A 121,537-nucleotide genomic window follows, 5' to 3' on the forward strand; every position below is an offset into this window, starting at 1 on the left:
AAGAGCTACAAAACTTGAAGGGGCCTTAAGTGCCTCAATAGCTTGCATTTGTAATCCATTTAGTTTAGCCAATAAAAGGTGTCATTTCACCCTACTTTCTCCTGTATCACGATCTACAAGTACTGTCGCCGTTTTGATCACTTAATTTTAATTTGCTTTGTCTGTCTCTTCTGTGCTGCTGTTTGAGGATTATTATTATTGCCATTATCATCATCATCGTCGTCGTCGTCGTCGTCTTTGTTGTTGTTGTTCGTATTTTTGTTGGGCTGTGCCGGTCATCAGATGTTAAGACCGAACATAGTTAGTATGCGAAAATAATATAAAACAATATAATCGGACATACACTTTGAGTCTGAGTGTTCGTAGGTCTGTATTATCGCATCGCGCAGGGTCATTTCTGGGCAACAGATTATGCTATGCATAGTGCAGGCAAGTGTTGTTGAGGCTCACACCTTAAACATTTTTTGTGCTCCTGTCCGCACAAATTTTTCTAAACGAAACGAAGATAAGAATTTCTACTGTACAGGGGGCTGCAGTAATGCGCCTTGACCATTAGAGGTACTTGCCTAGACCATCAACTGCCCTGAATTAAACTGTCCAAATTAACGAATTGAGACATGGAGAAGTCTAAAAACCCAACTTGCTCGGTCATTTACTTCAAGTGTCTGCGGTTCTTTGTGTGAAGAACCACCTTCTAAAATCTGTACAAAACCTAACCTCAAGTCTCCAGCTGTGTCACCCCATCCTCTTTTGAAGAATTTATTTGGAAGTAACAGCTGGGATCCTCTGTACTAATTCCCTTCATAATTTTAAACACTTTGTTCATGCCACCCCTTAATCTCTGTTTGCTTACACCGAAAAGGTTAGACTCCGTCCATCTCTCTTCATAGCTCAGACCTCTCAGCCCTGAAGATGCCTAGCCATTAGACTATGGACTTTCTCTACCACTGATGTCTTTTTTTGTACCACGGAGACCAAAACTACAGTGCATCCGGAAAGTATTCACAGCGCATCACTCTTTCCACATTTTGTTATGTTACAGCCTTATTCCAAAATGGATTAAATTCATTTTTCTTCCTCAGAATTCTACACACAACACCCCATAATAACAACGTGAAAAACGTTTACTTGAGGTTTTTGCAAATTAAAAATAACAAAAAAAAAACTGAGAAATCACACGTACATAAGTTTTCACAGCCTTTGCTCAATACTTTGTCGATGCACCTTTGGCAGCAATTACAGCCTCAAGTCATTCTGAATATGATGCCACAAGCTTGGCACACCTATCCTTGGCCAGTTTCGCCCATTCCTCTTTGCCGCACCTCTCAAGCTCCATCAGGTTGGATGGGAAGCGTCGGTGCACAGCCATTTTAAGATCTCTCCAGAGATGTTCAATCGGATTCAAGTCTGGCTCTGCTCTGGCTGGGCCACTCAAGGACATTCACAGAGTTGTCCTGAAGCCACTCCTTTGATATCTTGGCTGTGTGCTTAGGGTCGGTGTCCTGCTGAAAGATGAACCGTCGCCCCAGTCGGAGGTCAAGAGCGCTCTGGAGCAGGTTTTCATCCAGGATGTCTCAGTACATCGCTGCAGTCATCTTTCCCTTTATCCTGACTAGTCTCCCAGTTCCTGCCGTTGAATAACATCTGCACAGCATGATGCTGCCACCACCATGCTTCACTGTAGTGATGGTATTGGCCGGGTGATGAGCGGTGCCTGGTTTCCTCCAAACGCGACGCCTGGCATTCACACCAAAGAGTTCAATCTTTGTCACATCAGACCAGAGAATTTTGTTTCTCATGGTCTGAGAGTCCTTCAGGTGCCTTTTGGCAAACTCCAGGCGGGCTGCCATGTGCCTTTTACTAAGGAGTGGCTTCCGTCTGGCCACTCTACCATACAGGCCTGGACTGCAGCAGAGATGGTGGTCTCTCCACAGAGGACCTCTGGAGCTCTGACAGAGTGACCATCGGGTTCTTGGTCACCTCCCTGACTAAGGCCCTTCTCCCCCGATTGCTCAGTTTATATGGCCGGCCAGCTCTAGGAAGAGTCCTGGTGGTTTCGAACTTCTTCCACTTACGGATGATGGAGGCCACTGTGCTCATTGGGACCTTCAAAGCAGCAGAGATTTTTCTATAACCTTCCCCAGATTTGTGCCTCAAGACAATCCTGTCTCAGAGGTCTACAGACAATTCCTTTGACTTCATGCTTGGTTTGTGCTCGGACCTGAACTGTCAACTGTGGGACCTTCTATAGACAGGTGTGTGCCTTTCCAAATCATGTCCAATCAGCTGAATTTACCACAGGTGGACTCCAATTAAGCTGCAGAAACATCTCAAGGATGATCAGGGGAAGCAGGATGCACCTGAGCTCAATTTGGAGCTTCATGGCAAAGACTGTGAATACTTATGTACATGTGCTTTTTCAGCTTTTTTATTTTTAATAAATTTGCAAAAATCTCAAGTAAACTTTTTTCACGTTGTCATTATGGGGTGTTGTGTGTAGAATTCTGAGGAAAAAAATGAATTTAATCCATTTTGGAATAAGGCTGTAACATAACAAAATGTGGAAAAAGTGATGCACTGTATACATAACACACTAGAAAGGCCTGAGATAGAGTGCTATAAAGCTCACGTACACACCTTCTACTGGACAGATCAGTTCTTTATCTATACTAATAAAAGGCAAAGCCCTCACTCACTCACTCACTCACTAATTCTCCAACTTCCCGTGGGTGGAAGGCTGAAATTTGGCAGGTTCATTCCTTACAGCTTCCTTACAAAAGTTGGGCAGGTTTCATTTCGAAATTCTACGCGTAATGGTCATAACTGGAAGCTGTTTTTCTCCATTTACTGTAATGGAGATGAGCTTGAACGCCGTGGCGGAGTTTAGTGTGACATCATCACGCCTCACACGTAATCACGCAGTACATAGAAAATCAGGAAGACCTCCAAAAAGCGCTGAAGAAAACATGCATTATATAATTGAGAAGGCAGCGAAACAATAAGAAGCGAGCGAGTGACATATACAACCATATTGATGAGTTCTGCTACTTCGGAAACAAAGCACGATGTAAACCTACACTTTAAGTTCATAGACAGGCTGCCGCTGGCGTTTGTAATTTAGTGCCTGCCCATATAAGGCCGTCCGTCAGCGGCAATCCAATAGCAAACTCCCACTAAATATTCACGGGTTAAGGACTGTGCTTATGGAGAGGAAGATGAGATGGTCAGGGTGGTGTTTGGCACAAACTCAGCGAAACTGCGAGAGAAAGTTTTAAGTGCCAGGACTAAGGTAACATTAAATACAGCCATGGACATAGCACGAGATGGCACCAGCACAACTGGGGAACTTCGATGCATGTACACCGAGCGGCTCACGTGAACTGGCGAGTGCACAGATAAAAGCAACAGTTCCAAAGAGCGCTGAACAAAACCGAATTACACAATTGAAAAGGCAGCAAAAATATGAAGCGCCTGATACATACAAGCATATTCATAAATGCAGCTACTGTGGAAACAAAGCACACGGTGGAAAAAGTCAATGTCCGCTAAAGGAAGACAGTGTAAAAAACCCGTGCATGCAGTGTGTCAGGTCTCGGATAAAGAAGAAGACGAGCTGTTTATTGATGCAGTAAGAAACGAATCGATGAATGAAACCTGTCATCTTTACAACGATTGACAAACACGGAATGTAACTTGAACACAACACATCCTACAAATACGAACCTGATTGAAAGAAATAATGATAATCAAATCTTGATGACAGCAACACTCAGTAACACTCACAAAACAAATACTGTATATTGACAGTCATGTTACGTTATTTTTAAAATGTTCCCTTTTCTTTTTCTAGCTTTTTTAACACACTACTTCTCCCGCTATACGCGGGTGTATATATATATATATATATATATATATATATATATATATATATCCCGATCTACATACTCGAATAATGGATACTTTATTCGCCATCAATGATTGTTTTGGTAAAGCCATACTCAGTGTATTCATTAGATGAACGGTAAAAAAGTAAGAGCGAGGGGAGGATGACTTATTGAGGCATGCAGGCTGTAGTGGCGTCAACTCTATCTGAATTGCGCGATCACATTTGAAAAATATATCTTTTCAAGTTCTATTTAGTCCATATGTGTCAAACTCAAGGGCCACGGGCCACATCCGGCCCGGCGTGTAATTATATCCAGCCAGCGAGATCATTTTATATACTGTATTATTGTTATTAATGGCCCGGTATATGAAGCGCTGGTAACACAATAAACTACAGATCCCATAATGCAGCGCTTCAGCTGCCTTGCCGAACACTTACGCGTTAATCAAGTCTAGCTTATGATGCTGCAAGTTATTGCGGCTAGCTCACACGATGCTGAAGAGAAAAGTTGATTCTGAAAATAGAGCCTTTAAAACCGATGGGAGGCTGAGTATATGTTTACTGAACCCGTGTGTCTCATTTGTGGAGCTAATGTGGCTGTAATTACAGAATTTAATCTAAGACGGCACTATGAGACAAAACATCAGGGAGTTCTGTGTTGTGGAGATTCTCAGGATGGATTGCAGGTGCTCATCAGTGAGGCTGAAAGACCTGAATGCAATGCAGAAGATACAGAAAGCAGAAGAATTAAATAAGAATCTGACACTTCAGCGGACGTTTTTACCCGTGCACAATCACAAAGTGATTTCAAGTGAAGTTGCTTTTATGGGAGACACAAATGCACCAGTGCAACTTTCCCTGTTGCCAAGTAATGTTAAACCAAGTCGTCACTACGGTGTTCCCAAATCGCACTTTGCTGATAAACTGGCGCACTGAGTTTGCACGGTGCTTTGGTGACTTTGAAGAACAAAAAAAGTCCGTCTACATGCGGCTCGAACCTTGTGCATGTTTGGTAGCACATATCTGTGTGAGAAGCTCTTCTCAGTGATAAAGACTAACAAAACAGCACACAGGAGTCGCCTCACTGATGAGCACCTGCAATCCATCCTGAGAATCTCCACAACACAGAACCTCACACCAAACAGAAACGAACTTGTTGCCAAAAAAGATGCCAGGCGTCCAGCTCTAAAATGACATATGAGCAAAGACAACTTAATGATTTGATTTGTTATTGCTGAAAGGAACACATTTTATTTATATTTCCAGGTTTTGTTATGCAGCATGTTCATATTTGAATTTGTATAATTTTGAAAGGATATATTTTTATGGAGAGCAAAATCTTTTGGGATATTTAAAATCTAAGTTTATTTTTATATAAATTTACATAAGAGTAAAGAAATTTGAATGTTTGTTCTTTTAAGTTATTTAAGGTTTGAGTTGATTTATTCACGAATAATATTCCTGTCTGTTTTTACCATTCCTACCAAAGATATTTCTGTCGACTAAATAAAAATTCCTTCTATTTAAAATTTAAATAGAACTTGAACAAATACGATAGTTCATAATATCCACGCAGACTTGCATGTAAGAGCGGAGTTATCCGTTTTAACAAGCAGCGTATTGCACTGATACTGAAATAGCTGTGTGTGTATATAGATAGATATAGATAGATATGATAGATAGAGATATATATATATATATATATATATATATATATATATATATATATATATATATATATATATATATATATATATATATATATATATATATATATATATATATATATATATATATATATGACAGCAACACTCATCACTCACAACAGTGACAAAACAATTACATTGACAATCATGTTACGTTATTTTCAAAATGTTTCCTTTTCTTTTTCATTGCTTCTTCAACACACTACTTCTCTGCTGCGAAGCGCGGGTATTTTGCTAGTCCACCCATATAACATAGCTGGTCTCACTACTGTCCTGTAGACCTTCCCTTTCACTCTTGTTGGTACCCATCTGTCACAAATTACTCCTGCCACTCTTCTCCACCTATTCCACCCTGCCTGCACTCTCTTCATCACTTCTTCCACATTCCCCATTACTCTGTACTGTTGATCCCAAGTATTTAAACCCTGATCAATGAAATTTATCAGAAGAGAAGTGTGCTCTCTAGCCATGCCTCTTTTCACATTCTGCATTAGAATTACTTTCCCATGCTTCTTCACATAGAGAGAAAGATTGCAGATTAAAAATACAGTATCTATTTGCTAATTGCGTAAATTTTGCTGGTTGCAAAATGCAATTTTTTATGCAAATTCAGTTTTGTGCAAAACATTCAATTCATTCTTAGTTATAACTATTTCACACAGTGCCAGTTGGTTTTGGATACCCTCTTTCATTCATCAAATTCATAAAGATAAAAATTGTTACTTGCTCACCGAGATGCCCTATGTCTAATTTTATAATTTTGGTACAAAAAAGCATTCCCTCTGAAAAGTACATTTCAGGAAATTGGAATAGAACAAAAACATTTTCATGGCACCGTGTATTCAGACTACTATGTAGAAGGACAAACAAATAAAAGCATAATGAATGCGCTCACTGTACAAATGCTGGGTATAGAATTCAGCAACCTTGCCAGAGACATTCATAGATCCACACTTGGGTTGTGGTATACTGAAGAACACCATTTTTAGAACAGCAGAGTAGCAGCATTTCTGTATTCCGGTAAGTAGATGTCAGAGTGGGACAGGGGCGAATGGGGGGACCTATGATACATGGTATACTATGCAGGGGAAAGCTTCAGTGTGGTGAAGGCTTCACAGGGGAACAATGCGTTTTTACACATCATTTCCAACAACTCTCACCGGTTTCAATACACTAAATGCCCGAAGAGGAAACCCGTCCTTGCATTGATGCAAAATGTGGTGGGACTGGGAGGTTGAGGGGACATATACCTATTTTTTGCTTTGGTACACTGGCACTTGAGAACCAAAAGCTGGTACCAATACGGAAGTCAAATATTTTAATACTGATCCCACACTATTGCTCACTAAACCATAATACTTTCCAGGCTAAAAAAAACAAAACAATTTAGGTGGTTGTGCTGAATGCTTATTACATCAGAAAGGTAAGAGATGCTCATTTAGGATGACAACCGAATCATTCATGAGGTTTGAACCTACAGGTCATGTATGTGCACAAACCCAACTTCTTAACCACTGACTTACAGTGCACACTTCGAAAGACAACAGAGCCCCTCCAGCCATTATAATTGGAAAAGGTGTTGCCTAGAATAACCATCCATCCATCCATCCATCCTCTTCCGCTTATCCAAGGTCGGGTCGCGGGGGTAGCAGGCCCAGACTTCCCTCTCCCCGGCCACTTCTTCCAGCTCTTCCGGGAGAATCCCAAGGCGTTCCCCGGCCAGTCGGGAGACATAGTCCCTCCAGCATGTCCTGGGTCTTCCCCGGGGCCTCCTCCCGGTTGGGCGTGCCGAACACCTCACCAGGGAGGCGTCCAGGAGGCATCCTGATCAGATGCCCGAGCCACCTCATCTGACTCCTCTCTCTACTCTGAGCTCCTCCCGGATGACTGAGCTCCTCACCCTATCCTTAAGGGAAAGCCCAGACACCCTGCGAAGGAAACTCATTTTAGCCGCTTGTATTCGCGATCTCGTTCTTTCGGTCACTACCCATAGCTCATGACCATAGGTGAGGGTAGGAACGTAGATTACAGCTCAGCTCTTTATTCACCACGACAGACCGATGCAGAGCCCGCATCACTGTGGATGCCGCACCGATCCCCCTGTCAATCTCACGATCCATTCTTCCCTCACTCATGAACAAGACCCTGAGATACTTAAACTCCTCCACTTGGGGCAGGATCCACCCTTTTCCGGCTGAGGACAATGGTCTCGGATTTGGAGGTGCTGATTCTCACCCCAGCCGCTTCACACTCAGCTGTGAACCGCTCCAGAGAGAGCTGAAGATCACGGCCTGATGAAGCAAACAGGACAACATCATCTGCAAAAGCAGTGACCCAATCCTGAGTCCACCAAACCGACCCCTTCAACACCCTGGCTGCGCCTAGAAATTCTGTCCATAAAAGTTATGAACAGAATCGGTGACAAAGGGCAGCCCTGGCAGAGTCCAACTCTCACTGGAAACGGGCTCGACTTACTGCCGGCAATGCGGACCAAGCTCTGACACGGTTGTACAGGACCGAACAGCTCTTATCAGGGGTCCGGTACCCCATACTCCCGAGCACCCCCACAGGATTCCCGAGGGACACGGTCGAATGCCTTTTCCAAGTCCACAAAACACATGTAGACGGTGGGCAAACTCCCATGCACCCTCCAGGACTCTGCTAAGGGTGAAGAGCTGGTCCACTGTTCCGCGACCAGGACGAAAACCACACTGTTCCTCCTGAATCCGAGGTTCACTATCCGGGACCCTCCTCTCCAGAACCCCGAATAGACTTTTCCAGGGAGGCTGAGGAGTGTGATCCCTCTATAGTTGGAACACACCCTCCGGTCCCCTTTTAAAGAGGGGACCACCACCCCGTCTGCCAATCCAGAGGCACTGTCCCGATGTCCATGCGATGTTGCAGAGGCGTGTCAACCAAGACAGTCCTACAACATCCAGAGCCTTAAGGAACTCGGTATCTCATCCACCCCGGGCCCTGCCACCAAGGAGTTTTTGACCACCTCGGTGACTTCAGTCCCAGAGATGGGAGAGCCCACCTCAGAGTCCCCAGGCTCTGCTTCCTCATTGGAAGGCATGTTAGTGGGATTGAGGAGGTCTTGAAGTACTCCTCCCACCGACCCACAACGTCAGTCGAGGTCAGCAGCACCATCCCCACCATATACGGTGTTGACACTGCACTGCTTCCCCTCCTGAGGCGCCGGACGGTGGACCAGAATCTCCTCGAAGCCGTCCAAAGTCGTTCTCCATGGCCTCTCCAAACTCCTCCCATGCCCGAGTTTTGCCTCAGCAACAACCAAGCCGTTCCGCTTGGCCTGCGGTACCTATCAGCTGCCTCCAGAGACCCACAGGACAAAAAGTCCTATAGGACTCCTTCTTCAGCTTGACGGCATCCCTCACCGGTGTCCACCAACGGGTTGGGGATTGCCGCCGACAGGCACCGACCACCTTGCGGCCACAGCTCCGGTCAGCCGCCTCAACAATAGAGGCACGGAACATGGCCCATTCGACTCAATGTCCCCACCTCCCTCGGGGCGTGGTTGAAGTTCTGCGAGGTGGGAGTTGAAGCTACTTCTGACAGGGGACTCTGCCAGCCGTTCCCAGCAGACCCTCACAACACGTTTGGGCCTACCAGGTCTGACCGGCATCTTCCCCACCATCGAAGCCAACTCACCACCAGGTGGTGATCAGTTGACAGCTCGCCCCTCTCTTCACCCAAGTGTCCAAGACATATGGCGCAAGTCCGGCGACACACCACAAAGTCGATCATCGACCTGAGGCCTAGGGTGTCCTGGTGCCAAGTGCACATATGAACACCCTTATGCTTGAACATGGTGTTAGTTATGGACAATCCGTGGCGAGCACAGAAGTCCAATAACAAAACACGCTCGGGTTCAGATCGGGGGCCATTCCTCCCAATCACGCCCTTCCAGGTCTCACTGTCATTGCCCGTGAGCATTGAAGTCTCCCAGCAAAACGAGGGAATCCCCAGAAGGTATGCCCTCTAGCACCCCTCCAGAGACTCCAAAAGGGTGGATACTCCAAACTGCTATTCGGCGCATACACACAGTCAGGACCCTTCCCCCCACCCAAAGGCAGAGGGAAGCCACCCTCTGTCCACGGGGTAAACCCCAATGCACAGGCTCCAGTGGGGGCAATAAGTATGCCCACACCTGCTCGGCGCCTCTCACCGGGGGCAACTCCAGAGTGGTAGAGAGTCCAGCACCTCTCAAGGAGATTGGTTCCAGAGTCCAAGCTGTGCGTCGAGGTGAGTCCGACTATATCTAGCCGAACCTCTCACCTCGCGCACTAGCTCAGGCTCCTTCCCCTTCAGAGAGGTGACATTCCATGTCCCAAGAGCCAGTTTCTGTAGCCGAGGATCAGACCGCCAAGGTCCCCGCCACCACCCAACTCACACTGCACCCGACCTCCTTGGCCCCTCCCATAGGTGGTGAGCCCATGGGAAGGAGGACCCACGTTACCTCTTGGGCTGTGCCCGGCCAGCCCCATGGGTGCAGGCCCGGCCACCAGGCGCTCGCCATCGAGCCCCACCCCCAGGCCTGGCTCCAGAGGGGGGCCCCGGTGACCCACGTCCGGGCAAGGGAAAACGTCGTCCACAGTTTTTATTCTTCATTGGAGGTTTGGAACCGTTCTTTGCCTCATCCCTCACCTAGGACCAGTTTGCCTTGGGTGGCCCTACCAGGGGCATAAAGCCCCGGACAACATAGCTCCTAGAATCATTGGGACACGCAAACCCCTCCACCACGATAAGGTGACGGCTCAAGGAGGGTAACATGAATATCAAAACCTGACAGATTGAGAAAGCCAAATGACATTCCAGTAGAAGATACAAAAATGCCTGGGGTAGCTGTAAACACCAAATTCAGACATGTAACCCTCACGTCTTAGCATGTTTTTAAATCAGGGTCCTATTTGCTCAGATAGGAGAGCTGGGTTCCCCCAATTACTGTTACATTTTTCGATTGGTTTCAGTGTGCACACTCCAGCAGTATTTGACAGTTCTTTGGGAGAGACCTGCCTGCCCCAAATGCTGAGGTACCAATTCATAGGCCTTAGAAATCTCCTCAGGTCTGTCTTATAACTGTCTGTTAATCCGATGAATTGCAGAACTTCAAAATATGACCGTCTCAACCAAATGCATTTGCTTGAACAACTCTGGCTACCGCTAACAGATTCCTAAGAGAAAGACTGGATGGCATTATGGAGGAATATTCTGGAGAAAAATAAATATGTAAAAAAATTTAAAAAATGTATGGTGAAATAGGACTATAAGTAAATAAAAACACAATATATGGGCATAAAAATCATGAGTACACCATGAAATAGGTTTTTGTCGCTTATTACTAGATGCATTTACTTCTTCATTTATTTCAGGGGCATCACATGCAAACTGAACTACGGCCGACATTTTGACCCATCAAAGTGGAAAGGGTGGGTTCTAGAGAGTCCTATGAAGTACGGTGAATTATTACTAAAGTGGTGTATAAATCTTCAGTCACCAATTACAACATTTATAAGCAGATACCTGAAGTGTAGATTCCCATGGAAAGCTTCCTGAAAGTTAGAAAGCACTTCTTTAGACAAAGAGTTGTGGAGCTCTGGAGCAAACGACTAAGACATGCAGTTGAAGCAGAAACCTTGACAACCTTTAAGAAAAATTAGGATGAGATATTGGGATAGCTTAGCTACAGGGTGAGCCAAAAAGTAGTACCACATTTCAAACATTTATTCTACTGTATTCTATGCTGCAACATAAAATAAATTTCATTAAGACACAAGAGATGGTATACAAAATAGATTTTTTTCACTGTGCTTTAAAAATGATGTCTTCAAAGTGGCGGCCATCATTAGCGATACACTCTTCGAGAAGATTTCTGAATGCTCGCATGACTCGTTCGGCCATTTCAAGGAGAACAGCGGCGATAAGCATCCTTGAGGGCTTCAATGTTTTCAGGTCAGTGTGTGTATACCTTCGAATTGAGAGAGTCCCACAAGGAGAAATCAAATGGAGCGAGAACAAGCGAACATGAAGGCCATCTGACATCGCCACACAAGGAAATCAGCTTCCCCAGAAACATCTCCTGGATCTCCGCACCGTATGAGCTGTTGTTCCATGCTATTCACACCAGGCATCCACACCACATCCATATCTTACAGATGGCGCCGCAAAAAGTTCTCTAGCATTTCAACATAATGTTCTGAAGTGACAGTGACCATTGCTTCCCCTCCTTAAAGTAAGGGCCTACAATGTCAAATTCTGCAATGGCGCACAAACTATAACATGCTGACTATGCAGGGATCTCTGATGAAGTTCATGAGGGTTAGTTTCAGCCCAGAAGCAAAAGTTTTGCTTATTTATGCAACCATTGAAATTGAAATGTGCCTTGTCACTGCACATGATGATGGCATCTTGATGAACAGCTTGCAGAATGTTGGCACACAACTCTCTACAATCTCCCAGTCTTGCTCAGTGAGTGCCATCATTTTGTACGGAAGGAAATTAAGGTCCTCATGCAAAACCAAAGACGTCTTGAAAATGCCTAAGTCAGAAGCAGGTTTGCATGCTGAATGTCTAGGAGACTGCAAGATGGATGCCCCGATAGCTTGGATGTTTTCAGGTGTTCGTACAGTCCAAGGACAGCCTGGAGATTTTCTGTTCAATGTTGTAGCCGTCTGTCTAAATTTAGCCACCCACTGAAGAATTGTTTTCCAATTTGGGACGTCACTGTTAGGAGGAATGCTGAAATGTGATTGGAAAGCACGTTGCGTAGTGAAGGACTCATTGTTCTTGAAGAACGCTTCGACAGTGGAAGCAATGGTGTGCACCAGACCAAGGCATGAAAACTACAAGGAATTACCTATCAAAGGACCCCCACCCCAACACCTTGTGAAATGTGGTACTTCATTTTGGCTCACCCTGTATTAGCTAAACAAATGGACTTGATGGACTGAATGGTCTCCTCTCATTTATCAAATTTCTCACATCCTAAATAAAGTAGCTTCCTCGCACAGTGAATCGGGCTCATTTTGTCTCACACTCTTACCTACCATACACGTCCAGAGTTGCAGCATTCAGCACGTTTTTTGCTTGCCTTGGAAAACCTATGACTTGTAAACAATTGTAAAGCTGGAGCTGTGTGGGTCTCCTGTTATCATCAATGATTGACCAATCAAATCATACAGTACTTGCTAGAGCTCACACTTTCAACTTCGACATGTGAAAATGACAGTTTACATTTAAAGCCGCATTTCAGGTTGTGTGCAGGGTCACTGAAATAAGTAAATGAAGAAAGAAATACATAAAGTAAGCACGCAAAAAAAAAAATCTTTCTAATGGCACATTTAATAATTTATGTTCACATATCAATGTGTTTGTATTTATATATTCTGACATTTCACAATACATCTATTTGCAGATTTTTTTTTAACTTTTTAAAATTTTGTCTGAAATAGTCCTCAATGTGAAGACCCTTTCTGTGCCAGACTCCAAACTTACTGTCATGACTACTAAAAAAAAACCCTTTATTTCTCTCTTCTATTAACACCTACCTTCAAAAGTACATTACATTTTAATATACCTGAGTTAACCAATACTTGTTTTTGATAAATTGTACAAGACTGAGAGGGCTAAAAGTTAAATGCACTAAACAGTCGATATGCCCCCACCATTATTCTTGCGAAACAAGTAATATACAGAGTCTACATAAAACATTTATTTAATACTTACACCTTTACAACACATAAATTTCTGCCTATCAAAAAAGCAGAACTATTAACAATTAAAAGTTTGAAACAAAGTCAAGTTTCCTATTTAAAAGATGGAAATATATAAAAAATATAAATATATTAAGAAAAAAATAATTCTTGGTGTGCTAACAGAAAAGAAAGTCAAAACTGTCCTGTGCTTTGTTTGTATTTTACAAATCCGAGCAATCCTTTCTAAACTTACTACTGTATGTTTGGGGCGCTACTCCTCCTTAAGAGCATAAAGTACATCATCCTGGCTGACGTTGAGCCGCACCCGCAAGTGCAGATCATTTTTGCTGTTCTCAATTAGGAGGAGTCGACAGGCACCCAGACGCTGGCAGACAGCGAGTCCCTCAGACATGCACAGGGGCTTCACGCCCTCCACACGGCACAGGGCCAAGTGCTGTTGGAATACCTGTGGCAGACAGAAAAGTGATCAGGAGCCTTGGATATACAGAGACAGATTACACAGAGCTCTGAATTTATTCAATGACTTACTACCTTATATTGATTCATTTCTTATTTTTTTTATTTTTTTTTATTAATTTTATTACAATCCATACAAAGCAATCAAGATTTTACAAAAAGAAAAATTGAGTTAAGAACAGATCGATCCCCACCCCTGAGAGAAATTTAAGGCTTGTAAACATACCTAATTAAAAAAAAAAATTCTCTGTGCTTTATGAACTTATTTTAAAATATTACTGATTAGATCCTGCCATGTTTTGAAAAAGGTCTGTACAGATCCTCTAACTGAGTATTTGATTTTTTCCAATTTCAAATAATATAACACATCGGTTTCCCACTGACTTAAAAGAGGAGAGTTTGGATTCTTCCAGTTTATCAGAATGAGTCTGCGTGCCAAGAGTGTAGTGAATGCAATCACAATTTGTTTGTCTTTCTCCACTTTAAACCCCTCTGGAAGAACCCATATTGATATTGATTCATTTCTGAATCCTGTTCTAGAAAATAATCAGTAGTGCTTCTGAATAACAGGCTGACAGCACAGATGCTGTGTGGAATATTCTCTGTGAAATCATCATTTCAAACACTTGAATGGCTGCTGTTACTATCTTTAAAGTACCCAGCCTTCAAGTGTTGATTTTCCAGAATTACATCAGTCAAACTTAACTCGGAACAGTCCGAAAACAAACATCATACATGATGATTAAGAATGGTAAAACGTGAAGACGACCAGCTGCTTTACAGGCACCCAACACATTATAGGGTTTCAGAATCTACCTAAACACTGCAACGGGCTTCTAAAAAAATGGGCCACCTGTTAAAGAGTCATTAAGGAGCTTTCCAGTTCCCAGAAGATAAATGTCTAGGCCAGGGCCCATCAAAGGAAAAGAATGATTCCCAATTATGAGACCAATCAAATTGAATAAATTGTACTTGCTAAATTCTGTTGACGTTAAAGTCGGGGATGTAATGCTGGAAGACAGATTAGCATGATGTGGATGGAAAGCACAGTGTAGTGAATGCAAAAAACAGCTGCTTGTCAAGACTGACTAGCGTTCATTTCATGCGTCCTCTGAGCAGGTCCTCAGAAATTAACGCGATGCGTGCGCGAGTTGCAGTACCAGCAAAAGTCGGGGGGCGCAGTGTGCTAAAAGTCGGAACGTGAAGTCAGAGTCTCTGTTTACTATCTACATGTGACAGCAAGCCTCTATAAAGATCCTTCGGGGATTGATGTGCACACTTTGCTGTTTGATGAATGGCTCAAATACAGCGCTATACATTATGTTGCCGATGTGAAGTTGCCAAAAAAAAAAAATAGACGGCACAAAAGATGGTATGTGAGACTTTTAAAATGTATCGTGTCATTTATATATGTCTTTTTTACTTTTTAATTTTTGCAACTTAACAACAGCAACATAATGTATAGCGTTATATTTGAGCCACTGAGAAAAAAAAGGACACGGTGAAAACGTGTACTTTGTGATTAAAGTGGAAATTTCGGCTTTAATCTCGAAATTTCCACTTTAACCTCGTAGTTTACTTTATTATTAAAGCAGACGGTCGCAAACGTCATCCCAGTTTTTAATCGCTACGAGCTTCTTGGACCTGACAGCAGGTAAAGTAAAACAATAAAAAATAGATGGCACAAAAGATGGTATGCGAGACTTTTAAAATGTATCGTGTCATTACGATCGGGAATATGCGACGCTTGAATATAAAAGCACCACGAATGCATCTGTATGTCGGCATTTTGCTTCAGCAGCGGAAAGCAGCAATAGATCGCCAAACAGAACAAATTAAATGTCTGATATTCCAACTCTCTGCACATTTAGAATCTTTAGATTTATACTTGATATCACTTTCATGATGAAATGCATTAAAATGTGTATGTTACATTTTACATATAATTTCGTTTAAATAATGAATACTGTTAATAAATGCGCACATGGGGGAATAATTACACACATGGGGGTGTCACGGTGGCGGAGCGATAGCACTGCTGTCTCGCAGGGAGTTATGTTGCTGGTATTCCACACTGTGCTCCGGTATCCTTCCAAAGATATGCAGATTTGGGGATTTGAGCTGAGGCCTCGTCAAGGGACTGTTTCTCACTCGTGCCCAATGCTACCTGGAATGGACACATACATCCCTGGATTTATGGATTTAATCAATAAACATCCTTTTCAGAGATATTGCGGTAAGGTGTTATCGGAATTTAATAGGTGTTCTAGGCAATTCACAACACAGAGAAGCCGAACATGTTCTCACCACGATAATATCTCGCACTGCCACCTGGTGGATTCCTCCAGATTTACGTAAAGAACGTGCGCAAGTATAAACACTACAACGCTTGCGTAGCAGGAGCGTCCGCTGCAGCATGCGTCGCGTGAAGTATAAATGAGCCCTTAGACATCAGGCATTACAAGCTAGGGATGCATACGCATCTCTACCTTACTAAAGCAGCAACAGTTTTTCAGACTCTAAATCCTCATCAAATGGTACGTGACAACAGAGTGTTCACCAGTTAAGTAGCCTTTAAAGAAATGTACTGCAGATGACTTGCCTGCTGGAAAGAGGCTTCTTCTAGGCCTAGTCGACGGAATTCAGCAATTGTTGCTTTTAAGAAAAGCTGCTCATGAAGTGAAGCACACCTGCAAAAGAAGGAAAATTATGTGGTTTAGACCTAGTGACTATATTGTTGCCGGTTTATTCCCCTCATAAAACTCCTGTGTGGCCCTTAAAAGGTTCAAGTATCACTTTGTAGAAATATAGAAATACATTGCGTACTATGTAAAGATAAATCATTTTGCAAAAAGGTATCAGCCAATGAAATAAAAAGTAACAAACGACACAAACTGGAAGCCTATTTGCCCAGTGTAAAAATGAAAAATACACTGCTCAAAACACTTAAGGGAAAACTTAAATTACACATCAGATCACAAAGAACAAAATATTCAAGAGGAAAATCTTTATTGAGCAATCAATCCTGTGTAATTCATTGAGAATAAAAATTATGTTTCAATGGTCAATGGAAACAAAAAAAATCACCAACCCTTTGATTCAAAATCACACAGAAAATCAAAGTCAAAAACTGAAATCACAGGCGGATTCAACTCATGTGAATTTCATCATGGCAACTCCTAATGCGACTCCTATAGCTCTAAAGAACCACAACCAGAGCGCATCTGACCTCCCACCCTTGGGGCCTTCCAAGTCCTGTCCTCCAAAGATTCCCCTCCTCTAACACCACCTAGCTTCAAATATAGAACTGTATAGAATTGAGTGTGCTATCAGTTAAAATAGTTGATATGCCCCACCACCATTCTTGCGATATGAGTAAATCACACATTAGATCACAATGAACAAAATATCCAAGAGGGAAACCTTTACTGAGCAATCCTGTGTAAGGACCCCCGCCCTTGGGGCCTACCAAGCCCTGTCCCTCCCAGTGCTACAGGTGTTTAAACAGCCACCTGACAGAAATCAAGACATCTCAGCAGGAGGAGGGACAGAGCTGCAGGGTTTCTCCTACTTAACATTAGAATCCCTGAAGCCTACGAAAAAAAAAAACTCGTAATCCCGGGCCACCTTAAATTCCTTTGCACCTCTCCATTAGTGTCTTTTGTTTTGTAAATATGTCGATCAGCACAAGCAGCAGCCTGCTATCCCATCCCCCACAACGCTGCAACTCAACTCAGGCAAAACATTCTCTCAGCTCAAGTCTGTATCTGGGGATGAGGTGTCTGGAGCTTCATAGGGTAGATAATATATTGTCATTTAGAATACATGCATTTCATGTGTGTTCCGTGTCTACAACAATTTATGTAAATATAGGACGACAAGAAATGCGAGGCAGGAAATGTTAAGCACATATTTAAAATAGAAACTTTAACATGAACAAAGTTTCTAACGACAAAATTTTGACATGAAGTGTATAATGCGTGAAGACTGGGGTCCAAATATCAAATAAACACTTTCACAAAAGGTACACGTATAACATAAGTGCGGTTCTATTCAAGACATATAACCAAAGAAAAAAAATTGGGTTAGGGTACGATGCCGACACGACCGCCTGGGTGGTGTAGCAGAAAGAACTACTGACTCCTAATCAAGAGGTCCTGGGTTCGATTCTGGCCACTTCCCAGAATTACCATTTTGAGTAGTGGGGGGAGGGGAAAACCACACACACATTTTAAAGGATACACAATTCATTTAAAAAAACAAGCAAGCAAATAAATAAATAAATAAAAGGCAGAACATTTAGAAATCAACAAAGTGATTCATGAGGGCGAAGATGACGTCTGAGCGGTCCTCTTTCAGCATTACCTGATGGCTGTGATATAAGGGGAAGAGAACATCTCATCCAGGGCTTCCATCACATGGCTCATCCCTACTAGTGAGGTGCCAGCCTTGTAGCTACTAGAGAGCTCACAAATATCTGTGGACCTCCTGCAGATATCCAGACATCTCCGGGCATCCCCTGATAGAGCTGCCACCTGAAGAAGAGAGTGAAGACTGAGAGTGGCTTCTAAGTGAAGAAAGCGTCCTTACAGTGATGTTAGCAAGAGCTTTATCCTCCTGGTAGGACCATCCATGCCGACAGGGTCAAGGGGGAAGGAGCCAGAATAAAAGTAAACCAGTACAGAAAAGAAACAGTTATAATAATAAAAGAAAATTAAAAAAAAAAAAAAAAAAAAGAAGAATTTGTACTAGCTCAGTCATCACCCAGTATAAAAGGGCTGTGCCTGTGAGTTAAAGGGGTGGGTTGGGGGGTGTGTGGGGGCCCATGCTCGAGAAAGGAGTTACAATCTACCTTGGCTACCGGTGGTGAAAGTGGCACCAGCTTAAGTGTAGCTACAGCAAAGGCCACTCCATGGAGTACCATATCTAAGACTGCTATGGCTGTTAACACCAAAAAAGCGGACAGGATTTGCCATGAAACAAACAAAAAGGGACATATTCCATAATTAAATAATTTGGAACAGACACAAATGACACACAGACTTTACACTTTATCGCACCAATAAGACTGGAACTAATAAAACAGGAAGTTGCTGCTAATGTAACAAAAACAGACTTGTGTGGCAAACATGCAGATAACATATTTAACAAAACACCCCTTAGAACAGTGGACAACAACAACTACAACTGATATTACCAATGAACAAACCAAGATACCATCCATCAGGTATTACTGCATATTCTACTACACAAACTGACAAAGAACATTCATACAATACACAGGAACAGACCCCACTCCACCCCCTCTTGTGCCAAAACCATTAAACACAAAGAAACTGATACATACATAAACATACATACACATACATATATACACAATATATTACATATTTTTAACAATAATTATATATGTTATATTTACTATGAACATGTTCTTATTAAGTTTGCATATGCTGGGTTTATGTCCAAATGTCTGTTAATTGCGTTTTCGTTTGATAGCCAAGATTCAGTCAGCTTTCTGGCACCTTTAGTACTGGCCTTAAATGTTACTTGTACATTGTCCCAGTTGAATGTATGTCCGATTGATTTTGTATGCGTATAGATCAGTGATCGAGAGTCCTTCCTTCTGACGGCGGTGTGATGTTCCTGTATACGTGCTGCGATTCTTTTTTATATTTTCCCATGTATACCGCTGGGTAAGCACTGCATGGAAGGCTATGAACTGCTTTTTGTGTTTCTGCTGTCGATTTTGTGCTTTTAGCATTGAAAAGGACAGTGAGCAGATTGTTCGAAGGCTTGTGTGCTATTCTGATACTTGATTTGGACAGGATGTGTGCTGCACCTTCTGATGTAGTGGATAGGATGCTGATTCCTATTCATAGTCCCAACCCCTTCAATCGCATCTACACCTGTTAAAAAGGGTTCTCAGCGCTAAATATGCAGGTGATATGCAGCTATCTGGGACTTTTTATGAACAATGTGACCAAGTGGTCTGAGTGTACACATTATGCTTGTATCTGGTCTAGCTGCTCTGGAGTGCGTAAGATTACAAGGGATGGTGTGTTTGCTGGTGCCGGGTTACTGGGAGCCAGTGGATACCCTCTTTGTGAATACCTGCTAATTTGAATGTTGAATCCCCAAACTGTGGCTGAGGTGAGGGTTAATGCTAAACACCAAAGCACACACACTGATGCATAGCATGCTCTGGGCATTTGGAAGATTTGATTTGGATGCTTACACAACTTCTCAGGAATCGGACACGGATGCTGGAGAGGAGCCAACAAAGAAGTACTTTAAACTCATTTGTTAAATGGTAGATAGCAAAGGACTTTGGGAAACACTATATATATAAAAAAAAACCACGTGCTTGTTCTTTACCTACATTGTTCATTATCTTATTCGTTATTCATCAAGAACGATATTTTCCAGGAAACGCATTTCAGACTAATTTGTGAAATCAGCTTTCTTTATATATAAAATGCTAGAAATGGTGAGCTAAGACCAAACGCATGTGTGTCGACTCCTGTGTGAAAGTTTGAACCCCAGAAAAGCTTAAATTATATTTATGTTTGATGTTTTTATACCAGTAATCCCAATGCTGCATATATTCATTTATTTAATGAATTGTAATGTTTACAATTTTGACACATAATATCCTTGGTTAAAGGGTGGGGGGAAAAACAAAACTCTGCCTTAACTGAAAAATATCAGATATAATCTCAAAACTGAAAAATCAACAAGAATATGAAAACCTATGCACATTATGGAGGCAGCAGCTGGGTAGAAAAATGTAAGTTTCTGAAGCATCCACCATAATCAGTTTGTGCTCTGCAAAAAGGGAGAATATTAAATGCCAATCTGCACATACAATTCTCTACTTTTTGGAATGAACCAGTAAAAGCCACACTACACGATTAGATTAAATTTAATTTATGTAAACCGATTTTTTTTTGTTCTCTCATCTGCGGAGTGATGCAAGTGTACATGCTTGTGGTAACAACTGCATCATTTACGTGGTTGAGACCTAAGCACAAAGAAAGGGTTGTTATAAAAGCCCAAAGAATATTTTAATATTCTTTATTTTTAAAATTACATCATATGCCATTCAAAAAAATCAAGCAAAACAAAGTTTACCTTTCGGGAGACAAGCTGCAAGGCATCATCTTCAAAGGCTTTTATCTGGTTCAGGCGCGACATAATGATCTGCTGCAGCTGCTTATAGGTATACGGCTGGAAGGACATCCTAGTTAGACCCTGTGGGTGAAGATCAGGAGCAGTTATGGAACACAATATACTCCTGTGCACTTTGTTCTTTACGAGAGTAAGCGGACCTCACAAAAAAAACACGTTCAGCCTTACCAATCTGCTTGCCACTCGGTTAATCATTATCCTCTCCGGCAAGTCCATGGTGTTTGCAATTGCCAGAACTACCAACTTTGCAGTCTTCCTGGTGGGCCAGTCAAACAAGTTATACATCACATTTTGCTTGCGGGTCCACAATAAGTCAAGCTGTACAAAACAAGAGTTAAAAAGAATCAAGACAGCAGAATACAATTTCCAACCTCAAGAATACCATCTTGTAAAACTCTCTTCTCCAATACTTGTTTTTAACGGTTTACTACTTGTAGCATTTCACAATTTATTCTGCCATATCACAGCTTTCATATTTATGCAAAACATGATGGTCTTGTCATCTAATTGTACTGAATACACAGGTTGTGCCATTAATCTGTGGTGAAGTGTTAGTGCCTGAAAGACCTGGAAGAAAAAAAACCTCAAACTGAAGCATATACTGGTATACTGGAAAGGAAAGTGGAATAAACCCATTTAATGATGCTAATACACTTACATGTAGAATAACTTTTTTAACACTTAAAAGCTCATTTAAAACATCATATAGTGTATTGATGTCTCTTGATTTTGCATTGAAATACTTTGAAATGTCAATCTAAATTATATAAACCCCAAAACAACAAAAGAGGTACATTTTGAGAACATCTATAAAGAGGGAAATTAAATGTCTTGTATCAAACTACTGACTATAAGGAAAAAAAAATCAATATACAAAAGTAAAATCAATTTAAATTGACCAGTACAGAAAACAACAACAACTACTACAAAGCCAGAATATTCCCCAACAGCCAGTACTTAGCCTCATACCTCGTCCACAAGTAGCACAGTGGTCTCTCTCTTGGGTGCAGAGGTGTTGAATCGTTTTTCCAGCAAGGTGGCAGCATGATCAGCAGTAGCTTTTTGTCCAGTCAACATCTAGAAATGAACATTGACCTTTAATTTACATTAATATTTATGTTATATATAAATATATGGGGGTAAAGCCCCAGACAAGCAGTGCAAGCCAACCTGCACTTTGTTAGAAAAAATTAATTCTGCATCTTTGCTTAAATCTTGGGACATTTACTTGGTACATGACATGAGAGGAATATGTTTAGTACACGGGTTTCCAACACGTTGCTCGCGAGCTACCAGTGGCTTGTAACCCCTTTCCAAATAGCTCTCCAAAGGGTTAATGAATCCTACACAAATTTGAAAACTTGATTAGTGTAATTAGGGATTGGGCAATCTTTCCAAAAAATCGTATCACAATCCTTTTAGCACAAATCACGATCCACAATCTGAATTGCACTCTTTTTTCAATGTGGCATACACTTAAGAGAATATCCGGACTCAAACTCATCAAGACCTCAGTAACACTATTTTAAATATCTTACAAAGTTGAATTCAATTGTTCTCTCATTCGCTAGCTAAGTGGAGTTAAAGAACACGCCCCGAAGTTGGCGAGTGAGTGAGGAAGGCCCCTCCCACTTCCTTTTGGGTCGTTGTGTGGATCTCAGATTTGCGCAAATAAATCTTTACAGCAAGCAAACTATGATACATAGTGAAATAAGAGAAGCTGCAAAATCAACTGGAATGTTCAAGCAAATTATAGAAAAAAAAACAAAAAAAAAAAACGATTTAAATCTGTTAAATAGTTCTCTCGTTTAAAGTGGACAGACGTACAGACAGACATCAGATTTTATATAATTATATATTAGTAAACCTTCAACATAATATGCAGTTAAAGTCTCAACAGCATTCTCAGCATTTCTGGAGCTTAGTAGAGCCAGATAACTAGAAGAATCTTCACCAAGCTGCAGCTTTGAAAATGTCTGCTTTGTTTGGGTCTCCATACCTCCGAGTCTGGCGTGAATGTCATGAAGTGAAAGTTCAGAACAAGACTGATAGACGAACATTTAAATGACTCCATGAGAGAGAACCTCAGTGGCTCTACTCCACCATACACCTCAGTGATAGTCATCTGACTAACTAAACATCACACATGCGACTGGGCATGTGACAAAATGACAAATGAAGACGTCATATCTGTGTATTTGGAATTGCATTGTTTTGACAGCATTCATGTTTTAATTCAATAGTGTGAGATACACTAGAAAATGAATACAGACATACAAAATGCACTTGCAGGTGAACTCAATATTTTTTGTGATGTTTTAATGCAAAATGTGAGTTGTGGACACCAACATCTTGTAAACGTTCAGGCAAAACAAGCGTGTTCAGTTTGTTTGGGTTGAAATAAGCTATGAGAAGAAACGTCAGAAAACATCAGGAGCTCTCGGCCATTTTCATTTTGTAAAAGGAGCTCTCAGGGGGGAAAAAAGGTTGGAGACCCCTGGTTTAGTATTTCTAGTTTTAATGTCTTTCACAGCATGCATCGACAGAACACAACAACTGTATCTAATATTCTGACACTATTGGCTTCTGAAAGAGTACTGAACTGATTCAAACTTTCTCTGCATTGTCATTTGGTTGCCGTTGTAGTTAGCTGGGCTTTACTTCAAATGTCTGCACATTGGCTTGTATTTCTAGAATAATGCTTTGACTTTTTTTCTTAGGTTAACTAGGTTTTTTTTTAAAATGTACATATAAAAAAATCTCTATGTCATATAAAAAAAAAAAATCTAATGATGAGACGTGATCTTTTGAAGAGAGACATTTTCACATCCCGCAAGACAGGCACATCACATCATATTTACAACCTCTGAAAGCAAATCTTGTGATACACATGCAGAGCAGGTTATTGATAATGGTAGTAGGAAAATTCCAAAGTCTCAAAAAAATAAATGAGTGAAAAGATTACATTAGCGCAAAGAAACGGAAAAATATTACTCGGTGAAATACCCGCAAAGCGAAAGGAGATCGCATAATGTTTCAGGACAAAAAGTCAGGTTCTGTACAGGCGTTTAAATGTTCAAAGCACCGTACGAAATGCCGTTCACGCGGAACGAAAGCAGCAGCAAGCCAGTAGCTTATTGAGCAAAGTGGAGGAAAACACCGTTTAAGAGGGGTTTCAGGGGAGCGACTGCGTCACCTTGGTGTGCATTCAACCACACTCTTCACAATGGCGCACGTTCAGAGATTGGTATGTGAGCAAAGTTCAGATCACTTGGCATGGCAACGGTAGCGCTGGCTTTTAGGAGGGGTAGGCGAGCAGAGTGCAGATCATGTGGCAAAACAGCCGCAGCAAGCCAACAGCTGATCGAGCAAAAAGGAGTTAAAAAAAAAAAAAAAAAACATTGTATTGCCGTTTAAGCGGATGCGTCTCCTTGGGAAGTGTTCAGCCCCCCTCTTCACAAAGGTGCAAAGGGGGGTTGGCGAGAGAAGCAAGCAAAAAAAAAACACACACACACACACACACACACACACACACACACCACAGCTGAATTAAAGATAAAAGAGTGCACTGTGCTCAAACAACAGGAGGCATCGCAATTGGTCTTATTGCAGCAGATTTTAGATACAGTCAACCCAGCAATCAGAAAGATTGCATTACCTGGCAATTTTTTTTCTTTTTAATGCCAGACATATTTAGTACTTTACATCTCCATTTTTAGTTTGCTTATTTTAATTTCAGAGCTTCTTTCTAAAAAGGACCTGGTAAAACAGCCAATGTTTCCATCAGTAAACATCGCAGTGAGTGATAAAGTATTACTAAGTGCGTCAGCTAAGTCAATATATTGCAAAATGTAACACAGCTTTATAGTTTTTACTAATTCTACAGTATATACTGTATTCCTGGGAAAACTGCTTCAGCTGATAGTGCTCCGGATAAAGACATTTGCACACAATTATTTCCCCCCCACCCCCAATTTTGAATTACATTATATGCCAATTTAAATTAAAAGAAATTCACTAATTTAGTTTAATTATGAGATTAGATAAATTTCATTAATCTGAAGGGGAAATATTCCATGCATACAGCAGCAGAAACATACAAAAAAACAAAAATACAGCCTCACAGGGTAAATAATACAGCCAAATCAGTCAATCAATCAATAAATAAATGTATATTATACAGAAATTTCAAAGTGAACTTAAAGTATGTTAGAAAGAAGTACTGAATTGCCTCACAGCAGAGGAATTTCCCCAGAGGCGTTTCTTAGCATATCGTGGTGTAATGAGCCTGTGGATGAAAGTGCTCCAAGAAAGCATCTACTGATGGGGATGGAAAAGATTCTTCATGATGGCATTCAATGTTGCCAACATCCTCTATTCCACAACCACTTCCAGTGTGTCCAGGGTTTACCCTGTAATGGAGCAGGCTTTCCTGAGGAGTTTGTTCAACTATCAAGCGACTTTTAAGCTTAAGTTGCTTCCCTAGCAGACTGCAGTGTAAAACATTTCTAGAAGCTTGCTGCTCACATCAGAAGACCCGAGTTTTGTAGCCAAGTCCACTCTGCTCTGGCATTTCTTGTGCAGCGCCATTGTGTTGTCAGACCAGTCCAGTTTGTTGTTTATGCAAAACCCCAGGTACTTGTAGCTCTACATCAGTTCCATGTCCTCCTTTTGAATAAGCTTGCTGATGTTGACTTGCAGTCGATTCTCCTTGCACCTCAAGACAAAGTCGTCCACAACCTTCTTGTACTCTTGACTTATGCTAAATACAAATATTCAAGTACACATTCATCTGAAAAGGAGATATGTAAATCTTCTGGCATTCAATCTCAACTTTCACTCCATGAAAGACTAATATAACAAGTAACGTGCAGATGAAGTATACAGGGAAAATATAGATTTTGTCTATGTGGAGCTAAAGATGTACAGAAAAGATTAATTAAAGAAAAAAGAAAATGCTTATTGCAAATCTCCCAAGAAACCCCACCTGTACAGGAGGCAATGAAATCATGACAGAGGATAAAGGCTTTAGGGATCATGAAAATATGAATAATCCAATGGATATGATACCTTGTAAACCTTGATAAAGAGTTAAATTTCAACTTCTTCAAGATCAATAAAAGCTTTGTGATAGAGACCGCCAACTGTACAAGATAACAATGGGCTGATAACTGATGACAAATTTACTTTTTATCATTATGTCAAGAATTCCCAAGACAAAATGTTATACTTGTCACAGTTTAACTGGGGTCAACATTCAGAACATCTGACTTCCAGCAAGAGGGCTTACTACAATTACTCCATACTCCCCATAGGCCCGATTAAGAGGATTTTATAAATTGAACTTAACTGAATTTAAATGGCTGTTTCGTATCTTCTATTTACTTAGACAATATATGTTGGGACTGCCAAGGAAACCATTATGTATTATCATCATCATTCTTGGGCCATAAACATTTTTTATATACAGTATTTTTTTTTTAATTCCTCAATTTCAAGGTTTACTATTATGTTGTGAATACGTTCTTTGAGAATAGGAAATGAATACATTTATGAAACTGAACCTGCTACCCTGGAAAACAAAGTGACCAAATCATATTGTTTCTCTCTTCATAATATTCAGAGGACTAAACCCTTTCTCACTAATTATGCCATGGAAGCCCTTGTTCAGGCACTGGTTCTCTCGTCTGAACTACTGAAACCTCTCTCCTGGCAAAGTTAAATTGAACTGCTATCCAATTTCCGCAGCTCCTTCACAATCTAGCTGCCCATCGGATGTTCTCCATTTCTCATTTCATTCCTACTACTCCTATACTTTGGTCACTTCACTGCCTTCCTGCTGCTGCAAAGATCTAATTCAAAACTCTCGTCTTGATCTATGGTTCTGCTTCTTAATATCTCCAGCTCTCCATATGCCTGATGTGCCAAGTCTAGACAATGCTTTTCCATACTTGCCCCAAAGCTGTTGAATGAACTCCTTTTGTCTATTCAAACTGCACCCAATTTATGAATGTATACAAGTCTTTTGGAAACTATAACTTTTCACTAAATATTTTGGAATTGCTTATTGTCTCTTCTACAGGATGGCTACTATTATACTAACAAATAATTTAGGATACTGATTTTTACCTTTGTCTAGCTTCAGGTTGCTTTTCTGTTCTGTTACTTTTGATGCCTGCACCTTCAAATTCATGTATGCATTACAACTTGCTTTGTAAGTTGTCTAGAATAAATAACAATTTGATGCAAATAAAATATTTCATGCATCACAAGGAATAAAACCTCCTCTTCTACTTCTTTCGGCTGCTCCAGTTAGGGGTTGCCACAGTGGATCATCTTTCTGTATTGTTGTCTGCATACTGATCTGGCAACATTTTACACCGGATGGCCTTCCTGATGTAAAACCCTCTCCATTTATCCGGGTTTGGGACTAGCATGAAGAAACACACTGATTTGTGCATCCCCTATGGCTGGGTTCTCTCAAGGAATAAAACTAAAGTATTAAATTAGTATGAAGAATAAATTTTTCTTAAACAGAACAAGAAAGAGTAAGAGAGGTGAAAGAGAGAGTGCAGGCAGGGTAGAATGGATGGAGAAGATTGTCAGGAGTAATTTGTGACAGACGGGTATCAGCAAGAGTGAAAGGGAAGGTCTACAGGGCGGTAGTGAGACCAGCTTTGTTATATGGGCTGGAGACGGTGGCACAGGAGACCGAGCTGGAGGTGGCAGAGTTAAAGATGAAAAGATCTGCATTGAGTGTGACAAGGAGGGACAGGATTAGAAAGGAGTACATCAGAGGGTCAACTCAAGTTGGATGTTTTGGAGACAAAGTCAGAGAGGCAAGATTGCGTTGGTTTGGACATGTGCAGAGGAGAGATGCTGGGTATATTGGGAGAAGGATGCGAAGGATAGAGCTGCCAGAGAAGAGGACAAGAGGAAGGCCTAAGCGAAGGTTTATGGATGTGGTGAGAAAGGACATGCAGGTGATGGGTGTGACAGAGCAAGATGACGAGGACAGAAAGAGATGGAAGAAGATGATCTGCTGTGGCGACTCCTAACAGGAGCAGCCGAAAGAAGAAGAACAAGAAAGAGTAACATGGCAGCAAACTTGTTAGTGCTGTTGCCTCACAGCATAAGAAAAGCTCATTCAAGTCCTACCCCAGTAACTATGCTGAGACTACACATTCTACCCATTTTGCCCCAGGTGCTCTCGTCCCCAACTGTCCACTCTAAAGTTCACCTCCAAAGTCTGAGTGTATAAGGATTGATTCTCTCCTTGTGTCAGATACTGCTTGACTACACTCCACGCTCCTGTGAGGCTAAAAACCTATAATTCTTCCCCAAAGGAGTGATGGAGAAATAAAACCAGAAAAGACGCTTTAGTGTAAGCATATTTACAAGATCTACCTCAGCTCCAAAGAGTGGCGGCATACACTATAACTTTCATCCATTTAGTGGTACTTTCCTGGTCTGATGAAATACGACACAGTTAATTCTGTCTTGTACTTCTAATACAAACTTTCTAAATGAAATGAAAACTACTTGAGGAACTCACTTAAGTGTCTAGACACTCTCGTACCTGCAATATCTGGACGTACGCCTGATGTGGATCAGTCATTTTCATGCCATTTATTTCAATAAAGTTGAATGGAGGGATTTCATCCTGGTCAGCTGCGTGCTGCAGACAGCGGATCACTTCATGTACGGTTGCTGTCTTGCCAGTACCCGGAACACCAGAAATGTACATACACCTAAAAGGGGAAAGGAAAAATTCAACAATGAGAAAACCGAACGACAAAAGGGTGAGCACTTCATTGTGCTTTAAGTGCTTCTGGATGTCATCATCAGAAACACAGCTACAGAAAGTTCTCAACTTGCACAGGGGGGGATGGATTAACCTGTATGTATCCAATTTTCTGCTGAAGTTGATTCTCTTATATAAAGTTAGCCAAATATTTTGCAAATATATTTTTTGTATACAATTTATTGCTTTTTAAACAGAGAAAAAATGGGAACATCAAAATGAGAATAAAATCCCCATCCCACCAGGTGATTCTTCCAAACCCTATTAGGAAATGGCTGAAACAAACAAAAAACAAATGCTAGCAGCACATCCTACACATCTTAATCAGAACATCATAAGTGATTTTCAGTAAGTGCAACTCCTTTTTCTAAGGGTGACATTGTGGATAAACAAGAGAAATTAACAGAAACAGCTAAACATTCTAAAAGAAGTTCCTACTACAAGAATGTATTCGTCATTGGTTTTGTTTATGACAGCGAAATGCCAGGAGGATTTTAGCAGCCAAAGAACTCACTGAAGTCAAATTCTTATTAGACGATGAAAAGGAGTATAAGGAAAAAGAGAAGAAAACACAAGAAATAAAAAAGCTGTAGACAACAAAAAGTTAAAATATCCAAAATAGGCGAACAAGAGATCTATAAAGAAGTGACAGACAGCAGGTCCAAAACATGAAAAAAGGAGCTATTCACTTTAAGAGCTTAAATTACAAACTGGGCCTGGGGCTAAAACCTTGAAACTTTGTTTTAAAAAGAACTGTATAAATCCTATGAACAATTTTAAATTGAATAAACTGGAGATTCACATTTATGGAGCACTTTTTCTACTTCTTTAAAGATTGAATCCCACTTAACTAAAAAATATTCAGCATATCTAAAGAACAGTAGCTTAGGAAATACTCAAACTATACAACTCTTACAGGAGGGGACCAGAATGTTTAGATGCTTTATACATTAAAAAGATTAAACACATTCATAAGGAGAAATTGTGAAAAGACAACAGAAGGAACAAGATGGGAAATTTCTGAAGAAATAGAGTGAAAAGCAGGGAGCGTCCGCCATTGGAAAAACAGTTAAATGTGTGATTGGCAAATTTGGCAGTGTAATAGCTGGCCGTGGACCTTGCCCCACCTGGAGGCCTGGAGAAGCAGGGGACCGGAAGAGGGTCAATTCCTACCCCGGGACGCAAGAGGGCAGCTCTCCGAGATTGCAAGGAAACCACGGAGCTGGGAAGCTCAAACTTGTGGGAGGTGCTGCCGGATCAGGAAGCAGGTACACCCAGAGTGCTTCCGGGTGCCCATGCAGCACATCTGCCACACCAGGAGGTGCTGCAGGAAGGTCATCAGGGAGCACATTAGGGTGCAGTATAAAAGGGGCCACCTCACTCCATTCAGGGAGCCGGAGTCGCGAGGCAGAGGACGGAGCTTGCGAGGAGGGGGAGTAGTGGCAGCTGAAGAACATAGAAGACAAAGGAATGTAAAAAAGACTGAGTTTATTGTGGTGGTTGGTGCACTGTGTGTGTGCAGAAGAAAAATAATAGAGCGTGCATTTGAACATTGTGTGCCCTTGGTGTCTGTCTGTAGCCGGGCTTCTTTCACAGCAACTACGGTAAAACAAGAGTAGTAGAAATGACGTATTTTCACGCATGTGTTGTCCAAATCAAGTAGTGACAGGATACTCAAAACAAGTCACAAAGAAAAGAGTCCTAGGTGATGTATGGTACATGGGGCAGAACTTCTTGCCAATTACAAGTTAAAACAGAAATACCATTGAGCACTACAATTATATAGGTATGTCTAGTTACACCAAGCCTTTACATTGATGCCTCCGCCATTCTCATATGTCATGATTGTACGGCCTTACTGTAAACCAGCACTGCATGCAAAGAAAGCAAACACAGCATCCTGTGTGGCACCATTCACTGCTTCATCCACTAGAATTAATAACTCTGAAAAACTACAATGCAGCTAAGCAGTTGTTGGTTACTGACCCACAGTGCTTAAATGAAGTGTAAAAAACATCTGCAGCTTGTAATCTCATTTTTAGGCTAGCTATATAACTCAAGCAGAATATAACTAGAAAAGTAAACTGTATTTAAAATCTATTTAGAAAAAATATGTACAGAAGCCGAGAGAGGACGTGCAATATTGTTATTTTTTAAATTGTCTCCTCTAGATAACAGACTAATTTTATTGAGATGTCGAGAAAATGAAAATTTGTCTCCTCGAGATAACAGAATCATTTTATTGAGATGTCGAGAACACGAAACTTAACCTTTGCTCCTGGCATCAGGCTTGCGTAGATTGCAGCGCCTATATAGCTGAAGCCTTGCTAACCGTCTTCTTAAATGATGGACACAAATGTTATTTTCTAAACTAAGGCATTAACACATTTCAGCCTGCGTCAGCCCTTGATTGAACAAAAATGTGACGCGCTGATCAATACGGTTCTGCTCTTCTGCCTTTTCAAACAGGACGTGGCTTCAATAAGCTAAACATTAAACGTTAGATACAATTATTTCATAATTTTGACAAAACAAGATATTTTGTTTTATCAAGATCTTAACAAAATGATTCAGTTATCTCGAGAAAACAAAAGTTCGCTTTCTAGAGATTGATAAAATTAGTTATCTCGAGGAAACAATTTAAAAAACAAAATAACGATATTGCAAGTCCTTTCTCAGCTTCTGTAAATATAAGCAAAAATTCCTATTTTTTTCAAACTTATGGGGTTCCTTAACAAATATGAATAACCACTTTGCACATTAGTAACAAACTAAAATATAATACAGAATGACCGAACATGTCTAATGCTAAAAAATATTCACTAACTGCTGTCAGCAACGGCTGTGCTGCAAGTGCAGAGTAGCATACACTGTATCTTGCAATGTCACTAGGTGCACAGTAGCAAAGAAATTTTCATGTCAAGCTCAGTATTAGTCAATTTTGCTATACATGAAGAGTTGTTTAGAATAACTACCATGCTTCAGTACAAAACACTGTTATTCTGTCTCATCATCAGTTACTGTTGAAATCCAAAGTATGTATAACTTTTACTGCATACATTTACTGCACTTCACTACACACAGTGCATTATTTCCTCTATTAACAGAATGGGACCCGAGATATGATAAATTTGTTAGACAAATGAAGAAATCTCTAATTCAAATTAAAAACAATAATAATAAGTAAGTGAAATGAGTAAACACAGAGGTCTCACAGGACTCAACATTATAGCATACCCTCCTGTCCCATCAATAATCTTGCTTTCCACAAAGCTATAGATGTCCTGGAATTCTTGCTCTCGACAGGGCAGTGACTCAGGAACAGATGACACGTGGAGCCTGGAGGCAAAGAGAGAGGCGAGGTTAGTGCATCTAACTCAAGGTGATACGACAGTATGGCCTGTCCTCCTCACCTCAACAATTCCCCAGTTCTCAAACACATTATTCAGAATTTCCATTAAAATGTTAATGACGAAAGTTGAGGTGAGGAAGGGAGAAAATTTCATACGAGTAGCATCCTTTGTTAAAAGTACTGAAAAATATTCATATATGAAAAACTACTAAATTAAAAATTGACTCATGTAAACGAAAATTGCCTGTAAACAGCTATTGTTTAAAAAAAAAAAAAAAAAAATAGCCTAGCGCTTCCCAAAATGGGACAACACACCAAAGTGCATCCTGAAGCTTAATTGTCGATCAACTGAGGCTTACAGTGCTACAGTGGAGTGCCACAAAAGCAAATCCGAGGTGATCACAGTCGAGCTATAAGCGACTGTCCTCGATGGGTGATGCAAGGAACATTATAAATGCAGGGAACAGGACTACTCGGCCACTAACCTGGCCACAACCTGTCTGACTGCTGTGTCTGTATAGGAGAGAAGCAGATCACGTGACAATAACCGTGCCGTTCCTGTTTCAAGCTGAATAAAGTTGGTTTTGCTAAATTACTGAGACGAAGCCTCGTGTTTTGGGTACATCAAAATAATGAGAAGAGTGTAGCTGGTATCACAGCAGCCCAGTTACCACTAGGACCATTTTGATAAGTAAAAAACTTGTTTATGGCAAATTAATTTCCTCAATGCTGTTTCAGGAAGTTAGAAATGAACAATAAGCTTATTGACTGTATGCTGAAGAACACATTTGACTGTTTATTGTAGGATTCTTTAACCAACAAAGATATACTTGCATCCAATCCACCAGTACTGTTAGCCAACAGGGTGCTGGCAGAAATTGGGCTACTGTTAGCTGAAGGAGGAGTAGAGGAACTTTGAATGTTGGCAGTATGACTGGTAAGGGGAGAGATTTAGCAGATAATGGAGAGAAGGAAGTTTGATATATTGTGCATTCAAGAGACTAAATGGAAGGGGAGTAAGGCCAGGTGGATCGGAGATGGATTCAAATTATTCTATCATGGTGTGGATGGGAGGAGAAATGAGGTAGGGGTTATTTTGAAGGAAGAGTATGTCAAGAGTGTTTTGGAGGTTAAGAGAGTGTCAGACAGGGTAATGATTATGAAGCTAGAGATTGGAGGTGTGATAATGAATGTTGTTAGTGCATATGTCGCACAAGTTGGGTGTGCGATGGATGAGAAAGAAGATTTTTGGAGCTAGTTGGATGAAGTGATGGACAGTGTACCCAAGGGACAAAAAGTGGTGATTGGAGCGGATTTCAATGAGCATGTTGGTGAAGGGAACAGAGATGACGAGGAGGTGATGGGTAGGTATGGTGTCAAGGAGTGAAATGAAGAAGGTCAGAGGATAGTGGATTTTGCCAAAAGGATGGGCATGGCTGTAGTGAATATGCACTTTAAGAAGAGGGAGGAAAATAGGGTTACGTACAAGAGTGGAGAAAGATGCACACAGGTGCATTACATCATATACAGAGTCAATCTGAAGGAGATTGAAGACTTTAAAGTAGTGGCAGGGGAAAGTGTAGTTAGACAGCATAGGATGGTGGTCTGTAGGATGACGTTGGAGATCAAGAAGATGAAGAGAGTGAGGGCAGAGCCAAGGATCAAATGGTGGAAGTTGAAAAAGGAAGACTGCAAGGTTGAGTTTAGGGAGGAGATGAGACAGGCACTGGGTGGCAATAAAGAGTTACCAGACAGCTGGGTAACTACAGCAGAAGTAGTAAGGGTGACAGCAAGAAGAGTGCTTGGCGTGACATCTGGACAGAGGAAGGAGGAAAACGAAACCTGGTGGTGGAATAGGGAAGTACAGGAGAGTATACAGAGGAAGAGGATGGCAAAGAAGAAGCGGAATAGTCAGAGATGCAAAAAGTAGACAAGATGGTGGCGAAGGCTATAGAAATGGCATATGATGAGTTGTATGAGAGGTTGGACACTAAGGAGGGAGAAAAGGACCGGTGGGTGAGACACAGGGACTGAGTTGGGAAAAATATGCAGCAGGTTATGGTGATAAAGGATAAGGATGGAAGCGTACTTGCAAGCGAGGAGAGTGTGTTGAGCGATGGAAAGAGTACTTTGAGAGGCTGATGAATGAAGAGAACGCGAGAGAAGTGGTTAGATGATGTGGAGATAGTGAATCAGGAAGTGCAACGGATTAGCAAGGAGGAAGTAAAGGCAGCGATGAAGAGGAAAAAGAATGGAAAGGCCGTTGGTCCAGATGACATACCCGTGGAAGCATGGAGGTGTTTAGGAGAGATGGCAGTGGAGTTTTTAACCAGATTGTTTAAAGGGATCTTGTAAAGTGAAAGGATGCCTGAGGAGTGTAGAAGTGCACTGGTGCCGACATTTAAGGATAAGTCCCCGTGGACTACGATGTTTGCTGATGACAATGTGATCTTTAGCGAGAGTAGGGAGCAGGTGGAGAAGTGGAACTATGCTCTGGAGAAGAATGAAGGTCGGTAGAAACAAGACAGAATACATGTGTGTAAAAGAGAGGGAGGTCAGTGGAATGGTGAGGATGCAAGGAGTAGAGTTGGCGAAGGCAGACGAGTTTAAATACTTGGGATCAACAGTACAGAGTAACAGGGATTTTGGAAGAGATCGAAGAAGAGAGTACAGACAGGGTGGAATTGGTGATTTGTGACAGATGGGTATCAGCAGGAGTGAAAGGGAAGGTATACAGGACAGTAGTGAGACCAGCTATGTTATATGGGTTGGAGACGGTAGCACTGACCAGAAAGCAGGAGACAGAGCTGGAGGTGGCAGAGTTATGCTAAGATTTGCACTGGTTGTGGCAAGGATGGACAGGGTTAGAAATGAGGACGTTAGAGGGTCAGCTCAGGTTGGATGGTTGGGTGACAAAGTCAGACAGGCGAGATTGTGTTGGTTTGGATGTGTGCAGAGGAGAGACACTGAGTATACTGAGAGAAGGGTACTAAGGATTGAGCTGCCAGGAAAGAGAAAAAGAAGAAGGCCTAAGAGGAGGTTTATGGATGTAGTGACAGAAGACATGCAGGTGATGGGTGTGACAGAAAAAGATGACGAGGACAGAAAGATACGGGACAAGATGATCTGCTGTGGCAACCCCTATGGGAGCGGCCAAAAGAATAAGAAAGAAGATAACTGCATCCCATAACTCCCAACACATAGCCTTTTTTGTTAAGGATGGATGTCTCCTCTTTAAAACAAAAACTTCTTGATAGATCATTCTGTACTGTATGTGTTTTCTACTAAATACACCTTCTAGTTCATCATTGTACCAGTGAGTGGCAATATGTTGCACAATGGTTGGCCATGCAAGTTTAAGACCTTCCTTGTACTCCATATGCATGACAATAACACTACCACTACTACCACCACCACCACTATATTACCCTATTGTGGTCACAGTTCAGAAAAAACAAGTTTTACAAATGCTTAAAAAATGGCAAGTGATCCCAAGGACAATGAATGCAATTTAAGTAAACTTACCAGAACCCCAAATATAAATTGTTGTCAGTAACATACAGCCACACAAGATTCAAAATTTTGTAGTCAAAACATGCAAAACATTTCATGTGTCTAATGACAGACAGATGCTGTGCAGGTTCGAAAACGGTTCTGCTAATATCAAAGACCCACAATCGGTTTCTACATATGAGGGACGTTAAAAAGTTTCCTCACTTTTTTTTTTGTTTTTAAAACTCAATTTAAGAATTTCAAAAACAAAATTACATCTTTCTACATAGTCACCTTCCTTTTTGATGCAATTTTCCCAGCGTTGTACCACACAGTTACTCCAGTGCTCCAAATGACAGGTATTTGAACTAGCAAATGTGCCAGAGTGTGTTTTATGTTAACTTCTTTATAAAGGGAGTGTCAAAGAATTTATTAACCAAAGCAGTACTGTAATATCTTTGTATCAAAGATATAGAAAATGAAGATAATTAAGATCAAAATGGAGCAATACAAACAAAAACTACCAACTGAGACAACAAACATTGAGGTAATATTAACAGCAGCTTTATTCCTTGTTAAAATTATTTGAATTGTATTCTTACTGTTAACTGCACACTACACTACGGAAACTAGACAAAGTTGCATTCCTCGTATTTTAAAACCCTTCAGAACTGCCCCCCTGAGCAGACACTCTCTCACCTGGCTCTGGCTTCTTCCAACACATTGCTGGGTTTTCTGGCAGGCTGCGACCTTGTGGGAATATTAGGTGTGGCATGGCGTGGTGTTCGAGGAGTTTTGGATGCTGACTGGGAAACAAAAGGGTTTGTTGTTAATTAAGGAAAGTTTACTTGGAAAAATGAAGTAAAAAACTGGGAAAGAATCACAAACTAACAGACGTTTTAGAAGTCAAAGCACAAAAAGAAAACAAATACACAATCCCACTGTTCCCGGTCACCAAAAGAAGATGGCTGGCCATAATGACTAAAAGGGAGGATTTTTAAAAACATGAAAGGTTCCAAAATCTCCCAGTTCTTATCCTGCATGTCACTTGATCCTTCTGTGTATAACATGACCTCAGGAACATCCTCAACAGAATAAGCATTAGCTAAAGCACACAAAAAGCTACCGTAATTGAGTCACTACTTAATAAAGGAGCGTCATCAAAAGAGCTCAAACACCCACTGTTTTGCTTGGCGTCTTGATGGATTTCTTAGCCGAGGTTTGCACTGAAAGCTTACGAGCAGAGCTGGGGGTTCTGGGCACTGCACTGTGGCTACTCCTGCTGCGGATCTCAGTATCTAACTCTTCTTCCTCATCAGTGCTAGGTACGTCTTTCTCAGGAATATACGGATTATCTTCACCGTCACTGTTCTCCATCTCTTGCTGAAGCTTCATGTTGTTTAAGAAGTTCCTAAAAGGCAAATCAGATTATTACTACTACATGCTCTTAAAAACCTATTTCAGTAACTAATGAATAGGAAGACAGTGAAGACCACTTGACAGGTCCCCTAAGGTCGACTGCAGGGCCGACACAAAAAAAAGCTTGAGAAACTGAAGTCACAAAGGCAAGGTCTAGAGCCATGAACAAATTTGAAACTGGGAAATTACACTAAACTTGAAGACCTGTTGTAATGTGACTTGATGGAAAATAGCGAAGTTTACTTTAGGTGATTCGGAAAGATGCTTCAAAGTAGCGTTAAACTCAAGCAACAACACAATTGATTTTAGTAATCAGACTTCAAATCATTGTAGCATTTACATCAAGATCTTTCACTTCATCAACTTATACCTATAGATGTCCAGTGCCCGGCTTCCCCTACATTTCTGCATCTCATATGTTGATGAGATGTATCAAATAAGTCGCCCCTTGTGACTTCTGATTTAATCCTCTTGAATAAAACAATTTTCTAATTTGGCATCTAAAATATTTCACTGTGCAAGTTCAAATATCAGTGTGGGAAGACGGGTACTGCCAGGGTTTATTTACTCCATTTTAGTAGAAACAAAATCTTAAACAGCATCAGAATGGATCTTAGCAGTCCAGGAGGAACCTTAAGTGACTTCTGCAAAAATACTAGATGGCAGCTGCCATCTACTAAGAGCTAATAAAGGGTAAAAGAAGTAGTAAAGATCAAGGATGTCTGACCCTCAGCCCATAGCAGACTCAGAAAATTTCAGTAACACCTCCAGTCTGTCAGGTAACACCACACAGCTCATCAATCCCAGGAGCATTAAAAAATTTGCAGGTAGCCTGTGCACTGCTGTAGTAATCGGGGGTCCCAAAAGAGGAACGCAGGGATCAAGTGGCAAGAGACTAAAGGGATTCCACGGCTTGGCCTCAGTGTAATGCTGGAAGGGGGTGTTGAAGTGGTCTTTAGAGCTGAAGTTCAAAGAATCTGGAGTCAGGGCAAAGATTTAAGGAAAAAAAGAGACAAGTTGGCAAGAGTGAGATAATCAAGAAATGAAAGGAAGTGTGGCACCTCTGAAATGGGGAAGCTGCAAGAGCAACACAGATAGGGAAACTACCTGGCAGGGAGGCTCAGATAATGGCTGAAGTTTTTGTTTATTACTATTTTATTGGTACTTTGATTATGCCTCTGTTGCATCGACATTTTTCTGAACAATTAAATTTTTGACTTTTATTCTGAATGTGTTGAAACGCCATCACAGCACGCTCCTTAAAAAGACTTTAAACTTTAAATTATTCTTCATAATGTTTTCTAAGAGAATTTTCTGTGCAGAACATAGGTAACAAAGCAAAAAAGAAATACCACACCCTTCGATACAAAAGCTACTATGAGATCTTATTGCTTAAGATATAAAAGCTACTACAACACACTTACAGCTGCTGCTGGGTACGAGCAGAGGATACCAATGCACACTTTCGTCTGGAACGGGGAGTCTGAGACGTGCTCTTTATCTCAGCATTGCTCTCACCATAGTCTTCACTACTATTAGAGAAAAAGTATAAAAATATGATACCATTGTGTTTCAAACATTACTTAGAAATGAGTCCTGATCAGCAACATCCCCGATTTTTAACTCCAGTCCAAACAGGAGAAGAGGATTCCAAATTCTTAAAGCCAATTACTTTGCACGCCATCCATAGTGGAAAGGAGTCTGTCAGTATGGTGTTGGGATTTGGTAAACAATTAAACCTACCTAGAAAAATATGAACATATAAAACCAAAAGATATACTACAGTGTCTATGTAATTAATGATAATATTCCAAAAATCGTACTCCTTGCCTCCCAAAAAGAAAAATAAGTGCTTAAGACTGCAGTATACAAGTATTTTAATGCCAGACTGGAAAGGTATACACTGTCCAGCTGTTGAAGATAAACTGTGGGTTTTCTTTACCTGGGGTTCAAATACTGCGTTGTTAGAGGAAGAAGCAGATCTTACACTTTTTAAATATTACAAGGAATGTTTACAAGGACACTTTAATCCTTTTCTATGATAAAACCGTCCGTTATGTCACTTGGCTAATGCAACAATACACCATGTCTATTAAGCACTCTATTGGCTTAAGAATTACCGGAATATTTAAATAAGGAGTTTAAGCAGAAAGTGTAAAAAGCTCTGTGGTATTTCAAGTCTAAAATTTTAGGAATGCTAATGAGGTATATCTGAGGTGGGCTGGCGCCCTGCCCGGGATTTCTTCTTGCCTTGCGCCCTGTGCTGGCTGGGACTGGCTCCAGCAGACCCCTGCAACATGATATAGCGGGTTAGATGATGACTGACTGACTAATGAGGTATATGTTGTTTGATTGTAAGTAATAAATAAAGTACCACAATGTGCAAATAATGACAGTACAAGAGTGCTTCTTGTAACCCATTTCTAAGTTATACAAGCCTCCTATTTATGCTATCAAAAGTGTGAGCTAAAGAGCAGTTGATTTTAGAAAAAAAAAATATTTTAATGAATATAAGATAATGGCAAACAGATGCAGAAGGTCACACAAATGAGTGGATTAAAAAAAGAGAGAGAGAGAAGAAAAGTTGGAAGAGTCAAATCAAGAATGCTCCAAGTTATTGCTGAAATTTCAAGAAATGCATGAAAAGAGCCACCTGGAATGACTAAACATCTAAAAGATACCAGGCTGAATGGTGTGATTGAAGATATACCTACTCTGTCTCTGTAGTCTTTCATACGGTTGGTTGCTTTGCTCTTCCATAAAGTTTAATTGCTTTATTGATTGTTAAATAATAAATTTACAATCATAGATTATTACATTTTTTCAGTTGTGGCAATCAACTTTCATGACCTGTACTACTACATTGGTGAACAGGCCCATTGCCTAATTTTACTTGATTATTCTTACCTCTTTTATAAGACACTTTGGTTAAAAGTGTCTCCCAAGCAAGTAAATGCAAATGAAAATGTGTGCACTGCCACCCACTTTGTCCCCCCCCCAAAAAAAACAAACAAACAAAAAAAGAAGATTTAAACACTGCTTAAAGATTACAATTTAAGCCTGATTCCCTGCTTGTATGTTTTCTGTATTAAACCACGGGGGGCTAGGAGCCAAGCTCCTTTCTCAACAGGGTTAGTCAGGGTGAGGGAGAGAGCACACTCCCAACAGAAAGATTACAGTGACATGTATACCTGGGTTAAATCTGAAGGAACTACTGACGGTTAAGTAATTGAAGGTAGTTCTTGTAGCAAGTGTGCTTCAGCTGTGAATACCGGGGTGAAATCTGAGGGAATTATTGATAACCAAGTAACTGAAGGTAGTCCTTGTAGCAAATGTACTTCAACTGTGAAATGTGCATATCCAAAGGTTATTAAGTGCAAGAAGAGTCAAACTAATAGTCCCATTAAAATGATTCTGTTCATGTGAAAAGGGGTTTAGGATTTAAGGAGAGGTGTTCACGATAAACATGCATAGCACTCGCCTTCGTAGATAACACCACCTTACCTATAACATTTCATTTATATGGGAAGAAATTTCTCAGTTGACCTGACCTGATGGGGGGGGATGTAATTCAGGATAGATTTACTCAGACTAATTTAAAGTTGCATCCCTATGTTAATCGAGTATGCAGTGTGACTTTGGTATTTGAATTCATTTCATCCATCCTCTTCCGCTTATCCGGGGTTGGGTCGCGGGGACAGCAGCTTAAGCAGAGAAGCCCAGACTTCCCTCTCCTGGCCACTTCTTCCAGCTCTTTTGGGAGAATCCCAAGGCATTCCCAGGCCAGCCGGGAGACGTAGTCCCTCCAGCGTGTCCTGGGTCTTCCCCGGGGCCTCCTCCCGGTTGGACATGCCTGGAACACCTCACCAGGGAGGCATCCTGATCAGATGCCCGAGCCACCTCATCGGACTGCTCTCGATGCGGAGGAGCAGCGGCTCTACTCCGAGCCCCTCCCGGATGACTGAGCTTCTCACCTTATCTTTAAGAGAAAGCCCAGACACCCTGCGGAGGAAACTCATTTCAGCCGCTTGTATTCGCGATCTCGTTCTTTCGGTCACTACCCATAGCTCATGACCATAGGTGAGGGTAGGAATGTAGATCGACTGGTAAATTGAGAGCTTCACCTTACGGCTCAGCTCTTTTTTCACCATGACAGACCAATGCAGAGCCCACATCACTGCAGATGCCGCACCTATCCACCTGTCAATCTCACGGTCCATTCTTCCCTCACTCGTGAACAAGACCCCAAGATACTTGAACTCCTCCACTTGGGGCAGGATCTTTCCCCCAACCCTGAGAGGGCACTCCACCCTTTTCTGGCTGAGGAAACCCTAATTTCTTGTAAATTAAACACTACAGGCTCATACTATTCCTCGAATTCAAAGTAATATGCTGTAAATGGAAGCAGAACCGTAATACAAGCTATTATTTTCATGCACTGAACTTAACTCTTTACAATAGAATAGCCTTCTTATATATATACGTCTACGTGTGGAAGTGTGTGTGTGTCTATCCAGCCACGGAAGTGTGAGGCTACAGCATGAAGCTCAAAGAAAGCGAATGTCGCCAAAGTGAAACCAACGAGAAAAGAGAAACTTGCTTAGCCGCTAATACACAAGCGAGGCGAGCACATTAGCAAAACAAAACCTCCAAGGAGGGAGAAACTTGCTCCCGTCCATTGTCTATCAGCGGCTAAACATGCCGCCAAAACTAAACCGCCGAGGAAGGATAACCCTGCTTAGCCGCTAATGCACAATCAATACGATTGACTGATTGAAGTGCCAGAATCCTTGGTTTTTAGGAGTCCTGGCTTTTTACAGCACGGGCTTACACGGCTAGTATAAAATAAAGATTAATGTAGACAACTGTAAGGTAGTAGAATTAGGTTTCAAAGATTTAGTACATTGTAACTGGGATTATTCTATTGATTGACATGCACTGGTTTGATGTCACAATTTGTGATGTCAGACAACGAAGGACAGATGGGAAAACTTTTTTTTTTTTAAGCAATAAAACAGGTTTGCCTTATATACTTATGTATAAGTCGGTCTTGAAACCCAAAAAAAAACCAGAAAACAACTTATACGCCTGTTCAAAAATGCAATACTTGATGTTAATAAAAACATCAGTTTCTCAGACGCATCAAATTTTGTTGCAGCAGCGCAGTTACCAATTTCTTTCGGCACTTCAATGACATTTAATTTAAAACCAGCTTCACATTTTCTTCTGATCAAACACTCTATTGTAGATAAGGGATGCTCTCACGATAAAGGTGTATGATGGTGTGGGATACAAAAAACAAATCAGAGCAAACGTCGCTTTGGAATAGTACGGGTATTACCGTGTGGTCACGTAGAGAGAGAGAGAGAGAGAGAGATGATACAGCGTACTGCCGCACCCACATAGGAAGAAAAAAGGCTGTGTGCTCCGTGGTTACTCTCTCAGGGGGGCATTAGCATATCAATTTCTTGGACCAATAGCATGAGTTTTCCGCATTCGATTTATACGACCGACATTATAAAAAAATACAGGAAATTATACAGTAAAATCAAGTCCCGACTTATCCGCGAGTATATATGAAGCTTATTATAGTTAACTAAAACTAATATCAAAACGGAAACTATTATTTAAAAAACACTTTTTTATAAACAAATAAAATTAACAAAACTGAAATGAAAAACTAAAACTAAACGAAACTATTAAAGTAGCTGGAAAGACTAACTGAAATAAAATAATTAACCAAACAATTTTAGTTTTTGATTTAATTTTCTTGCTGTTAATTTTTAACTCTTATAACAACATTTAACTCTAAAACTGAAAGACATCCACTTCAAGCCGCCCGCATTTATTCATCCAGTGAATGGCGGCTGGTCAAGGAAGGCGGGTGTTCAAACAGCATTTGCAGTGACAGAGCAAGCTGAATATGCTTGTAAAGCGTGTGGAATAGAAAACGATTTACATGCTGCCTTTCTTTGCACTTGTTGTGAATCAAGATGCAATTCAAAACGCCTGAAATCGGAATGTGCTGCTCAACAAAAACTTTACCATATGGACAGAAAAATCACGAGTGAGTAACGTTTCAGTTTGTTTCTCAGGTGCATGCCACTTCACACTCGAAGTATACAGAAAGTATTGTAATCATTAAAAAAATTCGACCTTGACATTTTGATGAATCTTGACGTTTTAGACCTCCCCGAGTCCGAAAATACCATTTTGTGGAATTATGTCTGTGTGTGTGTGTGTGTATATATAACACAATATCTCAAAAACACAACTAGATAGATGGATGAAATTTGGCATGTGGTTGTTACACCAAAACTGTAGATCTGTATTAACCTTTGGGCCAAATCCATTAATCGAAAGTGGTACTTTACCTGAACACATACTCGATTTTTTTTTATTCATGCAGCTGCAGAGTAGGATTTATTCAACTCTACTTTTATAATAATTGTTCAGTATATTAATTTGATTTGTTGTTGTTTGTTGTTGATGGTTCTTTAATGTGCATAATTGTCTTGCGGATTACTCCTCAAATATCCATCCCCATATTTGAGTACACGAGAAAGGCTAGGGGAGACCACTCCCGATTTTTGAAAATAAAACAGCACTGATTGAGAGACTGACAAGGTCATCATATAAGATAAGCATATTGTTGCTGACCAATCTTTTTTGCTTTAAAAAACGTAATTTAACAACGAAGCTTTAAAAACCTTGCAAAATTCCCGAGTCGGCAATGTCTCTACTGAACTACAGGTAGGTAGGCAAAGAGAGTTTGCCAAGTGGTGAAAAGATAACATACTAATTTGTTTTTGTATTTATTCTAAATTAATTTATTTTTTTCAGTTAATATTTACAGCTCAAAATACCTGATATTGTGAAAATAATCCAGTAGCAGAATTATGCTTTAAAATATCTTTCCCCATTTGTTTCTCTCTCATATCAGTTGAAATATCATATTTTTGTTCTTAACATCAGCCATATCATACATATTGCATACCAGGGATTTTTCCTTCTCTGGATAAGCAGGTTTAGATAATGTATATACTGTTCCTAATCTCAGATGCTGTCTCAGTCATTTTGTGCCTGTCCATACTCCTATTACCTGCTCTTGCTCTGCTCATTATAGGTTTACTGTTCTTATGCATGGGCTATTCAGGTCTCACTGTCCCTAACCTTGACACTACATGCTTGTTTTTCTTTGTTTCCCTCAATACAGCTAGGTGGGGTCTGCACACTCATTTGAGCCTAAGAGCTTTGTTCTTCCCTAACCCCGTGATGTTCATGGTCACACCTGTCAGAACACAGCAGAATCTATTTTCTTATTTTTTTTAGATCTTTCCAGGCCTGCAGGTGCAAAATTCTGTCTATAAATTGTTTGTGCCTGAGATGGAATCAGAGATCAATATGGCTGGTAGAAAAAAATACAGCCTAGTGTTTGAGATTTTTGAATGAAATATTGAAGGCATTCATTATAAGCACATTGTCTTGAAGCGGAATATGTTGTGTGCTGTAGACATTTAGAGTAAAAAAAACCCTCACACCTTAAAATTCACCTAAAGTTCGTTACAAATTGGCCCATTCTGGGCAATAAAAGGATAAGAAAAAAAAGTGCAGACAGTCAGCGCAGATTTGTTCAGCACAAATGAAGTAGAAAATATTTTAAAAATTATAAAATTGTGTAAAATTGTTCATATTCAGTATCTGGTTTTGATTATGCTTGCTTTTATCAGACAAAAACAAAACCAAATAGTAATGCGTGTCGTGTAGTGTAGTAAGCTTCCACTAACAAACTCATATTCTATCCAAACCCGTTAAGTGTATAGTTCTGTTTCATTGTGACACAAAAACTAAACTCCATAGTAGCTCTTTAACCATACTATAATTACAAAACAAAAACTGAAACTAATATATATATAAAAATAAAAGTAAACTAAAACTACACGAAGGAAAACTAAAAACTAAACTGAATTTTCAAGTAAGGTCAGAAAAAATATACAAATAAAAACTAATATAAAGAGGCAAAACTGTAATAACCTTGGTATATATGCTATTACATTTTCACACCCATAACTAGCCGATTATATAAAAAGATAAACACTACTGTAAAATGCCAATATTACACCGATTAATCATAATCCACTTCCAGAATTTGATAAAATATATTTTCTTACCAGGCCCTTGTCTCCTCTGAAAGACTTCTGAGTTTCCTGGAGGCCTGGGATCTTGCAGACCTGCTAGGAGTGGCACAGTAAGATCCCTGTGGGGTTCTTGGAATTGGCTGTTGAATGAGTTGAAGGAAATGCATTTAAAAAATTGAGCAAAGTTGATTTTTCCTTTCAGCATTGTAAAATGAGCAGACAGTATGACCTAAGTGTTTAGAAACTTTGCTTGAAAGCATAAATCTTCTTGCTATCATACACATGTTGTGAAAGTTGAAGCATGCCGATTAATCCACCTGTGTGTCCCAATAGCAATAACAGGCCTTTGAGAAACTTGTGGTGCATTGTTAATGTAAATTACTTCGTGTCATTGCCCACCATGACAAGCACGGAGTTATTTTTTACAGAATCTTCCAATTTAACACTGTTTATTTGGTTGATGCAACAAAGCAGATAGACTACCGACACAAATTTTAATAACTAAATCGACAAAGAGCTAGTCACAATTTTTGCACTAACATATAAAAATGTGAAAAACAAAATCCTCTAGAAAATGGTAGAAGGCATTGTGAAAAAAAATGTCTTGGATGTGAAAAAAAACTGCAAAGTATAGTAAGTCAGTTAATTATCATCATCATCATCACAAAGGATAAGGTACAGCTTGATGATTTTGAAATTTCTGAATCCTGTAATCTAAGCATGTCAAGAAAGTGCACATTTACTGCAAAGGAAGGACCCTTCAGCCTTCAATAATGAGGCCTTTATAGATGAATTTACTATCAAACTGCAGTTAATCCAACTAATATTACTGTAGGAATGGAAGAATTGTGTGCTGCTTCACACAGCATATAATTTTTGTATTGAATCCTGCGATTGTGCTTTTACATTTACAGTCTTAAGGTTTTTTTTTTTTTTAAACTTTAACACAATAACTTGTAGTTATTTTCATCATGATTAATAAACATTTCAAACAAGCAGCTTAAAAAGTAACATTTTACACAACTAGACACAAAAAGAAAGCTAATTAACTGGTTCACATTAAATATTTAAAGTGCGGTATGCTGGTTGTATACCCTTGAATTACTAAGAAAAGCAAGTAACAGAAAACACAAGAGCACAAAGGGGGTGCACTTGAAGCTCACCACCCCAAAAGTATACCATACCGTTTTGTTTGGCGTTGTGCTTGATTTCTGTGCTGAAGATTTCCGAGAGCTCCTGAGTGTTTTAGAGGGTGAACTGCTACTTCTTCTCTCTTTAGTTTCACACTCCAAGTCATCTTCATCACTACTACGCGATTTTTTTGAGTTATCAAAGTTCTTTTTGTCATTTCTACTTGACCGAGTTCTACGGTCTTCACCAGAGTTGTCCCTAAAACGCAACAGAATATTTTATTTAAGGCATTTCTTGGAATGATTCTCCTAGAAGTGGTGCTATCTGCGACACCACAAACTTGTAATATCTATCTACAGCACGTTACAAAAACAAAGAACTATAGTCAATTTTTTAAGATGACTAGGATGGGTAGGGATGTGGCGATACAGTATGTCAGTCATAGTGCTGGGCGGTATGACCAAAATTCTATATCACGGTATTTTTCAAAATTACACCGGTTTCACGGTATACAACAGTATTTTTTTTCCAATGCATGAATGGATGGATTTTAACCACATTTTCCACTACAATTACTGCCGTAGAATGGCTAAGAATAACCTATTCCACTGTCATGAGAATTATACATTGTACAAAAAAACATTTTAATGTGCACACAAGTATTAATACAGGTTGGCATGGCAACATACAAGTGATAGTTTTCAAGGGGGTGGCAACTAATGAAGAGAAGGAATCACATTGCTTGACAGTTGCAGTGAAAATATAGAACCTTATTGAACAAATTTTGCAAACAACTTAAACAAATGTTGACAACATATTTTAAACCATCCAAAGAGGCATTTAGATTTGGTCAAATATCCAGAGGTGCTTGTCAAAAGTTGTATTGCACTGAACATGACTTAGAAAAGGAATAAATAGTGAATATTTTTTGTAAACCAACTACACTTTCTGTAAATGTTAATCTGTGTCCACTGACACGTTAGCTATCTGGATTGTAATGGCGTTGGTTATCTTGATCCACCACTTGCTCTTTTTTGTCGCAGGCAGTACCTCTAGCAAACGTGTCTACAAGCAACATCTGACTCAAATGTCCTCTAGCTTTTTCAGTTTTACCTGAGGATTTGGAGGGTGCCAATCTTAGTTCCATACATTCATGGTACTCCAAAGCATGTGTGCGGCTAAGGTGGTGCAGCAAATTGCTGCCGGCAACAACTTTAGCTCTACAGCAATTGCAGTAAATAGTTGTGTGGTCCACATCCGATCTTTTAAAACCAAAGTAACTCCAGAGGTCAGACACGGCTCCTTATTTCGTGTTTATGACACATTCACAACCCTTTACATGGTAAATGGATTTTGTTTTTGCAATTTGGCTAACTTCAGGTGTACACACTGGATCCCATAGTAGCAGCATTGTGATTCAGCAATATACGAGGGGCAGTCAAGCTAAAGTTAGAAAATGAAATGAACCTTAACAAACCGGATAATGTAATTTCTCAAATGTAGTCCTGTGACGATGCGGGTTCAGCTCCATGCTCCCATCCGCTGTTCGAGAGCCCTTGAACCCTACACCATCGGTAATGCTACCGAGGAGCTAGACAGTGAGGCAACAACAAAGCAAGAGGATGATGTACAAAGTGCAATGTGCTTTTATTTAAAACAATAAAACAAAAAAGTGTTTAAATAAATAGTGCAGTGATTCAAAAGTTCAAAAAAATCTTCATTAAATAAATAATCCAAAGTGAAAAAAGTGGAGGTTAAAATCCATTAGAAAAACAACCTTTAAAACAACGAGGTTACAACCATGCTGGAAGCTGTCCCGTTTCTACTACTGGCGGCCTCCTACTTCTCCCGTTTGGACTTCTCAATGGGGGAGTTGTCCTACATGCAGCTGACCTTCTCAATGTCTATTTCTGCAGTCACGATTGCCTCACCGATCCTTGGCTCCGGTCGGCTCCTTCGGACAGCGACTTGGGAATTTCCCCGCGATCAAGGCTCTCATACTGGGGACACCACTCCCGACTCCGGCTGCCTTCCGTGGCCTTAAGCGGAGAGTCACCCACCTTCTGGTCACTCCCGCACTCCAAAGCAAACTCTGCGGGAGCGACCACAACTACTACTTCTCCCAGGTGTCGGCCAAACACCCAGGCTGCCTGCTCAGCTACCGCGATCCTGCTCTCCTGCACCGACTTGCCCGTTCGCTTCCTGCTTTCTCCTGCAACCTCCGTTTCCTTCTCTTTTTCTCTTTCCTTTTTTCTTTCCCCTTTCTATCCTACTCACGCTTCTATATATTGAGAGGGAGGCCATAGCAGCTGCAGCACATTAGCAGCCTCAGGAACAATCATGGATGCAGGCAGTCTCTCACCTGTGCACTTAGGTGAGAAACGCCCACACCGCAGATCGCCCCGAGATCTGCTACAGCCACCACACCCTCGCGGTGATATATATATATATATATATATATATATATATATATATATATATATATAAAAAATATATATAAAAATGGCCTTTGCTGAGAGAGCTGTGGACCCATAACACCACAAGTCCCCACCCTTCTTAATGCAGTGCCTGGATTCCAGCAGAATCAAAGGTTTGTTTTGTCCTCGTCACCACACGTGCACCGCTTTCTTCATGTCATCATCTGTCTTGAGCCGACGACCACCCATATGTTTCTTTAACAGTCGAAAAAAAAAGGTGGAAATCACACGGTGCCAAATCTGGCGAAACACGAGGGTGTGGCAGTACCTCAAACTTCAGTTTCTCCAGACAAGCCTTGGTGTTCTGAGCAGTGTGTGCGTCATCCTCTAGCAGCAAAAGGACTCCTTGAGACAGCAGTCCTCGCTGCTTGGATCAAATAGCAGGCTTCACACTGGTCTCCAGCAAGTCACAGTAACTTGAACTAGTGACAGGAGTACTCCTTGGCATGTAGTGTTCGACTCGGGTGCATGAGTGGTGGTGAGGACAAGACAAACTTTTTTTTCTGCTGGAATCCAGGCAGGTGGCGCAAGTGCATTGAGAAGGGTGGGGACGACACTGAGAAATGACAACATCAGGTCTGTTAAGGTGTGTTCCATTTTCTAATTAATCCTATTTTCTATCTTTAGCTTGACTGCCCCTTGTAGACAAAACGTTTGCTTGCTCTCTCTCTCTCACACACACACACACAAAAAGGGACATTTGAACAAGAGCAGACAGTATGCTTACTTTTTCTCCTTTCTTCTGGGAGCAGCTTCTTTCTCTGCGATTTTCTGGGAAGCTCTAGTACGGAAACAGACTTCAAGCACGTCACCATTTAAAGGAGAGATTCCCAAAAGATCCCTGGTTAAAAAAAAAATTTTATATATTACACACATACAAGCATGCACGCACACACGCACGCACGCACACACATCTATACCCTAAGCAGAAGGTTTTCACAAAACAGGATGAGCAGGCTGGTGATCAAGGCAGGGTAGTGCACCTTATTTTTTTGTTGTTTTAATAAATTTGTAAGCACTTGCAAATAATCTGATTATGACCAGGTAGATTTTTTTGTCAGGTACCTGCTCATAAGACAGAATGAGCCCGATATGCTTGCCTTTAGTAGTAAAGGCACACCTACATAAATATGCATATATAATATATATTTACCAGTAACGGCACACTGAACGTTATATACTTGACTTAGTTTTCCTCCTCTTTCTCTGTTTATCATTCGTTTGCTCAAAGGTTGATGCGCTTGCTGCTTCCTGAGCAGCTCTTTTTTTCTCCACCCTAGCGGCCCGCTGCTTCTCTTCTTTCTCTGCATCTTTTTGTGTTAAAATTGATTAAGTCACTGTTTGTGTTGCAATTACTTGGTATGTTTTCTTTAATTTTTTTCACTTAAGCTGGTACTAAAGTCTTCAATCTGCCTCAAGAATGATTTAAGATATGAAGAGGTAGGGGAAGTGACGGCGAAGGTGGTAGGGATGAGAATGGCAGACGTGTGGTGGCCACTGCCAAGAGTCGATTCTACAATAAAATAAAAATAAAAAGAGGGATAACCTTGGAGGTCAATCATCACCCCGTAAGTGGATAGTAGACATCACGTAGTATATGTGTACCAAATTTCAAGTCAATAGTTCAAACAGTATGCGAGCGACAGGTGATCTAAAATCCTGGACAGACAAGGTACCGTATTATAGAAGAAGATTTTAAATAAAATAAAAAAAAAAAAGTTGGTGGCATGGATAATTCAAACCACTGGGTCCAACAGCAAAGTAATAAACTCACCTCAAAATCAGCATTCAAGCTGGCTAAACCGACCAGTCATTAAAAGCCTGTTTCATCTTTGAAGGTGGGTCACATATTCGGATTAAACTTTCCAAGTGTTTCTGCATTTTTGTTTTTGCTTGTATCCCCATTCCCCCAGTCTAATTTCCTGAGACAGACTGGACTGGTTGCAGTCAGTAAACTGCCCAAAACGAAAGTGCATTCTGTGACAAATGCAGGTACTACTTAGGGTAGTTTGGATGACAGGTAGGTTTCTGGCTCTCGTAAATCTGGACATACATAAAGTGGGCATGACAATAGACACGCAACTGAAGGATCGGGAGATTTGGTTTATCCGCACTCACGTATGTATGCACTGAGACGTTTGCCGATTTTTTGACATTCCACATATTATTTGTTGATGGTATTATTTATTCCTGAGATCTCTATATACTTGAACACTCCCCAGAAATCTGAAGCCAAACGCTGTTTTTTTTTTTTTTAAAAAAAAAACCACCCCACACACTATTTTGATTAAACAATGGCAGGCTCATTGTCAAGTCCATTCTTAACACACTGAGTTATTATTTATAAAATAGACCTTTATATATGCAATTTTAACCTGGAATAAGAGAGGAAAAGGCAAAATGAGCAAAGTATCAGGATCATCCAATACTGAAAGCAAAAGAGTATATAAAACTATCATAGAAAAATTTACCTCACAGTCATGAAAATGAATAACTGCCCCCCCAAAAAAAGCAACTCATTTTCACTTTACATGATTGCCATCAACTTTATAAGCTCTCAGCCCTTTCAATAGTATGGCTGACTGAGACGCTCAAGTCAAGTAACAATGGCTCAATCTCTATCCATTACTCTGTGTAACCTGAACAATTCACTTGACCAGAAACTGCAGTTGCACTTTGCCTTGACTTACATGTTGTTTAGGATTTATTTGGCATCAGCTAAAGTAATGGATTTGTGACCTTTCACATTTTTAATTAACTTGTTTGTACAGTGTGTTGAGAGGATGTGTGAGAAAATAAAATTAAAACTAGCATGGCATTTCTTTCAGCTGCTCCCATTAGGGGTTACCACAGCAGATCATATTCTTCCATATCTTTCTGTCCTCGACATCTTGTTCTGTTACCCCCATCACCTGCATGTCCGCTCTCACCACATCCACAACCCTTCTCTTAGGCCTTCCTCTTTCCCTCTTACCTGGTAGCTCTATCCTTTGTACCCTTCACCCAATATGCCCCTCATCTCTCCTCTGCACATGTCCAAACCAACGCAATCTCACCTCTCTAACTTTGTCTCCTAACCATCTAACTTGAGCGGAGCCTCTACAACTTACAAAACACCTTACTCCCACGCGTTCAGTGTCAGATACAGATTATTTAGGCTTTACTTTGTATGTCACCTACTCTGAGAGTTCCTGGTCATTGGTATTCTTCCGGATTTTCTTGGCTGGGGTGTCTTCATTTAAAGGTATCAAGCAGTGCCTACTTGTTGGTTGGATGGCTCGTTTTTTACCGACAGGGGAACTCTCCATTGTGTCTAAATTGAATCCATTTTCATTTGCTTTTGTTGGAGATGCACTAGCCACACTGTTCGTTCTTGTCAATTTAGAGTTCTTGCTCTCCAGGGAGATAAAGACCCCATCTGCATTGAAGAGTTCTTTCAAGACCTCCTTTCCAGTTAACTTGGGAGACTTCACTGGACCTGAAATGAAAAATATAATGTAATTCAGGAGAGACGGGGAGGAGAAAGAAATGGTAGATTGGAAAGAGTTAACCGGTGTATGATTTAAAAAAAACACAACATTCTTAAAACAAATTTCACACTGTAAATCGACTAAATTAAAGTACTTTATTTTCTGTCATTATCACTTGATTAACTAACTGTCTAAACCAGGGGTGTCACACACACACAGTGGTACCTTGGTATACATCCTTAATCCATTCCAGATCCTTAGACTTATACCTAACAGGACGTATACCAAACGAATTACAAATTTTTTCCATAAGAAATAAAGGGAAAATGATTAATCCGTTCCCATGAAAAAAAATCCTATTGTTATTGGCATATTATATACTGCTCAAAAGAATTAAAGGAACACTTTTTAATCAGAGTATAGCATAAAGTCAATGAAACTTATGGGATATTAATCTGGTCAGTTAAGTAGCAGAGGGGGTTGTTAATCAGTTTCAGCTGCTGTGGTGTTAATGAAATTAACAACAGATGCACTAGAGGGGCAACAATGAGATGACCCCCAAAACAGGAATGGTTTAACAGGTGGAGGCCACTGACATTTTTCCCTCCTCATCTTTTCTGACTGTTTCTTCACTAGTTTTGCATTTGGCTACAGTCAGTGTCACTACTGGTAGCATGAGGCGATTCCTGGACCCTACAGAGGTTGCACAGGTAGTCCAACTTCTCCAGGATGGCACATCAATACGTGTCATTGCCAGAAGGTTTGCTGTGTCTTCCTGCACAGTCTCAAGGGCATGGAGGAGATTCTAGGAGACAAGCAGTTACTCTAGGAGAGCTGGAGAGGGCCATAGAAGGTCCATAACCCATCAGCAGGACCAGTATCTGCTCCTTTGGGCAAGGAGGAACAGGATGAGCACTGCCAGAGCCCTACAAAATGACCTCCAGCAGGCCACTGGTGTGAATGTCTCTGACCAAACAATCAGAAACAGACTTCATGAGGGTTGCCTGAGGGCCCAAATGTCTACTGCACCCTGTGCTCACTGCACAGCACCAGGGAGCTCAATTGGCATTTGCCATAGAATACCAGAATTGGCAGGTCCACCACTGGCGTCCTGTGCTTTTCACAGATGAGAGCAGGTTCACCCTGAGTATATGTGAAAGGCGTGAAAGGCTCAGGAGAAGCCGTGGAGAATATTATGCTGCCTGTAACATCGTTTAGCATGACTGGTTTGGTGGTGGGTCAGTGATGATCTTGGAGGCATATCCATGGAGCGACTCCCAGACCTCTACAGGCTAGACAACGGCATCTTGACTGCCATTAGGTATCAGGATGAAATCCTTGGACCCATTGTCAGACCCTACGCTGGTGCAGTAGGTCCTGGTTTCCTCCTAATGCACGACAATGCCCGGCCTCATGTGGCAAGAGTATGCAGGCAGTACCTGGAGGATGAAGGAATTGAAACAATTGAATGGCCTTCACGATCCCCTGACTTAAACCCAATAGAACATCTGTGGGACATTATGTTTCGGTCCATTAGGCGTCGCCAGGTTGCTCCTCAGACTGTACAACAGCTCAGGGATGCCCTCATACAGATCTGGGAGGAAATGCCACAAGACACCATCCGTCGTCTCATTAAGAGCATGCCCCGACGTTGTCAAGCATGCATACAAGCTCGTGGGGGCCACACAAGATACTGAAAAGCATTTTGAGTAGCAGAAATTAAGTTTTTGAAAAAATGGACTAGCCTGCCACATCTTCATTTCACTCTGATTTTAAGGTGTCTACACAATTGAGCCCTCTGTAGGCAGAAAACTTTTATTTCCATTAAAAGACTTGGCATCCTTTTGTTCCTAAGACATTGCCCTGTCGTTATTTGTATAGATATCCAACTTCATATTGAGATCTGATGTATCCAATGTGTTTCTTTAAAGTGTTCCTTTAATTTTTGTGAGCAGTGTACATTGATGGCGTTATATAAAATAATATAAACACTGCTTAATACTAAAATACATAAATACAAAAGCAATTAGATGAAATAAATGAAAATTTAACCTCACTTTTTAATAACGCGTTTTTCACAATCATAGATACCGTCGTTCTCGGCATACGGTATGCAGCAGCCAAGTCCCGGATACGCATGCCACCTTCAAACTTTTCAACAATCAATTCAAATTTATGCAAAAAAGCACAAAATCACGTGAAAATTTACAGAAATATAGCGCGGGTTGTTCACTGAATGCTAGCAACTGCCGTACTGATGCTTGTGGGCAGTTGTGGCTTTGTTTTGAGAGAGGTAAACAAGGGTGGCGGGCAGAGTTCTAGCATGCGAGTCGTATTCCAAATAAAGGTTGTATGCAAAGCAAAATTTTCGCGTCCAAACAAAAGTATATTTATTTATTTTATATTTATTATATATATAATATTAAAAGTTATGCATTTATTTTGAGGAGTTTATAAACTAACAATTTTTTGAATATCTATTTTGATATCAAAATTTGGTTCCGGTGTAAGCTAAATATTAGCAAACTTACATTGACTGCATTAAGTAAATTAAAATTTTGCAGTTTTTCCAACAGCAATTCTTCTGTAATTAAAAAAAAAAAATTCTAAAACAGGAATTTTGTAATTTTCATATCACCACAAAAAATAAAAGCAGGTATCTGTGTGGTTGATCAGAACACAAAAGCTCACTACTGAGCAAGGACTCTGATGAAAGAACTTTATGATTCTCTAAATTCAGTCCCGGCATAGAATAACAGAAAAGAAACCCATGAAGTTAATACTTTTAACAATTTCTATTGGTGTCGAAATAAATCGAATTTGTAATATTTCCCTGTGTTATCTGAAAAAGAGAAATATTACAATGACTCCGCATCAGCTTTAACAAAAACAAGTTAAATAGCATTGAAACGAAGTTGTTCCACTGGGTGGCACAGGATGCCCAGGTAATGGACTCATGACTCATACCTTTGGAAAGAAAACATTTGCATTTTTAAAACACCTTTTATAAGCAATTAAATATTTACGATAAATCCGCATTACACAGTGTAAAAACAGTTAATATTTATAAAAATGTCCACTTGTATTTGCTAGAAATTTACAGTTAAGTATTTAAAGTTGAAAACAAAAATCCTACTCACTGCTGAGCTGGAGTTTCTTTCGAGCCCCTGGCGTACTGCTTCTGTTAGGAGTCTTTCTAGCAGATGGATCCTTCGAATGAGAATTTTTGGAGGCAGAATGGCGGGACTCCACTTCTTGGATTGAGACAGCTTGATGTCTTTCTAGTGGAACTTTGCCTGGAGATTCTAAAGTCTTGTCTCCCCGAATACAACTGACCCCTTTTAGAAAAACATCTACTGGTAGAGCTTTGAATTTTTTCCCATCCCATGAGAACTTGGCATACAGAGTGTTCCCCTTCCTTTCAGCCACTGGGAAAGGAGTCTCTGGTGACAGGTGTATAACCTAAAAGTAAAGAGCTTATCAGGCATCTAGACATGGCATATAGCAGATATAGAAATACAGATGTTACAAAAAAGGAACAGTGTCAAGATTTTATGAAATGCTCTGTAAATACAAGTCAGGCTTAACATCACTGTATTAATTGAATATGTAAACTTAATGAAAGTGTGTGGTTCTGTTATAGTATAATAGTTACTAATATACACTGCACCAATATACTACACTTATGATAATAAATAAACCTATGCCATACACTGCATGACATTAATAAGGAAGAATATACACTGCTCACAAAAATTAAAGGAACACTTTTTTATTGGGCCTGGCATGAAATCAATTAAACCTGTCTGATACTTTTCTGGTTGGTTAAGCAGCTGAGGTCATTGTTAATCACTTTCAGCTGTATTGGTGTTCATGGACTTAATGACAGGTGCACTAAAGTGGCAACAATTAGAAAACCCTCAAAACAGGACTGGTTTTACATGTGGAGGTCATTTCAAATTTCCCCCTCTTGATCTTTTTTGGCTGGTTTTCCACTCGTGCTAGTTTTGGCTTGAGTAATCATCTCTACTGGCAGTATGAGGTGATTCCTTAACCCTACAGAAGTTACACAGGTTGTCCAACTTCTCCAGGATGCACATCCACAAGTGTTGCAGCAAGAAGGTTTAATGTGTCTCCCAGCACAATCTCCAGAATATGGAGGAGATTTCAGGAGACTGGCTGTTATTCTCGGAGAGCTGGACAGGGCCGTAGAAGGTCCTCAACCCATCAGCAGGACCGATACCTGCTCCTTTGTGCAAGGCGGAACAGGCTGAGCACTGCTCGTGCCCTACAGAATGACCTCCAGAGGGCCACTGGTGTGAATGTCTCTACCCAAACAATCAGGAACAGACTTCATGAAGATGGCCTGAGGGCCCGACATCCTGTAGTGGGCCCTGTGCTCACTGCCCAGCACCGTGGAGCTCGACTGGCATTTGCTCAAGAACACCAGAATTGGCAAGTCCGCCACTGGCCCTGTACTTTTACAGACAGAGCAGGTTCACCCTGAGCAGCTGTGATAGGCGTGAAAGAGTCTGGAGAAGACAAGGAGAACGATATGCTGCCTGCAGCGTCGTTCAACATGACAGGTTTGGTGGTGGGTCAGTGATGGTCTGGGGAGGCATATCCATGGAGGGGCGCACAGACATCTACTGCGTAGGAAATGGTGCTCTGACTGCCATAAGGTATCGAGATGAAATCCTTGAACCCATTGTCAGACCCTACGCTGGTGCAGTAGGTCCTGGTTTCCTCCTAATGCACAACAATGCCCGGCCTCATGTGGCAAGAGTATGCAGGCAGTACCTAGAGGATGAAGGAATTGAAACAATTGAATGGCCTTCACGATCCCCCGACTTAAACGCAACAGAACATCTGTGGGACATTATGTTTCGGTCCATTAGGCGCTGCCAGGTTGCTCCTCAGACTGTACAACAGCTCAGGGATGCCCTCATACAGATCTGGGAGGAAATGCCACAAGACACCATCCGTCGTCTCATTAGGAGCATGCCCGGCGTTGTCAAGCATGCATACAAGCTCGTGGGGCCACACAAGATACTGAAAAGCATTTTGAGTAGCAGAAATTAAGTTTTTGAAAAAATGGACTAGCCTGCCACATCTTCATTTCACTCTGATTTTAGGGTGTCTACACAATTGAGCCCTCTGTAGGCAGAAAACTTTTATTTCCATTAAAAGACTTGGCATCCTTTTGTTCCTAAGACCCTAAGGCCCTGTCGTTATTTGTATAGATATCCAATTTCATATTGAGATCTGATGTATCTAATGCGTTTCTTTAAAGTGTTCCTTTAATTTTTGTGAGCAGTGTATTTGGTTCACTCTTTTCTTATTTCCATGCCAGACTAAACATAAGGATCCAGGTCAGTGCTGTGTATGCATAAGTTTTGGAGCATTCAGAAGAAAATATTCTTCGACAACTGCAATAAGAGATAGAGATGGGACTGAAGAAGCACCAATAACAAATAAAAATATGTGAATAAAAATGCATAGCCGGACTCCTGTTCATCTACAGTTTGCAAAACATCAAGCTGAGACAAAGGGCAATATGGCTACTGATTACATACAATTAATTCTGGGGGTGGTGGTTCAGATTCATTTTATTTGAATGTTTTAAGTTCCACATAAAGATGAGAGTTACACTTCAAACTAAGAGACAAAGAGCGGTTCAGCAAATCTTCCTTGATGTTGTTTGCGCATATGCGCCGAACAGCAGTTTGGAGTACCCACCCTTTTTGGAGACCCTGGAGGGGTTGCTTGAGGTCATACCTTCTGGGGACTCCCTCATCCTGCTGGGAGACTTCAATGCTCACGTGGGCAATGACAGCGAGACCTGGAAGGGCATGATTGGGAGGAATGGCCCCCCCAAATTGAACCCGAGTGGCGTTTTAATATTGGACTTCTGTGCTCATCACGGATTGTCCAAAACGAACACCATGTTCAAGCATAGGGGTGTCCATATGTGCACTTGGCACACTCTAGGCCTCAGTTCGATGATCGACTTTGTGGTCGTGTTATCGGACTTGCGGCCACATGTCTTGGACACTCGGGTGAAGAGAGGGGCGGAGCTGTCAACTGATCACCACCTGGTGGTGAGTAGGCTTCGATGGTGGGGGAGGATGTCTGTCAGGCCTGGTAGGCCCAAACGTATTGTGAGGGTCTGCTGGGAACATCTGGCAGAGTCATCTGTTAGAAGTAGCTTCAACTTCCACCTCCGGCAGAACTTCAACCACATCCCGAGGGAGGTGGTGGACATCGAGTCTGAATGGGCCATGTTCCGTGCTTCTATTGTTGAGGCGGCTTACCGGAGCTGTGGCCGTAAGGTGGTCGGGTGCCTGTCGAGGTGGCAATCCCCGAACCAGTTGGTTGACACTGGGAGTGAGGGATGCCGTCAAGCTGAAGGAGGAGTCCAACAGGACCCTTTTGTCCCGTGGAACTCTGGAGGTAGCTGATAGGTACCGGCAGGCCGAGCGGAATGCGGCTTCAGTGGTTGCCGAGGCAAAAACTCGGGCGTGGGAGGAGTTTGGGGAGGCCATGGAGAACGACTTTCGGACGGCTTCGAGTAGATTCTGGTCCACCATCCGGCATTTCATGATGCCTCCTAGACGCCTCCCTGGTGACGTGTTCCGGGCATGTCTAACCTGGAGGAGGCCCAGGGGAAGACCCAGGACAGGCTGGAGGGACGATGTCTCTCAACTGGCCTGGGAACACATCACGATTCCCCCGGAAGAGCTAGAAGAAGTGGTCGGGGAGAGGGAAGTCTGGGTATCTCTGCTCAAGCTGCTGCCCCCGTGACCCGATCTTGGATAAGCGGAAGTGGATGGATGGATAGATGGACATATATATGTTTGGTATCATTCTTTTCAGAATTTATTGACCTTTAATGTGTTGTGGTTTCATTTTCAGATTCTTATTCCATTTTTAAATTATAAACTAAAAAAATATCACAAACTCGCGTCCCGTGAGACGAGAGTTTGTGCCAAGAGATTTAACCACCTCCGGGGCCGGAAATAAAAGACAAAGAGTGGGACAGCTGCTGTACAGACTTTTAAATGTACAAAGTGCCACATGAGATGCAGATCACGTGGCACGGCTGCAGCAGCAGCAAGCCAACAGCTGATCCAGCAAAGAGGAGATAAAAACAGAAAACTGTATTTTTTCCCCATTGTATCACCATTTAAGAGGGGGTTTCAGAGGAGCGACCCCATCTCCTTGGGGTGCGTTCAGCCCCCCTCTTCACAACACGAGTGGCAGAGACACGAAGTGGCTGGCACATAGCACACGCAAGGGGGGGTTGGGCAAGTGAAGCGAGCAAGGAGGAACCCCCTAGTTTTTAAATAAGAAAATATTTGTTAATCTACACAAATTCAAAAACTAATTGTTCATTTATTGTAATATATATCTATTTCTATTTCCTATTCCTATGCTGCATTCCATTTACCTCGGAAGTCAGGCGTTGGAGTTGGGAATGATGTCACACCAGAGTTGACCACGTTCCAGTGAGACATTTGGTAAACCAAACTCCCCAGCAACCTGTCCCCAGACAGAAGTCACATAGTACTGTCCACATGACTGATTTAATGAGACACAGAGAGAAGTGCTAATAAACGCTGTAATATACTATAGCTTTCATTAAAGTTTATGGTGTAAATCGCAACTTTGGATTGATGTCATAATCTGAAGTCGGACAACCTCTGGCTGGAGAGAAGAGCCCCGAATTTCCGAGTTGAAAATCCAACTTATGGGGGCGTTTCAGTTGAACATCAGGACTTGCGACTCGGAAATTCAACTTCCCACTTTACTTTTGTCAGTTCAGTCACTCTGTTGCCACGGCTATCATTACTGATTCTGCCATCTTCCAACTGGGTCCACAGCACATGGCAGAAACATTAATCTGTGCCATACAGCATACAATTCTTCTACTCAGTCTCACTTTTGCTTTCATTCTCACTTAAACTCACTTTTTTACACATATATAGGATTTTTCTGACACTACAGATATTTTTATATATACAGTATAAACTGAAAACTCTAATCAGTTTTCAGAGTAGAAAAATATGAAGTAACTAATAGAAAAAAATGTTATGGATTGGTCCATACTTTACTTCTATGTATATTTATGTTACTCTTTAGCAGTACCAAGCTCTTCACTGCATTAACGAACTTCAGTGCCATGGCAGGTGCAGTCTGAACATCATTGATGTCGGCCGCGTCTAGCCCCTCCTCCTCTTCCCGTTGATTGGCGGCTGGAGTAGACGCCTTCAGGTTTTCGCATATCTCTGTCGACTCCACTTGCGTGCACGTCGGTTAAGCGCACACTTCGCTTAGCTGCACATAACTTGCACGGTCAGTCGACTCCGCTTAACCGCACGTGGCGATCTCGTCTGGAGGTGACTGACCTAAAAAATCATGAAACGGGAATACTAAAGGCATTGCAGCAAACCGGAAATTGCAAATATGCTAATTGCAGCTAACTGAATGCAGTTAGCAATGGAGTGTATAGCAAAAAAAAAAAGTGCCCAAAACCTGCACTGCAGCTAGGCGGAGATTGCAGCTAATCGAATTGCAGGTAAGTGGAGTTGACTGTATCACTTTTAGACAGAGAACAAAGTTAAACGGTACAGCACACTGTACATCCAGTACAAGTTGCCTATTAAACACAGTTTTAATAAAGCTCCTAGCGAATCAGACTAAACACCAAGAGTTGCAACTAAGTTGATCCACCATTCCAAACAACCTGTTGGGAACCTCAGAACAACAGGTATAAAAAAACTAAAACATCATTCCCATATTGTAGCAAAAGCAGCAGCTTTAATGCATTCAACCACCAAAAAAAAAAAAAAATGGAAATCAGGTTTTGCAAAGGAGCCACCATTTCAGGGTCTATAACTCACCTGGGCTGTGCAGATGATCGTCTCTGCATCAATATCAGAGTCACAGTTCTTGATGTTGTAGAAAAACACCTCCTGTGCGTACGGCTCTCTGCCAAGCAGTTTGTGTTTGCTGAAAGGTATTTCACCGATGCGAACAAACCACTGCACCTCAGCTCGCTTGCCAGAAGAGCCACTGCCTACAACAAACAAATAAGTCAGCAATTACTGAAACATGACTTTTAACACAGGCTGAGACTGCAACAAATGTTTTTAGTTTAGGTAGTTGTATATCTTTTGTATTTATAAAGATAATCGCACCACAACGTAAAGCACTATGATGATATGATGCAAAATTATATATACCGTATATGCTCACATATGTCTGGTCTTGAAACCCAAAAAAAATCAATCATAAAATCTGACCCCGACTTTATTCGCCCATTCAAAAATACCACACTTAATTTTTATTTATTTATTTTTTTACATCTTTTTGCCTCCATCAATCACGCACAAGTTTCTCAGATGCATCGAATTTTGTTGTAGCAGCCCAGTTACCAATTTCTTTCGCCACTTCAATGACGTGCAATTTAAAACCAGCTTCAAATTTTCCAAACAGTCCATCATAGAGAAGGGATGCTCTTACGATAAAGGTGTATGAGGGGGCGAGATACAAAAACACACAAATCAGTGCGAACGTCGCTTCGGAATAGTTTGGGTATCACTGTGTGTTCATGTAGGCACAATTGACAGAGTGAGAGAGGTTAGGAGCACACGCTGATACACATACAGTTAGGTCCATAAATATTTGGACAGAGACAACGTTTGTCTAATTTTGGTTCTGTACATTACCACAATGAATTTTTAAATGAAACAACTCAGATGCAGTTGAAGTGCAGACTTTCAGCTTTAATTCAGTGGGGTGAACAAAACGATTGCAAAAAATGTGAGGCAACTAAAGCTTTTTTTTTTTTTTAACTCAATCCCTTCATTTCAGGGGCTCAAAAGTAATTGGACAATTGACTCAAAGGCTATTTCATGGGCAGGTGTGTTCAAGTCCGTCGTTATGTCTTATCAATTAAGCAGATAAAAGGCCTGGAGTTGATTTGACGTGTGGTGCTTGCATGTGGAAGATTTTGCTGTGAACAGACAACATGCGGTCAAAGGAGCTCTCCATGCAGGTGAAAGAAGTCATCCTTAAGCTGTGAAAATAGAAAAAAACCCATCCGAGAAATTGCTACAATATTACGAGTGGCAAAATCTAGTTTGGTACATCGTGAGAAAGAAAGAGAGCACTGGTGAACTCAGCAACGCAAAAAGACCTGGACGTCCACGGAAGACAACAGTGGTGGATGATCGCAGAATCATTTCCATGTTGAAGAGAAACCCCTTCACAACAGCCAGCCAAGTGAACAACACTCTCCAGGGCTTGGTCGGCGTCTCGATATCCAAGACTACCATAAAGAGAAGACTGCATGAAAGTAAATACAGAGGGTGCACTGCAAGGTGCAAGCCAGTCATAAGCCTCAAGAATAGAAAGGCTAGATTGGATAGAAACAGCCAAATGAATTCTGAGGTGTTCAGAGACATACTGTCTGCTCAAATCCAGCTAAATGCCGTCAGATTGATTGGGCGGCGGGCGTTTCATGATACAGATGGACAATGACCCAATACATATAGTCAAAGCAACGAAGTGGAAAATTCTTGAATGGCCAAGTCAGTCACCTGATCTTAACCCAATTGAGCAGGCATTTCACTTGTTGAAGACTAAACTTTGGACAGAAAGGCCCACAAACAAACAGCAGCCGAAAGTAAAGCCGCTGCAGTAAAGGCCTGGTAGAGCATTAAAAGAGGAAATCCAGCATCTGGTGATGTCTACGAGTTCAAGACTTCAGGCTGGCATTGCCTGAAAGGGCAAAGGGTTTTCAACCAAGTCCTAGAAATGAACATTTTATTTCCAGTTATTTCATTTGTCCAATTACTTTTGAGCCCCTGAAATAAAGGGATTGTGTTAAACAAAAGCTTTACTTCCCTCAACCCACTGAGCTGAAGCTGAAAGTCTGCACTTCAACTGCATCAGTTGTTTAATTTAAAATTAATTGTGGTAATGTACAGAACCAAAATTAGAAAAAAGTTGAGACTTATGAAATTTATCCAAAGAACAGTGTTCCGTTTAAACGACAATAGTTACACTCAGGATCTACTGTTGAAAATGAATACTTATTTATTTACTAAACACTTCTTTAAAACTGAGACAGAGAATGTCTAGGAACATGAGGGCCAGTCAAGATGGCCAAGATTGATATATAAAGTTAACACAGCATCACAAGACGACTAACCATCATCATATAGTTTGAGCAGCCTTGCAACATAAGGATTTTCTTCATGGTCTCCTTCTATTAAAATAAAATCTCCAGTTCTTACGATTGTGTTGCTGTCTTCCGATTTCACACAAAGACCTCTGGGGGGGTTAAAATAAAAAACAAAAAAAAAAAAAAACAGAGCAGAGACATCATAATTAGTGAACTCAACATACAGTTAAACTAAAAATCTAACTACACATGATTAGAATAAAATCTATAAAGTCTATCTTATGCAGGTTTTGACAGAGTGTACCTCACAAGACTCGGGTGTAAACCTGTTCCATTTATAGATACTTCATCCATCACTCGCCAACACTCCTCGGCCTGTGCTACGTGCCAGCCACTTCATGTCTCTACCGCTTGCGTACGTGGATTTCACTTTCACCAAACAACAAATCTTTTAATTCTCACAGATATGCCTCTTCATTGGGAAGCAGCAGTACTTTTCCCTGATGGCAACACAAATTAGACGATCTACATGTCTCCGACTTAAACTTTAAAGCCAAACGATATATTCAACCTCTTTTCGCTGTTCTGTTATTTCACCGAGTAATAATTTCCGTTTCTTTGCACTTTACTATCAGTTCTTTGAGACTTTCGAATTTTAGTACTTCCATTATCTCAAAACTGCTCTGCATGTGTATCGCGCCAACATTTTTGAATTCTATGACGTTCTACTTTGTCATCTACTCTTTGTCTTTTATTTCCGTCCCCGGGCATGGTTAAATCTCTTGCCACAAAGTCTCGTCTCGCGGGACATGAAAGTATCTCTCTGAAAAAGTCTTGTCTCATCCCAGGATTTTTTTATTATAATAGACAGATATGTATAGAAAAAAATTAAGGTTTTCTTATTTTATTAAACAAGAGTTAACGTTAATCTTCTCAAACCCATTTTATCGTCGTACCTGCCAACAAAAGTGATTTTTAGGAATTCTTCACTAGCTAGGAAAACATTCATGCAAATATATCCTGTGTAAACAAAACAAATATAATAAGACTTCAGTATTTAGTAATTTGTACAACTTATACATTTTATCTGAGAACTTGTTAGTGTTCTGAACCTGCACTTACTGAAAAACATTATGCAAAAATAAACAGAACTGCGCTGACATTAAAACAAGGTTATAAAGTGCAATTGTTTCCTAGTCACCACAACAACCAGAGCTAAAAACAGACAAATGATAAAATCAAAGAAAAATAAATATGGACAAACAAAAAAAAAAAAACACACTCACTCATAGACAGCAACTTGTAACTTTCTGTCGATCAGAGAATCCTTCCCAAACCAAGAATAGTGTCTCTGTTTCTTAAGTCTAGTAAAGTATCTGGACATCCTGGCGTTTCCCTGAATAAAAAAAAAAAAATAGAATGGAAATATTAATTAAGATATAAAATTTGGCAGAACAAGAAACTCTTCTCTTGTAACACAACTGTCCAGATAACATGTTTTGGAGTTGTAGTAGAGAACTTAACTCATCAAAGGAATGCAGCACGAATATGAGAGAAACATGTAAACCAGGCAAAAAAAAAAATCTAAATGCAGTGTTTTGTTTTTATTTAAATTAATGCGTAAAAACCTTCCTCAAAATACCCAGTTGTTCAGACAGTCTTTGTTCTTAATGCTAAAGAATCTGTTGTCACATTTACTTTTATAACAGATTTGTCCACTTTAAAACAACAGAGTTCCTTTACAGTGAAAAGTTGTTTTATGTTGCTTCTTACAGATTCGTTCTGCACTGCAATAAAAAGTTAGCCTGTGTGACAGTCAGTCGAGGCACTTCTATAATGGAAGGTCTGGGGGAAATGGGAATGCATATGGCACTACCTCCTGCAGAGCTCTAGATAGCAGTGCGCCCCCCTGTCCCCCCGGTTGCAGTGGTGTCTCAGATTCCAACAGGTTTACATGGGAGTTGGAGTTCGCAAGAGCCTCAGTACATCAAGCTTCCCCCACACCTGGGAGTATGTCCAGATCATGTTGATGGGCCACCTGAAGTGCTCCCAGGTGCAGCATAAAAAGGTCCGCATCACAGCATTCAGGGAGCCAGAGTCGAGAGGAAGGCAGTGAAAACTTGCTAGGAGGAGTGAAGGAGGCAGCGGAAGAGAGGGAGAAAGATGACAAAGAGTGTGCTCTCTTACATTATTGCATATACTTGTGGCTGTGGTGGTGGGAAACACTTATTTTAAAGAGGTTCCAACGAATAAAGACTCTCTGTGCTTTCACCTTGTGTCCGCGACTGTTTGTGCTGGGTGTTTAGGAGGCTGGAGTGCCCCCTGGTGCCCACACCCGTTATCAATGATTACTCCTTAATTTTTGTACAGCTACACCAACTCAACAGACACCGTTTATAGAATCCAGTTCACCACATTAGGATCCAAACCAAATTTAAATCGATCATCTTCTCTACTAAACATCAAGAGTGGATATTTTTAAAAGCAGAAGAAAAGAAATGTATCAATAAACAGCAATCTTACATGGGCCTTTGTCCTTCCTAGTACTCGCTCAGAAGTGTAGCCCTGGCACCTTCCAACACCCTCTTAGCTGTATATGTAAACTTCTTGAGCCAATTGATGGTTTTAAAACCTGCCAATCTCACGTTACTGCTTTTACTGTGTATGTCAGCCATCACCTTGAAATCATTCCACAATGAACCCAGGTTGTCAGTGCACAGTTCATTCTCAGTCCCGTCCTTACACTTCAGAGTTGCCTTTTTGATGTCACGTTTCATCACCTTCTGTAAATCTCTCTCATCTGTTACATGTTGAAATGCCTGGTTTATTCCATTTATGAGTTCATTTAAAACAATGGTAATAGGCAGTTTGTTTTTGGGATACATTTTGACTGATTTAACAAGGATTATGGCATCCTTACACAAATTTCTGCAACTGCTTATCTTACGGCATCCATTGGTTCAACATTCTTTAAACACGATCCAGTCAGCACATTCAAATACAGCCATGCAGGCACCCAGCCAGTTCCCCGTCCAAAACTCAGATGTTTAAAATTACAAGCTTTTCTCTTTTTGGAGACCATTTTTTTTACAGAGGAATGAGGTGGACATAATTAGGATCAGATAAACCAAGTACTCTTTTAAAGTCAAGAAGCACATTTAAAATACTAATAAAAAGTACCCAGTGTTTCATTTGTTGAACACAGGTTTAAAAAAAAAAATCACCCCCAATAAAATGCAGGGAGTCAGAGGTCTGTTCCATGAATCCAGATTATTTTGAAATTTAGATAAAGTAAGCCAAGATTCACAGAAACCGAGGTAATTCCGTTCCAGAAAACTTGAAGTTTGCCAAACCTAGGTTTCCAGAACAGATTAAGCCAGAATTACGTGATTCATGAGGTCGAAGATGTGAATAATTTACTAACCCAGCTTCCTGGGACTGGCTCTGGCTTTGTCTGTTCTTGAAAGAAAGGTATAACGCAATCCACTGGGCAACCAATTCCGTGAAAGTAACCTGCAAAACAGCAAGTTTAACATGAAAATGTAACGGTTTGCAGACCCAAATAATTAGGTAACTGGGCATCCATTCATAAGATCAAATGTCATAAATGTCCTGTCAGAAATGCAAATCGCAGTTGCACTTTTTATGTAGTACAGAAAAGCTGACAAAATATTCATAATGTTGTGCCCCTTCCTGAACGTTCAAACAACACAGAAGCCCAACTCCTTGGCCAAATTCTATCCAGAGAAACGTAATCAGACTCCAATTAGACATTCTGGGATGTCCTGAGGCACAGTCTGCATGAATATTACCGTTTTATATCTGAGGCTTTAATATATTGTATATGTGCAACTTAAACATGGCATGACCAGTGTAACACAACAAGGCTCGGGGCGGACATCAATACAAATGATGGGACATTTCCTGCAGGACAAATTGGAGAGATTAAAAATCCCAGCTAGACTGGGAATGCCTCTGTGAACCCTAGGAACTGGTGGAGAGTGAGATGTCTGGGCATCCTTGCTCTGACTGCCAGATCCCAATAAGGAGCAGAAAATAGATGGATGGAGATGCTGCTACAGGAAGCCAAAAATCAAAAACTAATGGAGCCAATCAAAAGTCAAAGCCGTACCAGAAAACCCATGAGGACATGGCACTGAATTATCTTTAATGAATGAACTGAACTTGGGTCCCTAAAACTATTGCTAATTGAAGCATCGAGATGCAATCTTCTATCATTTTTCCAGATCTGGAAATTAAAACGTGGTTTGCCACAATTGAACTTTATTTAGGAGAAAACAAACTACCCAAGGAATATTGACTTACAAGTGGATGAAAAAAAATATAGCTCTTTAACATCTTTCTGTATTTGCCATTGGAATATCTGGGTGATTGGGGATAAGGGTTTTTTTTTTCTCAACCTGGCCATAATATCAGCAATACACACAATCGTACGAGTATATAAAATAAATAGCCACATATACTTGTTAACCATTCTGTTACAGCGATTAAATTGTGAGGCAAGTTAAAAATGGAAAAACTTCAATAAGAGAGAACGATGATGTTTTGTAAGACGGGTTAGCTTTGTTTGTTACTGTACTGGATAAATAAGAGCAAAAAACACCGAAAAAAAGGCATTCAGGCTTTTAAACTGGGAGTGTCTCGGTCGCTAATAAACTTACCGCGCCGCCAAACTATCCCGTTTAAAAGTACCGGTATTGACTGACGTTGCTGCGTTTGCGGTTAACCTTTAATATACCTGCTATAACCGACTTAAAACGAGGTATTGCGTGCGACGTGCCTTTTGTTGCTTTCCTAACTAGGATGAAAACAACACGAGGCCAGTAGGTAAGGAAAACTCTGCATAAAAATAAACTCTACTTACAAATCACTTCCAGCCGACAGGCACGGGGATCTGGCAACACTCCTTACGTAATAATAAAACTTTCAAAATGAATAAAAACCAACACAAATATTATAAAAATAGCTCGCCCAAAAAGCACCAAACTCTGTCATGCCGAAGTGTGACGTTCCCCTCCTCCCAGCTGCCTTCACGTCCAGATTTTCCCGCGTTGGCGATCAGAAAAGCAAGAAGGAGGCGTGTCTTGCAGGGACCTAGTCACGTGCGCCACGCTTCAGGAATTGCGTAGCCGTAACCACCGGAAGTACTCGGCCACTACCAGCGCTACGAAATTGGCGGATGGACAAAAATGGCGAACAGGACAGTGAAAGATGCGAATAGTATACACGGTACTAATCCGCAGTATTTAGTGGAGAAGATTATCCGCACTCGAATTTACGAGTCTAAATATTGGAAAGAAGAATGCTTCGGATTGACAGGTAAGAGTGGTGTTAAGAGGTCGTTTGTTTTCGTAACGCAAAGGTGGGAGGCAACAGAAGTGGGTAAACTTTCACTTTAGCTCGCGCTAGTTCTGTGTAAAGAAAAGAAGTGGTTAAGAATCCGCAATCTGAGTTTTGCACTTGCATTTTCTCTGCCATGTGTTATTTCATTTAGAAAGCGCGAGTGTTTCCCAGAGGGTTCAGTCTTGAGTGACATGCTGGTGGTTTGAATGAAGGCACAATCGGTTACACAATCGGTACGTACGGGCACAAAAATAAATTAAAATGTGAAAAGTCTGAATTAGCGTATGCCTTCCGAAGAAATGCTATGAGGTGAAAGAAAGTACATTATAAACAAGAATTGTTACATTAAAATATTTTTTATATTAAAATGTGTGCTTCTTAAAAGTTTCAAGTCTCCATATTCTCGATTGCAGTAGAAATCTGACAATTCAGTCCATAGAGAGCTACTAGTAGTGGATCTAAAGTAACATCATATTTGTAATAACTGATCTAGAAATGGTCTAAAACATTGGTTATGTTTGCAATTTGTCTTCTTTAACCTATTAGGAGTGGCTGTTAAAGAGCTGGGATCCCCAAGAAACAACTATATATTGAAACTAAGATCATATTTCTGATCAGCAGCCTCAAAATAGCATAAAGTGAGACTCCACATGAATTGTTTTACCGATCCTTGGAGTGCAATAATCGTCACTTTTGTGATTTAGTATATCACAATTGTAACTGCAATCACGATTAATATGATTTAATTGTGCTCCTCAGTCCACAGTCGCTCTGCACAATTCCCTCCATTTTACTGCAAGCACTTTGCTGGGGTTTTCAAGTGGGCTCCTTCCTTCACTAGTGTTTTCTTAAATTTAGACTACGAGCCTTCAAGAAGGCTCAACCGTGAAACCTGCTGCCCCATACCCACTCCCTGGCATGCGCACAGCACCATCTTGGTGGCTTAGACTATCCAAAGTCACAATGGCCCCCATTAATAATAATACTGCTAACAATAATTCAAAGCACCGCTACGTTTTGGTCTCCTCCCCCCCCCAATTTTCTGTTTTCTACTAATCCACAGTCACTGAGTGGTCCTTTCTGCTGCTTCTGAAAAGTTTTTAAGTGCTGTTTTCAATACCCGACTCCTAATACCAAATTCCAACAACAGTGACGTGGACGATTTAGCAACGAATCCTTTTACACTTAAATGCAGTGCTCTAGTAAATACCTGCCAACCCTGCTCTGTGACCTCAGCAACCAGTTTAGTATATTTCAATTTTTTCTTCTCAGATCTTCCTGAATTTCCCTGAGGGGATGAATAAAGTATCTATCTATCTATCTATCTATCTATCTATCTATCTATCTATCTATCTATCTATCTATCTATCTATCTATCTATCTATTATGTAGTGCCTTTCCTATCTATCTATCTATTAATTATATAGTGCCTTTCTTTATCTATCTATCTATGTGCCTTTCACATCTATTTTATCTATCAATCTCTCTATATATCTATTATGTAGTGCCTTTCCTATCTGTCTACCTGTCTATCCTTGGTTGCATCTTGAAATGGGACAGTCAATTCAGTAAAATACGTTACTCATGCTCCCCCAAGTACAAAACATGATCGGATCTCTGACACCGTAGTTGCAATGCATTGCAGTACCTAGAATGTCCTAGGCAGCTCAAATGATGATTTTAATATGACTGGCGTCCATTGTACACAAATCATACCAGCCACAATTCTGTTTTTCCACACCCTCCCAACCTAAACATTGCTCATAATCCCCATGGATTTCTGTAACCTCTCATCTCACCTCTTCTTATTTTTTGTGAATGAAACCAACGACCATTATTCTCTTTGCAGGCAATTAGTTTTCTGCCATAGTTTCAAGGTTTCACTTCCACCAAGCCCGACCCAAACTGTTTGCACCTGGTCATCTACATCTCTGTGTTTTAAAGCTCTCTGAGCACGTGGCACTCCTTCCCGTGGAGTCCACTTCCTTCCTTCTTTTAACCCTGTAGATGCTGACTTCACTGGCATATTGTTTATGCCAGACAACAGGCTTAGCACACTAGACTAGTCAGTGGTAACTCCAAAACCCCCTTCCCATACAAGGCTATGTAAAACATCCACCCACTTCCTAATGGCCTTACTCATAATTTTCTGTCATCTTTCCACTTCTAATATCAAGGCCTTGTGTGTAGTTAATAATAATAATAATAATACATTTTATTTATAGGCGCCTTTCAAACACTCAAGGACACCGTACACTTTACACAACACCCAACACACAATACAGTACAGTGTTTACATAGAGAAGGCAAGTTTAAAAAGATGAGTTTTAACTGAAGACTTAAACAGAGAGAATGAATTAATGTTTCTAATCTCAGGAGGCAGTGCATTCCAAAGTCGGGGGGCAGAACGACTGAAAACTCTGTTCCCCATTGTGGAAAGACGAGCGGAAGGAACAGTCAATTTAATTGAGGAGGATGATCTAAGAGTACGGGAAGGGGTGATGATGTGGAGAAGGTTAGACAGGTATGGGGGGGCTAAATCATGAATAGCTTTAAAGGTTAGCAGAAGGATTTTAAACTCGATGCGGAACTTGACAGGGAGCCAGTGAAGTTGATGCAGAACAGGAGTGATGTGGTGAGTAGAAGGAGATCTCGTGATAATACGGGGGGCTGAGTTCTGGACTAATTGAAGTTTGTGAAGAGTTTTTTGAGGGAGACCAAAAAGAAGAGAGTTACAATAGTCAAGGCGAGAGGTGACAAGGCTATGAACAAGAACTGCAGCAGAGTGAGGGGTGAGAGAGGGGCGGAGACGGTTGATATTACGTAGGTGGAAGTAGGCAGATCGTGTAATAGTATTGATGTGTGAAAGAAAGGAGAGGTTATTATCCAAGATGACACCAAGACAAGTTAGTGGCCATTTAATACAAGGCAACACTCCATAACCTTAATTTCCCCTTAATTTTGGGGTGAAATTGTAGTGGGTGGCTTTAAATTCAGGTTGAAGATGGGTTTAAGAAAAATCTAATAATATGTAATCTGTTTGTATTTCAGCTGAGCTAGTGGTGGACAAAGCCATGGAACTCAAATATGTTGGAGGAGTGTATGGTGGCAATATTAAACCGACTCCTTTCCTTTGCTTGACATTGAAGATGCTCCAAATCCAGCCTGAGAAAGACATCATTGTGGAGTTTATCAAAAATGAAGATTTCAAGTATGTATGGTGCTGATCAGTGTTGTGCAATTTCACACCTCACAAGAGTTAGCTCAAGGTTCACTTCACACATATTACAATGAATACATTCACGTTCATAGTTCACCATTTCAATTTTGAACGAGTTCATGTTCAGTTCATTTTGTATTTTTTAAGGAGTGAGAATAAATGATCCATGAGTTTACTTTTTTCAATAAAACCAGCAGCCCATCACTACCATTTACCATTTAGTACAGGCCTAACTGTTGTGGAGATTGGTAAAAAGTTATGTATTGTACAAGTGGAAGTAAAAGAATACAGCACATAGTTACGTAAAGTCATTTTCAGAGTTTTCATATGGGGCCTATGTATGCCTATGTGCATCACTTCAAATAGGCTACTAACTAGTCATATATGAAAAATGTATAATGCTCTTCAATCAGCTAATTACATGTAGGCCTATTCTGCCTTGCAATGAAATTAGTTATCCTCTCGCAATTTAGACACATGGAATGGGAATGAGAATATTGAATCAAATAGTTTGCTTCATATATGGAAACAATATGTATACCGAAGGCACAAAAGAGGAACAATTGGAATTTCTTTATTTTGTTTTGTCTGTTGCGTCAATACTGCTCCTCTCGAAAATGATTTTATTCTAAAAAGTTATAAAACCATAAGCAATACTTGAACATACACTCTATTTCCAACTGTGTGACGCAAATGGTGACTGTGGAACCAGCGTGTAGGTGAACTAACCTGTTTGTTATGCTGCCGGTCAAAATTCACATCACATATTACATGTCCATTTTGTTAAAATATAAAGTGGCCTTGCGTAGTACGACATTTTCCTAAAAGTGAAAGCAGAGGTCACTGCGTGCTCATGTCAGCGGAGCTGCAGCTTAAACACAAGCAGGCAGACACAGACAGATGAAATAAATGGTAAAAAAATTTGTATGAAATAAATATTCATGAAAATCCATTATTTGTTCTTATCTGAATGCCATATTCGGATTCGGCTCCACCCCTACATTACAGGATAAGGCAAAAATGTTTAAGCTGAACCTAAACCAGATCCGGAATGACAAGCTCACGTGAGCTTGTTCAGTGAAGGTGATGTTTTGAACTTGTTCATACATAACACTGTTGCTGATGTTATCTATTCTGATCACCTGGGCAGTGGTGATAATGGTACTAAGTAATATGCTGCTTTCTGATACAGTAGATCTGAAGAAAGGAATCAAATGTCTGGCTGTCCATATCAGCTTAGTGTTTGCATCCTTATGGATGTCAGAACTGGTTTAGTCAGGTTTTATTTTTATACTGAAACACTTCCCTCTGCAATTCACTGCATATGCCTTGATTTGATGAGTGGATCTGTGCAGTGCTCTCCTTTCTGTTTCTCAAAGAAGGTACTACCTTTCATGGGATCTTTGCTCAATTCAGAGTCTATTCTCAATTCAGTATATATTGTATTTAGTAAGCTTTACAAGCATCAGTTCAATAATCAGAGGCTTCTGCTCACACCACCTGTACCCAAAAACAGATAGAAACTTTGTGAATCCCAAAGGAAATTGCAAAGTAACAGCAGCTGACAAAACACAACACGGATAACAAAATTGGCACATAAAGAAAGACTTAGTTAGTCAGTCATTTCCCAACCCGCTATATCCTAACACAGGGTCACGGGGGGTCTGCTGGAGCCAATCTCAGCCAACACAGGGCGCAAGGCAGGAACAAATTCCGGGCACGGCACCAGCCCACCTCAGATATACCTCATTAGCATTCCTAAAATTCTAAACTTGAAATACCACAGAGCTTTTTACACTTTCTGCTCAAACTCCTTATTGAAATATTCCGGTAATTCAGTGCACACACTAGGGACAATTTAGGACTCTATAAATAAATTAACAAAGTGTAGGTATTTACTGAGTATAAAGTAATTAGGATTTCACATACTTATTAGTTACAATTTCACAATACAGGATGTCTATAATTGGCACAATATATTGGACACGGCATAATTGCAGTTTCATTCAGGATTAATACTATTAACTATCTATTGTCTGTGAAGATGTCTGCTAGACCCGCCTGGTAGTGTTTAGCTCATAGAGAGCACAGTTACACCTCAGCTGGGTGGCTGAGAGCAGAAGCAACCTAGAATAGCGCTGCTTGGTGCAACACCGTTGTCTCGGTCTGTTACTGAATGTGCTCCTTTGTTTATCCAAAACCTCGTATATTGGGGGTTAGAGTCATTGTCCAGAAAAGCAAAAAAATTCCAGAGTGACCTCTGTTCTACCACTTCCTCCAGTGTGTCCAGATTGACTCTTGAATTTTAACTAGCTTATTTAATCAGTTTGTTTAGTCCAGGGGTGTCAAACTCCAGGCCTGGAGGGCCACAGTGGCTGCAGGTTTTCATTCCAAACCTTTTCCTAATCGGTGGCCAGTTTTCACTGCTAATGAACTCCCTTTCCCTTCATTTTAACAGGCCTGTTTTTAAGGATTCAGTCCTCTGATTTGATTGTTTTCTTCATTAAATGGCACCCAAACAGAAATGAGATGTGAAAAGAGCCAACAGGTGACCAGCTAAATTGGGGCTTCAAACTCCAACCAGTTTGTTAATGAGAAACCCGTTCTTGCTGTTATTTAAACCCGTTGTTTAATTCCACGGCTTGTTGCTGCTCTCATTCGTCCAAAACTGTTGATTTTCTGTTTTTTTCTAAGACCACCGTCAAAATGCTTTGGTGACCTGAGCAGATCAGCCTTACTGAGACCTTCACCTTTCTTTTTTTTCAGATACTTTGGTCAGCTGGTCATGTGGCTGCTTGTTTTGTGTGCCATTATTGTTTGGCTGCTCATTAAGGAAAAAGAAACAATGAAGGGGCCTGAGTCAAGTTAATTAAAACTAAGGTGTAAGAAGTTAATTAGCAAAAACTGGTCACTGATTAAGAAGAGGGTTAGAATGAAAACCTGCAGCCACAGCGGCCCCACAGGACTGGAGTTTGACACCCCTGGTTTAGTCTCTTGGTACCACCGGCATTGATGCCATTTTCCCCAGCACACAACTGCATAGAAAATTGTGCTGGCCACTACAGACTGGTAGAAAGCATGTAAGAGTGGCCCGCTTACACCAAACAAGCTCAGCTCCGACCCTTCTTGTATACGGGTGAGCTTTGTGCTGGTACACAACTCAAACCCGTCGTTCAGATGCAGCCCAAGGTATTTGTCTTCACTGCTTCCACATCTTTACTGTCAGTGAGAACCTGGGGTAGAGTGTGTTGGACCCTCCTGAAGTCTACGATAAGCCCCTTTGTCCTACTGATGCTGAGCTACGGGTGGTTCTGTATGCAACGTTCCATAGAGTTTTTCACTAGTGCCCTGTATTTCTTTTTCTGCCCACCTTCAATACACCCAACTGTTTCAGTGTCATGGAAAAATTTCTGCAGATGACTTGATTCAGCATTGAATCTAAAGTCTGACATGTACAGGGTAAGCAGGAAGGGAGTCGGTACCATTCCCTCTGGAATTTTATTTTGTCAGCTGTTTTATCGTCATAAATCCCATGATTGTCAATTTAAAGATGCTTTTTGTTCTTTAAAACATGTAGTGGCGCCAATTTGATTTGTTTTTTTAATAAAACAAGTGTTTTGGATCTCATGCTTGTAACATCCGTGTGATACAACTTCAGGAGGTCACTTTTTGTTATTGGCACCAAGTTGTGAACAGAAAGTGCATCTATGACTTAAAATGCACAGTGAGCAGATGGTATGGATAGCGTTGGGCTGGATTAATAACTGACATGTTGCATTTTCATAGTCACAGCAGTACATAGATGTTAAGGATGTATATTGAGAGTTTACGCCAGTCTAATATAATCTTTGTTTTTAGGTACGTACGTTTACTTGGAGCCATGTATATGCGGCTGACAGGCTCCTCAGTGGATTGCTACAAGTATCTGGAACCCCTTTACAATGACTATCGGAAAATCAAGGCGCAAAACAGAAATGGAGGTATTTATAATTTTATTGTCTTAATGAGTACGAGGCTGATAGTGTTTAGACCCGTAAAGAATTCACACTCGAGGCAGATTTGTGGCAGATGAAGTTTAATATATATACATACAGTATTACACCTGGGAAGGAAAGCTGCTGGATCTGAATACACAATGGGAGGTTTGAAACTTGAGAGCATGCTTTAATGGAGGATAGTGAAGTAGTAGTGGACTGTCCACATTCAGAAAGTGTACAGAAGCAATCAAGAATATCAATAGGATATAATGTTAAAAAGTGCCCCTGATATGTCGAGTCCAAGTGGAGGGAGGATATAGTTAAGCTCTATGATGCCCAGGTGAGTGCTCTCCTACAACACTGTGTCCAGTACGACTCTCCATATTATAAGAAAGACAAAGCAGAGCCACAGAGAGTCCAGATAGAGCAATCAGGCTCGTTCCAAGATTGTGGTTTATGAGCTGTGAGAACCAAATGAAGGTATTGGAGAGGAAGTTGAGAAGGCAGACTTGCAATTCGCTGTAGTCGCTGTGGTGTAAATAATAATAATAATACATTTTATTTATTTGTAGGCGCCTTTCTAAACACTCAAGGACACCCAGCAATAGATAAAACACAGATTATAAACAAAACTAAAATACAAAAATGAAAATCAGACAGAGCAATTGTAATCAAAGCCATCTTAAACAAATGAGTTTTAAGTTTAGATTTGAAAAGTGAAAATGATTCAATATTTCTAAGCTCATATGGTAGTGAGTTCCAAAGCTGGGGAGCAGAGCAACTGGATGGTGGTAAGACGGACGAAGGGGACAGTCAAGTGGATGGAGGAAGAGGACCTGAGGGTATGGGAGGGAATGGCAACATGGAGGAGGTCAGACAGATATGGAGGGGCGAAGTTGTGGAGAGCCTTAAAAGTTAACAGAAGAAATTTGAATTGAATGCTGAACTTGACTGGAAGCCAGTGAAGCTGCTGCAAAACAGGATTGATATGGTGAATAGAGGGGGGCTCTGGTAATGATCCGGGCAGCTGAATTCTGGACCAGTTGAAGCTTATAAAGAGATTTGCGTGAAAGACCAAAGAAGAGGGAATTGCAATAATCCAGACGAGAAGTGACAAGGCTATGAACAAGGATAGCAGTGGTGTGGGGAGTGAGGGAGAGGCGAATACGATTAATGTTACGCAGGTGGAAATATGCAGACCGGGAGATGATGTTGATGTGGGACTGAAGGATGACACCCAGATCTTAACCTGTGGGGAGACAGGGATTATCAATAACAAATGAAAAATGATCAGTTTTGGATACTGTTGATTTTGTACCAATGAGGAGAGCCTCAGTTTTCTCACTATTTAAGAAAATTTGAAGAAAACCAGGATTTGATTTCTGCTATGCAATTGATAAGCGAGGAGGGTGGAAAGGAAACAGTAGGTTTGCCAGTGATGTAGAGCTGGGTGTCATCAGCATAACAGTGGAAGCTAATGTTATATTTACAAAAGATATTTCCAAGGGGAAGGAGGTAAATAATGAAAAGGAGGGTCCCCGGGACAGAGCCCACCTGAAGTAACGGCGGTGGGTTGGGATGCGAAAGTTTTAAGCTGAACAAACTAAGTGCGGCCTGAGATGTAGGATCTGAACCAATCTAGTCGAGTGTGGGTAATGCCAATCGAAGATAATCTATTGAGAAGAGTCGTGTGACAAATAGTGTCAAAGGCTGCACTCACCACATCAAAGAGGATGAGAATAGGAATTAAACCAGAATCAGCTGCCATAAGATGTGTTGGTTAGAACAGAGGAACTAATCCAACCATTGCAGGAACATTGCTTTAATGTTGAAATGCCAGAAATTCACATGAGGTAGAACAACTGTATAGGTAGGTGAGTGTGAGTGTGTGTGTGTGTGTGGTTCTAACAGGCAAACAACAAAATAAGATATTTAGTACACATTTAAATGTTATCTCGCTATGTAATACACAAATGTCCAATAGGTGGCACTATAACGACACACTATCAACGTAATGTATTTGCAATTACAATTTCAGTGTGGTAATGTAACAAGTTTATATCCATATTAATAAACAGCATGTCTTAAAGATTTATCCCAATAATTTACAGGCTGAATCTATATTAAACAGAGTACATCCTCTGTTTTACTGAATAGTATTAATGGGATCTATGGTAATAATAAACACTAAGTAACATAAAATATTATCTTCTAATTCAGAACAGTTTTCTCTCTAACATTTAACACTTCTAAATATTTACATAAGAGCATACTTTTGGTCAACAAACGCACAAGCCTAAACTTTCTCTAGCGGCTTCAGTAGTTCCGGCTTTCACGAAGGTACATCTCACAAACTCACATGCTCACTCCGTGGTTTTCACGTGACCATGCTTCAGCGCCTTTTTTTACAGAAAGAGTGACTTGACTGAAGTGTTTAAAATTATGAAGGGAATTATTAAACTGGCTTTTATTTTAAAATGAATTATTCAGAAACAAGCTGACATTGGTTACGGAAAAACTTCACACAAACACTAGGAAGATTTTCTTCACACACTGGAATTAGATACCAGCAGAGTTCTAGACAGAATACTTTGGGGACCTTCAATGCTTGACTTTATTTTGTAAAATTTAGATGAGCAAGTTTTAATGGGCTGAGGGCCGGTACTTGTCATGGTTGGTCTCGTAGCTAAAGACGTAATCCCAATAAATGTTAACTAGATAGATAGATAGATACTTTATTAATCCCAAGGGGAAATTCACATACTCCAGCAGCAGCATACTGATAAAAAAACAATATTAAAACTATGGCAGAAACTGAATAAAGTTGTACAATTAAAGGAAAGGTGTACTGTCTTCACCATAAGGAATCCTTTCTTCTGACCCCACTTAGTATTTCTAGGAAACATCAGCCGATGTCTACACTAATATGGCTTTATTTTATAAGTGTGCTTTACACATTCTGTTCTTTATCACCAGCAGGGTTGCATTTTTTTTCACAATAAATCTTATTATCAAATGTGTATGTATTTCTGTTCATATGCACATGTTGCTCTGAAATATTTGAATTGAATTGTTGGCAAATGGCTTTTTTTTTTTGCATATATGCCTGATTATTGTATTGCTCCTTAATCAGTTTTGCCAACTGCATAGATTAGATGTGTGAAGCACCAGAGAGAACATAGAAGTTCACATAAGTGTTTATGCTGCACTCTAAGTCACGTGGTTGCGTGATCACATTTTGAAATATTATAAATACATCTTTATTTCTGAACTGTAGTGCATTTGTAACACAAATCTTATTACATGGCCACTTTGTGCCCACAGGTTGTCTTCCCTGCACATCTGTGTTGGATAGACGGGGGTCAGCATTGACTGGAATTTAAATCTGTTAAAGACAACAGTCATGCAGGCACACTCTAATGTTATTTAAAATCAAAAGGAATGTACAGCACTTTGAACAGCATGGCGTTTTTATGTTCATTTTTGTCATTTTGTAGTAAACTTCCTCTTTGGAACATTTATCAATCTCTTATCACAAAAGAGTAGGCTGAAGACGTTCAGGTGCACTCTTACCAGAGTAAACATGATTGGCGTATATACTCGCGCATAAGTCAGGACTAGATCTTGCCGTATCATTTCTGGTATTTTATAATGTTGCTCATATAAGTCGAATGCGGAAACCTCACACTATTGGTCCAAGAGATTACAATACACTAACGTCCACCTGAGAGAATAACCACTAAGCACACGGCCACCTTATCTATGTGGCTGCAGCAATGCGCTGTGTCAGCGTGTGCTCCTAACTGCTCTCTCTCCCCATTGTGCCTACGTGACCACACGGTTATACCCTAACTATTCCTATGCGACTTTTGCATCGATTTGTGTTTTGTATCTCACACCCTTAAACACCTTTATCGTAAGAGCATCCCGTATCTACGATGGAGCGTTCGATCAGAAGAAAATATGAAGCTGGTTTTAAATTAAACGTTGTTGAAGTTGCGAAAGAAATTGGTAGCTGCGCTGCTACAATAAAATTTGATGTGTCTGAGAAAATATGAGATTGGAGGAGGCAAGAAGATGTGTTTATATAAAAAAAAAAAAAAAAGTGTCGCATTTTTGAAAGGGCGTATAAGTCCGGGTCTGATTTTATGATCAATTTTTCGGGTTTCAAGACCCGATTTACAGGTATACGCGAGTGTATACGGTACACATTAGATAGATAGATAGCATTAGACTTTTTCAAAGACATTCTTATAGTAAAGATACGATTTAAAGTCTGATCCGTTCCACCATTATGATATTTTAGGTATTCATAACTCATACTGTTTGGCATTGGATTGCATACTGCTGTTTCCAGTATATCTAGACAGTGAAGCCCTTTGGCCATATATGTGACAGGATGGCATTAAAGTGCTTTTCCCAAAGATGTCAGGGCAAAATGAACTTGGGAATTAGAAAAGAATTTGGTGTAAATGCTTGCAATGCCTTCCTTTTCAGAAGACGGCTCCTCTCATTGGGAGAGACTTCAGCCACCAAGGTCCTCATTCTACCGACCCTATTCTACCGGCGTCTGCCTGACCGCTCGGGGGTCGGTTGTCCTCCAGTCTTCCTTCTCGCACTCGGTCGTCCCTCGGATTCCAAGGACGGACTTTTCCCCGATCGTACCCACTCTATTACCTCAGTGGGCACAATCGTGTCCCACAAGCATCAATCACCTGCTCCATCTGGGACCCCTGATCGCACTAACCTCTCTCTTTCACAGCGGGCTGGCTCATCCACTCTTTCCTCAATGCTGCTCTTGCTCTCTGCCTCTTCCTTTCTTTTACCATCTTCTTTCTTGCTTCTGCCTCGCACCTCTCCTGTTTATTACCAGCACGTGGCTCAGATGTGACGATTAGCAGCTCCTGGCTTCAATTATGGATGCAGGAACCGCTCCTGCCACACCCCCTGTTTAAGCCGTGAGTGCGGTGAATATTTATTTAAAAACTGGTCGTTACTTTGGAGTTGTGGACCCGCTATACCACAATTTCTCAGTTCTTCCAACTTGCTCTCCACCTCCTCTTTTCTGGTGGTACACAACACAATATCATCTGCAAAAAGCCTACAATTTTTTGGATGGGTTGATCTTTTATCTCATGACTCAACACATCCATAACTAGATCAAAGAGGTAAGCACTTAAAGAAGATCACCAGATCTTACCCAAACACAGCTTTTAACCCGAGTCCTCACTCCTACATACAGTGGTACCTCTGGTTACAACCGTAATTCATTCCAAAACTCTGAATGTGACCTGATTTGGTCGCGACCCGAACGTAATTTCCTCATAAGATTGTATGCAAATACGATTACTCCGTTCCAGACCATATGAACTGTATGTAAACATATATATATATATATATTTTTTTTTAAGCACAAAAATAATTAATTATACCAAAGAATGCACAGTGTAATAGTAAACTAAATGTAAAAACATTGAATAACGCTGAGAAAACCTTGAACAACAGAGAAAACTAACGTTGTAAGAGTTTGCGCTAGACCCTTGTGAACCGCTCGCTGTAAACATTTTTTTTTATGAGTTTTAAGCACAGGGAAATTTTAAACCATCCTCTACTGGCTTTAAATTTCTCACCTTCGCCACTCGAAGAAGGATTTTTTTCCAAGCAAATCGCAGTGAATCTTCCTGGCTTTCTCGCATGTGATCTCCTCACTTACGCTATCCTCTGCAAGGTGCTTCTCGTTCCACCACACTAGGATCAGTTTTTCCAACTCTTCCAGCACTTGAGGCCTCTGCTTGGTTAACGTTGTAACTCCTTTTGCAATTTCAGCTATTTTGTTAGGCCCTGTATACGCAAACAGAAAAAAGAAAATGGGAAACGGAGGATGGGAAATCGTTGGCGCGTAGGCAAACTGGTCACCATTGTTTTTGATCTCCACCTGAGCATGTGGTTGTGAACAAATGCAATATTTTGGCAAACTTTTTGATCGTAACCCGATTTGTACGTGTTTGGAAACGTTAGTGACCAGAGGTTTTACTGTACATAGAATCTTCACACACTTTTCTCTTTCTTGTGCACCTTCAGTCCTCTTGATGTGGCCTTCGTATCATATGACTTCTTCAAAATTAATACACACCGTATGCAAGCAGTTCTATTTTCCTTGATGCTTCTTTATAAGCTGCCTCAATGTAAAGACTGCATCATTTGTTCCTGACAAAAAACCAAACTGCTTCTCTCCCAGGGTGGTCTCTTCCCTAAGCATATATACCCCTTTCCCAAATTTTCATTCACCCACCTCAGACAATTTTTCAGGTTAGTTTGTTCATTTGGCGAAGTGTATATTTACCTGAAATAGAGCTTAAACAACATTCAGTTCAGTTCCTCGAAGCATCCTGTGGAGTGTGCACCAAGAGTACGGGGTACAAGGCTCGTTGTTACGAGCCATTTAGTCCCTGTACAGGAGGAGCAGGAGCTTGGTCCGCATTGCTGGTACAGTTTACAATACAATACAGTTTATTTTTGTATAGCCCAAAATCACACAGGAAGTGCCGCAATGGGCTTTAACAGGCCCTGCCTTTTGACAGCCCCCCAGCCTTGACTCTCTGAGAAGACAAGGAAAAACTCCCAATAAAAACCTTGTAGGGAAAAATGGAAGAAACCTCGGGAAAGGCAGTTCAAAGAGAGACCCCTTTCCAGGTAGGTTTGGGCGTGCAGTGGGTAATAAGTAATAAGTCGGACTCGTTTCCTGTTGAGGTTGGACTCCGCCTGGGCTGCCTTTTGTCACCGATTTTGTTCATAAGTTTTATGGACAGAATTTCTAGGCGCAGCCAAGGAGCGGAGGGGTTCTGGTTCGGTGACCTCAGCATCTCGTCTCTGCTATTTGTGAATGAAGTGGTTCTGTTGGCTTCATCGGACAGTGACCTCCAGCTCTTACTGCAGTGGTTCGCAGCCGAGTGTGAAGTGCCGGGGATACGAGTCAGCACCTCTAAATCCAAGGCCATGATTCTCAGCCGGAAAATGGTGGAATGCTCTCTCCGGGTTGGGAGCACATTACTGCCTCAAGTGGAGGAGTTCAAGTATCTCAGGGTCTTGTTCACGAGTGAGTGAAGAATGGAGCGGGAGGTTGACAGACGGATCTGCGCAGCATCCGCAGTAATGCAGGCTCTGCAACGGTCCATTGTGGTGAAGAGAGAGCTGAGCCAAAAGACGAGTCTGTCGATTTACCAGTCGAACTACGGTCCTACCCTCACTTATGGCCACGAGCTTTGGGTAGTGACCAAAAGAGCAAGATCGCGGATACAAGCGGCCGAAATGAGTTTTCTCCGCAGGGTGGCTGGACTTTCCCCTTGGTGATAGTGATAGGATGAGGAGTTCAGTTATCTGGGAGAGACTCAGAGTTGAGTCGCTGCTCCTCCGCATTGAGAGGAGTCATTTGAGGTGGTTCGGGCATCTGGTCAGGATGTCCCCTGGACGCCTCCCTGGGAGGGTGCTTCAGGCATGCCCCACTGGGAGAAGGCCATGGGGCAGACCCAGGACATGCTTGGAGGGATTATATCTCCCGGCTGGCCTGGGAATGCCTCAGGGTCCCCCCAGAGGAACTGGAGGAGGTGGCCGGGAAGAGGGAGGTCTGGGCTTCCCTTGCTTAGGCTGCTGCCCTGCGACCTGACCCCGGATAAGCGTTGGATAATGGATGGATCAGTTCAGTTTATTTTTGTATGGTACTCTTCACTAAGTGAAGGCACAGAGCATCGTGACAAGAACAATGCAAGTGTAAAGTGCAAATCTACAAGTTACAAAGTACAGAATTTGTACACATAGACACACAGAAAACAATTTGGAAACTGATTAACCAACATGGAAACCAACAATATCTGTCCATGAGTTGACTGTTGAACTGTGGCCAGTTGACAACGGAGGAGAGGAAATTGAGACTCCCAACAACTTCCAAGGGGAAAATAAAACATCTGGGTATCCGTGGTACAGTGTAAGAGAAAATCAAGGACATCGTAAGGCCGTGCACATGTTTGGTTTAACTTCTTATGAGCCTTTGTGAGTCCCCTGCACTTGGTGTGTTTTACAAAACAAGGAGGTTGTTATTTGATATTAAAGCTCATCTTTTTCTTCTGCAGAATTTGAAGTGATGCATGTGGATGAATTTATCGACAATCTGTTGCATAGTGAGCGGGTGTGTGATGTCATTCTACCCAGGCTACAGGTAAGCTGTGTTTTTAATATGACTGTTCTCTTATAATACGATCAGAAACAGAACAAATTAAAAATCTGTATTGTCTGGAATGGATTTTAGGCACCAGGTTACGGGTTTCAGTCCTGGCTACAGCAGGACCACACTGTGGAATGCAAACGCTTTTAGAAAAACATCTACTGGTAGAGCTTTGAATTTTTTCCCATCCCATGAGAACTTGGCATACAGAGTGTTCCCCTTCCTTTCAGCCACTGGGAAAGGAGTCTCTGGTGACAGGTGTATAACCTAAAAGTGAAGAGCTTATCATGCATCTAGACATGGCATATAGCAGATATAGCTGAAACAATGAACACTAACTAATGTGCTTGTCTTGCGGTCTTGTATGGATGTTATCATCCAGTTAATGATCTGAACTGGCCAACTCGATTTAATTTCAAAAGTAAAAGGCGTCCGGTGGTGCTGTTCAAACATAAAGAAAGCTGGCAGTCCCCTCCAGTTTGCCCTCTGGTGGTGGTTCTGAGTGTCAACTGGATCATAACATGCATACAAGACTGCAAGGTCACCAGAAGGGGGTGGGTTAGGGTTGATTTCACCCTACAGTAATTTTAGTTGACCAATGAGAAACATATTTACCAAGTTTCATAAAAATCGCTCCAGCTGTTAGGAAGTGATGCTGGAACATACATACACACACACACAGTGACTTCTCTCGCCATCCCCTTTAACCAACCCCCCAAGGAGACATGGCTGCTCCTCTGAAACCCCTCTAGAACGGTGATACAACGGGAAACAAATTCCTTTTTTTTTTTTTTTTTTTTGGTCAATCAGATGCTGGCGTGCTGCTGTTGCCGTGCCGCGTGATCTTCATTTTGTGCGGCACTTTGAACATTTTAAAGTCACTGCCTTGTCTCTCTTCTCCCCCAGACATCCTCAAACAGCATTCAATCTCTTTTCGCAGTTCTGTTATTTCACCAAGTAATAGTTTCAGTTTTTTTGCACTAATGCAATCTTTACTGTATGGCTACGCGCCGTTGTAAAGAGGGAGGCTGAACGCACCCCAAGGAGATGCGTTGGTTCCTGCGAAACCCCCTCTTAAACGGTGATACAATGGGAAACAAATATCACTTGTTTTATTTACCTCCTCTTTGTTCAATCAGATGCTGACTCGTGCGGCACTTCAAACGTTTTAAAGTCACTGCCTTGTCTCTCTTCTCCCACAGACATCCTCAAACACTATTCGATCTCCTTTCGCTGTTCTGTTATTTCACCGAGTAATATTTTCCATTTGTTTGTGCTAATGAGACTTTCGAATTTTCCTACTTCCATTATCGCTAACCTGCTCTGCATGTGCATCACGGCACTTGCTTCCAAAGGTTGTAAGTATGACGTGACTTGCCCGTGTTCACTCCATCGCGGATTTTAAATGTAAGCATATCTAAATATACAGTATATAAATATATATATATATAGATTTCTGTGTACAATGGGTCTTTTAATTTATGGTACATGCTTCCTCAGTTGGTTTGCCCAGTTGATTTCATACAAGGGACACTATTGGTGGATGGCTGAGAAGCTACCCAATCAGAGCAGGTATTACGTATTAAATAAAACTCCTCAATGATATACAATATGCTTCCCGTGCAGTGCTTCGCATACTTGAAAGCCCGAACAGCACGTATTGATTTTTGATTGTTTGCTTTTCTCTCTGTCTCTCTCTCTCTCTGACATTCTCTGCTCCTGACAGAGGGCGTGTGAGCAGAGGGGCCTAGAGGATACAGACAGACGCTCCTCTAAAAAATGCTGAAGGACTACCTTCACATTGATGCCTTCCTTGCAGCTGTTTTGTCCAGCGGTGCTTCGAACAGCCCTATTGATTTTTGATTGTTTGCTTTTCTCTCTCCGTCTCTCTCCGTCTCTCTCTGACATTCTCTGCTCCTGACGCGCACTCCTTTGAAGAGGAAGATATGTTTGCATTCTGTTAATTGTGAGACGGAACTCACCTCTGTCATCTCTGTCTTGTCATGGAGCACAGTTTAAACTTTTGACTAAAGGGTGTTACAACAACAACATTTATTTATATAACACATTTTCATATAAACAGTAGCTCACAGTACTTTACATAATAAAGAATAGAAAAATAAAAGACACAATAAGAAAACAAAATAAATCAACATTAATTAACATCAAATAAGAGTAAGGTTCAATGGCCAGGGGAGACAGAAAAAACAAAAAAAAAAAACTCCAGACAACTGGAGAAAAAAACTCAAATCTGCAGGGATTCCAGACCATGAGACCACCCAGTCTCCTCTGGGCATTCTACCTAACAGTCATCTTTGTATTTAGGGTTCTCATGGAAGGACTTGATGATGATGGTCACGTAGACTTCTGCCTTTTAATCCATCCATCATTGTTGGAGCATCATGATGCTTTGAGTAAGATAGAGGGCTCTAATAATGTTAAAAAAAATTATTTAGAAGGTCGTAAACAGGTTTTCTATGCTCTTAACTGTGAAAATATTTGATTTATAAATAAAGAATCCTACTTCGAGGAAATTCATTTATCGCAGCAGAGTCTGGAATGGATTAACCGCGATAAACGAGTGTTAACTGTTGTGGAGGACTGCCGGCTTCCCATGCCGGTCCTCACCCCCAGGCCGCCAGGAGGAGCTCTCCCGACAGCAGGATCGTGCCCCGCGGTCCAGCAGGGCCGTAAGGACTTTGTAGTGTTTGTACACAGCCCTGCTGGATACCTTGGGGACCACCAGGAGTCGCTGTGGGAGGGCTTATGGGCTCTGTGATGCCGTATGACCCGGGAGTACGTCACAGGAGGAAATGTCGTGCTCCCGGGTTGAAGGGGTGGATTGATTGCCCTGACCCGGAAGGAATAAGGAACTGTGGACTGCTGGGACAGGAACACCTCCGGGTCAGGGGCTATAAAAGGACGATGCCTCAGTCCAGACACTGAGCTGAGCTGGGAGGTAGAGGAGCAAGTGTCTGGGCGAGGAGGAGAGTTTGTTTAAAAGAGTTTATTGTATGAGTAGTGTGGAAGGTGCTTGGTGCACTGTAAAAAATAATAAAGAGTCTTGGACTTTTATCCGGTGTCTGGAGTTGTACCTGAGGGTTCAAGGGAGCACTAGTGCCCCCCTATTGCCACACTGTATACTGTTTTATATATTTATATTCTTATACAGTCATGGCCGAAATTATCAGCACCACTGGAATTTTCCCAGGAAATGGTTGCAATTCCAAATGTTTTGGTATACACGTTTATTTATGTGCATTGGAACAACACAAAAAACAGAGGAAAAAAGCCAAATCTGACATCATCTGACACAGAACTCCAAAAATGGGCTGGACAAAATTATTGCCACCTTTTCTAAAAGCAACCAGATATGGTTGAAGACAAAGCGCTGGAGAGTTCTGAAGTGGCCAGCAATGAATTCGGATCTGAATCCGATTGAACGCGTATGGTGAGATCTCAAAATTGCTGTTGGGAGAAGGCGCCCTTCAAATCCGAGGGACCTTGAGCAGTTTGCAAAAGAAGAGTGGTCGGACATTCCAGTTGAGAGGAGTCACAAGCTTGTTGATGGTTATAGGAAGTGCTGGATTTCAGTTATTTTTTTCAAAGGGCCTGCAACCAAATACTAAGTTGAGGGTGCCAATAATTTTGTCCAGCCCAGTTTTTGAGTTTTGTGTGAAATGATGTCAGATTTGGCTTTTTTTCTCTGTTTTTTTGTGGTGTTCCAATGCACATAAAGGAAATAAACATGTGTATACCAAAACATTTGGAATTGCAACCATTTTCTGGGAGAAATGGTGCATTTTCTGGGAAAATTCCAGGGGTGCCGATAATTTCGGCCATGACTGTAAATCTGCATATATATAATATATCTAAATCGACTGACAAATGACAGGCACACAGTATGAGAATTTTGTATTTCTACAAGTTGGTAAAGTGTCTCATTCTGGGCCACACAGGCGGTTGTACTTGCTACTGTGTTGTCATTCGTGTGCCTACAATTCCCACCATGTTTACGTCTTATTTATTCCTAATGATGGGGAAAAAGAGAGATGTTGCTAAACTTGGATCCGTAGAAACAACATTTTTTTTCTTCTCTTTTCTATTTGCATGCTGTACTTGGGGAAAGAGGAAAATGTCTGTAAAGCTAATGATGTCTTGTGTGTGTTTTATTTATATAATTAAATCCAAAATTGATTGTAATCGATATATTTCACACACAGAAACGGCATGTTCTGGAGGAAGAGGAGCTACTGGAGGCGAGGGTCAGTGCCCTGGAAGAAGACCTTGATGAGGTTGAGTCAAGTGAAGACGACGATGATGAGGACGATAAGGTAGGATTGCAGAAAATAGTCCATGGGCTCATGTATATAACGACCCACGGCTTAACCAGAGCATGCAGACACAAATTAAAACTTATTAAGGGTGAATTTCACACAAACATTGTAGTACTAGGGTGTTGTACCGTGTTAGCCATTATGAACGTAGTGAGGAGTCGAGCAAAACGACACCTTTTATTGGGTAACTAAAAAGATTACAATATGCAGGCAACTTCATGAGGCAACTCAGACCCCTTCTTCAGGCGAGATGTCAACAGAAACTGGAGTTCCCTGTGTTTATATACACAGTAGGACAAGAAACAACATTGGAAAACATTTAAGTGAGACACCTTAAATGTAAAAAATGCATTTTATATATATATATATATATATACACACACACACACACACAGTCAAAGTAAAAAGTATGTGAACCGTTTGGAATGATCCGGTTTACTGCATGAATTGGTCATAAAAGGTGATCTTCATCCAAGTCCCAGGTCCTGATATACACAATGAGCTTAAGCCAATGACACATAAACAGTTCTACTCTTTCATGCCCCGCGGTCCAGCAGGGCCGTATGGACTTTGTAGTGTTTGTACACAGCCCTGCTGGATACCTTGGGGACCACCAGGAGTCGCTGTGGGAGGGCTTATGGGCTCTGTGATGCCGTATGACCCGGGAGTACGTCACAGGAGGAAATGTCGTGCTCCCGGGTTGAAGGGGTGGATTGATTGCCCTGACCCGGAAGGAATAAGGAACTGTGGACTGCTGGGACAGGAACACCTCCGGGTCAGGGGCTATAAAAGGACGATGCCTCAGTCCAGACACTGAGCTGAGCTGGGAGGTAGAGGAGCAAGTGTCTGGGCGAGGAGGAGAGTTTGTTTAAAAGAGTTTATTGTATGAGTAGTGTGGAAGGTGCTTGGTGCACTGTAAAAAATAATAAAGAGTCTTGGACTTTTATCCGGTGTCTGGAGTTGTACCTGAGGGTTCAAGGGAGCACTAGTGCCCCCCTATTGCCACACTGTATACTGTTTTATATATTTATATTCTTATACAGTCATGGCCGAAATTATCAGCACCACTGGAATTTTCCCAGGAAATGGTTGCAATTCCAAATGTTTTGGTATACACGTTTATTTATGTGCATTGGAACAACACACGTCTTTATTTTACAAACGCATTCAACGTTCTCAGTGGTAGTGGAAAAAGTAAGTGAACCCTGGGATTTAATAACTGGTTGACCCTCCTTTGGCAGCAATGACCTCAACCAGGCGCTTCCTGTAACTGCAGATTAGATCTGCACATCATGGGGGATTTTTGGGAATTTGAGCCCATTCTTCCCTGCAGAACGGCCTTAACTCTGCCATATTCTTTGGTTGTCTTCTGTGTATGGCTCTCTTTGGCACAACTATTGTGCTGTGGATTTGCTGCGATGTTTGGGCTCGTTGTCCTGCTGCATCACCCAGCCTCTTCTGAGCTGAAGTTGACGGACAGACACCCTCTCATTATCCTGGAGAATTTGTTGATAAACTTGTGAATTCATTTTCCCCTCCGTGATGGTAAGCTGTCCATGCAAGATGCAGCAAAGCAGGCCCAAATTGTGATGTTCCCTCCACCATACTTTACTGTAGGGATGATGTTTTGATGTTGATATGCAAGCAAACTACGATTCTTAGCACAATGAGAGAAGTCACAAATTCAACCGGAATGTTTAAGTAAATTATAGAAGAAAACCTAATCTAAATCCGTTAAAGTAGTTCACTCATTCGCTAACTAAGCAGAGTTAAGATTACGCCCCAAGGCAGACGCAGAAGAGGGTCACGCCGCTGTGAAGCAGTCGTGCTAATAAATCAGTACCGCAAGTGAACTATGATACTTAGTGTGGAAGTGAAATATTTGCTGAAGATTGTCATTTTAATTGAAGGCTCTAGGTGTCGAAGGATAGGCAAGCAGAGTAATTAGGTTTATTGCAATAAACAATAACACGGACTCGACCCAATTAAGCCAAACTGAGCTTATGCAGGAATACATGCTTAATACAGGAAACACTCCGCCATTGCTATGAGCTGCTGTTGAGTGGCCTCGTGGCCTTTGGATGATATTTTGCCTGGCAGAAGTGCTAAGGGATCTGAAAACGACTGTGCAGGATTGTGGGGTTCTGTTAGCATGTCAGTAACCACCCTTAAGGAAGGAGTAGCTCAAGGGGGCACTCTTGATTTAGAAATTGTAGGAAGAGAAGATTAACAAGAGGCAGAAATCCATAAACCTCCAGGTAACATTTATGCTAGAATGATTCAGAAGTCCTAAACGTTGTTCCATTATGTAAAGTGATTGGGTTGATCTGAGTAACTGCGGATCAGTAACCTTAACATACACCATGGTTAAATTAATAAAAGAAGATATTTAAGAAAATAGTGAGCATCGGATGTCAAGAGCAGAGACAAGTGTTCGTGAACAGTTGATGGGGAGATCCTGTTTCACTAACATACTGGAATTCTATAAGGAAGCAACACCAGTCTTGGTCAAAAATCTGACTCTGGGCTCCTTCGTTTCATTCATTCCACAAAAAAACAAGGAGTAGGTAAGGGGTTAAGAGCCATGAAATTGGATACGTGAGGCCGCAGCACTCGCCACTTTTTCACCATGGCGCTCCTAAACAAACAAGCTTTGGTTTTATTTTAACACCTGAAGCCTACGGAAAAAGTCGTAATTCCAGGCCATCTTGAATTCCCTCGCAAAAAGCTTGTTTTAGTTATGTGTTGAACATTTCTTGCCTCACATTTCCTGTCATCCTACATTTGCCCAGATCGTTGTAGACATGGAACACACATGAAATATTATTTACCCAATGCAACTCCAGGCACCTCACATGCAGAATGAGACTTGAGCTGGGAGAACTTCACCTGCGTTGGTGGGGGATTGGGATAGCAGGCAGCTTGCTGCTTGTGCTGATTGCCACATTTACAAAATAAAAGATGCCAATGGAGAGGTGAGAAGGAATTTAAGGTGGGCCGGCATTACAACTTTTTTCATAAGCTTCAGGGACTGTAGTGTTAATAAATTGTCAGGGAAGTCTGTAGTGTATGTTATTTGGATTGGGTGGTTCAGGTAAAATTCTGCAATTGGCTGTTGAAGACATGAAAAACAAATTGTTCACATACCTTGAAGTAGGAGTGTGTATGTGTCTGTGTAAAGGTATAAAAAAAATCGTATTTTATAATCGTCTGTATCAGTTGTACTTTATGTTTCGCTTTGCTATGTTTATTTTCACAACTATGAAGTGAGAGGTGAGCTTTTTCCCAAGTTCATCGCCATTCACTTCTGGCATTTGAGAAAATGTGTGTATATTTCGTTGTAAATAATTTTACCCAACTTATAAAACGCAAACCCCACATTCCACCCGCCGGTCAGGTTCCTTTACTAACTGTGTCTGTGTATTTTGCACATTTTCAGCCTGAACGAGGCCAGTCTCCAGAGCCTCACCGCAGGAGCTACAGAGACATGGACAGGCCACGGAGGTCGCCTTCACCCCGCTACAGACGCAGCCGATCTCCACGGCGGTACGGTTTTGTTAAACTGACTAATGAACGCTGGGATGATGTGAATTCTGCCTTTCTAACACAGTTGTCTAATTGCTTTATCTTCCCAGGCGCAGTCGATCACCCAAGAGACGCAGGTATGTTACTTCTAAGATTGTTTCTAACTTGCATAATAACTTGTTTTACAAAGTAACACATGGCTATTGTCCAAAATTATTTTTACTTAGCCCTTCACCACGACGAGAGAGACACCGCAGTAAGAGTCCACGGCGCCATCGCAGTCGCTCTAGGGAGAGGAGACACCGTTCGAAATCACCAGGTAAGAATTTCATTTTTCACTTTGTTGAGCGGGCCTCCATTTCTGGCATCATTCCCTCTCTGGGTTTGGATTACAATTGGAAATATTTGTCTCGGAGGTAAACGGAAAAACAGGTTGCTTAATAATTGGTTCACAATAATGATAAGTAATATTTCTAGCCCACTGGAATCACAATCTAGTGACCCTGCTCACTGAGACCGGGTGTGGAAAGTCGTCCTGAAGCACATTCAGCCAGTGATTTGGTCTTGAGTTTATAACTTAAAACCTTCTGCACAGTTCAAAACCGACACAAAGAAGTACTGGACAACTGGAGAAACTGTACCCATTTTTATAAAAGCTTGGCCTGGACTTATTCATTTTAGGCTTGAATTACTTTATTTTCGAGGAGATACAAACTACTAAAAGAAAATGGACCACGTTAACCCTTAAACTGCTGGAACCGGCTATAGTCGCTTCCCAATGCAATTTGTCAGCACGCCAGAGCCGAGTATATTTGGCGCGACGTACATTCATTGAACACCACAACCGGCTATAGTCGCTTCCCAGAGCAATTTGCCAGCAAGCCGGAGCTGATCAGTCCGTGCCGTACATTCATTGAGCAGCCAGCTCAGGACCACTGGTGCCCCCCTAGTGAATCATCCTCACTATCCCTGAGATTGAGCCGCTGCAACTAGACGAGCCTGCGAGCGTCGGCCTCTGTGTGCTCGTGTACAGCCAGTTCAAGTGCAGTTGGCTCGGTGATTTACTGAATTTCATCAGTGGTGTCAGTTGCACCTTCTGCATGTAATAATGGATTGTTCCAGTAGTTTTTTTTAAATAGTTTTTACAGTTCATTGGCAGTGTGTAAAATGTTCAGTTGTTGCAGTAATGGTGATGCTCTTTGAGTGTTCCGTTCAAATTTCACATTTTCTTTGTGAATTGTGACGTTTACTTAAAAAGTGCAGCAAAAAAGTATTTGGTGTCCAGGGGTGCTTTAACACCCCCATGTATGTGACGGTTTAAGGGTTAAGCACATTAGGGGTCAACAACTCGTGTTTACTTTGAGTTTGTAAAATATTTAGTTTGAAAATCTGAAGAGAGTTTTTGGTGCACATCTGTGTCCCAACTGCAGCACCGCTGGGGTAGGAAAACCTCAGGCTGGCCTGTCGGGCCTTTTGCACATCCCATGGCTGTAACTGTCACCTAACAAATGGGTGTCTGAGTCGCCGCCACTGCAATACTTGTCATGTGCAGATCTTTGTCAAGCAGGCGGGCAGGATATCCTGCTGAATATGCCACTTGTGACTACTAGTGGGCATTACGGACCTCCAGACCCTTAGCCACAATTACTAAGACTTGAGATGTTTTTATTTTTGTGCGCACGAATGAAGGCACATGCAAACACACACACACACACACAGGAATTCACATGGGAAGACAGCCTCCCGCTTATCTGCCCTACCAGAGCATATTGAACCTTAAAAGTTCTGTAAAGGTGGACGTGCACAGGGGCATCAAACCACCCCACACCAAGGCTGCCTGTCTGGACAGCTTGTTACGTCATTTGACCCAATGTGTCAACTTTGAAATGAAATAATACTGACGTCACTCATTTGATTCAATTTCCTGTTTATTTTACCCTGCAGTATAATTTTGTACATAATAAATATTTTCTATGTTAATGTCCTCGATTCTGTATACTGTACAGCAGAATCCTCTTCTGTTGAGTGATTTCCTGCGCCATCACTAAAGTGTCCTTTACACGGACGCCCGGGATGGACCAGTCCATACCCTTCCTCTGACCAGTCAAGTCACTGAGATGCTAAGCCAGTTTATTCATTTTCTCGTTTTGATGATTTTAGCACACCACAGAAGCCACAGGCACCGCAGTCACTCAAGATCTCCAGAAAGGTAAGCGTCACAGCTTTCTGTATTTTAATTTCTCTTTTAAAATTTCTTGTAAATTTCTTCAGTCCACCACTTTTCAACTCTTACCAGGAGGAAACTGTCATTAAAAATCTGATGTACATACAAAGCCTTGCCGAAGTCTTCATTTGCCTTGAATGTCATCACCATTCTCTGCATTTCAAAAGATTAATATGCATTTGTTATTGACAGCCTGAGTGTTCGAACAGTTTATTCTTAAAGCCAAGTAAATAACTTGTCAAAAGTGTATTATCTACTTTAATAAAAGGAGATCTGTTTGCCATGACTCTGTCATTCCAACAGATGACGCATCACAAACATTTTTAACCACTTGAATAAAAGGACAAGTGTCTGTCTTTCTGTCTGATTGTTTGCTATGACTCTGTCATTCCAACAGATGGCGCCCAAGACATCTTTAACCATTTTAATAAAAGGACAAGCATCTGTATGTCTGTCCAGTTGCTATACCTCTGTCAGTCCAAAAGGATGGTTAAGTAGTAAAACGCATTGCATTTGCACATCACAAACATTAATATGCTGCTTTTATGAATCCCGTACCAAATGGCATGTAACGAGAGACCTGTGCATTGCATTTGTCATTCCAACAGAAGGCACATCACAAGTACTTTAATGTAATAAAAAGACAAGTATCTGTCTTTGTGTCCATCCAGTTCCTATGTCTGTGTCATTATAACAAGATGGCACAACACAAACATTAGCAGTGCATTTCATGAATCCGATACTAAATGGCAAATAACAGATTTATGCATTGCAGTTGTCATGCCAACAGGTGGCGTGTCACAAACATTAAAGTGCTTTTATGAACCCCACACCAAACAGCACATAGCAGAGACACGTTTTGTATGTACCGTGCACTGAGGTCTCCGTTGATTAATTCGATCTCAGCCCGTCTCGGAGGGGCAGCCCAGCGACTGTAGTAAAAATAAAATTACTATTCAGTTATTCAGTGAGGTCCAATTTTGGGAACACTTTGCCACTTTTAAACCTTAAGTTTGAATTCATATGCAAGCAGCATTTTTCCAGTTTTTATTTTATTTTTTTTTTTTTTTTACTACTTTTGACAAATACTTTAGCTTTAAAAATAAACTTTTAGAACACTTGCTGTCAAAAATACACTTATTTTGAAATCAGTAGAATGATGATGACTTTCAGCGAAGCACTGTATTAGGCCAAGATAAAAGGTTTGGGTCACGGAATTCCAGGGGTCTGCTCCAGAAAGCGAGATTAGATAATCCTGGAGTTCCGACTTGCTATAGCGTGATTTCACATCAGCAGTTCACTTGGTGCCGGAGCATCAAATTTCAATTGGCTCGTGCAATCCCAGTTTGGTTAATCCAGATTAACGTATGCGTCTGACAAAATTGACAAGCCCTTACGAGACGAGCACTGAGCAGCCAATCAGCCGTGGGCTACAAGTCTGAGAAACGGAGGGCAACGACCTTCGACTACGAGTAGATCTGCACCTTTGTTGCTCTTCACATATTTCGAACGCCTTTATTCGCCTCGCCCTTATTGAATAGAGCCTTCTGGAACACTCGTTAGATTTGCTCCTTCTCGTCTGTTTTAATTTCTCCCACTTTCTTTCTGAAAGGTCAAAGAAGAGTCACAAAAAGAGCCGACGAGGGAATGAATGAGCACCGGAGAGAAAGGGGTCTTCATCTGTACATACATGACGTGCTTCCTCATGCCAGTGGGATTTTGTGCTCTTTAGTTGTCACAGCTGCAGTAACATTCTCAACAAGTATGGACTTTTTTTTTTTATTTATAAATAAAAACAATGTTTCTGTTAATAAAACGTCAATGTTGCCTCGTGTTTCAATATCCTTGTTCAGATACATCAGTCCTGCCCTCCATACTGGTTTAATTTTGAGACTTTCTGATTGGCTTGGTGGTGAATCTAAACCTCCCAAAGATGTGTTAATAAAATTTTATTTAACTAAAATAAAATGTGAAACAAGATGGCATTGGAAGGAAAAGACGTTTGTTTCCTCAAGCTAATTTCCCCAAAACGAGGAGCCAGGAAGCGAAGGTTGAGTGCTTCAGCAGCAGGTGCCATCTGGGAGTCGAGCCTTTACTGTCACATGTGACCATTCTGACTTGTGCCAAGCTAACCGACACTCTAGCGCCACCGTCAGTGAGTGGGTAGCACTACTTTCCGGTGGATTCACAAAGGTTTCAGACCCTTTTATTTTCTGCTCACTTGTGTTGTAGACTGAATTTGAAATGGACACATTTGCCTTTTGCCGCCCATCAATCTGTGCTCAATTTTGTGATTCTTTCTTGGGTAATGTTTCGGTTTACGAATTGTGTGCCTCGTGCTTGGGAGGTGATTCAAATAAATGAGAATCCTGTGACTTGTTCTTAGGTATCAATTCTGCATCGGCAAATGTCACAGGACTGGTGCAGTCAATGGCGCAAGCTCAAGTAAAGTTGAAAGCAAGTCATTCTTAGATATTAAAACTATTTTTGTAACGTTTCATTTTGTGTGACTAATTTATTGAAGGTGCAGAAGGCCATAAAAATATTATTTTAATATGTTTATAAATTCTGTTTAAAATAATTCCAATTATAAATTTTACAGAACAATGAATATATTCTTGTATACTGTAAATGTATGGCTGCGTGATGATTGACAGTGAGGTCTCGTTTGCCACTAATTCTGATCGAACTTGAAAGAATCCACTAAGCGGCAAGAACGAGAATCTCAAAGCAGACGGGTGGCACCTGTGCTGTAACCCCCGGAAAGATGAGCCAAAACTGTTGGATTTTTTTAACAAGAAATAAATATTAACATACAGTTGTGCTTGAAAGTTTGTGAACCTTTTAGAATTTTCTATATTTCTGCATAAATATGACCTAAAACATCACCAGATTTTCACTCAAGTCCTAAAAGTAGATAAAGAGAAACCAGTTAAACAAATGAGGCAAAAAATATTATACTTGATCATTTAATTATTAATGAAAATGATCGAATATTACATATTTGTGAGTGGCAAAAGTATGTGAACCTCACAGATGATCAGTTGGTTTGAAGGTGAAATTCGAGTCTGGTGTTTTCACTCAATGGGATGCCAATCAGGTGTGAGTGGGCACCCTGTGTTATTTAAAGAACAGGATCTATCAAAGTCTGCTCTTCACAACACATGTTTGTGGAAGTGTATCATGGCACGAACAAAGGAGATTTCTGAGGACCTCACAAAAAGAGTTGTTGATGCTCATCAGGCTGGAGAAGGTTACAAAACCATCTCTAAAGAGTTTGGACTCCACCAATCCACAGTCAGACAGATTGTGTACAAATGGAGGAAATTCAAGACCATTGTTACCCTCCCCAGGAGTGGTCGACCAACAAAGATCACTCCAAGAGCAAGGCGTGTAATAGTCGGCGAGGTCACAAAGGACCCCAACTGAAGGCCTCTCTCACATTGGCTGATGTTCATGTTCATGAGTCCACCATCAGGAGAACACTGAACAACAATGGTGTGCATGGCAGGGTTGCAAGGAGAAAGCCACTGCTCTCCAAAAAAACATTGCTGCTCGTCTGCAGTTTGCTAAAGATCACGTGGACAAACCAGAAGGCTATTGGAAGAATGTTTTGTGGACGGATGAGACCAAAATAGAACTTTTTGGTTTAAATGAAAAGCGTTATGTTTGGAGAAAGGAAAACACTCCATTCCAGCATAAGAACCTTATCCCATCTGTGAAACATGGTGATGGCAGTATCATGGTTTGGGCCTGCTTTGCTGCATCTGGGCCAGGACGGCTTGTCTTCATTGATGGAACAATGAATTCTGAATGATATCAGAGAATTCTAAAGGAAAATGTCAGGACATCTGTCCATGAACTGAATCTCAAGAGAAGGTGGGTCATGCAGCAAGACAACGACCCTAAGCACACAAGTCGTTCTACCAAAGAATGGTTAAAGAAGAATAAAGTGAATGTTCTGGAATGGCCAAGACAAAGTCCTGACCTTAATCCAATCGAAATGTTGTGGAAGGACCTGAAGCAAGCAGTTAATGTGAGGAAACCCACCAACATCCCGGAGTTGAAGCTGTTCTGTACGGAGGAATGGGCAAAAGTTACTGGAAACGTTTAGTAAGGGGGGTCACAGCAGATACTGAAAGCAAAGGTTCACATACTTTTGCCACTCACAAATATGTAATATTCGATCAGTTTCCTCAATAATTAAATGATCAAGTACTGTATAATATTTTTGTCTCATTTATTTAACTGGTTTCTCTTTATCTACTTTTAGGACTTCTGATGATGTTTTAGGTCATATTTATGCAGAAATCTAGAAAATTCTTAAGGGTTCACAAACTTTCCAGCACAACTGTATAACAGAAATAGAGTGGCATATGCATCAGTTTTAATCCTTCTCGGTGTCTGATGACCAATTCACATTGGCACTGATTTGAGCAGTAGTTCAGTTCCTGTTCGTTTGAACACTGCTTTTGCATTTTTTATTTATTTATTTATTTTTTTTGGATGGAGCCTCCATCCCACTGCTGAATATTGATGAGTTCACATAAACTAGCAGAAAATTGAGAAATTGCTTTGTGCGTTTTTTATTTTTTTCTCCAGCATGATTTTATATTATCCAGTAGATGGCAGCAGTGTGCTGACCCAAGAGTTATTCAGGCTTAGTCCTGTAAAGCGACTCTAACCGGAAATTGCATTGAATTCCAAGCTTGGGTCACACTTGGGCTTAACATCATTAAGGAGGTTAAAACTCTTTTAGGGCTAATTAGGTTTTTTTTTCCCTGTTTTTTCCCCAGGGCTGAATATTTTTAAAGTTCTCTGGGGGAAAAAAAACAAAAAAAAAACACAAAGCAACGGTTTCACACACAAATCAACATAACATACTTATAACAAATGTCCCTCAGTTTTATGTTCCAGTATGTAAATTCCCATATTTGGCGGGGGGAACAGGTTCATGTAGTCGAGTGGCTGGTAATCCATAGCGTCCACTCGTACAGTGTTGTTTGATGAAGTCAAGTTGCCACTTTGCCCCCCACGGCTCTGTCTCTCTGTGTAGTCCTACAAGGGCGGGTGTTCAGCACTACAATCCGATGGGGACTGATTGGCCGATGGAGGTACTCGAGTTTCGTTTTTGATTACCAGTGGCCTCGTGTATAAACGGTGCATATGCACAGAAATGTTGTGTACTCCCATTTCCACGTTCAAATCGCGATGTATAAAACCTAAACTTGGTGTAAAGCCACACGCATTTCCACAGTACCCTCATACCTTGTCGTACGCAAGTTCTCTGCTTGGTTTTGCAGACTAGCGGCACCCAGCGCCAAAGCAATGCTACTGTTCCTGTTTCTTGCTTTATAAATACACAGAAACTAACCGCATATTGTTTATTAGTGTAATGCATCTGATTGTAATTAACTTGTAACAATATAACGGTCCAGGGAATGGCCAAACTATTCCAAATACCAGAACTGCTTTAGCGTTGTTACTCTCACTGCACCACCACCTTCTTCTTCTTCTTCTTCTTTCAGCTGCTCCCGTTAGGGGTCGATACAGCGGATCATCTTTTTCCATGTTACTCTCACTGCACCACTCAGAGCAGCTGATCGGAAAGTGAATTATCGATATACAGCATCAAGCACACGCTGCCTTGGCCATGCTGTCTATTGAACTGCGTCTCATGTGACAAACGCTTCAAACCTTTCCTGTATGGACCTCGTGGTTCAGAAACAGTTTCATCCCAAGAGCTCTAAACGCACTTAATCAGTCCTTGTAGAACTGTTAGGACTTATAAGTACAATCACCTCACTGTAAACTCGCACTACAGTTATAATATCGCACAACCTGAGCCACTTTATAAAGCGCGGATTTACATATGATGACGATATCATTTTTAAGAGGAAATGCAGCAAAACATGTTTATTATATTATACTGATAAAAGCACTGTATGCTTCACTGGGACTGGCGTGAAGGATAGAATAATTAAACATGTACTACGAAGATATTTCAATGTTCCTCAAACATTTTGAAGAATCGGCGCCCTAAGCATACAGATGGCTTAACGTCCATTACAGAGCTGATTGTGTGGCGATCGGTTACTTGGAGAAAGAAAAGGAAGGACAGGGATTGGAGGTCAGTACCTTTGAAAGAGACAGGACTGCAGTGGCGGCCACGCCAATATATATTGAATATAAAACAGAGAGAGAAAATAACGACACAGCTAAAAACGCAGCGGCAAATTTCGGCAAAAGTTAAAACGCTTGTGTCATGAGCACGAGGCGGCTATGCAGTGTCTACAATGGACGTGGCCATCCACCGTGTATAAGATACCATATTGACATTGGCGGCCGATGGAACCGCCACGAGCCGCCCCGAGTAGTGCTGCAATAAATGATTTTATCGAAGGTCGCGCACAATCACTGTGCCACCGTGTTCAAATGTTTAATAACGTGCTTTAACTCCTATCATCATGAAAATAATATCACGTAGACATCTCAGTATTTTAGTTATTCAGAGAGCTGTAATATCACGAATATAATGGACTCTGTGTCCAGTTGGAGGAAGAGAAAGCCCAGAAGCACATAGTGATTCTCACACACAGAGCACATAGAAGATGACATACAAAGCAAAGCATTTAACGTGCTACTTTAATTACGATGTGATTTGAGAAACTAGTTAAACGATTTTAAGATGACGTTTATGATGATCTATTTTAAGGACAAAATAAACCACGTGATTAAAGTGGAAATTTCGAGACTGAAATTGACATTTCGTGCTTTTTTCTTACTGTGTGCCTTTTTTTTTCCTCTGTGCCCTAATAAGCTTTCATATGACACTCAAGATGGTGGGCTACGACTCGCCTTTTCACGCCGACTTTGATATCTGACAACTTTTTTACTTCGGGCACTGTGCGACTGTGTGAACTTGAGCTTTCGAGTTTCTCCAACATGCTATGTCAGTCAATCAGCTTCCTTTTGTTGTTTATTCCACTGTTTAAACCAACAAATAGTACGTTTTTCTTTGTCTCCACTTGGTATTCGCTGAAATTCTTCCATTTTCCCTCTTGCTTTTCCCATTGTCTTTTCACAGAACACTGAGCTTTAAGGGCTGTTTATATTGATTTGCATATTCAAAGAGGTGTAATTCAGGGAGGAGTTGGGGCGTTACATAAAGCGCGTGCACGAGTGTTATTTTTCACACTGACCAGGATTTATGTAGCGGAAAGTTGGCGAACAAACAGATTTATGCACCTGGATTTTTCTGTGCGTAAGCACATCTTGGCTTTTGTGCATACGTCATGTTATAGTGTGAGTTCTACGCACGGCGTTATACATGAGGCCCCAGATCATTTGCTTCAAAATCGGAGTTTGATAAGTGACTGTGTTGTCGCTGCCATAGGCCTGTCAGCTGCACCATGCAAGTACTGTACTTTACCTGTACTGTCGTTTTCGATCACTTGCATAAAAATTGTGAGTTTGGGAAGTCGGAGTCCAATTCAGCAGTAATACGCAAATAAATCCGCACAATTCACTTTGCACTCTCGTTCCAATGTCGATGCCATTCTAGTCCTTGTTTACTCTGTGCTGCTCACGCACACAAAGGGATTCAACGTCAATCTAACAGTTCTCCTGGCAAAGAGGGTCTACCTACCTACTGTATAACAGAACGCTGCCCCTGAATGTCAACTTTAGTCAACATTCGCCCTCAGGACTAAGCGTCGACAAACATCGGTATCCTCCCTAGAAGAGTAGAACATCAATTTGTGAAACAAAGGATGGTGACAACATCCCATGTGCCCTACGGCACTCCTTTTGCGCTCTTGTCGATTCGATTCAGGATTTGTTGAAAAAGAAAAAGTTAAACGACTCTGTGCTACACATCTTAGGACCACATTTAAATCGAACCTACTGAAATGAGCAAACAAGTTTGTTGTTTTAAAATCCAGAATTCTTTAAACTAGTTTTAACTGGCACATGAACAGTTGTTTTGCTTTTTACAGCAAATATTACGGCGAAGATTTTAATAAAACGTTAAAGCAGGATGACTCCTTCCTCAAAAGTTCTTTCTACCGGAAACGTCATCATACGAATGAATCTTTTTTTTTTTATAAGAGGAAACAAGTGCTCTTGTGTGGAGTTAAGAGTTGTCCGCCTGTGCTGATCAATTCTGTATCACTTTGTTTGTGAAAGTCCACTGCCTGCCTGGTGTTACTCAATCGTTCATGTAAACCTACAGTTCCTGGCCATACAATGTCCTCTTTGTTTCAGAAGGCTGCAAGTCCACCCCAAATCATGTTGTTAATGAAGATCATCTGCATGTGTGGAAACTCAACTTGCCACTTCATTCTTCAACTGGACCTCTGAATTATCCGTGGGCAGCTGGAGTTGAGGGTTCAGTTTCCAATGTGTTTTCCTGCAGGGTGGAGAACTCTGAGCAGATCCTCACCCCTTTCCTCCATTTCTTGCAAGCCACCAATTCTCAAAACCTGTTCACCACCTTTAACGGTTTCTTCTTCACATGGTCTTCTGATCTGATATTGTGGAACAGTGAAACTGGCCAAATTATGGACTTACAAATGATCTTTGCAGCAGGAATTGACTGATAGGCCATGGATGGCACTGTTACACTCCCAAGTGTGCCTGGTGCACTCTTACAAACATTTTATCCTGTTGATGGGGACATGGACTCGTTGTGAAAGTTGGCTTTATTCTCTCTGACCAACTTACCTCTTTTCACGTTTGTCATTGATGATTTTAAACAAGCACTGCTGGTGTACAACTGGACTTGCAGATAGTTTGGCGGCTCCTACCCCCTTCTTACTAACATAACCTAACACAACCCCGTTTAATCCAATTCAAGTTCACTGGAAACAGGAGCCGATCCCAGTAATATTAGGCACAGAGCAGTAACCGACCCCAGATGGGATGTCAGTCCACCGTAGGACCCGCTCACATCTACATGGGGCCAGTTGTGAGCCACCAATGAGCCTACCACAAATCTCCCTCCATTTAAAGGCCATGACACGCTTGATGACTTTTCCTGTAATTTTCAATCATGGCCTTCACTTACATAATCTGAGGCAGTCGTCTAGTGTGACATACGCCGCAGCTCAGTCCGAACAGTCCACCCTCAAAGCCAGTTTGCTGTTGCCTTTAGTTGTATGAGCGGACATTCATTGAGCTTTCTGCCAGAAGTACACTGCAAATAGGGCAGCAAAGAGGAATAAGGAGCGCAGAAGAAGCTCGTCTGTCCGATGTCTTGTTTTATGTGCCACACAACAGAATGGGAAAAATGTGCGGACAGCGATTGTGGCTGTACCTATTAACCCTTCGTACAGCACAGGCTCCTTCAGGCAACATGCTATTGGCTGTCAGAAAAAATGTGACATGCCCAACAACTTTCAATCGTGTAAAGTTTCGCGGTCCAGCGGAGCGATCGGCGACTACTGCAAGTCTGACATACCTTAGAAGTCCCAGAATGTGAAATTGGCTTTAGTGTAACCTCTTTCAGCTTCTGTTTCTAGCCCCATATGCACCACAGGCAGGTTTGGCTTAACGCCCTGTCACACTACACAATTTTTCGGTCTTTGCTTTCATTTGCATAATCATGGTGGGTCAGCAGTGGTCACAGTGTGCTCCTGTGACTCAAGACCAGCCAGTCGTAGGTGTGTATGCGAGAGTTGACATCCATTGAGCGCCCAACCGTAAGTACAGTGCAGCTATGAAGAATAAAGAACACGCAAACAGAAGAGATGCTTGTGTTTTACATACCACGACAGAATGGGGGAGGCAAAAAAAAACCAAAAAAAAATCGGCGTCCCGTCTTATCTTCACGTAGCACCAGTATGATCAGTCAACATGTAACTGCCTGTCAGAAACAGTCAAGCTTACAATATGGAAATGGGGAATTGTGCCAGTAAATCAACGTGCAGTCGTAGAATTTGTCATCCCCAGGATCCTCCACTGACGAGACAGCAGTTGCAGTTGTCAAGTTTGACGTCCCCTCCGACTCGAAGTGCGTAATGCAACGCCAGCTTTTACCTTTTTTATGCGATTTCCCTTTTTCGAGGACTAAACAAGAACAGCATGTCGATTTATCCAAACCCACCCTTTCTCCCACTCCATTTTATTTACGTTCCTATTCTTCAAAAGTTCAATCTACAAATGTGTCACTCAGTACACCCTGAACAATCCCACCACCCCGCTCTGTACTACTAGTGAATGATCAGGATGTGTGAGCCAACGCTTTCAACTGAATGCTCCCCGAACGTAAGGCCACCCACTATGCAATGGAGACCGAACAGCCGGTTTTACTTTTTAGGTTTATTTGTCTTTTTTTCTCTGGACTGAGAGGGTTTTTGGCACTACATAATTCTTTCCTATTTTTTATACAAATTACTGTCTGTGGGCTTTATTTTTGTTTAAGATCAATGAGCAAGCAATGTTTAAATACAGCTAATTAAAAAATAAAGAAATTAACTTTGAAACCTTCCTTTACAATTAAAATAATGTTTTCTTTTTCCTGAACCCCTTTAAAAACGGGGGCATTAAAATACTTGACATTTATATCACAAATCCTTGTGATGACACAAAAATAAAAACCTATTTACAAAAATGGTACATTATTTAAAAATGTGACCCCGCTGTGTGGTGCACAACAATGTTGATTCAAAATACAAATTTAAAACACAATTAATAAATCTGAACGCATAACGGGCCGAGAAGAGCTCATTTTTTCTGATGAATGAAGTTGAGGTTTATATTGTGCTGTCCATGATGAAGCAACGGGAAATGCTGGCTGCCATGAATCACAGAACCTAAGGAGAGGAAAAAAATAAGTTTTGAATATTTAATAAAGACCAATAAAATACACAAATTTTTAAAGATACAGAAGAGCAAAAACATTTATTAACATAACACTCCCAACCCTCTTAATCCATTTCACAGTCAAGGGGCCCTGGTGTGAAGCCCAGCAGCATCCAGAAAAGGAAAGGATTAATCTACGACCTTGTAAGAAATACACTCCTCTTTCCAACTACTGCTAACTCAATGGCTGCACGAGAGGCTCGGCAGAGCATCCATCACCAGAGAAGATCCTCAGCACCAGCTGATATCTATGAATCACAGACATCAAGCAGTCATGGCATGAGAGTGATACGTGACAAAGTCCTAAATACGACAACGTCTTTAACAGACCTGCCATTGCTACGTCCAAACATTATGACGCCCTGAAACAGAGGACCACATAGAAAAAGGGCTGTGTGACTGAACGGTATGCAAGTCAAGTCAGGTCAGGTTGGGGAGCAGGCACTGGTACAGAGCGCTGCCGCACCCACTACACGATGAAACAGCTCGGGATCCCGGTTGGCAAACCCCAGGCAGAAACGCGGTCCAGTCCCACCCTCCATCTGCCGCAGCCAGGTGTTATGTGGGCGACCCCCTGGCCTGAGCCAGCCACTCTGGTCCACAATAATGAGAATCTTACGAGCTGTATCACCCTCGGGGAAGCACGGCATATGGCCGTAGTGCCGTAACTGACGCTCCCTCACAATGCAGGTAATGTGCCTCATTCGGGACTCCATGAGCAACACAAAGTCAAACCAACGGTACCCAGAGACACAGTACCAAAGAAATCCAGCCTTCATCTCAGGTCACTGGACAGCGTCCATGTCTCGCAACCATACAGCAGGACAGGAAGCACCAGGACTCTAAAGACTTGGACCTTCGTCCTTTTGCAGAGATATCAGGAGTTCCACACACACCTGTCCAGTGACTTCATGACCCCCCATGCTCTCCTGATCCGTCTACTGACTTCATAGGAAGAGTCACCAGAGACATAAATGTCACTGCCGAGGTCAGTAAACCTCTCGACGAGGTCGACACTCTCTCCGCAGATAGACACACTGCTGATGGCCGTGCCCAAGAGGTCATTAAAGGCCTGGCTGTTGGTTTTTTTCCAGGACACTCAAACTCCTCACTCAGTCTCTCGAGCACCCCGATCAGAGCCTCCATTGACTCCATGAAGATCACAGCATTGTCAGCAAAGTCAAGATCACCAACAGGTGCCCCACACAAGGTCGTGGTCGAACTGTATGCAAATCCCCTAAAATGAAAGTCTGCAATATGCACATTAATCACATCTGAATTGTTTGATTTGTAATTGAAACTGAGGGGGTAATAAAGGAAAAATGGGTCCCAATGATGGGAGTTCTGTATTGGTTGTTGACATACTGGTTTATCAGTATAAATTCTTCTTCCAGTTAGGATTTTGAGAAAACAATTTTACTGGTATGCAAAAAAATAAATTGCTGGAATCTTTGAAACACATTTAAACACAAAAAGTACCTAAAAGGAAACAGGAAATGTGATTTTGTTTTGATAAATTAGTGTCTTAAAGGTAATGTCATGGACTTGTCTATAGAAAGTGAGACTACCCCTTTAAGAGTATACCCCAGAATGCTGCGCGGTTCAACTTGATTGACAAGTTAATGCACACCGGAAGAGAGGACAGGATGAAGCCGCATTTGGTGGGCAATGGCAACAGCGCACGTGTGTGTGTGTGTGTGTGTGTGAGTGAGAGAGACAGAGAGAGGGAGACAGAGGCAGAGTGACAAATGCTACTGGTTTCAAGAAAAATAACAGTCGATTCTGTCTGAGAAGCAGAGCTTTAATAAGAGGCTCATCTGTGCTAATTTAATTAATAATGGCATTAATCAGTAATGCATTTGTTTAAAAAGTATATACAAAAATACACTATACTGGTAACTAATTGAATTGAAGGAGTTGAATTTGAACTTTACTAACAAGCAATGTACCGTACCATCAGCGCTGGTCAAAGCCCATTTGTGTCCTAGACGGGGCTGACATTGACTGACCCTCATCGCACTCGCTCCCAGTGTTTTATAGAATTCATTTTAAAGTTTTGGTACTTGCTGTCAGAGCTCTGCATGGACGAGCTCCTGAGTACCCAACCAGCCCGCTCCAGTGCCATACAGCTTGTGGACTCTAAGATCTGGGCAACAAGGCCTTCTCGCTGTCCCACGCACTCGGCTAAAAACCCGTGGGGGTCGTGCCTTTCAGTCCGTGGCATCAAGACTATGGAATAGCCTGCCTTGTGGTCTGCACACATCCAAGTCTGCTGATTCTTTAAAAAAAACAACTAAAAACTTTCTTTTTAAACAAGCGTTCAGTCAGTGCTGAATAGTTCCAGTTTGTTTATTATTTTTATTGGTTTTGTTTTAACTGCTGTATTTGTATTGTATTTGCTGTTCAGCGCTCTGTGACCTTTTGTTCGTGAAGGGCGCTATATAAATAAACAACTACTAGTACTACTAGCAGGTAGTCGGCATTATTAGACTTCAACGACCTGTTTTTCCCCCCTTGGTGTCTGGTGGGGACAAGAAATCTTACCAGCTACAGAAAAGCACCCCCTGCAGCAGCACAAATTGCACCCCTTTGTGCATAGACCACCAAATTGGTTTACAAAGCATGCATGCTTTTACTTTAATAAACGGTGCCCACTCATTACCATCAGAGTTGAAAACCCATGGTCCCCCTCAACAACAACAACATTTATTTAAATAGCACATTTTCATACAAACAGTAGCTCAAAGTGCTCGGGTTTACTTTTATTACCAACACCCACTCATAATCTTCATAGCTGTGATGATCCCTGGGGAGTTTTCTGGGGGTTCCTGCAGTGTCTGGAGCATACAACCCCTTCAACAGCATAAATCTGGTGTATGGATTATGGGCACTTTTACTTTTATAAGTGGTGCCCAGCGCATGATAGTGCCCACTCAATATCATCAGAGTTCGATGACCATGGGGCATCCCCCTCTTCTAAGTTTTGCCACTCAATGGGGGCAGTCCCCCTCAGTGCCAGATCGTGCCTGCCCCTTTTTTTGTGCACAACGTGTACATTATTATTATATCTCTATGACACCATTCCCCTTGTTTATCCCCTTCGTTTATAAATGGCACCCCTCAAATGACAGTTCCCTAGGTGGCTGCCTATGTCACCTAATCGATTGAATGGCCTCTGCATATCATCAGAATTATTTATAACATGAAAAGGATTTTAGACCATACTGCATCACTAGTGTTTTCCTATCAACATCCATACCTGCTTGATGGACAATCACCCTTAACTATTTGTCTCCAAGCCTGAGATCTTATGCCTGGCTTCTGTCTCATCTGCCTACAATCTCTCTCAAGGCTGTGGCACACAACGTCATCCTCCTCCCTTCTGCAATATCAGTGGGACTCTGAATCACATACTCTCACTTACACCAAGCATATCCCTTCACTGGTGCAGTCCTGTGGCTTTTTCTCATCAACATGTACCAAATCTTATCTTCTCATTCAGGCTCTTTTCTTGCAGCCGGACAACTACAACTTCCTACTGGTGAGCTCAATGTGACTGTCACCCAACATCTCCAACTCATGCCGGCCTCTGCAAATTCCGTCACTCACCAAACCCCTGCTGCTGAAACTGTCTGTACGGACATTGCCCGCAACAAAGAGAGAACAATGAGCTCCGGGATGCTGGCCTTAGGACAAGGTGACCTGTCACTGCTCACATCTCCAGGTCATCCATGACGGTGGTCATAGCTGTCCTAAGAAATGCCGATATGCTGATGTTGCCTTGGCCTGTCCTTTTCCTTTGATGTTAATCCTACAGAACATCTTTGGGACATCTTTAATCACATCCAGAAATGTGACCTTTTGCCTGAACATATGTAGCAACTTAATCAGGAACCTCATAGGCATGGAAGAACATCAGACAAGTACACATTCAGAGGCTCACTAGCTCTACGCTCTGCAGGTATCAGTCACCCAAGATAGAGAAGGAGAGTTTTGAAGAATTTTGTTCTAATATTATTCAAATTTGTTTACTGTTACTTCAACAACAGGGACTGAAATTTCAGAGAAAGCATGTTGTAGTGTACTTTGCAAGTCACATTGGGAAAAAAAAAATAATAACCACACAAATGGGCATTGACAGGGTTAGGTATGCAATGCAAAGCAACTGGTTAAGAGTAACCGTCCATGGTCTCTGAAGTTCCTAAGGATCGTGGCTGATAAATACTGTTCCACATTTTGTGAGGTTGCCGTCCAGTTACCAGTTTGTGATACTATTTTACAAAATCTCCACAGTAGCAAATGAACAAAATATTTGTTCAATATTTGCTATCAATAAATCAATAAAAAATGTACCTAATGGTGGACTTTAGGAAGCCTAGGCCCCTCTTGGACCCCGTGGTCATCAGAGGTGACTGTGCAGAGGGTGCAGACCTATAAATACCTGGGAGTGCAGCTGGATGATAAATTGGACTGGACTGCCAATACTGATGCTCTGTGCAAGAGAGGACAGAGCCGACTATACTTCCTTTGGAGGCTGCCGTCTTTCAACATCTGCAATAAGATGCTGCAGACGTTCTATCAGACGCCTCACGCCTGGACAAACTGATGAGGAAGGCAGGCTCTATTGTAGGCATGGAGCTGGACAGTTTGACATCCGTGGCAGAGCGACAGGCACTGAGCAGACTCCTGTCAATCATGGAGAATCCACTGAACAGGATCATCTCCAGACAGAGGAGCAGCTTCAGCGACAGACTGCTGTCACCGTCCTGCTCCACTGACAGACTGAGGAGACCCCACACTATGAGACTCTTCAGTTCCACCCAGTTTGGGTAAACGTTAACATTATACAAAGTTATTGTCGGTTATACCTTCATTATTATCACTGTTTAATTTAAAATTGTTCTTTATCAGTATGCTGCTGCTGGAGTATGTCAATTTCCCCTTGGGATTAATAAAGTATCTATCCATCTATCTATCTACAGTATCTATCTAATGGTGTAACACTCAAGTGTGTTCAGAAAATTAGGTAAACGTTTTAAATTTTGGAACATTTTAAAAATTTACTAATGACTTATATTATCACATTTTATTAACTATTTTTGTGGTAGTGATACTAGAATGAAACTACATGTGTTAGAAAAGTACATTAATTTAATTTTTGAAAACTTTTTGAAAGAAGTACTTGAAAGAAAAGGAAGCTAAAATTGTTGGCTGTAATGGCTTATGATGAATAACAGGTCATTATGGACTTTTGCTAATAAATTAAAAATCTTACAGAAATTAATTAAATCTTTACGATATGATGTGTAGGGAAAGCACCCGTGAAGTTGTTTTTATGCAACAGAAATCCTGAGAATGTATGTATATCTATATAAATATATACATACAGGTGTCGGTCATAAAATTAGAATATTATGACAAAGTTGATTTATTGCAGTAATTCCATTCAAAAAGTGAAACTTGTATATTAGATTCATTCATTACACACAGACTGATGTATTTCAAATGTTTATTTCTTTTAATTTTGATGATAATAACTGACAAAAAGTCCCAAATTCAGTATCTCGGAAAATTAGAATATCAATTAAGACCAATGCAAAAAAAGGATTTTTTTAGAAATGTTGGCCAACTGAAAGGTATGAACATGAAAAGTATGAGCATGTACAGCACTCAATATTTAGTTGGGGCTCCTTTGGCCTGGATTACTGCAGCAATGCGGCGTGGCATGGAGTCGATCAGTCTGTGGCACTGCTCAGGTGTTATGAGAGCCCATGTTGCTCTGATAGTGGCCTTCAGCTCTTCTGAATTGTTGGGTCTGGCGTATTGCATCTTCCTCTTCACAATACCCCATAGATTTTCTATGGGGTTAAGGTCAGGCGAGTTTGCTGGCCAATCAAGAACAAGAATACCATGGTCCTTAATCCAGGTACTGGTAATTTTGGCACTTTGTACAGGTGCCAGGTCCTGTTGGAAAATGAAATCTGCATCTCCATAAAGTTCGTCAGCAGCAGGAAGCATGAAGTGCTCTAAAACTTCCTGGTAGACGGCTGCATTGACCTTGGACCTCAGAAAACACAATGGACCAACACCAGCAGATGACATGGCACCCCAAACCATCACTGACTGTGGAAACTTTACACTGGACCTCAAGCAAGCGTGGATTCTGTGCCTCTCCTCTCTTCCTCCAGACTCTGGGACCTTGATTTCCAAAGGAAATGCAAAATTTACTTTCAGCAGAGAACATAACTTTGGACCACTCAGCAGCAGTCCAGTCCTTTTTATCTGTAGCCCAGGCGAGACGCTTCTGACGCTGTCTCTTGTTCAAGAGTGGCTTGACACAAGGAATGTGACAGCTGAAGCCCATGTCTTGCATACGTCTGTGTGTGGTGGTTTTTAAAGCACTGACTCCAGCTGCAGTCCACTCTTTGTGAATCTCCCCCACAGTTTTGTTTCACAATCCTCTCCAGGGTACAAGTGGTTATCTCTATTGCTTGTACACTTTTTTCTACCACAACTTGTCCTTCCCTTCGCCTCTCTATTAATGTGCTTGGACACAGAGCTCTGTGAACAGCCAGCCTCTTTAGCAATGACCTTTTGTGTCTTGCCCTCCTTGTGCAAGGTGTCAATGGTCGTCTTTTGGACAACTGTCAAGTCAGCAGTCTTCCCCATTATTGTGTAGCCTACAGAACTCGACTGAGAGACCATTTAAAGGCTTTTGCAGGTGTTTTGAGTTAATTAGCTGATTAGAGTGTGGCACCAGGTGTCTTCAATATTGAACCTTTTCACAATATTCTAATTTTCCGAGATACTGAATTTGGGACTTTCATTAGTTGTCAGTTATGATCATCAAAATTAAAAGAAATAAACATTTGAAATACATCAGTCTGTGTGTAATGAATGAATCTAATATACAAGTTTCACTTTTTGAATGGAATTACTGAAATAAATAAACTTTGTCATGATATTCTAATTTTATGACCGGCACCTGTATACAGTGGAACCTCGGATCACGACCGTAATTCATTCTAAAACTCTGGTCACAACAATTACCCCCATAGGATTGTATGTAAATACAATGAATCCGTTCCAGACCATACAAACTGTATATAAATATATTTTTTAAAGATTGTTAAGCACAAAATAATTAATTATACCATAGAATGCACAGTGTAATAGTAAACTAAATGTAAAAACACTGAATAACACTGAGAAAACTAACATTGGAAGAGTTCACGCTACAGCCTTACGAACCGCTCGCTGTAAACATTTTTTTTTTTTTTTTTTTTTACAAGTTTTAAGCACAGGGAAAAAAATGAATATTTGAAAAATCGTTAATTTATACAAAAACTAACCATAAACAACCAAGAAAACTAACCTTCCATAAGTCAAGTTCTGGCATGAATAAGTGAGGAGGAACTGGGTGGAGAGATTGCAGTTTGTCCAGACGGAAGCCACTCCTTAGTAAAAGGCACATGGCAGTCCGTCTGGTGTTTGCCAAAAGGCACCTGAAGAACTCAGACCATAAGAAACAAAATTCTCTGGTCTGATGAGACAAAGATTGAACTCTTTGGTGTGAATGCCAAGCGTCATGTTTGGAGGAAACCAAGCACCGCTCATCACCAGGCCAATACCATCCCTACAGTGAAGCATGGTGGTGGCAGCATCATGCTGTGGGGATGGAACTGGGAGACTAGTCAGGATAAAGGAAAAGATGACTGCAGCAATGTACAGAGACATCCTAGATGAAAACTTGCTCCACAGCGCTCTTGACCTCAGACTGGGGCGATGGTTCATCTTTCAGCAGGACAACGACCCTAAGCACACAGCCAAGATATCAAAGGAGTGGCTTCAGGACAACTCTGTGAATGTCCTTGAGTGGCCCAGCCAGAGCCCAGACTTGAATCCGATTGAACATCTCTGGAGAGATCTTAAAATGGCTGTGCACCGACGCTTCTCGTGCAACCTGATGGAGCTTGAGAGGTGCGGCAAAGAGGAATGGGCGAAACTGGCCAAGGATAGGTGTGCCAAGCTTGTGGCATCATATTCAAAAAGACTTGAGGCTGGAATTGCTGCCAAAGGTGCATCGACAGAGTATTGAGCAAAGGCTGTGAATACTTATGTATGTGTGATTTCTCAGTTTTTTTTATTTTTAATAAATTTGCAAAAATCTCAAGTAAACTTTTTTCACGCTGTCATTATGAGGTGTTTGTGTGTAGAATTCTGAGAAAAAAAATGAATTGAATCCATTTTGGAATAAGGCTGTAACATAACAAAATTATTAAAAGTAATGCGCTGTGAATACTTTCCAGATGCACTGTACGTGCGGAAATCATTGGGCGCGTATGAACCGGAAAAGAAACTGGCTTATTCATCACCCGAGTGTGTGGTCGTGAACAGATGCAAAAGTTTGGCGAACTTTTTGGTCGTAACCCGATTTGTACGTGGTGTAATGAGACGTTCATGACTCGAGGTTCCACTGTGTGTGTGTGTATATGTATATGTATATGTATATATATATATATATATATATATATATATATATATATATATATATATGTATATGTATATGTATATGTATATGTATATGTATATATATATATATATATATATATATATATAAACTGTATACATCTACTGTATATCTCTCCCTGTTATATATGTATATATGTGTGCAGTGAATCCACTTGACTTGAGTATTCCTAGTTTTCCTCCTCTTTCTCTGTATGCTTATCATTTGTTTGCTCAGAGGTTCATGCACTTGTGGCTTCCTGAGCAGCTCTTCTTTTCTCCACCATAGCGGCCCGCTGCTTCCATCGGCATCTTTCCGCGTTAAAACTGATCAAGTCAGTTTTTGTGTTGCAATTACTTAGTACGTTTTTCTTTCATTTTCACTGTTCAATCTGCCTCAAGAATGATTTAAGATATGAAGTGGGTAGGAATGAGAATGCCGCCCGTACACATGCTCTACATGGCCGCCCTGGTGCACGCTGCAGAGAGTTGATTCTACAATAAAATAAAATAAAAAATAAAAAGGAATAAAAATTATCTCTACTGTCCACTTTCGGGGTGGTCACATAGTATATGTGTACCAAATTTCATGTCAATAGGTCAACCGGTTTGCAAGCTACAGGTGATTTAAAATCCTGGACAGACAAATGAATAGCCACGGTATTATACAGCGTATTATATAAGAAGATATATGTACATAATGTGTCACAGTCAGTGGGCTCATTTCTTCTTTCATTTATTTACATAGAGGTTAAGTTAACTGCATTTTTAGGTGTGCTCACATATAATGCATGAAATGAAGCTGCTCTTGCGACAGCCCTATCTGTCTGTCCACATGAAACAACTCAGCCCCCCATGGACCAATTGTCTTGACATGTGGCACACTTATTCTTCAAAGAAATATGTTGAGACAGCTCCATTTTTGTTAAAATATCGTGAACAGACTGCACTATACAGTTTTATAATTTAAAAATTGCCCCTTCATAATCATTGACATATTTGAGAACTCATCTAACTTTACATGGAGAAACATTCTGTGCAACTTCAACTACGAATCAGTTCTCTATTTCAGTTCTACCTTGACAGCAGTGACACCATCAGGTATGTTTCTCTCTTTTTAACCTCCAATAGCTACTAATGATAGCAAACAGATCCCCAGTACAAGTTAATTAAAAACATGCAGACAGCATGTGAGGGAGTAGGAAATCACTGTCATTGGCTGTTTACATGCACAGGACTGCAATCCTCTTATCAACAGATCCTGCTGTACAGAAACTGCTGCATACATCTTTCTCCTCCCGATGATTAAGTCTTAACAGGTACGTTAGTTAATTTCATTTAACTGTAGAAGTATAAAATGCAAGCAAGGCATAAATGACATAAAATGGCAATGAGGTTCTTTGTGGCATGTACCATTGTGCATGTCACAAATAAACAGTCAGTGCTATTTACTTTACATGAAACAAACCTCACAGCTCTATTATCTATACATTGTAATGATTCACTATTTCACTGCCACTATAAATTACAACAGCAGTCAGACGTCCAGGTGACAGGGACAGTCACAATTTCAGTCTACACATCCTGTTAAAAAACTGAAGAATATGGAAATGCCAAATAGGATAGTAAGACATTGCTCCACTAAAACAAACGTCCTCACAATGTACAGTGGTGTGAAAAACTATTTGCCCCCTTCCTGATTTCTTATTCTTTTGCATGTTTGTCACACAAAATGTTTCTGATCATCAAACACATTTAACCATTAGTCAAATATAACACAAGTAAACACAAAATGCAGTTTTTAAATGATGGTTTTTATTATTTAGGGAGAAAAAATCCAAACCTACATGGCCCTGTGTGAAAAGTAATTGCCCCTTGTTAAAAATAACCCAACTGTGGTGTATCACACCTGAGTTCAATTTCCGTAGCCACCCCCTGGCCTGATTACTGCCACCCCTGTTTCAATCAAGAAATCACTTAAATAGGAGCTGCCTGACACAGAGAAGTAGACCAAAAGCACCTCAAAAGCTAGACATCATGCCAAGATCCAAAGAAATTCAGGAACAAATGAGAACAGAAGTAATTGAGATCTATCAGTCTGGTAAAGGTTATAAAGCCATTTCTAAAGCTTTGGGACTCCAGCGAACCACAGTGAGAGCCATTATCCACAAATGGCAAAAACATGGAACAGTGGTGAACCTTCCCAGGAGTGGCCGGCCGACCAAAATTACCCCAAGAGCGCAGAGACGACTCATCCGAGAGGTCACAAAAGACCCCAGGACAACGTCTAAAGAACTGCAGGCCTCACTTGCCTCAATTAAGGTCAGTGTTCACGACTCCACCATAAGAAAGAGACTGGGCAAAACGGCCTGCATGGCAGATTTCCAAGACGCAAACCACTGTTAAGCAAAAAGAACATTAGGGCTCGTCTCAATTTTGCTAAGAAACATCTCAATGATTGCCAAGACTTTTGGGAAAATACCTTGTGGACTGATGAGACAAAAGTTGAACTTTTGGAAGGCAAATGTCCGTTACATCTGGCGTAAAAGGAACACAGCATTTCAGAAAAAGATCATACCAACAGTAAAATATGGTGGTGGTAGTGTGATGGTCTGGGGTTGTTTTGCTGCTTTAGGACCTGGAAGGCTTGCTGTGATAGATGGAACCATGAATTCTACTGTCTACCAAAAATCCTGAAGGAGAATGTCCGCCATCTGTTCGTCAACTCAAGCTGAAGCAATCTTGGGTGCTGCAACAGGACAATGACCCAAAACACACCAGCAAATCCACCTCTGAATGGCTGAAGAAAAACAAAATGAAGACTTTGGAGTGGCCTAGTCAAAGTCCTGACCTGAATCCAAATGAGATGCTATGGCATGACCTTAAAAAGGCGGTTCATGCTAGAAAACCCTCAAATAAAGCTGAATTACAACAATTCTGCAAAGATGAGTGGGCCAAAATTCCTCCAGAGCGCTGTAAAAGACTCATTGCAAGTTATCGCAAACGCTTGATTGCAGTTATTGCTGCTAAGGGTGGCCCAACCAGTTATTAGATTCAGGGGGCAATTACTTTTTCACACAGGGTCATGTAGGTTTGGATTTTTTCTCCCTAAATAATAAAAACCATCATTTAAAAACTGCATTTTGTGTTTACTTGTGTTATATTTGACTAATGGTTAAATGTGTTTGATGATCAGAAACATTTTGTGTGACAAACATGCAAAAGAATAAGAAATCAGGAAGGGGGCAAATAATTTTTCACACCACTGTATTTAGAAGAGTATGTACAAAATTCCAAAGTGGACCCTACCGTATATGCCCCAGCTCCCAGTACGATGTAAATAATATATATTTAACAGCACGGTCAAAATGCCAATGTGGAAAGCTTAATTAAGAACCTGTGTTAGCAGACAAATAACTGTCAGTACTGTCTGCTTTTGTTTCTACATCTAGCATTGTTCTGGAATCATGCGAGTTCATTTATAAACATCTTTTTTTTTTTTTGTGCCCATGCCCTGAACCCTCATTGTTAAGGATGTTATAAAGCAGGCATTAAACAATGAGGACTGGATTTATGTATGGGCATACACACTACACAAGTGTTCTGCATCAGACTGCCACATTCACCCGATATCCGTAATGGTCACTTGCTGTAATACATTATATTAAGCCCTAGCTTCTGTCAGTACCGAATAGCTTTGCAAGTCTCATTTTATTGAAAACGATAACGACCAAACATATTTAAACTAAGAATGAATTCATTTCAAAAGGTATTTATTTTGACTTTTTTTAGGCTAGGTTAATTACCCATTTTCAGTGTGTGAATATGGTTCGTGTGTTATTGTGTGTGTTGAGTAAGAGTGGTCTTTGTGATAGACTAGAGTCCTACCCAGGCCTGTTTCCAGCCTTTTGCACAATCCTGCTGAGATAGTTTTTGGGTCCTGAAATGGACTGAGAAGGTTCTATGATCGACATTTTTAACTAGGTCCACTGCAGGCTACAGTGTCTGCACAGCCCTTAGACCCACCTGAATGCTATGCCATGACACACATTTTCTAACATGTTTATATTTATGGTCACAAACATCGCAAAACTTACCCACTGTGATTTCAAGGAGCAGGAGAAGTAACAGCATTTTCCTGACTAGTGAGACAAGTAGAACATGGAAATCAACAAATTTTCCAAGTTGAAGTAACCTCTCCCAAGATACATTTTGAACAGTAAACGTATCCATAATTGACATGTGTATTTGGGATTTCTCAATGAAAATGTAATTTTACTGACAAATCTGTCAGTAAAGTGTGGCAGATAAAATAGATCCACTAGGAGCTGAGCTAGGCAAACAGGCATGATGTTGATGGTAGGCGAGGGCTTTTCCAATCTCACCTACTCCCCCACCCCTCCAAAACAAACCCCCCACCCCAAAAAAAATGAAGGGAAAAAAATAAATAAATAAATAAAACACATCAATGTCGAGAAAAGGGACTGACCTTGTGAGATGATCGTCTTGTTTTGTGGCAACCCACCATTTCCCTGTGGTAAGAAATTTGGAGGTGTCATGTAAGGCCACGATGCTGGGATAGAAAAGTGTCCAGCAGCACTCTGGTCCCAAGGCAGGAAACTAGGGTTTACTTTACCAAACTGTCCCTGATATCCCTGGTCTAGACAAAGAGAAGTGGAGAAAGGGAAGAAAAAAAAGACATATGAGTACATGGCGGAAAAAAAATCAAAATCTCAAGAAATCCTTACCTGCAAATCTTACCTGCAGAGTGCACATTTATAAATTGTATAAAATGAGTTGTCCTTGGAAAATGTAACATCAGCAATTGCCTTTTCCAAGTCAACATGCATCTACTGTACTTGCTATTATTACTCTTAAGCGTAATAATGCTATTGCAGGACATGGCTTATCTGATTTATATTAAAAGGAAAACAAACATGCTTATTAGGTTTAACAATCAAAGAGATCAAACAGAGGAATTTAAATAAAGCAGCCATAAGTAAATAAAGCAGAAAGTAAAAGCATGCAATTTACTTGATGCCCACAGTGTACCTGACTTGCCCACAGTGCCGTTCCCCACCAGTGCTCCAGGTAAAAGTTGGTTGTGCCATTGCCCATCCCGCCCGGTGCTTGGTATTCCTAGAGGTCGCCCAGCTGGCTGAGCAAAGATGATGCTTGGGTCATTCAAGTTCAACGGGTTAGGGCTGCTTGTTGAGCTGCTGTTCCCATTTGTCGGGGCGGAACGTAGTGAATAGTTAAGGTTTGGGGGAGACGGAAGTCCACCTGCAGAAGATGTCTGAATTACAGGTCCATGAATGGGCCAAGGTGCGGAAGGGATAGGGATAGGGTGATGCTGCTGCTGGTGTGGCTGAAGCAGACCCAGTGTGTGCATCCCGTGGTGAAACTGAGTTCCCGGAGAAAAGTTAAGGAGTGGGATCTGAACTGGGAGCTGTTTTGGAGGGCCTGAGTTTGCAGAAGGCGTCACTATTGATTGGGAACTACTGGAAGGCTGTGAAGTGCTCTTACTAAATGCTATGGGCTGTGGAGAGTAAGGAGGTGTCTGACGATGATCTGACTAAAAATCAATTTAGACAAGAAAGAGAAAGAAAGAGAATGTGATCAGAAATTATGTTTAAAACTTCATTGGTAAAATACCAAAAACACAGTAAGTTTGTAAATTGATACTATATTACTGGATCTTGCACTCAACTAATGATATTAAAAGCCTACTCTGACATCATTAAAGCCACAACAAGTGTACAGGTTAAGTCTAGGATATTTATAATTAGGAGTTGTGTTAAAAGGTCTATTTTTTATTCTGTCAGCAAAATTAGATTTTAAATGTGGCTTTTTAAACATTTTCCAATAGAACATTACCTTGGCTAGGTTTGCTTTCATGTTATTTTGCCACCCTCATATAGTTTCCTTTAAAAACTACAGGATAATGGAGAAAGGAAAAAAAAATGAAAACCCAATATAAAGTCAGTTACTTTCAAATACTCACACACTCGGAAGGCTGCCTGGTTCTTAAAGGTCGGTCCTGGGATCCTATCGCCACCTGAGGGATTGCTATTGATCCCGTCTGAGGACTCCCCATGGGTTGCCCTGTTTGGGAAACTGAAGTTACAGAACAAGGAAAACGGAAGGAATTATAAATGTACTTTATCTGCCTCAAAATATTTCACCTATTATGAGGCTAACCTGCACAAATTACTTCTATTCTGCAAATTTCTGAAGGTGGTAAAACAATATTGGGTGGACATTTTGAATATTTTAGTATTGAGTTATTTATATATCGTAACTCCTCAGCCAATAAAATGAGGAAAAAATCAATTTAAGTTAAAATAGCAAGTGTTGGTGTACTTTGTTTTTAATCAAACAAAGAAAATAATGCAATTTCCAAGTGTTTTTTTTATTGAATAATCCAGTACAGCAATAATGTACTCTTTGTTCTTTACCTATTTGGCATAATAAAGTTAAACCTCTCAGGTTAATTCAAGTGAATATTTATATAATGGGTACTTCTGTTTGCTCCAAGTCCGCTGACCTTTTGAATACAAAGATTCAAATATAAAACTTTGCTGATACCAGTTTCATTTGTTTATCAAGGAATTTGCATTTTTTGTTCACTCAGGATCCTCTTTTTCAAAAAGATTTTAGTTATATGTCATATAATATGAACATATGAAAATACTGCATCAAGTGATTCTTTGGTTCTGTATTTACTGCTTCAGACCATCTTCTCCTGTAAAGTTTTTAAAGAGGAATTCTCTTGGAAAAATCTATAAATACACTGAGACTACCTTTGTGTCACACTTCTGACATCATAGTCGCGAAAACTGCCAGAACAGCTAAAGTCTCGTGAAAAAGTTCTTTTCCAACCCATCTGGACAGTAAAACAGATCTTCATACAAACAATGCTTATACATAAAGGTGAATAAAAATACAACGAACATTTGCTTTTTCAATCATTTATTCGACAAAACTATCAATAGATGCAAGGGTCTTACTATGGGAAAAATTCCACCCTTAGTGTCAGAAAATGGTTGTGCCCTCTGACATTACTTCTTTGAGGTGTTTTGCACAACTGCTTACCAGTCTCTGACATTGTACTGATGTAATTTTGGACTACTCCATGCAAAATCACATCAGATTGCAAAATGGGTTTTCTTGCATGCACTATCTGCCTCAGATCCACCCAACAACATTTCAACGGGATTCAAATCAGAGCCTGTACTAGTCCAGTCCATAACCTCCTATTTTTTCTTTTTTGATCCCCTCCTTGGTGAATTTGGTAGAGTACTTTGGATCATTGAGACGTGTTGAAAGGTCCATTTCTATTTAAACTTCAACTTTTGGACAGATGGTCTTACATTCACCTCAAGCACACTTTAATATGATGCATAATTCATATTTGACTTAATGACTGCAAGCTGCCCAGGCCCTAAAGGAGCAAAGCCACCCCAAACCAGAACATTCCCACCACTTTGCTTCACTGCTGGAGTGATATAGTTCTCCTGAAATGCTGTTTCTAGTATACGCCAAATATGTCTACTGTTACTGTGCAGCGAGTTCCTCTTAACGTAAGATGAGTAGCCCGGCACACGCAAGAATCTCCTACTCTTAGGAAGAAACTACTGTAATTATATTGGAATGGGATCAGACAGAACCTTAGCCCCAATTTGATCCCCTTTGATGAAGGTGTCCTTTACGTATTAAAAAGAAAACTAAAATAACCACCCGAACAATCAAGTCAATTAAACAAACAAGAATATATATTATAAAAACTCAAACAGAACTATAAACAACCTTTAACAACTCCTACACAAACCCAGACCAAGTAAACGGATAC

General features: G+C 41.0%; 3 protein-coding genes across 7 annotated transcripts in view; 1 reads left to right on the forward strand and 2 right to left on the reverse strand.

Annotated features, from left to right (window-relative positions):
• Positions 1–13,302: 13,302 nt before the first annotated feature.
• On the reverse strand, positions 13,303–68,519 carry orc1 (origin recognition complex, subunit 1). Of its 2 annotated transcripts, XM_039734751.1 has the most exons (20): positions 68,335–68,518; positions 64,736–64,845; positions 63,477–63,598; positions 61,162–61,337; positions 55,399–55,720; positions 51,969–52,266; positions 49,516–49,629; positions 46,365–46,569; positions 45,214–45,320; positions 38,467–38,574; positions 36,806–37,034; positions 36,323–36,429; positions 32,017–32,118; positions 28,555–28,726; positions 21,945–22,052; positions 21,144–21,293; positions 20,919–21,038; positions 18,150–18,319; positions 16,387–16,474; positions 13,303–13,773 (listed from the first exon to the last, which is right to left on the reverse strand). In XM_039734751.1, the coding sequence occupies exons 2-20, from the start codon at positions 64,831–64,833 to the stop codon at positions 13,579–13,581; spliced, it is 2,991 nt and encodes a 996-aa protein (XP_039590685.1). In that variant the 5' UTR covers positions 64,834–64,845; positions 68,335–68,518; the 3' UTR covers positions 13,303–13,578. The 2 variants fall into 2 exon arrangements, with proteins under 2 accessions (XP_039590685.1, XP_039590686.1); XM_039734752.1 differs by lacking the exon at positions 38,467–38,574 and having other exon boundaries at positions 68,335–68,519.
• A 97-nt stretch (positions 68,520–68,616) lies between these two features.
• On the forward strand, positions 68,617–96,141 carry prpf38a (pre-mRNA processing factor 38A). Its single transcript, XM_039734753.1, has 10 exons — positions 68,617–68,789; positions 71,865–72,024; positions 75,892–76,013; positions 84,137–84,222; positions 88,452–88,562; positions 92,005–92,111; positions 92,201–92,227; positions 92,318–92,409; positions 94,251–94,299; positions 95,927–96,141. The coding sequence occupies exons 1-10, from the start codon at positions 68,660–68,662 to the stop codon at positions 95,967–95,969; spliced, it is 927 nt and encodes a 308-aa protein (XP_039590687.1). The 5' UTR covers positions 68,617–68,659; the 3' UTR covers positions 95,970–96,141.
• Positions 96,142–104,619: 8,478 nt separating this feature from the next.
• tut4 (terminal uridylyl transferase 4) overlaps positions 104,620–121,537 on the reverse strand; it is a 122,805-nt gene continuing 105,887 nt past the window's right edge. For 2 of the 4 annotated variants that reach the window (XM_039735691.1, XM_039735689.1), the window contains exons 27-30: positions 119,690–119,802; positions 118,738–119,260; positions 118,175–118,345; positions 104,620–105,128 (exon numbers count right to left, since the gene is read on the reverse strand). In XM_039735691.1, the coding sequence (XP_039591625.1) occupies positions 105,040–105,128; positions 118,175–118,345; positions 118,738–119,260; positions 119,690–119,802 (896 nt within the window). In that variant the 3' untranslated portion in view covers positions 104,620–105,039. Of the gene's footprint in view, positions 105,129–118,174; positions 118,346–118,737; positions 119,261–119,689; positions 119,803–121,537 lie in introns of those variants that run through there. The other 2 variants (XM_039735692.1, XM_039735693.1) reach the window with 2 other exon arrangements.

Source organism: Polypterus senegalus, chromosome 14 (genome assembly GCF_016835505.1).
Source record: "Polypterus senegalus isolate Bchr_013 chromosome 14, ASM1683550v1, whole genome shotgun sequence".
In the NCBI taxonomy this organism is placed as follows: Eukaryota; Metazoa; Chordata; class Cladistia; order Polypteriformes; family Polypteridae; genus Polypterus; species Polypterus senegalus.

Excerpts from the sequence above, each read along its gene's own strand:
- orc1 (XM_039734751.1), bottom strand. The coding sequence starts at position 64,833 with ATGTCCAGATACTTTACTAGACTTAAGAAACAGAGACACTATTCTTGG. Across the intron at positions 61,338-63,476 it reads GCTCAAACTATATGATGATG|GCAGTGGCTCTTCTGGCAAG; the intron begins GTTAGTCGTCTT and ends TGTTTGTTGTAG. Across the intron at positions 22,053-28,554 it reads CGTACGTCCAGATATTGCAG|ATGTTGACTGGACAAAAAGC; the intron begins GTACGAGAGTGT and ends GTTCATTTCTAG.
- prpf38a (XM_039734753.1), top strand. The coding sequence starts at position 68,660 with ATGGCGAACAGGACAGTGAAAGATGCGAATAGTATACACGGTACTAAT. Across the intron at positions 72,025-75,891 it reads ATCAAAAATGAAGATTTCAA|GTACGTACGTTTACTTGGAG; the intron begins GTATGTATGGTG and ends CTTTGTTTTTAG. Across the intron at positions 76,014-84,136 it reads GGCGCAAAACAGAAATGGAG|AATTTGAAGTGATGCATGTG; the intron begins GTATTTATAATT and ends TTTCTTCTGCAG.